Source organism: Callorhinus ursinus, unplaced genomic scaffold (genome assembly GCF_003265705.2).
Source record: "Callorhinus ursinus isolate GAN/ISIS: 27379988/994484 unplaced genomic scaffold, GSC_fseal_2.0 scaffold71, whole genome shotgun sequence".
Lineage (NCBI taxonomy): Eukaryota > Metazoa > Chordata > Mammalia > Carnivora > Otariidae > Callorhinus > Callorhinus ursinus.
In genome coordinates, this window is record NW_027397133.1 from 604199 (window position 1) to 741601 (window position 137403).

General features: G+C 50.3%; 10 protein-coding genes across 16 annotated transcripts in view; 9 read left to right on the forward strand and 1 right to left on the reverse strand.

Annotated features, from left to right (window-relative positions):
• Window positions 1-12638: 12638 nt before the first annotated feature.
• On the reverse strand, window positions 12639-19067 carry LOC112806928 (sialic acid-binding Ig-like lectin 13). Its single transcript, XM_073886551.1, is given in 8 exon segments — window positions 12639-12905; window positions 12907-13013; window positions 13877-13924; window positions 14152-14430; window positions 14633-14773; window positions 14776-15021; window positions 17760-17814; window positions 19035-19067. Coding segments are annotated over 8 exon segments (1176 nt in total).
• A 5478-nt stretch (window positions 19068-24545) lies between these two features.
• Window positions 24546-31502, forward strand: LOC112807145 (cytoplasmic tRNA 2-thiolation protein 1). 3 transcript variants are annotated; one of them, XM_025849838.2, is made up of 4 exons: window positions 24546-24630; window positions 25959-26275; window positions 27064-28299; window positions 29951-31502. In XM_025849838.2, the coding sequence occupies exons 3-4, from the start codon at window positions 27792-27794 to the stop codon at window positions 30514-30516; spliced, it is 1074 nt and encodes a 357-aa protein (XP_025705623.1). In that variant the 5' UTR covers window positions 24546-24630; window positions 25959-26275; window positions 27064-27791; the 3' UTR covers window positions 30517-31502. The 3 variants fall into 3 exon arrangements, with proteins under 3 accessions (XP_025705623.1, XP_025705624.1, XP_025705622.1); XM_025849839.2 differs by having other exon boundaries at window positions 27755-28299; XM_025849837.2 differs by lacking the exon at window positions 25959-26275 and having other exon boundaries at window positions 24576-24630; window positions 27755-28299.
• A 10243-nt stretch (window positions 31503-41745) lies between these two features.
• Window positions 41746-46216, forward strand: LOC112807233 (kallikrein-14). The gene is made up of 5 exons (XM_025849985.2): window positions 41746-41825; window positions 42648-42819; window positions 44932-45185; window positions 45323-45459; window positions 46064-46216. Exons 1-5 carry the CDS (start codon window positions 41786-41788, stop codon window positions 46214-46216), a joined length of 756 nt encoding a protein of 251 aa, XP_025705770.1. The 5' UTR covers window positions 41746-41785.
• Window positions 46217-56491: 10275 nt separating this feature from the next.
• KLK9 (kallikrein related peptidase 9) lies at window positions 56492-100118 on the forward strand. Its single transcript, XM_073886552.1, has 13 exons — window positions 56492-56787; window positions 61848-61984; window positions 75305-75360; window positions 75816-75975; window positions 76727-76986; window positions 77903-78036; window positions 78961-79113; window positions 81050-81096; window positions 94171-94319; window positions 94490-94646; window positions 97690-97955; window positions 99077-99213; window positions 99661-100118. The coding sequence occupies exons 2-13, from the start codon at window positions 61896-61898 to the stop codon at window positions 99811-99813; spliced, it is 1761 nt and encodes a 586-aa protein (XP_073742653.1). The 5' UTR covers window positions 56492-56787; window positions 61848-61895; the 3' UTR covers window positions 99814-100118.
• Window positions 80185-84781, forward strand: KLK11 (kallikrein related peptidase 11). Of its 2 annotated transcripts, none has more exons than XM_025850052.2 (6): window positions 80185-80268; window positions 81889-81963; window positions 82424-82580; window positions 82940-83205; window positions 83790-83926; window positions 84340-84781. In XM_025850052.2, exons 2-6 carry the CDS (start codon window positions 81927-81929, stop codon window positions 84490-84492), a joined length of 750 nt encoding a protein of 249 aa, XP_025705837.1. In that variant the 5' UTR covers window positions 80185-80268; window positions 81889-81926; the 3' UTR covers window positions 84493-84781. The 2 variants fall into 2 exon arrangements, with proteins under 2 accessions (XP_025705837.1, XP_025705838.1); XM_025850053.2 differs by having other exon boundaries at window positions 83790-83884.
• KLK10 (kallikrein related peptidase 10) lies at window positions 87120-89882 on the forward strand. The gene is made up of 5 exons (XM_025850051.2): window positions 87120-87210; window positions 87867-88050; window positions 88644-88918; window positions 89072-89205; window positions 89730-89882. The coding sequence occupies exons 1-5, from the start codon at window positions 87120-87122 to the stop codon at window positions 89880-89882; spliced, it is 837 nt and encodes a 278-aa protein (XP_025705836.1).
• Window positions 100119-101334: 1216 nt separating the features above from the next.
• On the forward strand, window positions 101335-107255 carry KLK8 (kallikrein related peptidase 8). Its single transcript, XM_025849728.2, has 6 exons — window positions 101335-101430; window positions 101860-101937; window positions 102431-102590; window positions 102746-103005; window positions 105576-105709; window positions 107100-107255. Exons 2-6 carry the CDS (start codon window positions 101868-101870, stop codon window positions 107253-107255), a joined length of 780 nt encoding a protein of 259 aa, XP_025705513.1. The 5' UTR covers window positions 101335-101430; window positions 101860-101867.
• Window positions 107256-116149: 8894 nt separating this feature from the next.
• On the forward strand, window positions 116150-119596 carry KLK7 (kallikrein related peptidase 7). Of its 2 annotated transcripts, none has more exons than XM_073886474.1 (5): window positions 116150-116222; window positions 116675-116834; window positions 116950-117197; window positions 117402-117538; window positions 119061-119596. In XM_073886474.1, the coding sequence occupies exons 1-5, from the start codon at window positions 116150-116152 to the stop codon at window positions 119214-119216; spliced, it is 774 nt and encodes a 257-aa protein (XP_073742575.1). In that variant the 3' UTR covers window positions 119217-119596. The 2 variants fall into 2 exon arrangements, with proteins under 2 accessions (XP_073742575.1, XP_025705514.1); XM_025849729.2 differs by having other exon boundaries at window positions 116150-116219; window positions 116681-116834.
• A 4331-nt stretch (window positions 119597-123927) lies between these two features.
• Window positions 123928-132958, forward strand: KLK6 (kallikrein related peptidase 6). 2 transcript variants are annotated; one of them, XM_073886473.1, is made up of 7 exons: window positions 123950-124053; window positions 124829-124879; window positions 125250-125297; window positions 125597-125753; window positions 128846-129093; window positions 130210-130346; window positions 132235-132958. In XM_073886473.1, exons 3-7 carry the CDS (start codon window positions 125252-125254, stop codon window positions 132385-132387), a joined length of 741 nt encoding a protein of 246 aa, XP_073742574.1. In that variant the 5' UTR covers window positions 123950-124053; window positions 124829-124879; window positions 125250-125251; the 3' UTR covers window positions 132388-132958. The 2 variants fall into 2 exon arrangements, with proteins under 2 accessions (XP_025705734.1, XP_073742574.1); XM_025849949.2 differs by lacking the exon at window positions 124829-124879 and having other exon boundaries at window positions 123928-124053.
• Window positions 132959-132991: 33 nt separating this feature from the next.
• Window positions 132992-137403, forward strand: part of KLK5 (kallikrein related peptidase 5) — a 12569-nt gene continuing 8157 nt past the window's right edge. The window contains exons 1-2 of one of the 2 annotated variants that reach the window (XM_073886464.1): window positions 132992-133047; window positions 134980-135822. The gene's annotated coding sequence lies outside the window, so the exon portion shown is untranslated. Of the gene's footprint in view, window positions 133048-133596; window positions 135823-137403 lie in introns of those variants that run through there. The other variant, XM_025849952.2, reaches the window with a different exon arrangement.

Here is a 137403-nt window from a genome sequence, read left to right on the forward strand (position 1 = left end):
TGGTGGTGATGGTGGTACTGGTGGTGATGGTGGTACTGGTGGTGATGGTGGTGGTACTGGTGGCGATGGTGGTGGTGGTGATGGTGGTGATGGTGGTGGTGGTGGTGATGGCGATGGTAGTGGTGATTGTGGTGATGGTGGTGGTGGTGTTGATGGTGATGGTGGTGGTGATTGTGATAATGGTGATGATGGTGGTGATGGTGATGGTGGTGATGGTGGTGATGGGGGTGGTGATTGTGGTAGTGATGGTGATGATGGTGGTGGTGGTGGTGGTGGTAGTATTGATTGTGGTGACGACAGTGGAGATTTTAGAAGACACATTCTTTTTTCAAATCATTTTAGTATTTTGGTGTGGAGCCTACCTGTGGTCATTGCATGGTCTATCAAGAAGCTTACAGTATTGACCATCAGTGTGACAGTTAGCCCATTTGTGCTTCAGTTTGCCATGCATAAAATGGGAGTAATACTGGTATTGACCTCACAGGGATGTCTGCTGTGGGGATAAAGTAAGGTATCACTGACAAATAGCTTGGAACAAAGCTTGGCACATAGTAAGCACTCAATAAAATCTTAAGTATTATTATTGATAGCATCGTCACTCAATGTACTTTTCCAAACTAGTCATGATAAACTCTAGGGAGTTTAAGAGTGGTTCCAGGATATCTAGGTTACTTTTTCTTCTACAGCCTGAAAGAAGCTATCTAGCCAGGCATAAACCCCTCCTCACAACCAGGAGTGAACTGAACATCTTCCACTGCCCCATTCTCCTTAGAGGTGTCACGTTCTCCTTGGTCTCAGCTCCCCAGTCTGGTATGCATGAGAGCAGGGGCCTGGGAGTCAGAGAGGCCAGATTCAGAATTAGCCTCTGTCATTTTCTAGCTGTGTGACTTCAGGCAAGTATCTTCAACTCTCCGAACTCCGGCTTCTTCATTCACAAAACAGGGTTGAAGTTTCTACTTTGTGTGACTGTTGAGAGGGTTCAATATAATTTCTATAAATCATCTACTCTAGTGTCTGGCATATAATAGGTGTGAAATAACTTACTATTATTATCACTAGTAATTAAGCCAGGTAGTGCCAGCTTCTTTCCCAGGTACACCCAGCCTCTTTTCCCTCCCCACATCTGCTACCCCATGGCACCTTCCTCCAATGCCCTTAAGACATCAGAAATGCTAAAACATATGGGGAATGTGGAGGACTCTCAGTGTAGAGGTTAAGCTCCCAGATTCATCCCCTGCTACTCCTGAGGTCCTTCACAAGGAGGGCTTGGAAATAAGAAGCTGACCCCCTCATTTCTCCAGGATTCTCCTGCATTCTCTGTTTCCTAAGGACCTGAAATGTGACATCTTCCCTGACTTCTCCCCATAGGCAGCCCCAGTTACACGAGTGTCCACCTTAGACCATGAGGACAAGACCAGGTGGGCAAAAAGGTGAGGTGGGAGCAAGGGAGAAGGGCTGAGAGTCCCCAAAGAGATGGGCTAGGCTGGAGAGAGTCCAGGGTCTAGCTGGAAGAGACAGTCAAGAGAAGGAACCAGCCCAGTCACACTGAGGTTGAGAGATGGACGCTCCTGGAGGAAGTCTGGAGTCCTCACCTAGGACTGGGTGGGGGTTGGGGGGGTGCAGGGTGACATCAAGGGCAGAGTGGCCATTGGCTGCAACATCTGTCAATCAGAGCCAGCCAATGGGAAGTAGGCTGGGGTGGGTCATATGTGGAGCCCTGTGCTCTAATTGCGAGGCCTCTTCTCCACTAGGAAATGCGCTTCTGACTTCTCCTTTTCCTTAGCTCGATGCTCACGGCACCACCAGAGAAGATGCAAAGATGACCATTGCCAGCGACGGGGAAACAGAACAACCTATAAGTGCCCAACAACCAGGAATGGCTTAAATGGACACAGCACAGGCTGAGCTAGTCTGTGATGGTTAGAAACCACGCTGGAGAAAGGTGCTCACTGATGCAGGAAATGCTTACGACTCATGGTTAGAAACGCATAATATAAAGCTGCTCCTGGTAGGACCATCGTTATGAAGAGGGGAGATTAACTAGCTGATATAATATGTACAGCATGTATGAAAATATGGAAAATGTCAACTATTAACAGTCTTATCTCTTAATTTCCTTTTTTGCACTTTACTGTATGTTCTAAAGTGGTTTTTTTTCCCCCTCACAAAATGTGTGAACTGTTTTTATAATCAGGAAAAAAAAAGTTATGGGCCCAGCAGGCTTCACTGTGCTCTTCTGCTCGACTAAAACCCAATGAAGTTAAAACACCACCAGCAGGAAGAACCAGCTAGGGTTTTTAGCACCTCCTGCCCCACGTCCCCCAGCTAAGTCTGAGCCGGGGGCTGACCAGTGCTGTCTTCTGAATCATCTTCAACGTGTCCAGGCAGATTGAAAATAGGTGTGTGCGTGCTTATGCATCTCGGTGCCATTTCTATATGCTCTGCCCACGAATTTGACTTTTTGCGTGGTCTCTGTGCTCACTTATTTAACCACTATATATCTATGTGTCAAAATGCAGGTTCACAGATATTTCCAAGCCACCTCATTTGAATGACAGAAAGCCAAGCACATCCTGAGTTAACCACTGCATATACCCATCGACAGAGGTGGACATTATACTATTTCTATATTTAAACCTGTATCTCCCCACCTTAGAGTCTTAAGTAGATATGGCTGCTGAATTTTACCCAAAGCCTTTTCATTATTGTTAAAATTTTTTATTATTTTTTTGTCGAAGGTAGGTTTACATACAGTAAAATGCACAAATCTTACATGTATAATTCAGTGAGGTTTGATAAATACATACACTCATATAACTACTATCCCAATCAAGATATAGGATGTTTTCTGCACCCCAGAAAGTTTCCTTGTGCACCATTTAAAGTTATTCTGCAGCCACACACCCCCAAACAGAGGCAGCTGCTTTTGTGAATTTCTGTCCCAATAGATTAGTTTCATCTGTTCTTGAACTTCACCTAAGTGGAATTATAGAGTATATTCTTTTGTATCTGGCTTCTTTCACTCAACATGTTTTTGAAATTCATTCGTGTTCTTACATGTGCCAACTGTTCATTCTTTTATTTTGATGAATAGTATTCTGTTGTTTGGCTATAATACTTTGGTTATCCACTCACTTGTTGATGGACATTTTGTTGTTGTTGTTGTTATTGTTGTTGTTGATGGGCATTTGAGTTGTTTCTACCTTTGGTTATTATGAATAATGCTGCTATAAATATATGCAAATGTTTGTGTGGACCTTTACATTCATTCTTCTTGAGTAAAAATTAGGGGTGGAATTTCTGGGTCATAGAGTGGGTATATTATGTTTAACTGTATAAAAAACCACCACACTGTTGTACAGAACACACAATTGTACTATTTACATCCCACCAGAAATATTCAAGTGTTCCAATTCCTCCACACCCTCTCAACATTTGGTGTGCTCAGGCTTTTTGATTTTAGCCTTTCTAACAGATGTGCTAAGGCATCTCATTGTGATGAATTTTCATTTCCTTGATGTCCAGTGGTGTTGACCCCCTTTCATGTACCTACTGGCCATTTGGATCTCTTCTTTTGTGAAATATATGATTGAGTCTTTTTTCCCATTTTAAAAATTAGGTTATTGTGTTATTAACTGATAATAATTCTTTATATATTCTAAGTTCAAGCCCCTTTTCAGGGATATATATATTATATACATATAATATATATATATTTCTTCTAGTTTATGGGTTGCCTTTTCATTTTCTTAATCGTGTTTTTTGATGAACAGAACTTTTTAATGAAAAATATATATACACTGCTTACTGTTGTGGATGTCCTATGAGAAATCTTTGCATACCCATAGATATTCTCCTAAATTTTCTTCTAGAGCAGTTCTGTCTGATAGAAAAATAGTGCAAGCCAAATATGTAATTTCAAAAATCTAGTAGCTATAATAAAAAAAGTGAAAAGAAACTGGTGAAATTACTTTGAATAATAGTGTATTTAACCCAATATATCTAAAATATTATCATTCCAGCAGGTAATCAATATTAAAAATTATTAATGAGATCTTTTATCTCTTCTTTTTTGCACAGTAAATGTAGCACATATTTAAAAAAAAAAAAGAACTTATCTATTTGAGAGAGAGAGAGCGAGAGCGCAAGCAGCGGGGAAGGAGCAGAGGGAGAGGGACAAGCAGACTCCCTACTGAGCGAGCCAGACGCAGGGCTCTATCCCAGGACCCTGAGATCACAATCCTAGCCGAAACCAAGAGTCGGTTGCTCTAAATGACTGAGCCACCCAGGTGTCCCTAGTGTAGCATGCCTTAAATGTCATGCGTGGCTAGTAGCTACCACACTGGGCAGCACAATTATAAAACCTTTATAGTTTTCACTTTTATGTTTATGATTCCTCTCAGACTAATTTTTTTGCATGTGACATGAGAAAGGGGTCAAGGTTCATTGTTTCCAAACCTTGACCCACTTGTTCTACTGCCATGTGTTAAAAAGTCCCTCCTTGGGATGCCTGGGTGGCTCAGATGGTTAAGTGTCTGCCTTCGGTTCAGGTCATGATCCTGGGGTCCTGGGATCGAGCCCCACATCGGGCTCCCTGCTAAGCAGGGAGCCCGCTTCTCCCCCTCCTTCTGCTTCTCGACCCTGCTCATGTTCTCTCTCTCTCTCTCTCTCTGTATCTCTGTGTCTCAAATGAATACATTTAAAAATCTTTTAAAAAAATAAAAATAAAAAGTCCCTCCTTTCCCAATTGAATAGACTTGGACCTGTTCAATTAACTATATATACACACTCTATTTATGGACTCTATTCTGTCCCTTACCACAGTGTCTTCATTACTCTAGCTTTATAGTAAAGTCTTATTTCTCCAACTGGGCTCTTTTATCAGACTGTTTTTGCTGTTCTAGGTCCCTCACATTCCTATGTAAACTTTGGAACCAACTTGCCAATTTATGTGTGTATCCATATGTATGTACTTACACGTTTGGGAAACTTCCTCAGATGTTTGGTTTGTCTCTATAGGGAGATTGTCTCTATAGGCAGAGATCATGTCCCACTGTTTGATTCCCTTCTGAACCCAGAAGTCTACCTCCTGAGCTTGGCTTTCAAGAACAGAGGCAGAGGAAGGCCTGGTGGAAGCGCGTTCCAGGAGGAGGCATGTCAGCAGGCCAGAGTGAGGGCTGCTGCTGGAACCCTCCTGAGTCAGGGAGACTTTTCTGCTCAAAGCACAGGGATCCAGCATGTGGTCAGCATATGCTTTGTGCCAAGAGCTCTGACAGGATTTTCCTACTATAATTCTCACCACAAACTTGCAGTTAGGGCTTCTCATCCCTGTTTCACAGAGCAAGAAACTGAGGCATGGGAAGGTAGGGACTGGTCTGTCGCTTACTTAGTAAAGGGGGGGCGTGTGACTTTGCACTTGAAACTCTCTGTTTCCAAAGCCTATGTTCTTTCCACTGTACTTACAGCTCATCACCTGCAGGCCTTTTAATTCTACAGGAATCAGCCTCTGGCCTTTTCTTTGCCCCTCCGGGGCCAAGATCCCTCAATCCAGGGCTGGGTCTCAGCACGCTCTTACTTGTGAATCTTGATCTCCAAGCACTCGATACCAGTAGCCACCTGTTCCTGCCAGCCCCAAGGCTCTGTCCCATGAAAGCTGAGGGGTGCATAATGGAGCTCTTCTTCCTCCCCTGAGGAGGGGGCAGCTGCATCTGGGGGAAGGCTGCCGGCCCAGGATTCAATCAGGGGACCCTGGAGTGGAGGGAGAGAAAAGGGAGTCAGAGCAGATCGGTGGGGAGGCAGAGGTACCTGGGAGGCAAGCCCATGAATTCATTCATCCATTCATCCCGCACACATTTTTGTTGAATCTCCTCCATTCATACTGTCCTCAAATATTTAATATGTAGCACTTTATTTGGCGCTTGTGAATCTCATTAACTTCCCAAAACAACCCCATAAGGAAGATATTATTATTGTCCTCGTTTTATCACTATGAAAATGGAGGGTGAACCAAGGAAGTAGCATGCTCAAAATCCCTGGTGAAACCAGGGTCCAGTCCAAGTTCTTTCTGACCCCAAAGCCTGGTGTCCTACTGAGGCCCTCTGTGCATGAGGCCCTGAGCTAGACACTGCATGTGCTATAATGGCTACAACAGATGTAGCCCCTGATCTCTGGCAACTTACTCTTTTTTTTCCCCCTCGCAGCTTACTTTTTAACCCAGGGAGGAGGCAAGGAGTGAGTTAAACAAATAAATATCTAATTGTGAATTATTATATAATGGACGGGAACTGGGTGAGGGAGAGAGAATTACAAAGCCTTGATTCGGGTACAGCACCTGTCCTTAGGAAGCTCGCAGTTTCGTGGAAGGACAGTCAGTCAAAGAAATTATGTCCCTGTGATACAGGCAGAAAAACAGCCCCTCAAAAGTGCCCATGCCCTAATCCCCAGGGACCTATGAATATGTTACCTTATATGGCAAAAGGGACTTTGGGGATGGAATTAAATTAAGGATATTGAGATGGGGAGATTGCCCTGGATTATTTGGGTGTGGTCAATGTAATCACGGGGGTTTTTCTCTTTAAAAATGAAAGGAGGCAGAGAGGGATTTGAAGATGCTTCTGGCCTTGAAGATAGAGACCAAGGCCATCCAGCTGCCTCCAGAAGCTGGAAAAGGCAAGAAATGCATTCTCCCCTGGAGCGTCCACACGGAATTCAGCCCTGCCACCAATACCTTGACTTTAACCCAGTGAAACCCATTTTGGACTTGGCATCTCTGGAGCTGTAAGATGATAAAATTATGCTGTTGGATGCCACTAAATGTGTAGGAGCTCATTACTGCAGAGCAGCTGGGGGGGTGGGGCCATCTGTTTCTGCTGCCCCCTCAAAAAGAGAACACTTTAACAAAACAGTTCATGTTTTTGCTCCTCCTGTTCTCTCTTGATTATTCAACGTAAGATTCACACACACACACACACACAACCACTTCCTGACACTGTAGTTATAGAGACCTCTGCTTAGTGAAATCTAAATGGTTCCTTTTCATTCCCTGCCTTTCTGGACTTTGCAACAGCAGGTAACCCTGTTGCATGTCTTCCCTAAATAAAAGCCTTTCTTTTCTTAAACACAAGATATTCATCAACTGCCCTGGCAGCCACTTTGCTAGTTGCTCTCCATTTCCTGACCCCTAAGTATGAGAGGGGCCCCAGACTCTGCTTCTTCAACTTCACTTTGTGACCTTATTCACTCTATTGGCTTCATGTCATCTATAGGCTAGTGGTTCCCAAAGTCTTACCCACCAGTCCATTCCCTTTCTTGAACCGTGGACTTTGATCTGATGGTGTAGTTAAAATCGCTGTTTTCTTTTGTGTCCAAAACGCACACCAAACATATTCAAACTGAACTTCTCCTTTTCTCCCCCAGATCTCTTCCTCCTACAATCTTCTCAAGCACAATGATTGATGCCTCCATTCTTCTAGCTGCTCAGTGCAAAAATCTAGGAGTCATCCTGGACCCCTTTCTGTCACTCCTATCCTACCCTCAATCCATTAGCAATTCCCATTAGTTTTAACTTCAGACTTCATCTGGAATGCAATCATGCCCCACCCTCATGCCATCCTGGTTCTGGTCACCATCATCTCCTGCCCGGAATGTTCCTCCAGCCACCTTTCTAACTTCCATGCTACACACAGTCTCTTCTTACACACAGCAGGCAGAGGGATCTGTGAAAATGAAAGCTGGATCATGTCCTTCTTCTGCTCAAATATCTCCAGATGCCCACAGTGGACTACGTGTGCAGACATGATTTACACATACCCTGACTTCTCCAAACTCATTTCCTGCCTGTTGGCACTTGCCTCCCTCTGTCTAATTACACAGACTTCCTCTGGTCCTCCACTCACTGGTCTGCATCCTGTTTCTGAGCATTTGTACCTGCTATTTCTTCTGCCCAGAGTGCTCTTTGGTCACAATAGATTGCGAAGTCTTGAGGCTCCTTCATGTCTTTGCTTAATCATCACTAACAAAAACTACAAACCAACCTATGTAATGGCAGAGAATGTTTGCAAATCATATATCTGAAAAGATGTTAATATCCAGAATGTATAAAGAACTTCTACAACTCGGGGCACCTGGGTGGCTCCGACGGTTAAGCATCTGCCTTCGGCTCAGGTCGTGGTCCCAGGGTCCTGGGATCGAGCCCCGTAACAGGCTCCCTGCTTGGCAGGGGGCCTGCTTCTCCCTCTCCCACTCCCCCTGCTTGTGTTCCCTCTCTTGCTGTGTCTCTGTCAGATAAATAAATAAAATCTTAAAAAAAAAATAACTTCTACAACTCAACAACAGCAACAACAAAAAACCCCAAATAACCCAGTTTTTTAAGTGCATAAAAAACCTTGAATTAGACATTTCTCCAAAGAAGATATACAAATAGGTAATAAGCCTATGCAAGACACTCTCCATTGCTAATCATTAGAGAAATGCAAATCAAAACTACAATGAGATATCATTTCACACCCATGAGGATGTCCACTATAAAAAGCAAGAAATAGGGGCACCTGATGGCTCAGTCAGTTAAGCATCTGCCTTCGGCTCAGGTCATGATCTCAGGATCCTGGGATCAAGCCCCGTGTCAGGCTCTGCACTCAACAGGAGTCTGCTTCTCTCTCTCTCACCCTCTGCTTCTCCTCTTCCACTAGTGCTCTCTCTCTCAAATAAATAAATAAAATCTTTTTTAAAAAGGCAAAAAAAAAAAACCCAAACAAACCAAGTGTTGGTGAGGCTGTAGAAAAAATGAACCCTTGTGTATTGTTGGTGGGAAAGTAAAATGGTGCAGCCACTGGGGAAGACAGTATGGTGGTTTCTCAAAAAAATAAAAATGAAAACTCCCATGATCCAGCAATTCCACTTATGAGCATTTATCAAAAAAACTTGAAAGCAGGCTCTCAAAAAGATATTTATATACCCATGTACATTGCAGCATTATTTACAATAGCTAGAGATGGAAGTAACCTTAATATCCATCAGTAGATGAATGGATAAAGAAAATGTGTTGTATACAAACAACAGGATATTATTCAATCTTCAGAAAGAAGGACATCCTGGGGCACCTGGGTAGCTCAGTTGGTTGAGTGTCTGACTCTTGATTTCAGCTCAGGTCATGATCTCAGGGTCATGGGGTTGAACCTCGTGTTGGGCTCCATGCTCAGTGGGGAGTATGCTTAAGATTCTCTCTCTCCCTCTTCCTCTGTCCTTCTGTCCTTCCCCACTCTTGCATGCTCTCTTGCTCTCTCTCTCAAATAAAAAATAAATAAATCTTTAGAAAGAAGGACATCGTGTCACAGGCTACAACATGGATAAACTTAGAGGACATAATGCTAAGTGAAATAAGCCAGTCACAAAAAGACAAGAACTGCATGATTCCACTTATGTGAGGTATCTAAAGTCATTGAACCTACAGAAACAGAAAATAGAATGGTGGTTGCCAGGGGTTGGAGTGGCAGGGGAAGTGGGTAGTTGTTGTTCAATGGGTACTTATAGAATTTGTTTTGCAAGATGAAAATGTTCTGGAACTCTGTTGCACAACTGTACATTTAAAGAAGACTAGGTGGTAAATTTACCCCAATACATAAAGAACAACAACAACAAAAATATGAGCCATCTCCCCAGCATTCCCAGTCTCTGTGCCCTGCATTTTCCCCAAAGTACATGTCTATCCTTCACACTGTAGCCACTTATTTGTTGTTTGGTTGTTTGTTTGATTGGTTGGTTGTATCCCTCTGTCTAGACTAAAACTTATTGAGCCCAAGGTGATTTTTTTTCTTTTTTTGTTTTTAGGATTTTATTTATTTGACAGATAGAGCTAGTGAGCACAAGTGGGGGGAACGGCAGAGGGAAAGGGAGAAGCAGGGAGCCCAATGTGAGGCTTGATCCCAGGACCCTGGGATCGTGACCTGAACCGAAGGCAGATGCTTAACCCTCTGAGCCACCCAAGAACCCCAAAAATCTTTTTCATAGATGAATCTTTGGCAGCTGAAATGCCTGTCACTTGGCAGGTGCTCAGTAACATTTCCTGAACGAATTAATGAATGAAAGCATGCACGGTACTTTGCTCAAAATCCTCCAAAGGCTTCCAGTCACACTCTGAATATAAATGGATGAAAAGTGCAACATTTACATTGGAGCATGAAGGCTGAACAGGAATGAAGACGTGGAAATGGGAGGGAAAAGCATTTGAGGAGAAAGGAAAAGCCCATGCAAAGACCCAGAGACACAAATAACCTTGTTCAGAGGAGTGGATGGAGTAGAAAGTAAGAGTGACTTTCTGAACCATTTGGAGATTGAGACCGAAGAAAACACGTGTGCCCCTAAAAAATGTTTTTGTATATTTTTAACGTTTATTTTTTCACAACATTAAAATAATTGAAATATTATTGCAAACTTAAAGAGCGTGTGTAATAAAACATTACTTTCAGTTTAAAGATTTTATTTATACCCAAACCAGAATTTTTCATAATTTTGCTTTTCCGGTTTTACTGGAAGCAAACGTAGAGAGGACATTTTTTAAAATCAACTTCTCTGCTTCTCTCATTTTTATTTGAGAATGCTGCCATGTTTGACAATTTCTGTAGACTCAGTTATGATCTTAAATAATTTTTAACTAACCTTAGTCTACTGGTCCTGTCATTGTTTAGGTTTTTTGTACTTTCCTCATCATGGATTTTTTGCCTTAATTTTTATTTTTAAAATAGTATATTAAAACATCATCTGGATTACTGAGATTTTTGAGCACCACCTTAAGTTTTGCATCTGGGACAAGTTCCTCCCTCACTCCACCCTAATCCTAGTCCCTCCGGACAGATAGGTGTGCTTGAGAGGTTGGAATATGCAGGGCTATAGGGTAAAGAGTTTGGACTCTGTACTCTGGGTGAGGGGTCCACAGACCATAGCCCATGGATCAAATATGGCCCACTGCCTGTGTCTGTAAAAAAAGTTTTATTGGAACACATCTGTGCTCGTTCATTTACACGTGGTCTATGGCTGCTTTTACTCGACAACAGCAGAGTTGAGTGCTTACAATAGACTGTAATGCCTGCAAAGCCAAAAATACCTATCTGGCCCTAGATTAGAAAAAGTTGCCAACCTCCGGTCTAGACAATGGAGGCAAGCAGTTCAAATGCAGAGGGACTGGATAGTGTTGGTTTTTAAATGACTGCTTAGTGTAGGACAAGGGAAGTGAGAGGCAAGGAGGTGAGGGGGTCCAGGGAAAAGATTCTGAAGCTTTGGCAATGATGGGAGTCAAATGGGGGGGGGGGCTGATGCTAGCTCTCCTTAAGAGGAAAAATAGACAAGACGTGGTGAATTGGGGGCTGTAGGAGAAGAAAGGGAGGGCAGAGAGAAGGTGACTCCTCCATGCCTGGCCTGAAAGAAAGAGGAGGGGGTGGTTGTGCTGTCACAAAGATGCGGAATCCTTAAGGAGGAGGAGGAGATAAGGAGAGCAAATTTGGCCATGCAGAGAGGAGCAATCCTGGGGGCCATCCTGGGGGGAGGTGTCCAGAAAGGATGCTCAAAAGTAAGATGCCCAGGTCACTCACCTGAGACACTGATCTTGTGACAACATTTGCACCTTCCATGACCATATTCCTGATGCCAACTGCTGGCCTTGTGGCTTTCTTCCTGCAGGACCTCACTCTGAGAGAAGAGACCAGAGAGCCTTTCAGTTTGGCCAGCTCAGGGTGCTGTAGGCAGACTAACTCCCTCCTCTGTTCTCTCTTAAGGGGCTGGAAGGGTGATGGAAGTAGGAGAGCAGTGGTCCCATTCTGGAGACCCCAGTGTTGAGAACGCAGCCTTCCCCATCCTGGACAGTGGGGCCAGAGTTCTGTAACAGACTCACCCAGGTGCCATCGACTTCCTTCCTGCCCTTGCTTCAGGGTCTTAACCCATCCAGGTCCCTCCACTCTGTGCCCGCCTGCCCTTTCCACCCCAGGACAGTCCCTCCAACCGCAGGGTCAATGCTCACGTGATGACGATGATGGAGAGAAACAGGAAAAACAGAGCCATAACACCTGCTCCCCCAGCTGCCTCCAGCATCCTCTCTGAAAAAGGCCATGCTTTTCCTACAGACAGATTGGATTATTGGTCATTCCTCTCCAAGAACTCGGTACCTTCTCCCACTCCCTCCAGGACCCTGATTCCTGTTTTCCAGCCCCTCCGCCAGACTGCAAACAGGGGCACCTGGGTCTTGGGGAAGCGATTAGGGCCCAGTGAGGGAGGCATATGGGGGGGGGTTGGATTGCAGCCTGTCTTTATTTAAAATGCAGGAATTTCATTCATGGTAATATTTATTTTGCATTCATTTATATTTTTAAAAAACACTGCATTGCAGTATTACTTCTCATTACTAAGGTTTTTTTGGCTTCTCCTTAAATTTTTGTGCTCATGGTGAGCGCTTCACTTGCCTCACCCTCCTCCCTGCCCCACAAATCAAGGATCTGTGTCCCCATACACACCTGTGCAGTCCCCAGCCCCTCTCCTTCAAGACCCACATCCTTCCCCCTGGCTTCCCCTCCCTGCTTTCACCCCACCCTACCGCCCTGATCTGGCAGGAAAAAAAGACAGTGATACTATAGGTGGCAAGGAATATCTTGGACTCACAGGGGAGCACAGACCAGAACTGAGCTCCCCTGTAAGGCTCGGAGGCTCCTGGGGGTCCTGGGGGTGGTGCTGTTGTTCTCCTCCAGCCCCCCCCCCCCACAGGTGCACTCATTCTGCAGGGACAGCCTCAGGGAGACATGCTGGGAGCCCACCAGGTTCTGAGCTCAGCAGGTGAACTCCCCTTCACCTTTCTCCTGTACTTGAGGCAGCTCCAACACCCCAGGGTACAAGGGATTTGAGGAGCGCAGGGTCAGTCTCCCCCGGGGCCCAGCTCAGCCTGGCAGGGGGGTTGCTATTGACAACACAGACCAGGAGCAGGGACTGGTCCTCCAGGACTGGAAGAGATGAGCCATTCTCCAGGGTTGTGGGTGCTGGAGAAAAAGAGACAGAGGGTCAGAGAGACAAAAAGATGGAGAGAAAGCAGAAGGACTTGAAAACAGACTGGATGAGGGGACAGACAAACAGAAGTAGGTTGAAGTGCAGGAAAAAGCATGCTTTTTTCCCCTTGTTGGTGGGAATGCACACTTGTCCACCCTCCATTCAGGACAACTGACCACATACCTCAACTTGGAAAGAACATAAAAGCTACATTTTGCTTTTAGGAGTTTATCCCACAGACATACATATGCACAGTTGGGAAAGGAGACACAAGATTACTCATTGCAGCTTTTTGGCTAATAGAATAAAATGAATGCTGTGATTTTCCATTAGGAGAAGACACGCATGGAATCAGAATCCATCCATGGGATGGATCAACTCCACAGTCTAGGAGAAGATGGAGGGCAGTCTGTACTACTGATATCAGAGGACCCTCAGATCCTCTAGGCAAACACACTAAGGCTCAGAGCAGTCCATAGACACGGGTCACTTTCCAGGAGAGGACTGGGTATCTGAGGACAGATTCTGCTGTGCATTTTGAAAGTCTGTCTATGTGAATATATTACCTGTTCAGAAGTACATAAATAAGCAATTATTAGGGAGAATAAAAGATGGGCCAGGAGGAGTCATCAGAAGATGCATGATAAGGGGCAGATCTGCCGGGTGCATGTTGCCCTGTTCTCTTCTCCTGATAATGGAGGGGGGAGAGTGCGGAAGGTGGGGGAGGAGGCGGCTGAAGGGGACTGCTGCTCACAGAGCCATGGAGGCTGGGGAGGAGGATGACCCTTGGGTTCACCCACAGTGGGGAACCGGCCCTGCCCTTGCTCCGCACACCCCAGGAGGAAGCTCATTCTACCTGTGCCATTTCCTTGGGAGACAGTTGCTGTCAAGTTCTGCGGAGAGTCTGGGACAGAAAGACATGGCGGATTCATGTTAATGGGGAGGGCTGGTGGACATTGGCCTTCTGTCCCCAGGAGCTGCATAAACGGGGAAAGAGTGGAAACTGGTGGCCCCCTGACCCTCTCCCAGCCTGGATTTTGGGACCAGCGTTCAATGTCCCAGGCCCTGACCCCTACCCCACAGCCCTCAGGACCCCATCAGGGACCCAGGGGGTCCTGGCCTGGCTCTCACAGGACACATTGAGGTGGATGGTCCTCATTGTTGTCACTTTGGCCCCAGGCAAGGTCACTTGACAGGTGAGGGGCCTGCCATGGTCCTGGTGCCGTGGGGTGAGGGTGAGCACCGAGGAGAGGTGAGTCCTGGGGCCCAAGGAAGTGAGGGACACTGATGTCCAGGAGAAGATGGGGGGCGTGCCCCGCTCACAGACCCAGGGCACAGAGCAGGTCAGGTTCCCGGGGCGGCCAGACTCCAGGGTCCCTGGCTTGAGGATGTCAGGTGTGTGGGTCAGGGCTGTGAGGAGATGGGGAGACATGGGAATCAGGAGGAGGGTCAAGGGGAGGCCCTGAGAGAAGCCTCAGGGTTTGGTTCAGCTCCTGCCTCTGAGTCCTGACATGGATTACCCCCAGTCCCTCCCAGGAGAGGAGTTCCATCCCAGCCCTGCGCTGGGACCCCTGTCCTTCCCCTGTGGCTTCACCTGGAGTCTGCTCCTTACCCGTCACACGCACGGAGAGCTGGTTCTGTAGGTAACTATATTGCACATAAGGCCCTCTCTCCACCCTGAAGAAGTATGTCCCCGAGTCCCTTCTCTGTGCATTTCTGATGCCCAGGGAGCAGTTGTAGCCCCGGGGGCCCCGAGGAGGTGGAATCGGCCCTGGGTCTCCTCCTGCACTTCTCGATCTGGGTTGTTTGTGGCCACTGGAGCATCCTGGTCTGCACTGGCCCCTTCCTGGAACCAGTAGCCGAGAGCTGAGGTAAAGTCAGACCCTTGGTCCTGGGGGTGCAAGAAGCTGCAGGGCATGAGCACACATAGACGCTCCTGCATGGCCACTGAGCCGCACACTTGCAGCCTGTAATCCCCTGGACCTTCCTCTCGGGCCGCCTCTGGCCATCAGCCCCCTCCCTCCTCCAGAGCAGGGCCAACAGCCGCAGGAGCATGTCTGGGCTTGGCAGTGCCAGGGTCCCCAGGGTGTCTGTTTCTCAGGGTTGGTCTCTCAGGAACTAAAAGTTGCAAGATTCAGAGGAAGCCCCGACGGGAAAATGCAGGTGATGTCAGAACAGTGACCCTCCTCAGAGGAGGAACTTCACACCCAGATGCTGTCAGGGCCAGGACAGCCATTGGGAATCAGCCATCTGCCACCACATGTCCACTCCTGGGGACCCTGGACCTAGAGGCCAGAGAGGGTGAGAGCCCTCAGGGAGCTAAATTCACCTCCTGTGCAGGGCTCGAGCCCCATCTCCCGTCTCCCTGCTGACACAGCCTCCCTCTGGAGTTGTTTTCTGCAAAGTGGAAACGGGTCCCTTCTGGCCAGACCCCCTGAATCGCAGGCTGTACATGTCTGTGGAAGTCACAGGGATACAAGGGATGGGGGAGGCCGGGGCTGGGAGTGTGAGGAGGCCGACTGTTCTCCCTCCCTTGGCATCCACACAGTGGGCATCCCCTCCCTGCTCATGAGGTCACACACTAGCCCCGGCCATTGACCCAAGAGTCACTGTCCAGTGGGGAGACAGCAAGTGTCCAGCACCTGGAGCTCCCTGTGACAGGGGGCCAGAGGCAGAGTGAGGGGCTGCTGTCCCCCCAGGTTGGAGGTTGCGTTACAGAAAGCTTGGGCAGAGGGGACACTCAGGCAGTGCAAACAAAGACTCCAAGGATGTTGAGGGGAACCCAACTCAAAGGAGAGGGAACCTGGGGCTGTTATGGTAAGCGGGGTTGGTATGGGGAGAAGTGCAGAAGAGAAGGGGCAGATTTTGAAAGGGATAGAAGTGTCGGCTTTCCCCCTTCGCTGTGGCTGTCTGGCACCAGGGTGATTTCTTCACCGCTGGTATCTCACGGGGCCATGCTCCTCTTCATTGCTCCAGAGCATGCAGGGTCTGGCGACCTCTGGGGTTTTGCCAATGCAGGGTCTGCTCCCAGGAGTCGGGTGTGCGGGGGACACAGAGTGAGGAACCCCAACTAGGTGTCATTCACCCTCAAGATGGTAGGGATTTTGTGAGAGAAGAGATGAGCCCTTGAATTCACAGAAGGTTAGTTTTAACTATGTGTCTGGGGGTTGGGAGAAGGCTCTGGGAATCCTGGTAGGTGGCACCCCCTTCTACCGATGTTGGTTCTTTTGACACATTTTTTGGGGGGGAAATATAAGATACAAAGAAGGATGCCCAGAAAAACAACTCAGTGATTCATCACAATATAGAAATAGAGCATTGCAGGCATCTTGGACCTCCCCCCTGGGTCCCCATCCCTATTGCACACCCCACCCCCCCAAAGGAGCCCCGAGAGTCACTTTAATGCTAATTGTTCCCTTGCTTTTCTTCATAGTTTTATCACCCAAGTATGCTGCCTTTTATACTATGGCCTTGTTTTTCTTAAGACTTTGTATGCATAGAAAAAATTACACTATGTTTTCTTCCATTTAACTTCATGAATCTGCCCATCACATATTATCCCTTCCCAGAACCATTACCCATAATGAAGGGTACAGTAAGCGCTGGGGTCACTGATAAGGGAAGGGGCAGGATTTGAGAATGCATATGCACTCCCACACTATCAACAAGTCCTGCATTTGCAGTCCCCCCTGCAGCCCCATCCCCCCTCCCTGGCCCCCTGTCCTGGAAAACCCATTCTCTCCCACCAGGGTCAGTTGGAGCATCTCTGGGGTCAAAAGGGCTGGACCATGCAGAGTCTGTTTCCGTGGTCCCCAGTTTGCAAAAAAAAAAAAAAAAAGGCAGAATGAGAAGGAGAGACACAGGAAAGCTACAGAGAATCTAGCTGCATGCAAAAGAGAAACATAACCCACAGGCCATCAGAGCTGGGAGGCCTTCTAGCCCCACTTCTCCGACTTTCAGAAGACACTGAGGTCCAGAGTGGGCAAATGAATTGCCCAAATCATACAGGTGCCCTGTCTTATGCACCACGGTCTACACAGGGACCCCCTTCATCAGTCTTTGTCAGTCCAGGATTCATTGAGCTGGGAGATGGGTAGCTTTTGTTAATCTGACAAGGAAGAATTATTAACTCTTCCCATGGGGTGAGAGAGGAAATTTCATTCATTCAGCAACCATCTACATTGTGTCTTCAGCTTTCCAGTAAGGGGGTGAGTATGAGAGATCTAGCTCTTTTCTTTGAGGGGAGCAATATCTGGTTGAGAGACAGATTATCTGACAATTCCAATGCCATAGGGTAGATGCTTGGGAGGGGAGAGGCACAGGCTGGAGATGCGTGGGGCTCTTGCTCTTCTGGACTGCAAGGTGAGTTCTGTAAGGTGAGTTCTCAGGGACAAGAAGACATGGTAGGGAGTTTCAGACAACTCAAGGGATGTGAATTCCACAGGTGATCTTTGTACCCTGAGAATTTCTGGACTCTCAGGTATTGTGTTCTCAACCCCACTCAGTCTTCCACTGTGCTGGAAATCTTTCTCCAGGTACCAAGTTTTGTGCTCTGTGACCAACATCACCTCTGCCCCAGCAGAGGTGGGGCCACCACCCATAGGGGGCGCTTTCTCTGCGCAGGATCCCTCCGAAAACGCGATGGTGCTGTCCGTGGTGCTGATTCAGAGGGCAAGGCTGACGTCGGGCATGTCCACAGCTCTGTGGAGGGGCCTGATCACAGAGAACAGGGATCCTACGTCTGGAGTCAGGGCAGTCAGCATGTCTGATGTGCTGGGGAGGGCTCAGCTCTACCTGGGAGGGGAAACACAGGGGAAAGAGAAGACCTGAGTCTCTCTTCCTTATCCTTCTATCCACCTTCAGAAGTGTTCTACGGATAACGCCAGGCTATTGTCACTGGTCCAAGCGCAGGGAAAAATGAAGGTTCTGTGTTGCCCTTTTACATACCTGGTTCCATTTCATTTTCTGAACATCCCTGACAGAGAGGGGTAATCCTCCTAGAGGAGGCAGCCAACACTTAAGACAGATGAGTAGCTGTAGGAACTAGCCTCCAAAGACAACCCCCAAACAACCTCACCCCTCCTTTATACAAACATGAAGCTCCTCTCATTAGGAGATAAAGTTCATTACTATCTCCTCCTCTTGAATCAAGGTTGGGCCCACGACTGCTTTGATCAACAGAATGTGGAGGACAAGTTGTTCCAAGACTCATACATTAAGAAGGCCTGGTAGTTTCCACTCCTGCCTTGCAGATTCCTGGGCATCTGTGTAAGCAATCTGGGGACCTGATGGAGAGAAAGGCTACATAGAGGAACCTTGAGGGTCAGACACCCAGCCCCAAAATCTCAGCCACCATCTCAACCTCAACACGACTGCCTGAAAGAGCCGAAAGCAAGCTAGCAATGCAACTGCCCAGCTGGGCCCTGGCCCATTTATAGCACCAGCACTGTGAAACAGAATAAAAGTTCAGGCCACCAGGTCATAGGGTGGTTTGATGTGCAGCAATAGATAACCAAAACAGTAGCCCACACAAGTCATAGCTAACAGGGAAAAGATAATGGGAGGTTTACTGGGCTGATGAATTTTTCTACTTACTGTATTTCAAGGATGGTTCTTAAATGGTGATCTGAGGCCTTCATTTGACCTGAGGACTACATTTCCGAGAATCCCCTTCCCCTTTTGCTTCCAGTTATTTTTTCCTAGTTAGACAATGGTTTTATTGTTTGAGTACATAGTGAAACTTATTCAACCAGGGCAGAGGCTGTGGATGACTCATATTTCCAATTGAGGGGAGGGGGGACTCATTTGGTCCCATAATATCGAGCCAAGCGGTGAATACGGCTCTCCATCAGAATCAGTCAGAATTTAGCATCTTCATCCTTTCTCTTCCTCTCAAGATGCTTTTGAACAACAACAGCTTTCTTAATCAAATGGTAGAGATCCTCAGGAAGATCAGGAGCAAGTCCTTTGAACTTAAGAATTCTCAAGATTTTATTGCCTGTCACAGAACATACCTGTGCAACACCACGGGTGTCACTCAGGATCATGCCGATTTGGGGGGGAGTCAGGCCCTTCTTGGCCAGTTTGTAGATTTGCTCCTGGCCCAGAGAGAAGTTTACAGTGACATGCAAAGGATCCAGGAAAACTGTGTCCCTAGCATTTCTCTCCTACTAAGACATTGTCCCAGGATCTCTTTGACCTGACAACTGGGGCCATTTGCCTACTCACAGGACCCCATCTTCCCTGAGCAATGGACAGGATATGGCCCACCATCTCAAGACTCAGAATGACCAATGCCCAGCTGGGTCTGTCTGTCTGTCTGTGTGTATATGGTGAACATTGGTTTCCGAGGCCAGGGTGATGATTAATTTTATGTGTCAGCTTGCCATGGGCCATGGGATGCCCAGATTAAACATTATTTCCAGGTGTGTCCGTGAGGGTATTTCCACATGAGATTAGAATTTGAATCAGTGGACTCAGTAAAGTAGCTAACCCTCCCCGATGCCAGTGGGCACCATCCAATCCTCTAAGGGCCTGAAAGGAACAAAAAGCAGTGGAAGAGCAGACTCATTCCCTTCCTGCCTGCTTGTGAGCTGCGACATTGGTCTTCTCCTGCCCTTGGACTGGGATTTGCAGCATCGTCTCCCCTGGTTCTCAGGCCTTGGGACTCAGACTGGAATTACACCCCTGGCTTTCCTGGGTCCCCAGCTTTCAGGTGGCATATTGTGGGAGCTCTCAGCCTCCAAAATGGAGGTAGTTCTTCATAGTAAATCTCTGTTTGGTTCTGTTTCTCTGGAGAACCCTGCCTCATACAGTCAAAAGGGGGACAGGCAGACTAAGCCAGATCTCATGAGCCATACTTCCTACTTTCTCATTCTTTCCATGAGAAATAGAAGCCACTGAAGGGTCTAAAGCTAGAGAGTCAGGGAGTGAAATGGTCAGATTTGTGTTTTCAGGTGTTCTCTCTGGCTGCCCTGGGGACGTTGGGTTGGAAGGACAGCTGGAGTGGAGTTGACAGCCCGGGGCCACTGATCATCTAGTACTGCTGTTGATAAGGGTTCCTGTCATGAAATGCAGCATGGCCCTCATTCACAGTTGTAACCTCTGAGAATGTTGGGCTTTACTCTGCCTACAGTGGGTGATAAATAAATGCTTGTGGAATGCAGACCATTAAAGGTACAAATTTAGGGGGGAAGGTGACAAATCTGGTGTAAAATAGAAACCAAATTTTGAGTTAAACACTGTATAGAGTTAACAAGGGGACTCTTGAGTGGTGGGAAGACAAGACCCCAAAGGCTAGTCCCTCCATCAGAGGACTGAGACTGGGACAGGAGGGAACAAGGATGGGGGAGGGGGTGGGTAAATGGGGAGTGGGGCAGATACAACACAAAGGAGCCATCACAGGGTGTGTGGGCCAAGTGTTTCCAGGAAGCTGACATGATGTCCCATATCTGTCCCCCTGGGCTCCAGGTCCACACCTCAGTCCCGTCTTGAAAAGGAAGGAGGCTCAGTCAGGCCTCTCAGCCCCGCTCCCTGGGGGGTCTCCACACCTGCAGAACCAACACGGGTCTCAGATCAGAGAGCTACCACTTTCGTTCTAACTCCAGGCAGGGTGGGACAGCTCAGCACCAGCTGGAGCTCAGGAGCCAATCAGCAGACTTCCTTGGAGAGGGACAGGCCCGCTCACCTGGTGTAGTAGATCCAGGTGAGGCCAGGGGTGAGGAGGAAGCCAGCCCCCATGAGGGCCCCTCTGATCAGGGTGAGGACCAGTGGCCAGGAGCCCTCCTGCTTCTCAGTCACACAGTTGCAAGAAGAGGGGGTTCCTGCAGAAGGGGGTCCAGAGGATGAAGTTCTGTCCCCAGGCCCCAGTCCCTTCTATATCCCAAACACCTGACCAGGCTGACCACCCCCGAAACTGTATTACAACTCACTCTGCACAGAGAGGCTGAAGGAAACGTGCTGGGAGCCCAGTGGGTGCTGAGCCTGGCAGGTGAACTCCCCTTCATCCTCAACCCATGGGGCAGCTCCAGGACCCCAGGTGCTGAGGGCTGGGAGGGGCTCAGGGTTTTTCCCTCCCAGAACAAGCTCAGCATGGCAGGGGGTTGTTTTTTTTTTTTTTTTTAAGATTTATTTATTTATTTTGAGAGAGTGAGAATGAGAGAGAGAGAGAGAGAGAGAGTACATGAGAGGGGGGAGGGTTAGAGGGAGAAGCAGTCTCCTCGCTGAGCAGGGAGCCCGATGCGGGACTCGATCCCGGGACTCCAGGATCATGACCTGAGCCGAAGGCAGTCGCTTAACCAACTGAGCCACCCAGGCGCCCTGGCAGGGGTTTGTTATCGGCCACAAAGACCAGGACCCATTGGGGGGTAGACAGGGTTAGTGGAGCTGAGAGGTGTGTCTCTCCTACCTCCCACTCAGATGCAAAGGATGCATGACTATTTGACCCATGCTCATATACACACACATCCAGGAGTCCAGAGTGGCTGAAAGACCCTGGAGGGGAAGAGGCTGAGCTGAGCCTGGAAGGAGAAGAACTGTCATATTAACACGTGGAGGAAGGCTCCTCAGTTGGAGGAGTGACAAGCAAAGGCACTGAGCCTTGTAGGTGAAAGGAATGGCAAATATCTCTGGAGCCTGCTGGGGAGGGCAGGGAAGTTTCTGCACCGGATGAGCTGAGGAACTTATCCTGAGGTGCAAGGGAGCCACTCAGGGCTCTGAGCAGGGAAAAGGTGGGGTGGGCTCTGGGGGCAGGGAAACCTTTCTGGGCCTGTGCTTTGTGGGACACAGACTTGAGGGGAGCCACTGGAGACCAGGAAGGTGGGGACGAAGAAGGAGCAGTGGTCACGGCCATATGGGTGGAGGAGAGAGGATGGGATGAAGAGGGGTTGAGGAAGGGAGCAATTTGGGACATTTTCAGGAGGTGAAGCTTACAGGACTCAGTTGGGAACCCCAACTGACTTGGGGTTGTGGGGTGGAGAAAAGAAGGCATATGGAGTAAGTCAAGGAGTCCTGACCCAGGTAACTTGGGGGGATGGAGATCCATATCCCCAATTTCTGCACTTCAAATTCATGTTCTGGACCCTGCACCAAAGCCACTCAAGAGAGACTCAGGCTCTACCCTCACTCCCTGCCCTAGACTCCTCTGGCTCCTGGTCCATTCACCTTCCTACAGCATGGACTATAGCAGCACTACCAGCAGCAGAGACTTATCTCGAACCATAAACGCCAGGCACTGTCCTGGGACAGTCTGGTCACCAGGGTCTCTCGGTATGGCAAGAATGATTAAAAAAAAAAAAACGGTGAACCCCAAGAGGAAGCCAGTGATTATGAAAAGGATAGTAATTGTATGCATTAGTGCAACTTCAGACCCACGGTTGCCAGGGTGGAGAGCTTCTTGGAGACCAGCCAGTACCACTTCCTGACTCCGCAGGACTCAGTGAAGCCTGGAGAAAGCAAAAGACTTCCAAAAGTCATACTGGCTGATGTGTCTTTCATATTGGAAAGGTTAATGAAAAGTTGGTATTATTTCTGCCTTGCACATTCAGAACCTGCCAGTGAATTTCCCCTCCCCCCCCGGAAAAAGATGTTTCCTACTGAATCAATTTCTTTATGGATATATGGCTATTTGGGGTTTTCATTTCTTCTTGAGACTGTTTCAGTAAATTATATTTTTCTTATAATTTTTATATGTCATCTGAATTTTAAAATTAATTAGCATATATCCGAGTGAAATATCCACTTACATTGTTACTTTAAAAAAGATTTATTTATTTTTAGAGAGAGGGTGAGAATCTTTTGAGAAGACTCTCTGCTGAGCACGGAGGCCAATATGGGGCTTGATCCCATGGACCCATGAGATCATGACCTGAGCTGAAACCAAGAGTCTCACGCTTAACCCACTGACTCACCCAGGCGCCCCTGCCCTTATTTTGTTCTTAAAGCAAAAGACATTGAGGCAAAACATACAGAGAAAACAGTTCAGATTATAAAGATAAGCTTGATCAATTTTCATATGATGGTGACATTCTTGGAACAACCACCTAGATCAAGAAGCCCCACCAGCACCCAGTCCTAGTTACTCCCCTCCAGGAAAGTAACCGCTATAATGACTTCTGTCACCACTGATTAGTTTTCTCTGTTTTTGACTTTTATGTAGTTGGGATCTTCCAGTGCGTGGCTTCTTATGCTTGACATTTTATTGTGAGAGTCACCCACACACATAACAGCAATTCATTTATTCTCACTGCTGAAAGAATTTCACGGTGTGCATATGCCATACACTACACGGACCTCCTACAGTAGAGGGATATTCGGATTATTTCCAGTCTGGAACGATTAGGAAGAGTGTTGCTACAAACATGCCTTTGATATGAATAAGTACTTTTGTTGGGTATATTTTTTAGTGTGGCATTTCTCAGTAATAAATCTAGAGGGTCTGGGTCTCAGGCCTCTGAGTTACTGGGACTCTAATTCTCCATGGCCCTGGCCCTAATGACTACTGGATTTCTGGGGTCTGAGCCTCTGGATCGGAAGTCGGAGTCTCTGGGGTCTCCTGGTCCCGCCACGTTCTTTCTTACCAGCTCTCCACCCTCCAGCTCCACCTCCTCGTGAAAGGAAGTGTGTACTACCCGGTTCACGGACTGGAACCTGCACAGTGGATCTCAGTGTCACCCACTATCCAGAGCCAGGAGCCACGTCCAGAGACACCCACCCCCCAACACACACACGCCCACCCACCACCAAATCACTAACAGCTGAAGCACGCAGAGACCTCGGCTCACACACACCGCTCCTTCTCCCCATTTGACATGCTCATGAGCAGCCGCCCAGGGCACGCACAAATCCACTCCCAGCCCCGACCCTCGGACTCTCTGCCCTGTGCATGCGCAACCTCTTCCTTTCACACTGGAGAGCAGCCACTGCGCTCCCACATTCAATTCCTTCCTGCAAGGAAGGTTAGAAATTAATGCCCTACAAGCCTATAATTTTTTTTAAAAATTAAAAAAATAAAGCCTATAATAAGGGGCGCCTGGGTGGCTCAGTCGGTTAAACATCTGCCTTTCGCTCAGGTCATGATCCCAGGGTCCTGGGATCCAGTCCCGCTCTGACCCCTTGCTCAGCGGGGAGCCTGCTTCTCCCTCTCCCTCTGCCTGCCACTGCCCCTGCTTATGCTCTCTCTCTATGACAAATAAATAAAATAAAATAAAATAAAAATAAAGCCTATAATAATTCCACAAAAGCAGATAATCCGAGCACAGCTGCGTCGCCTTTTAAGTGTCCTGCACGGTGACGGCGACAGTGCACTGCCACAGGAAAAAAAAAAACAAAAAAACAAAAACCACGCAGCATTGCCGAGTGCCAAGCTCGTGCGCAGGCGCATAAAGGAAACCGGGCCGTACACGGTAGAAGGGGGCCGCAAAGGTTGTTGGGAGTTGTAGGCCCAGCAGGCCCAGGAGCCTCAGGCGCTTCGAAGTTGCCGCATGGGGTTCTGGGAGCAGTAGGCAAGACGGCCCCCAAAGCCTTGTGGGAGTTGTAGTCTCCGGAGCCACTTCCGTGCCAGACTTCCGCGTGTGGGGCACTTTGGACGTTCTAGTACCGCGTTCTGTCCAGGTGAGTTGTTCCTCCTGCAGCGGATGGGCCCGTGGGCCCCTGTTCTTAACTGCGATGCCATGTGAAGTCGAGAGGCTCGGGAAGTGGTGACGCTAGCCCCCTGGATTCCCTAACGGCTGTGCCCCAGAGGCCTTCTGGCCAGGATCCCCACGTTGGACACTGTGGTCCATCCTGTCTCTTTCCCACCCACCCTTTCCGCCAGGTAGGGATTCCACCATCTCTCTGCCCACCCCCACAGCATCGGGTACATTCAAGAGGCCCCTAGTGTGTCCTCGAACCTCTGCTCTGATAGAAGGATGTCACACACTATCATCCCTCTGACAAGGCTGCAATCCGGAGGTCCGCGTCTCTTCTTCTGGGGGGCACTTATTATTCCCACATTCTACGTTATTTACTGAGCGCGGGCACTGGGCCAAACCCTATGCGAGGCTGGGGGGAGACGGCAGTGGACAAGGCAGACCCAGTCCCTGCCTTTAGTACCCCAAAGGGGACAGGTCTGTCACTGACAGGTAGAGTCGTGGTCAGGCGGGGATGGAGGCATACTAGCCGATCTGTGAGCCTGGAGGGGGCACCTGACCCAGGCCGGATCCATAAAGTCTTCTGCAGGAAGATGCTCAGCAGGTATTTCAAACCTGATATGTCCAAATGGAATTCCTTGTGGCCTTCCTGATGAAATGTCCCCATCATCTTCCTGGGAGCTCTGGCCAAAACCTCCAAGTCAGTCTCCATTCATCTTTTCTCATCAGCTGAGCCCCCACCACAATCCAAGTCTCGTGCAAGTCCTATGGACTCTACCTTCAAAACAGCTCGAGTCCTCCAGAAGAGCTGCACCCTTCCTTCCCACCTCCACTGCCACCACCCCCAACCAGGCCATTTGTGACCATCACTGGCTATTGCCATAGCCTCCTCCCTGGGCTCCCTGCCTCTGCTCTTGCCCGCTCAAGTATGTTCCCCGCACAGCAGTCAATGGGATCCTTTTAAAACATAAGTCAGATCATATCCCTTTCCTGCTCAAAACCCTCTCTGAATAAAATTCAAACTCCATATCCTGGCCTATGAGTCTCTGACAACCTGCATAGACTCAACACCTGCCAGGGTCTTCCTCCTCCAGGAGGCAGACCCCCGGAACTGGGTGACTGTAGATTTAGGGCAAGAGGAGGGATGAATCCAGGGTGACTATGTCCTGTCTTGTGGAGGAGCTGGGCGGAAGGTGGTGGTGCCCTCAGGAGACAGGAAACAGCTGGGTAAGAACAGATTTCTGCCTGGGGGGCGGGGGGGATTGGAGGCTGGCCAGTGTGGGCACTTGGGATCTGAGAGGGCCTCGACAGGATCCTCAGTGGGGCATTTGGAGGACCAGCCGGATGGACATCACAAGCAGAGTCACCCACAAGGAGAATGGGCTGGGCAGGACCTGAGGACCATGAAGAGGACTCTCCAAAGGAGATTGGAGACTCTGCAGGAGATAAACCACAAGAGCAGAGGGAAGATCAACTCAAAAGAGAAAAAACTTCAAAGGGCCGTTGCTCAGCTTGACAGATGCACCTGATGGTCATGCCTGATGGCTCCTAAGGGCTACTTGCTGGCCCAGTGACAGGGAAGAGTACTCTGAGCAGAGGGAAGAGCCAGTGCGAATACCTTGCAGTAGGTGTGTGTCCTGCAGTGTTTGAGAGTACAGACCAGCATGAGCGAGGAGGAGGCAGACAAGGTCAGAGAAAAAGGGAGCCAGGTCACAGAGAGCCTCGGAGACCACTGGCTTTTCCTAAAATGAGAACAAATGGTGGGTCAGACTAGGGTGGCAGCCGTGCAGATGGTGAGAAGTGTTGGCTTCTGGGTCTGCGTAGAAGCTAGTCAAACAGGATTTGCTGTCTTCCATTTGGGCATTTGGGGTTTGAGGTCTGAGAATGTCTCTGGGGCATCCTCAGTGGGACATGTGGAGGAATGGCTGCGACTCGACATTGCAATTTGGAGTCACCCACGGGGAGCGTGAGAAGGGTGGTGGAGGAAGAGCAGGCTGGGGTCCTGGACCGCAAGGCTTCTGGCCTGAGCAGCTGAAAGGATGGAGCTGCTCTTCACTGCAGGAGAAGCAAGTGTGGGAAAAACAATCAGGAATCTGGGTTTTGAGATGCCTATTAGACATTTGAATGGCATGGGCCCTGCCTCAGAAAGTCACAGACAGTAAACAAAGTCACATAAGATGACTCCACGTATTGTGGCAAATCCTAGAAGCAGGGTGACCTGCTCAGAGGCTCCTGGACTAGGCCAGGCTGGAGGCAATGGTGGCTTGGGGAGGCGGTACTGAGCCTGGTGGATTTTTATGGGTTTACCAGGCATGTGGCTGGAGGATTGGAGTTTCTGCTGGGAAGGAACAAGGTAGGAGGAGGGAGGACAGAAAGGGGTCAAGGATGGGCTAATCCACGTTTTGTACGTCCATAGAAACTTGTGGGAGATTCTGATACCAGAGCAGAATTGAGTCCAATCCTGGTGGCCCATCCACCCTGCCTGGGAAACAGAAGCAGCCCCAGTTGGTGTCCTTGGAGATGTGATCCACGCTGCCTCTGTGTCTCCCTGGAGTTGGTGATCACCCTGCTCTGCAGAGGATGCAATCGGGAGACAGTATCCCACCCCCACCCAAAGTGAAATCCAGTTGGTGTTTCCCTTTCTCCCCCTTCCCCTGAATAAAGCTGCAGTCCCCTACCCCTTCTCTTTCCTTAGAGTTGCTGACCCTCCCAGGCTCTCTAAACAGCTCTGGAGGTCCAGGTCAAAGATCTCCACCCTGTCCCTCTGATTTGGGCTGTAACAGGGACAGCCTTCCTGGAGACTGTGACACTGCTTCTTAATATGCAGCCCCAACACCTCAAACAGGACACAACCTAATTCTGAGTGTAACTTGCTTGTCTTTCCCACCCCACCCCCATACCAACTCAGGCTCCTTCTCTACTTGGTGCACAATGGGGTGCATTACGAGAAGCCTCCTGAAGCCAGAACATCCAGAAAAAGCATATTCTACCTGCACATGGCCCTGGATCAATTTGGGCAGGAGAGGTAGCTGGCAGCCTCCCCGGAGGCTACGACCCCCGCAAACCAGAATCCGTATGTAACCTGCCTCCCCTCTCTCCCTGTCCAGGAGAAGCCAACTCCTCCCGGCCCGCCCGGAACCCGCGATGCCCGCCCCGCAGTGCGCCTCCTGCCACGCGGCGCGCGCTGCCCTCCGCCGCCCGCGCTCCGGTCAAGCGCTGTGCGGGGCCTGCTTCTGCACCGCCTTCGAGGCCGAGGTGCTGCACACGGTGCTGGCGGGCCGCCTGCTGCCGCCCGGCGCGGTGGTGGCCGTGGGGGCCTCCGGCGGCAAGGACTCCACGGTGCTGGCGCACGTGCTGCGCGAACTAGCGCCGCGCCTGGGCGTCTCGCTGCGCCTGGTGGCCGTGGACGAGGGCATCAGCGGCTACCGCGACGCGGCGCTGGCGGCCGTGCGACGCCAGGCGGCGCGCTGGGACCTCCCGCTCACCGTCGTGGCCTACGCAGACCTCTTCGGGGGCTGGACGATGGACGCCGTGGCCCGCAGCACGGCCGGCTCCGGCCGCAGCCGCGCCTGCTGCACCTTCTGCGGGGTGCTGCGGCGCCGCGCGCTGGAGGAAGGGGCGCGCCTCGTGGGAGCCACGCACATCGTGACGGGTGAGCGCAGGCACTGCAGCCGAGGGGCGAGGGGCCGGCACCTAAAGGGCCTGGGCCCGGGTCCAAGAAGTGGTGAAGGAGACGCTGGGTGTGCCCTGGGTGGAGGCTGTCCACGAGGAGAAGGGGATATGCATGCCCGCTGAAGGTGTGTGAAGTGAAGTACGGGCACAGTACGCGTGCGTGCCTGGGATGGGCGCTGCATGCTTTTGAGTCACCGCCATCACATTGGCAGCTAGAGGGGTGGAGGGGTACTCTCTGGGGGCTGTGGTTCCCTGCATTTAAAAAAATGGCATTCTTTGTGTCTCCCCTCACAAAAGGAGGCGAGTGAAGTGGTACCACCCATCAGAAGCCAACTGTAGTCTGAAACGCAACTATCTTTGAACTGCTTTTCTCTGTCGGCCTCTCCTCTCTGCTAACCCTTATTCTCTCCCGGTCATTACTTCCACACATAATCCTTGACCATTTACTGCGTACCAGGTACAAGCTACGTAGCCCAGAGCATTACCTAACCACAGTTACCTCTTCTGTAAAATGGGCTTATTAATAATATCGAGGTCCCAGGGTTGTTGGGAATTAGATGAGTTATGTGTAGGCACTTAGACCAGAGACTGGAAACAGGAGGCATTACAGAAATGTTTGCCATCGTGATGACACACAAGACAGTCTCTGTTCCTGCTTTTCTCTCACATGCATAATTATAACCTGAGAAGTGCTTCTAAAGAAAATCACACTTTGCCAGGTTATAGCCGGAGCACCCAGTGAAGGGAGAAGAGTAGGGGTTAGGAAGCATTTCCAGAGTGAGCGAAGACCTGAAGGCCACCCAAGTAACCAGTGAAGGTCGGACAGAGGGTCGGGTTCTGAGCAGAGGAAACAGCTTATACAAAGGCCCTGAGGAGGGTTAGTATGGCCAATTGGAGAAGCCCTAAGAAGACCAGTGTTTTACTGTCTGGACTATACAGGCTCAAGTATAAGATGACAAGATGCAGAATAAGTAGAGATTTAGCTTATGTTTTTATGGTGATTGTTGTGTAAATATTCCCTTACTTCCTCCCTGGTCTTTCTGCATTCCGCGATCTGCATTCCCAGAGGCACTGAGACAAGAGCTCCCTTGAGAATCTCCATTAACGGTTAAATGCCATTTTGACTTCTGTGCAGTAGGAAGCACACTTCTGAGACTGAAATGGTACTTGTAGCGTAAAGCACTTTTACTACCTTCGTGAGAAGGCAACTAGCACAGGGCCTGGTTGGCCATAAGTGGGTGGCAAAGGAGGGCACCCCGAGTTGCTCCCCGGAAGTCTGTGTGTGTTCTCCTCTTGTTTCTCACTGTGACCACCTCCAGCCTCCACCTGGCTGTCCCATGGTGCCCAGGGGTCTCCATGGCCCTGTGTGGCCCTCCCTGCTGTTCCCCACACCCCTCTGCATCTCTCTGGGTCCTGGCTGCCCCACAGGGTCTGGGGTGTGAGGCCTCCAGGGCCTGGTCACCTTCTGCCACTTTCCATCCCCTCCCCATCTCTCTCTGGGTCCTGGGGGTGGGGTCTCCCTGGCCGGGTGGCACACTCCGTGCCACTCTGCAGGCCCCTCCCCGTCTGGCTGGGTCCTGGCTGCCCCACGGTGGCGCCCCCACCTCACCTGCTCTCCCTCTCTCCCCCAGGCCACAACGCCGACGACATGGCAGAGACCGTGCTCATGAACTTCCTGCGGGGCGACGCGGGGCGGCTGGCCCGGGGCGGGGGCCTGGGCTCGCGGGGCGAGGGGGGCGCACTGCCGCGCTGCCGCCCCCTGCAGCTGGCCTCGCAGAAGGAGGTGGTGCTGTACGCGCACTTCCGCCGCCTCGACTACTTCTCGGAGGAGTGCGTCTACGCGCCCGAGGCCTTCCGCGGCCACGCGCGCCACCTGCTCAAGCTCCTGGAGGCGGCGCGGCCGTCGGCGGCGCTGGACCTGGTGCACTCGGCCGAGCGCCTGGCCCTGGCCCCGGCCGCGCGGCCGCCGCCCCCCGGCGCCTGCTCCCGCTGCGGGGCGCTGGCCAGCCGCGCGCTCTGCCAGGCCTGCGCCCTCCTGGACGGCCTGCAGCGCGGCCGGCCCCGCCTGGCCATCGGCAAGGGCGGCGGGGCGCGCGACGAGGAGGGGCCGCCACCCCCGCCGCCCAGCGACCCCGGTTCTGCGCCGGGCCCCGCCGACGGGGAGTGCGGGGCGGCCTGTAAGGAGCGCTGCGAATAAACCCCCTCCGCCCGGGCTTCGGTGTGAGGTTGGGAGGGGGACGGACGGGACCGGTTACCGGTGACCCCGCAGAAGCTGAGGCCTGGACTCCTGGGTTTGAGGGAGGAGGGCCTGGGGGGCTGTGGGCCAGGACTCCGAGGTCTGAGGGAGGAGGGTTGGGGGGCTGGAGAAGGAGGAACTGGGGCCAGGACTCCAGGGTCTGAGGAAGGAGGGTCCGGAGACCAGAACTCTGTCAGAAAGGAAAGAACTGGACAACTTTCCTTTCCAGAGCCAGTAGAAACTAGGGGGCTGCCTGCCTAGTACTCTGCCGGGTTCTGGGCATGCTCGGGAGAGTCCTAACCCTTCTTTAGGACCTACTATGTGTCATGTTTGCCGGTAGCAGGATAAGCAAAACCGCTTCACTCGATGGGCTCTCTCATTTACAGAATCAGCATGCTTCTCATCGAGTGCTGTGCATACCGCGGAGGCTGTACCATCTGATTTCATCCACACCACGGTCCCATTGGCTGTAGCCTGAGGCTCGATAACTGGCCTGAGGTCACCTAGCTGGGGTTTGTCCCTCCACACCAGGCGGTGGGTGGATGGTTAGAGTTCGCCCGTGGTTCAGCATTATCCTATAGAAATATAATGTGAGTCAAATGTGTAATTTTAAGTTTTCTAAGAGCCATATTTTTTAAAGGGGGGGGAACAGGTGAACTTTTAATAATATATTTTACTTGACCCAAATGAATATATTTGACCTAAATACCCCACATATTACAGTTTTAACATGTTGTTATTTTAAAACTAAAAAAGTTTTAGGGGCGCCTGGGTGGCTCAGTCATTAAGCGTCTGCCTTTGGCTCAGGTCATGATCCCAGAGTCCTGGGATCCAGCCCCGCATCGGGCTCCCTGCTCCGGGAAGCCTGTTTCTCCCTCTCCCGCTCCCTCTGCTTGTGTTCCCTCTCTGGCTGTATCTCTGTCAAATGAATAAATAAAATCTTAAAAAAAAAAAACTAAAAAAGTTTTAAAACTTTAAAAGATTTTACAATCTTTTTTTTTTTTTGTACTAAGCCTTTGAAATACAGTATGTATGTTGTGCTTACAGCCCATCTCCATTCGGATTCAACCACTGTTCAGACCTCACACGGGAACTGAGGGCCCCACAGGGGAACTAGGAAGATGCTATCCTAGGCCTTGGCCACAAGAGGTCACTGTACCCACACTTGTGCATCAGGGGGCAATTGTTTCTCTCTGCCGCCCAGGTGGGAGCTCTGCTCTCCGCAGCCACCTCCTCCCGGGCCTCCCTGGTCTGAGCCAGGCGCAAGGGCGAGAGGCACAGGCACAGTCTAGCAGAAAGATTAAGGCCCCACTGGAAACCTTCCTTGACCTCAAGACCCGTGTATTCATGCATCCATTCATTCCGCAAATATTTATTGAGCGCTTCATCCGTGACAGCAGTGAACAAACACCTGCCCGAATGGGAAAGGCCAAAAAAGAAAGGAGAAAAATAAGTTGAATATGTAGTATGTCAGGTGGCAATAAATCAGGGGATGGAAACAGGCCAACATTTAAGTAGGTGTAGTGGAAGCCCTGACGTTGGGTTTTCTCTTTTTTGTAATGCAAGTGCCTGACTTGAGCTTTGCTTGCCAAAGCATCCACTTCAAAGATGGGTATCTCAGTAAACAGGATGCCAGGCACACGACTAGATAAAGAGCCAGGCCGCCTTCCCCGTCTCCCAGGCTCCTTTGTTTTAAAGACCTTAGTTGATTTCCGTAAATCAAAATCACCCCGCAGCTTGTTTTCCCTCTTCCCATGCTTTAAATTCCCCCACTCGTGTTTTAAATTCACAGAGTGAGCCTGTGAAACCCTAGGTACCCCCTGGGCCCCAATAAAAGAAAACCCCAGAGACCCATGCACCCACCATCCACCGTGACCTCGCTTTATGGCCCCCAATTTAAAAAAAAAAATTTTTTTTTTAATTTCCTGATGGTTATTGTTGAGGGCATCTTGCAATCATGAGAACCACAAGGGCCGGTCCAGACACAGCGTTGGTTATCGATAGGCTGAGACACACACAAAACAGGCCTCGAGGAGGTGACAATGGAGCAAAGACCTATCCAAGGTGAGGCAGCGAGCTCTGCAGATTTGTGAGAAGAGCAGAGGAATGATAACGATCATCCCTTTATTCACACAGCAAACATTTGCTGGCACCTCCCAGGAGCCAGGCCCTGCAGGGAGCAGTGGAGAAATAGCTGAGTCAGCCTCAGTCCCTGCCCTCAGTGGGCTTCCCATCTGGTGGGAAGGCAGGCATGGACACAGAGGGATACATGCCACAGTGGGGAGTTAGCAAGGACACAGGGGAGCCTAGAGGTGGGGTGCCCAGCTCAGCATGAGGTGTCATAGAATGCCTTCTGAAGGAGGTAGTGTTTCAACCGGGCCCCAGAAGGTGAGTAAGAATGAGCACGAGATGAGGCCCCTGGGTGGCTCAGTCGGTCAAGTGTCTGCCTTTGGCCCAGGTCATGATCCCGGAGTCCTGGGATCGAGTCCCGCATCGGGCTCCCTGCTCAGCTGGGAGTCTGCTTCTCCCTCTGCCCCTGCCCCCACTCCTTCTCTCTCTCTCAAGTAAATAAAATCTTAAAAAAAAAAAGAAGAAGAAGAAGAAGAAGAAGGAGCGCGAGAAAGCGGTGGGAGGGAGACAAAGCTGAGAGAACAGCAGCAGGTGCAGGGGTCTGCAGGTAACGAAGCACCTTGAAGCTGTGTGGAATGGCTGCTCCCTGGGCAAGATGGCTGGGGAAGAGCTAGCCCAGGAGGCTGGGCCCCTGAGAGGAGTGAAAAGCTGCTGCACACTGAGGGCTGCCTGCTGGAGGTAATGGGGGCCTTAGGAAGGGTTCAGAGCAGACAGGACTAGCTCTGGGTATCAGAAAGCTCCTTCTGGGGCCATGTCCCGGAAGACTGCAGGGAGAAGCCAAAACAGAGCAGCAGCAAGGGGGTGGGATGGTGGGAATGGATGTGAGGGCTATTTAAGAAGCACTCACCAAGGGCTGGAAATCCTACTAAACTCTAGGGTGTGTTTTCTAAGTGTGAGAGTTCCCACATGAACCCCAGTACAAGAGAAGTCTGTCCTAAACAGACTGAACAGAAATAAAGATGTTTGCCAATTAGGCAGATGGCCATAGTAAACACGGGACAGTCTTTTGCTGAGGGAGAAAGCCATAGTAAGCATGGAGGGCAGAGTAGGGGTGTTGCTGAGACAGAAGCCCTAGTCATTGTGGAGGGGGACTTTTGCTGTGGTCTTTGGCCTTGGTAAACTGCAGCCCCTACATAAACACAAGGGATCCTTAATTCTTGTTGAGTATGGCAGTGGATCTGTGAAAGGATCAAGGCTGATAATGCAGAAACCTCATCCCCCAGAGTCAGAAGCTTTCTTCCCCTTAGGGATTTCAAACCCAGTCTCAGAAAGATGGGCTTTCCCATCTTCCCCCTGTGTGTTGGAGATTGGTGTCAGGTCTGAAGAGGTAGAAGCATTGGGTAGAGAGATTCTGGAGGAAAGCAGATTTCTGGAGAGAAGCAGAGATTCTGGAGGGAATCGGGAATTCTGGAGGGAAGTGGATTTTTTGATAGAAGCAGAGATTCTGGAGAGAAGGAGGCTTTGAGATCATCTCACCCTTTCGGCCTGTTTATACAGAACCTCACTGCATGTCAGGTAGCAGACTAGTCTCGGGATTCAGCAGTGAACCTGCAAGACAAGGTCCCGGCCCCCATGAAGCTTCAGTTCAAATGAGAGAGATGTTACTTCATTCCACAAATGTTTACTGTGTACCTACTATGTGCCAGGGCACAGATCGGATAAAGAAGGCAAAAACCCCCGCACTGTCAGAGATGACACTCAAGTTATGGGAACAGAATCCACAAGAAAGCAAGTAAATAAAACATGAGGGACATCTGATGGTGATAAATGCCATAGAGGGGGGAAAAAAGACAATAAACAAGGAAGCAAACACATAAAGCAATTGTAGTTTGAAATAAGGCATAGAAAGGAAACCAACAAGGGTCTGAGATAGAAACTAAAGGGGGATGTCTGCTCCAGACAAGGTGATCACAGGCATAGTGAAGGGGTGTCCCAGGCAAAGGGAACAGCAAAGACAAAGACCCTAAATTGGGAAGGCAACTACCATGCTGAGAAAATCAAAGAAGTCCAGGGGAGCTGAGGCACAGTGCATGATGGAGTGATGAGGTTGGAGGGATGGACATAAGCCAGACAGAATGCCTTGGAGGCATTTGGGTTTTATTCTATTTGCAGTGGGGAATCATAGATGGGTTTTAAGCAGTTTTTAACATGAATCTGTTTTATATTTTAGGAACACGTTGGCTGCTGGACTTGAACTTGGCATGGGGTGAGGGAAGGTGGGAACAGGGGTCAAATGTGGAAGCAGTGAGACCAGTTAGGATGCTACTGCACCTGTCCAGGTGAGAAATAAATGTGGCTTGGTATGAGAGGAAAGAAGTAGGTGGATTCCGGGGCGCCTGGGTGGCTCAGTCGTTAAGCGTCTGCCTTCGCTCAAGTCACGATCCCAGGGTCCTGGGATGGAGTTCCACATCGGGCTCCCTGCTCTGCGGGAAGCCTGTTTCTCCCTTTCCCACCCCCCTCCCCCGCTTGTGTTCCCTCTCTCGCTGTCTCTCTCTATATATCAAAAGAAATAAATAAAATCTTAAAAAAAAAAAAGTGGGTGGATTCCATGACTATTTTGGCGCTAAGGTTATAGGAATTGCCAAAGTGGGAGGTGGGAGTGAGGGAGGGATCAAAGACCATTCCCAGCTTTTGACCTGAGCAACAGGGAAAATGATGGTGTCATTTACTAATAAGGGCAACACCAAGGGGGTGGTGGGGGTGGACCCATATTCTCCCACTTTTTAAACAGAAATAAGTGGGAGATAATAAAGATGGAAGGAGGTGGGGCAGAAATGTTTGCTGCCTGTTGACCTGGCATCAGGGGTGCCCAGGTGTGCATCCAGAGGCTGCCTGGCACGTAGCAGATACAGGTGCTGAGTCAGAGACATCGGACAGATTACCCAGAAAGTTTGGGTAATCAAAGAGACACGTGAGATCAGCAGCAGAGGGGCATCGAGTCAGACAGGCTGAGGTTTGAACGCCAGCGACACCACTCGCTCACAATGCAATGTTGGGCAACTAACCTCATTTCTCTGGGTTTTCTCCATCTATAGAATGGGAGCAATTATGTGTGCACCACGAAAAACCAGTGGGGAGATTCAGAGAGGTGTGGCACATGGAGGTACTAGAAAAATTGCCAACCAAGAGCCGGTCAGGGGCCCAACAAGGCAGAGGTAAGGGTCCGTGTGCGCATCCCACAAGCATTCATTGCATGCTGGGTTGTCCCAGGGGCTGGATGACCCAGGTTCCAATCCTGGCTCTGCCACTTTTACCAGTGACTTTTGTCTGAGACCCCATTTCCTCACCTGCAACATGGTGCTAATAAGAGTATCTAAGCCTCATAAAGCTGCTATGGGGATTAAATGTGATGATGTTTATGAGGTCTTTGGCAACCAGCTTGATGTTTATTATAAGCGAAGACAGAGACAGGCATTCCCTGACAACAAGGACCCAGGAGCGTTGAAGAGAGAGGACCCCCTGGTTTTGCAGTCCCCCAGCCTCCACATGGTCTGAGACCTCCCCTGCCACCCATTCCCACGGTAGCTCCCTATTTCCATCCAGAAAGGTTCCACCTCTGAAGCCACGAAACCCACATCCCACTCCCTGACCACAGCCTCCCATGCTTCCAGAGCTGTGGGTGGCTCTGCCATACCTGTTCTTCCACCTCACAGGCACCCTGACCCCCTCATGCAGCCTCCTGCCAAGCCATTTCTGTCTGCACTTCCTACACCCCACAGTCCCCCCCTTTCCCTCCCTAGAACCCTCAGCTCCCTTGTCTTAGCATCTCAGCATCCCTCTTGCCACCACCCAGCCCTACACTGCCTGCTCTTCGCTGGAAAAAAACGAAACAAAATCGTCCAACTGCTCAAATGATGCCCCTTTAAATTCCTGATGGCCAACTTCACCTGGGCACCTCCTCCGCCACCCTCACCTCCCCGACCCCACCCACCCAGGTGCCCCTTGAGGTGAGCTGGCATCGATCTTCCGGGAGGAAACAGAAGCCAACCCAAGCGCCCTCCCTCCTCTTCCTGCCACAGGACTCACACCCCACCCGAAACCTCACCCGCCCTTTCCTTCTTCCTTCCTGGAACAATGGAAGAGGCGTTTTTCCTCCTGTCTGGAGCTAATCCCACCACTCTGGCGGGTTGCACCATCCGCCCCTTTGTTCTTGGGCATCTCGCTCCCTGCGGTTGTTAAGAGCTCTCTGCCTGGGTTCAAATCATGGAATCATGGTGCCACCACTCAGCGTTGTGTAAACTTGGGCGGGCGACTTCTCTTCTTCGTCTGTACACTGAAGATAATAACAGCATCTTTCTCACGAAAGCATGGGAAGGGTTTGGTGAGTTAATTTATGAAAAATGCACTAAAACAGTGCTGGACACCCGAATCCGTGTGTAAATGGAATTGACCCTCAAATCGCCTTGGGAGACAATAGAAGATTCTGGTAGTGGAGCGGAGATTCCTATAGTCCTGGAGTTTGTACGTTTCCTCTTGCGCTGACCAGCTAGGTGACCTTGGACCAGCCACTTCCCCTCAGCCTCAGTTTCTCAGCCTGTAAAATGGGGACAAGATAGTACCTATCCCATAGGGTCCACATTTTCCATGACTCACTCTGCTCCAGCCATGCTGGCCTCCTCACTGGTCCCCAGACACACCTCAGGGCTTTGGCACTGTTGCTCCTCCTGTCTGGAATAGTCTTCCCCCAGAGATCCCTGTCTACCTTTAGGTCTTTGCCTGAAGGTCACCTTGGTTGGGCCTTCCCTGACCCTACCCCATTCCCTACTTTCTTACTATTTTTCATAGCACGGATAAATTGTAATATTATGTGTTGTACTTATTTAATTTTCTCTTGATTGCTCCTGATTCCAGAATGTAAGCTTCAGCAGGGCAGGGATTTCTGCCCGTTTTGTTCATGGCTATATCCTCAGTGCTTGGAACTGTGACTCAAGCATAGTGGGTGCTCCGTGTTGTTGAATGGAAGGAGGGAGAGTGAAGGAAAGCAGGAGGGAGAGAGGGAGGGAGGGAGCACAGAGCCAGGTCGCAGGACCCTGAGATCATGACCTGAGCTGAAATCAAGAGCCGGCTGCTTAACTGACCGAGCCACCTCAATTTTTTTTATTTTGAAAGATTTTATTTTGGAGGCGCCTGGGTGGCTCAGTCGTTAAGCCTCTGCCTTCGGCTCTGGTCATGATCCCAGGGTCCTGGGATCGAGCCCCGCATCGGGCTCCCTGCTCCGCGGGAAGCCTGCTTCTCCCTCTCCCACTCCCCCTGCTTGTGTTCCCTCTCCTGCTGTGTCTCGCTCTGTCAGATAAATAAATAAAGTCTTTTTTAAAAAAAAGATTTTATTTTTAGGTAATCTCTACACCCAACACGGGGCTTGAACTTACTACCCCAAGATCTAGAGTCCCTTGTTCCACCGACTAAGCCAGATAGCTGTGATCCTGCAAATCAATTTATCTTTAAATTTTGAACATTAAAGCACAAAATAAAAGAACACAGCACCGCACCTGGCTGTGCCAAGCCCTCAGTAAATGGGAGCTGCTTTTGTCCTTCCCTCTCTCCTCACCCACTTTCGCTGGTCACAACCTCTTGCCCCACCACATCTAAGAGCTGTCTTCACTCACCACCTCCTCCCCTGTTTCCGGTCCCACCGGCCACAAAAACGTTCCAGTCTCCCCTCTGTCCTTTTTCCCGGTGGCCGCCCAGCTGTGTCCCACCCTCATGTCTCTTCCTTCCTAAAAAGTTATCTCAACTTCCACACTACCACCCTTTCCTGACCTTCTCTCTAGCTCTCTGTTTGCTCCTTCTCAGCCCCCTGCCCCCTAAACCGGGGTCTTCCTTAGGGTCCTGGGCAGATGTCCTTGGTCCTCTCACTAGATATAGTCTCCCCGCGTGGGCCGCAGGGGCCCCACCTCTGTCTCTAACCAGGCAGCTGTCCTAAGCTCCGGACCTAGGTCTCCACTGAGGACCCTAAGGGCTCTTCTCTCCCCTGCTCAGAATCACCCTGGGCTTCTGCTTCTCCCAGCCACTTTTTCCTCCTGCCCCCTGAGCTCTGTCACCATCGTCCTGCCTGAAGGTCCCTACTCAGGCCCCTCCCCTCTTCCCACCCCCGCCCAACCCTACACTCCCTCCATCCCCCTGGCGAACTCCTACTCATCCACCGCAGGCCCCAGCTTAGACAGCCCGCCCTTTGGGAACCCTTCCCCACTCCTGGGGTTCCATCAGGCTGTTCCACATTCCTTGTCAGAGGGCACATCACCCCGGACCGAGTTTCCTATTGCCCCATTGATGTTTCCCACCAGACCATGAGCTCCTTGAAAGCAAGGACTCTGGCCATCTGTTCATTCATTCATTCACTTATTCATTAAATATCTTTTGCACACCCATGTCAGGGCAAACAACACTGCTAAGGTGGTGGGTGGAGGGGTGAGCAGGTGGCCCAGGTTTTAGATTCTGGCAGAAGGCACTGAGTAACCTGGTGGGAGCCTGCAGGGGCTGGGGGCTGGGCTGGGGAGCAAGAAGGAGGTGAAAGGAGCATATTTGTGGTGCATGGCCAGCCTTTCACTAGGGCTCCCTTGGATTCACTGAAGCCTTCTGCATAAGCAGAGCCTTCTTTTTATTTTTTTTTTAATTTTTTTTTTAAGATTTTATTTATTTGAGAGAGAAAGAGTATGAACAGAGGGAGGGGCTGAGGGGAAGGGAGAAGCAGACTCCACGCTGAGCACGGAGCCCGACCCAGGCCTTGATCCCAGGACCCCAGGATCATGACCTGAGCCGAAGGTAGATACCCAGCCGACTGAGCCACCCAGGCGCCCCTCAGAGCCTTCTTTTTAGGCGGAGGGAGGCCTCATGCTTACCAGAGTCTTCCAGCTCAGCGGAGGGTCCCCCTGAGTCCATCAAATCAAGGTTTATGCTCAGATGGAGGGGGTGGGTTTGTCTTTACCAGGAAATTCTGTTTTGTTGCTGTTTATTTTGAAATAAATTATGAAGGAAAAAAAAGAAATACTTATGGACTCTAAGAAGTTGCTCAAATGGGCTCCTTCCCTCAGCTTCCCCTGGTGGTAATGTTGTCATAGATAAATAATCGCAGGACGTATCTGCCCCCAGGAAATCCCCGAGGGCCATTAGCTAGACTACAGGTCTAGTTCCGCGTCTCTGTGCATCTGTTTGCCTATGTGTGTGTATGCACAGGTGTTTCTTTTTTTTTTTTTTTTAAGATTTTTATTTATTTATTTGACAGAGAGAGAGAGAGAGAGAGCACAAGCAGGGGGAGTGGCAGGCAAAGGGAGAGGGAGAAGCAGGCTCCCCGAGGTCCTGGGATCACGATCTGAGCCCTGAGCCAAAGGCCGACTCTTAACCAACTGAGCCACCTAGATGCTCCTGCACAGGTGTTTCCATGTAATGTTACCTCTTCTGTAGATCTGTGTCACCACAAGGGGCCCCCAGACGCAGAGCAGCCCCTTCCCAGTCCCCCTGTGGCCCCGGGTGGGGGTTGGGGGGGACGGGGAGGTCTTTCCTTCTGTTCAGCATCCCACCCTTCTGGTTTGCCAGGGCCAGAGCTGAGGCCTTCAGCCCCTCAGAGCCGGGTCACAGGAAACAGAAGTGCACACAGGGAGGTGGGCATGTGGATTCAAATGCGCAGAATGAGTCCCCAGGGACAGAGACAGGGCTAAGCAGCAGCCCAGGCAGAGAGGGAGGAAAGTGGTTTGGGAGCCAGATTGGGTGGAGGGTGGGGGGCGGTGCTGGGGTGTTGGGAGAGGGAGAGCGGCCGAGGCTGCCTCCTGAGTCACTGTTCCCTGCTCAGGCCCAGGGACAAATTGCAGTCATTAGGGAATTTAAGAGGCTGGGGAGGTGCTGAGGGCCCGGGCCCTGGCCCAAGTTAGGAGGGGTCCCTCGAACCCAGGGCCCCTTCTCGGCCGCCTGGAGCCCCTCCCCACCTCACCGCTGTCTCTCTCCCTCTCTCTGGGTCTCCGTCTCTGTCTCTGTCCCCCACTCTGCCCCCGCCCTTCTGCAAAGCCCCAGCTGGGGCACCCCAGTTCTGCACTGACCCTCCTCCTCCCTGCTGGGGCCCTTGCTCCCCCAAATCCCAGGACTGTGAGAGCCACAAAGTGAGAAAGCCTAGGGGGCAAGACTGTCCCAGGTGCCTCCTGCCGCTCCTGTCTCCTGCCAGTTCCCAGCCCCTCCCCCTGCCGCCCTCTTCCCGGCGGCTGGCGCCTTCCACGTCTGCCTCCGGCCTCCCGGTCTCCTCTGTGTCCCCATCACCTGTGTACACGTCGCTCCCTCTGTCTCCCCCTCCTCTGTCTCGTCCGGCATCTTCCTCCCGGTCCTCGCCAGTGTATCAGCATTTCGCCGGGGCCATCCCTGCTCCCCCACCCCCAGCCTATTCCCTCGGTTCCGCCCCGCCCCCTTGGCTTCCCCACCCTGCCCTCTCCATGAATCTCTGTCTCTGGGCCTCCCCTGTTCCCTTGTCTTTCCCCCCATCTGCCTCCTCTGTCCGCATGTCCACATTCATCTTCCTTCCCTTCCCCATCTTTCTCTAGTCTCTCTCCCTCTGACTCTTGTGTCTCCAGCCTGTTTTTCTCTGACCCTGTCTCTAGCTCTCCACCTACATATGTGACTTCTTTTTCACTTCCCAGCCTTCTCTGTGTCTCTGCTCCCCAACCCCACCCCACCCCTCCCAGCACCTTCTCCTGAGCCCCCCACTTTGTCCACCCTGCCCTGGGGTCCCCCCTCCCTGGGTTCCTCCCAGATTAAACACCTTCACTGGGCGGGTTCTCATTAATGTGGTGGCTGCTTCTCTGGCCAGAGAGGGGAGGGAGGAGATAGGACCAGGGAGCCCTGGAATGAGAACTGGACTATAAAAAAAAAAAATGTCAGGAGAAGGGCGGGGGGCAGGGCCAGTTGCCCAGACCAAGGATAAAAGGCCTCCATGGAGTGACAGGGAGGCAAGACACCACCCCCACCTCCTCTACACACAGAGGCACATCCATGTTTCTAAGGGTCTTGGTCTCTGTTTAAAGCCCTCTCTGTCTCTGTCCCTCAAACTCTGGGTCTCTTGCAGCCTGCTTCTCTCTCACTTTCTCTCTGCATTTGCCAGAACCCAACCCCAGCCCCCAGAATGTTCCTCCTGCTAACAACACTCCAGATCGTGGCTCTAGGTAAGACAGCAGTGGGGTCCGGGGTATGGACAGTCCCCTGGAGATGCTGAGAAGAGACAGGGAGGGTTCCCAGGGACCCAGTGTGCTCAAGGGTGACCTGGTGAGAAGGCATGGGTGTGGTTTTGGGGGTCGTGGCTGAGGAGCCCTTAGGAGGGGGCCTGGGTTCTGAGTTGTGGAGATATCAGGAGATATCAGGGTACAGGAGTTGAAGGGGATGGGGAGAAATAAGTGAGGAATTGTGGAGAAGTGTCCAGGCCTGTCTGGGTTTTATTTAAAAGGAGGGTTGCAGAACTAATGGAAAGACAGCACGTTGTTGGCGGTGAAGGGGGGTGGCTGCGATGTAGGGAGGTAGGCTCATGGGGAGGGGCGTGGATTGGCAGATGGAGTGGGTGTGGGGCGAGACGGTGGGTCCTGGGGGGCCATAGGAGTGGGAAGGTTGGAAAAAGAACAGGGAGCTCCTTGAATGTGTTGGAGAAGGGTTAATGGGGGGAATTGTGGTATGTTGTGAGAAGTGATGTTGATGAGAAGTGGGAGAGTAAAGTCAAGGGTAGTAGATATGTCAGTGCCCTGGATGAGGTGGCCGTGGGATCAAGTAATATACTATGGAGGTGATGGGGGGACTGTCAGAAAACTCCCTGATCGTGTTGGGGTAATAATGGGGGCAACACTGGGCATATCTCATACTGCGTGGGGCAGATAGAGGTGGGTGGTTAGGGGGTAGGTAAAGAAAGGTGATTCGTGGGTCCCAGACATCCTAGAGAGTTGAAGGGTGGAGAACATCTGTTCATCTGCTTTCCCCACCCCACCCCTGCCTGTTCCTAGCCATGGCACAGAGCCAAGAGGATGAGAACAAGATAATTGGTGGTTATACATGCATCCAGAACTCCCAGCCATGGCAGGCGGCCCTACTGGCAGGTCCCTTTCGGCGTTTCCTCTGTGGAGGGGCCCTGCTCTCAGGCCAGTGGGCCATCACTGCTGCTCACTGTGCACGCCCGTGAGTACCCCCCTCCCCTATTCTTGTGCCAAGTGGATTCCAGAGTCTAGAGCCCCAGAGCTCAGCTAAGAACCTGGAGCATTGTGTTGAACCTGATGTGGTAGCTGGGTCCTGGTTTGGGGTCTAGATAATAGCCTAGAATTACCAGCACAGCTCAGAATATGGAATCCAGCCATAAATCTTGAGCTCAGTTTAGATTTTTTTTTTTTAAGATTTATTTATTGGGGTGCCTGGGTGGCTCAGTCATTAGGCATCTGCCTTCTGCTCGGGTCATGATCCCAGGGTCCTGGGATCAAGCCCCACATCGGGCTCCCTGCTCGGCCAGGAGCCTGCTTCTCCCTCTCCCGCTCCCCCTGCTTGTGTTCCCTCTCTAGCTGTCTCTCTCCCTGTGTCAAATAAATGAATAAAATCTTTAAAAAAAAAGATTTTATTTATTTATTTATCTAGAGAGAGATTGAGCATGAGTAGGGGGAGGGGCAGAGGGAAAGACAGAATCTCCAGCAGACTCCAAGCTGAGGAGCAGAGCCCAATGTGGGGCTGGACTCCACGATCCCACAACCCCAGCCAAAATCAAGAATCTGATGCTCAACTGAATGAGCCACCCAGGTGCCCCTCAGTTTAGATTCTGAAAGCAGATTGGCAGTTTAGAACCCATATGCCAGCTTAGAGTCCCACACAAAACCTAGAACCTAACATAATCTGGAGATCTATCTAGAGGCCAAGCTCTACATAGAGACTAAGATTAGGAGCCCATTCCAGATTGGTGGTTCAGTTTAGGGTACAGTCTATATTCAGAAACTCAGGACCCCTCTCAAAACTTAGAATTCAAAGTCTAGTCCAGACCTGTAGTCCAACCATAAATCCAGAACCCTGCTTACATCTAGAACATATAGTTCAGAGTGTAGGATAGACAGAACCAGAACCTATTCTAGATGCAATGTTCAATTCAGAGTCTGGTCTACAGCTCCTTTTTTAGCAGCCTGGAACCCAACCTTCAACCCAGTGTCTAAATCCCAGAATGCAGACCATAATCTGAAGTCCCATACAGAACTCAGAACCCCTCCAAGAGTCTAGACCTAAACCTAGAACCCAGATCCCAGACAAGAGCCCACCCAGAGCCTATAAATCAGATCTAATGCCATAAACTAAAGTTTGATGTAGAACCTAGAGCCCAGAACTCAGCCCAGAGTCTAGAATGCAAAGCTCAGAATGCAAGCCAACATCTAGAAACTTGGATCCAAGCCATAACCTGGAGCTCCATCTAGAACCCAGAGCTCAATCTGAGGTCAAGGGCTCAGACCAGAGTCTAGAAGCAAGAGCCCAGACCATAACTGTAATTCAATATGAAACTGAGCCTAGCCAAGAATTAAGAACTCAGACTGATGTTTAGGACCCTAAGCTCAAACACGGAGCTCAAACCATTGTCTAAAACCCAGGTCATAAATCAGAACTTAAGCAAGAACCCAGAATTCAACCTAGAAACTGAAGCTCGTATCCATGTCCAGAATCTATTGCTCAATATAGAATTGAGACTACCCTAAGACTAAAAGCTCAAACCAACATCTAGAACCCAGACTCAAACCATAACACAGAGCTCAAAATAGAACCCGCAGCCTATCCTAACACCAGAATCTCACACTCATATCTAGAAAGTATGCCGTGATCCAGGCTCAAACTAGAGAGCCCAGATCCTAGCTTAGACTCAAACGTTCAAAATATCTAGAACCCAGGGGCCAGGCTGGAACCAGGATGTAGCCTCCCTGGAGCCTACTCCAGGATATCAATCCTTATTTAGAGCCTACAGCCATAGCCCAGAGTCTCACTTGGAACTCAGAGCCTAGAACCCAGCACTGAGCCAAGAGCTCCCAACTATCACCTTACACCCAAGCCAGAAACCAGAGCATAGCTCAAGAGAGGAAAGGGTGGATGGTGGGATTGGCCCAAGAGAGAATGCCCAGGCCCTGGGAAAGAGCACAGGAGTCCATTGAATGCTCCATAAGCAGTTCAGACTTGTGGAAAATTCATCACCAGGTAAGGGAATGGGGCCAGAGGGTGGAGAGGGGTCTCCAGGTCAGATCCTGAGCAGTGCTACTTTTGGGGGTTATGGGCCAGGATCCTTCACGTAGCCCTGGGCAAGCACAACCTGAGGAATTGGGAGGCCACCCAGCAGGTGCTGCGTGTGGTTCGCCAGGTGCCACACCCCCAGTACAACTCCCGGACCCACAATAACGACCTGATGCTGCTGCAGCTGGAGCGGCCTGTTCGGCTGGGGAGGGCGGTGAGGCCCATCACCATAGCCGGTTCCTGTGCCAGCCCAGGGACTCCTTGTCATGTGTCAGGCTGGGGCACCACATCTAGCCCCATTGGTGAGTACTCCTGCATCCTGGGAAGGAAGGGTTGGAGGGCCTGGACTCCTGGGTCTGAGGGAGGAGGAGGTGGGCCCCCAGACTCCTGGTCCTGCTGGAATGTAGACCCCCACTTGTAACCCTTCTGTGCCCTCCAGCCAGGTACCCCGACTCCCTGCAATGTGTGAACATCAACATCTCCTCGGATCAGGAGTGTCGGCAGGCTTATTCCCAAGCTATCACTGCTGGCATGGTCTGTGCAGGTGTCCCCCAAGGTGGGAAGGACTCCTGTCAGGTGAGGCCCAGGGGCAGAGCCGGAGGAGGGGGATTGTTTGGGGCTGGAACTTGGGTATCAAAGGATCTCAGGAGCATGAAAATCAGCGGAGGCCTCCCCAGAGACTGAGAGAGATTGTAATGGCTGGGCTGCCTCCTTGCTGTCCACCCTTGGATAACAGATCTAATCCCTCTGTGCCTAAGTTTTCTCATCTGTCAGATGGGGGTAGCACCTCTTAGGGCAGGTGGTGGAATGAGATGGTAGTCCATGGAAAGAGTGCAGAGCGTGGCTCTCGTCGCTCCCATTACATATGGGCACTGGGAAATCTGTGCTAAGGGACTCTAGAGACCTTTCCTGAGAGGTGACCCGAGAGACGGGGAGATGAAGAGGCATACACAGTTTTCTAGAGCGGCGCAGTGAGCCCCAAGAGGCAGAGACAGCAGGAAACTGTGAAGAGGGAAGGCAGTGACCCCAACTCTTCGGACTGATATCTCCAGAGCCCTGTGGGGCGGGAGGGGGGGGGTCTCAGCCCACCTCCTTCTTCATCTTTGCCTCTTGGGTTTTCCACACCAGTGGCTCTGACCATCTGTCCATGGGTGTTTCCATCTCTGCCTCTTCCCTTCAGGGTGACTCAGGGGGACCCCTGGTGTGCAAAGGACAGCTCCAAGGTCTTGTGTCCTGGGGGATGGAACGTTGTGCCCTGCCTGGCTATCCCGGAGTCTACACCAACCTGTGCAAGTACCAAACCTGGATCCAGAACACCATACGGAGCAAATGATTGCTGGTGTAACTGAGAATCAGCTGCCCACCTGCTTCCCCAGACCTTGCTCTCTCCACTCAAGACCCAGGGGTCCCAGCCCTCAGCCCCCTCCAAGCGCCCAGCCCCCTCCTCCCTCAGACCCAGGAGTCCTGGCCCCCAGCCTCTTGATCCGGACCCCTGGCCCCGAACTCTCCTTTCTCAGAGATGTTCCTTCAGGATTTTTCTCCACACCCCTACAACATCATTATTCAAGGCCCCTTAGGTACGGAACAGGAACATGAAAGCGCAAAACTGGCATCATAGCCCAAAGAAGACATTTTTCAAAACTCTTAGTGTCTCTAAAAACCAGATAAATAGGGGTTCCTGGGTGGCTCAGTCGTTGGGCGTCTGCCTCGGCGCGGGTCATGGTCCTAGGGTCCTGGGATCGAGCCCCGCATTGGGCTCCCTGCTCAGCAAGAGGCCTGCTTCTCTCCCTCTCCCACTCCCCCTGCTTGTGTTCCCTCCCTCACTGTGTCTCTCTGTGTCAAATAAATAAATAAAATCTTTAAAAAAAAATAAAATAAATAAAATCTTAAAAAAAAAAACAGATAAATAAGGATGCTGGGATAGAGCTCCACATCGGGCTCCCTGCTCAGCAGGGAGTCTGCTTCTCCCTCCCTCTGCCTCTCCCCCTGCTTGTGCTCTCTCTCGCTCTCTGTCAAATAAATAAATAAAATCTTTAAAAATAAATAAATAAATAAAATAAAAATAAAACCCGGAGAATCCTAAATTCCATTCGTCAGTTCATTTAATTCATCCTACGGATATGCCTACCGTGGCTAAATTGTGCCCAGCCAAGAACCTTGTTCTTGACAGGTGGCTGAATGGGGTGCATGTTGCTCCCTGGGGGCACTCCCCAGCCACATTGTCTGGTGTGACAGAAGAAAACACCCAGCCTTGCAGCCTGACCCTGAGCCAGACTGCCCTCCCTGAGCCTCAGCTCAGCTCCGGTTCCTGTGAGCAGGGACTGCTGAGGTCCAGGGCAGGGAAGGCAAAGACTCACCTTGTTTCTTGGAAAACCCTATGCAAATAAAAAGGTCCTCTTTTTCCTAATCAGATCTCAGGTGAGGAGAGTTGAGTCAATCACCCTCTGGAATTCAAGTCCTGGCAGAGACCTGCTCTCATTTTATTTCTTTATTCCATCTGTCATCCCTGGCTCCAGTCCCCTCCCTCCCCACAGGCACCAACACAAATGGCCTTGAATACCGTGCATCCTTGCAAAACATGCCTCATCACAAGCTGTTGCTTCTAATTTACATGAAGCCATTGTGTTATGAATCTCATTCTCTTTCTTACTTTCATTCATCAAGACTATTTATTAGGCTCCTACAGTGCACCAGGCATTGTTCTAGGTGCTGGGAATTGAGCTGTGAAGAAGCCAGATGAATCTAAATGCTTCCCCTCACAGAGCTTAGGCTCCAGCAGGAGGTGACAGACAAGAAACAACAAACACAATTTAAGAGTAAAGTAGAGGGGCGCCTGGCTGGCTCAGTCGGTGGAGCATGCTGCTCTTCATCTGGAGGTTGTAGGCTCAAGCCCCACATTGGGTGTAGAGATTACTTAAAAATAAAACCTTTAAAAAATAAAATAAAAGTAAAGTAAAGAAGAGAGTGCCAGAACCAGCTCAGTACCAGCCCCAAAAAGCCGATAGGCCAATTTTTAGGAATTGTGAGAGCCAGGTGGTAAACACAACCATTATTAAAAATTAAATTACATAAACTTACAATTAAATAATGAATATTAAAAAGAATGTCAATAAGTACCCAACATTCATCAATTCCTAATTATTTTCACTAATAGTTATGTTTTGAATTTATGTTTGTCTGTTGCATTATGTCTATAACCATGAGCTCTTCACATCTCTTTCCAACTCTGTGCCCAGTGACATTGCACTGGTAGGTTGATATCAGTCCAAGCAGGAGTATTACACCATAGAAATTGGCAAAAGCTTTTTTGGTTAAATCCTTTCCAGCACAGCACATGACAGGTCTGCCTAGGAATGACCCGATGATCGTAGCGTCTGTCTCTTCATGGTTCTGCTTTGGGATACTGTGGAGCTCAGCTAGAGTAGAAGGCAATGCAGTCTCACCAGGGTTCACTTGCTCTCTTGTGGGGCAGCACAGGATCCGAGAATTCTCAGGCGCTGGTTCTGGGATCCACGGCAGCTCCAAAGATTGCTGGGACATGAGGCTGCACCTTCTGTCCAGGTGACGCAGACACACCTTGGCTCTCATATGTAACAGCCATACAAGCTCTGTGGAGGAAAGGGGACAAGAGCAGCTGTGTATTGGGGTAGATTCAGGCCCCCAGTAAGATGAAGATACAGCCCACGCTGTGATTCTTAGCCTGCATCCTATAAAGCTAATAAAAGTAGTTTTTTTTTTAAGATTTTATTTATTTATTTGACAGAGAGAGACACAGGGAGAGGGAACACAAGCAGGGGGAGTGGGAGAGGGAGAAGCAGCCTTCCTGCTGGGCAGGGAGCCGGATGGATGTGGGGCTGGATCCCAGGACCCTGGGATCATGACCTGAGCCGAAGGCAGACGCTTAACAACTGAGCCACCCAGGCGCCCCAGCATTATATCATAATTTGATTGACAGCTTCTTTCTCTGTCTCAGAGGTATGCAAAATAATAGTGCAAATACAATCACTAGCATCTTAAGTTGGATGATATAGGGTACATGGAAGGTGGGTGTTGGTGAGGAGTCAGGTTGAGGTATTTTTTTGTAAGTTGGCTCTGCGCCAACATGGGGCTCGAACTCACAACCCTGAGATCAAGAGTCACATGCTCTACCGACTAAGCCAGCCAGGTGCCCCAAAGTTGAGGTATAAAATACGGGATCTTATTTCACCAAACACTCTCTCCATGTTGCTGTTTGCTCGTTTAGTTTATTGCTTCTCACTGCTACAGAGTGTTCTCCATCTGTGCTGTCCAATATGATTGCTGTCCAATATGGTAGCCATTAGCCACACGTGGTCCTTTAATTTTTAAATTAAAATTAGCTAAATTTAATACATGTTAAGATTCCATTCCTTAGCTGCTCTCGCCACATTCCCAGTGCTCAATAACTGATGTGGCTAGTGGCTGCCATTTTGGACAGTGCAGATAAATAGAATATTTCCACCATCACACAAAGTTCTATTGGCGAGCACTACTCTAGTCTATACCCTTGCTTCTCAAAGTGCGGTCTAGGGAACAGCAGCATTGGAATTACCTGGAGCTTAGTAGAGGTCAGAGTCTTGGGCCCCACCCCAGGCCAAATGAACCAGAATCTGCATTTTAATAGGATCCTCGGGGGACACAATCTATATTAAAGTCTGAGAAGCACCACCTCACCCTATATATCCACCATGACCCAATTTAAGGACCCAGTTCTTTAATGATGGACGCCTAGGTTCCCTCCACTACCCAAGCCATAGGGCAAAGACTATTTGGGGGCATGCACCTTATGTGCCTATAGAAGACTTCTCTGGAATATTCACAGAAGTGGGACCATTGGACCAAAAGCCCTACTTTTAATCAATTGCACCAAGAACTGGCAGGTTTTTGTCTAGATAAGAGGGATTCCTATCTCCTCACACCCTCAGCAATGCTTGCAGTTCATTCTGCAAATGTAAGTCACATCTGCATGTGACAAATGTAAATTGTCATTGAACTTTATTGAATATTCATCTTTATTCAATATTTTTTTAATGCTCATCCAGCAAATAGTCATTGAATTTTATTATATGCTGGGTACTGTTCTAGAACAAAACAGATAAGCACCTCTGCCCCCAGGGAACTCACTTTGAAAGGAGAGGCAGACAGGAAATACATAGATGAATAAGTAAAACACGAAGTATTACAGATGGGAGTGCCTTGGACAAAAGTCAAGCAGAGTAAGTGGAATAAAGAATGTCAGAGGAGGGATTTTAAGTCGGTGGTTGTGCAACGAAGGGTTAACTCGGCAGGCCTGGGTTGTCCAAAACCTGTACAGAAGGAAAGGGTTGGCCCTTGCCCGTTCTTCTGCCTGATAACAGTGTCTTTGTTGGCCTGGGGGCCTTGGACATGCCAGATAGTCTCTCCTAATAAAAATGACATGGCAGAGGCCTTGGGGCGTGTTGTATCTGTTTGGCCTCTGCAGGTGTTAAGAGAGTAAGGTCAGCCATGTAGACAGCCAGGGGCCCGATCCCCAATGAGAACCCTGGACACCAAGGCTCAGGGGAGCTTCCCAGTTGGCAGTACTCTGCATGTGTTATCACACATCGCTGCTGGGAGAAGGAAGCACAACTCCACGGAGAGAGGTCATCCCGAATCTTGTGGCTAGTCTCTCCCAGACTCTGCCCTATGCGCCATTTTCCTCCGCTTATCTGATGCTATATTTGTACGTGTGATAAACCGAAACTATGAGTATAACAGCTTCTCTGGGTTCCGTGAGTCCTTCTAGTGATCCGTTGTGCCTGTCCTGGAAATTCCCAACTACATTGGTCAAGAAAGTCTTCAGAGAGAGGAGAACAAGAAGGGAAGAAACCATGCAGACATCTGGCTTGGACGAGGCTCTGCGAGTGTGCCTGGCATGAGAAGGGTGGTCAAGAGGAGACAATCAATGATGTCTAGAGGCTTGTAGGCCACCATCAGGAAATGGGACATTCACTCCGAGTGATGTGGGAGGCACTGCAGGGTTTTGAGAAGAGGACCGACCTGCCCTGACTCACGTTCTCTTAAAAGGTCACTCTGGCTGCTGCGTCAAAAATAGGGTGTAAGTGGGCAGGCCAGAAACAGGGAGGCCTGATAGGAAATTTGCAATAATCCAAGTGGGAGATGACGGTGGCCGGGAGGGCCCAGATGGCAAAGGTGGAGGGTGTTGAGAAACGGTCAGGTTTGGGGTCTATTCTGAAGGCAGAGCTGACAGGGTTGAGTAAAAAGATGGATGTGTGGCATGAGAGAAGGAATCCAAAGGACAGATGAAGGTTTTCACTTTTGAGGACTGGAAGGACGGCGAGACCACCGATGGAAAAGACCGAGAGGAGCCTGCTTGGTTTCGGACATGCAGATGTGAAGCAGGCAGTTGTATGTCACGTTGAGAGTTCAGGAGCAAGGTCTGGCTGGAGACTCAAATCTGGGAGTCGTCAGCATTTGGATGGTATTTAAAACCACCAGGCCTGATGAGATCACCGAGGGAGAGAGTGTAGACAGAGAGGAAAGGACCCAGGGCCGAGCCCTGTGGTGCTCTGCCGTGTAGAGACAGGACGGTTGAGAGCGGCATCAGACGCGAGTGAGGAACAGCACTGAGCTATGAGGAAGACCAGGAGGGTGACGTGTCCCAGAACCCGAGGAAAAATCTCTTTGAAGGAACAGGGAGTGATCCACTTGTTAAATGCTGCTGATAACTCAAGTAAGAGGGGTCCAGCCACACAGAAGTTATCGGTGCCCTCGACAGGGATCCGGCTGGTGGCGTAGTGGGGGAGAGAGCCTGCATAGAGTGGGCTCAGGAGAGAACAGGAGGACGAGACTTGCAGACAGTGAGTGTTGACAACTTTTTAGAGAAGAACTGTAGTCACGGGGGAAAAGAAATGGGGCCAAAAAAAAAAAAAAATCCTGAAGAAGAACCTGAAGGTTGAGAGGTTCTATTTTTTGTTTTTGTTTTAATTCCTTTAATGGAACATGGGAGCAATTGCAGCATGTTCATATGTTGTTGGGTTTTTTTTTTTAAGGTATAATTTATTTGACAGACACAGCGAGAGAGGGAGCACAAGCAGGGGGAGTGGGAGAGGGAGAAGCAGGCTTCCCGCCGAGCAGGGAGCCCGATGCGGGGCTCGATCCCAGGACCCTGGGACCATGACCTGAGCCTCGGCAGTCGCTCAACGACTGAGCCACCCAGGTGCCCCAGCATGTTCGTATGTTATTGGAACTGGTCACTGGAGAAGAAAAAAATGGATGCAGACAAGGGAGCGCAGAAGTGCTGGCTGGAACAGTGTCCCCAGGGAGGTGAGAGGGGGGTAGCAGGCACAAGTGGAAGGGTCTGTCTTAGACGGAGGCCCAGACTGTTCATCTATGGAAATAGGAGAGGAGGCAGAGGATGTGGGCACAGATGCAGGTGGGTGGCAAGACTGACCTTTCTAGTATTTGCTATTCTGATGGGTGAAAAGTGGTTTGCTGTTGCTGCACAGGAAAGATGATGACTGGGGTGACATCCTTCCCAACATGGACCCAGCTCTAGAGAAGAATTTATGGGTCTCCACTCCATGGGCATCTTTCTCTCCAAGAGCACAAGTCCGGTTTCTCCCCAGGCTTCCCAATCTCTCCATCCTTATGTCTCCGTGCCTCTCTCTCCCTCTGCAATCCCTCTGCCCTCTCCCGCCCACCCTGGCGTTCTATCTCCGTGTATTTATCCCTTTGTATCTTTCTCTGTCTCCCCCTCCCTTGACGTTTGCATCGGGGCCTCTCCTCTGAGCCTGGGTGTGGGGCCAACTTTTTCATCCCAGCCAGCACTTCCAACCAGAACTTCCAGTCCTTGCTTGACAAAGAACCCCATTTTGAAGCCAAGCTAGGGTGGGGCCTCCGGAAACCTCAGGCTACCTCCATCTCCAGATTTACTTTTTTAACAAGCACATTTGTGGCCCTTGGTCTGTGTCAGGCTCTCATGTAAGCACTAAGCACCTTCAAATATTAACTCATGTAACCCTCCTGAATGAGACATGGAGATCCTATGCTATTGATGGTGACGTTTTGCAAATGGGGACACTGAGGCACAGAGTGGCCATGTCACTTGAATTCAGGTCACTTGAACAGTCAGGCTCCAGAGTCTCAGTTCTGAACCACTAGGAACACTGCCTCTTTTTCTAGTCCTTTCTCCAGCTCTGCCCTCCGTTGGGGGAAAGACCCTGATCTATGAGACAGTACACCTGGATTTGGTCTAGTTGTGTGGTTTTGGCAGCTCTCTGCCCTCCATGGGCTCCAGTTGCCTTACTGATCAGGTGAGGGGGTGGAATGCACCCAACTCTCGGTGGGCCTATGACCTCACTTCAACGTGAGTCAGACCTAAGTCCAGGCCAGTCATAAACCCTACCGTCAGCATCGACCTGGTACTCATCCCGAAGCAAACACCGAAGCCAGCCACCCCCTCTCCCGGTTCCAGCCCTTCCCAAGCAAGAAAGGCTTTGCTGGAAGTGTGGACCCAGGCCACAAGAGGGCATAGGTACCCTGACTTCCCACACAAGCTTGTCAGTCACCTCACTTAACCCGCCTCCCCCCTCCTCCTGCATCTTCCCTCCACCCAACCTGAGCCCAACACTACTCAGGAAGAGTGAATTCATTGCCCACTCTGGGGCCAGCCATGTGAGGTGGGCAGAGTTTCGTGGTGAGGAAAGACAATGCTCTTTCTGTCACCTTGAGAGGAGTTCACAGCTAGAAACCAGCCCATTCCCAACAAAACTCTACCCCAACATAGATACTCAACCCCACATCTAGTCCTCATTATTACCATCAACCCCCAACACCAGCTCAGCTATATTTCAACACTTCCCTTCCAAATCCTCATTCTTGGCTCCATCTCCAACCCCAACCTAGTAGGACTCCCATCAACATTCTTATCCTCAGATCCTTCCCATCTAGAAATCAATCCTATTCTCAAAACCAACTCCTCACCCCACCCTCACCCTGTGTCTATTCTCCTCCCCAAGCTCACTTGCATTCCAAATGCTATCGTCGGACCCATCCTAAACCTGTCTACAAACTTTTGTTCCTAATGTAGGGGAAAAATGTGAAAGACTTTGACATGGACCCAACAGATGTCTCTGATGGAAAATTAAAAGGGCTATCTGATTTTATCGGGTCTTTGCTTCTATTATTGTCTTTGAGCTCTTTACTTTACTTTACATCTCCGTAAATCATAGACAGCTGATAGCAATGCAAATCATTCTTATCCATAATTGTGCAAATGAGTTTTGGCAGGTGGAAATACGATCAATTTCCCTACCCCCACCCATGTACTATAAACCAGTTTTGTCTCTATTTATAAATTCACTTCAGCATTCCTTATTGCCTCTACCTGTGCAGTTCTTTGTAATATCTTACTAGCTCCATCATTTATTAATAAATCAAAATAAGATCTTTGACATTTATTTATCTTTTACTTTTAAAGATTTTATTTATTTACTTGACAGAGAGAGACATAACGAGAGGAAACACAAGCAGGGGGAGTGGGAGAGGGAGAAGCAGGCTTCCCGCTGAGCAGGGAGCCCGACATGGGGCTCCATCCCAGGACCCTGGGACCATGACCCTAGCCGAAGGCAGACGCTTAACGACTGAGCCACCCAGGCGCCCCAACATATATTTATCATATATCTCATATATATATATATATATATATATATGAGAGTCATGGTTAGATCCTTTTTTAAAAACGTATCTTAAAAAAAAAAAAAACTTACCTTCTGACACTAGATTTGATCCCTATATCCAAACTTAAACTCCTCCAAAATGGACTACACCAATTTTGATAGGAACTCTCACTCTGCCCATCTTAATCCCTATCCTTATTATGACACCACTGCTCTCTCTCCAGACTTCATCTGATCCCCATCCCTGGCTTCCTTCCAAATTCTGACCCCACCTCTGCCCTCCTTAATCCTTAATCCTGCCCCCTCCACCCCCTAAGGATTAATTCATGGCCCCACCCAGTCACAGTTCCAGGAGGCACCTACTCATTCCCAAAACACCACCTCTTCCTCCTTCCTCCTCTCCATCATCCTGGCCCCCAGAGCTTTCCGATTCATGCTTCTCCCTGTCCACCTACATCCATCCCCATGGACTCCCTCACCCCAACTAGCCCTGTTCCTAAAAGACCATTTACCCAAAATATTGCTTTCCCCGGGGCCCCACCCAAGTCCAAGTACAGTTGACTTTCTATCCACCTATCTGAAGATTCCCTTCTTGCACCGGATGGCTGTGGGGGTGGGGTAGGGGAAGGGGAATGGTGGGAGTAAATTTAGGCATCCCTGTGTTTTTCAGAAAGTCTGGAGATGGAGCTGGTGCTGGAGATGAAGCTGGGAACTGGAATTTGGATGTGTTGGGTTTGATGTTTGGATAAACTTGAGATAAGGCTGTGGATGGGATTGGGTTTGGGGACTAGGCTGACCACAAGGAGTATGGTTAAAATGAGGGAGATAGGAATAAGGTGGAATATCGCCCTCTGGGAGCTGTCGGATATAAGGACACGCACTGGGGTTGGAGAGATTAGAAAGTGGGATGAAAAATGGGCTGATGTTAGAGAGAGTCATGGGAATTTCGGGTGGGTTTGAGGAAGGAAAATAGCTTTCCCCTTTCCTCTAGGTGGGTTCTGCTGCCCCAGAGTTCACAGGGGGTTCAACTCGGGCCTGGGCAGGGCCAGATCTGGGTCCCAGCTTGTCCTGGAAGCTCCGCCCCAAGCGGAAGGGCCAAGCCCAGGTTTGAGGGGGGGGGACTGGCAGCAGCCTGCTGAGCCATTGGGGGTGGAGAGGGGGAGGCCAGCAACAGGGAAATGCTGAGGGCGCTGGGGGAGGGAATTCAGGGGTTAAAAGCCATGGGTCCGGGCTGAAGTTGGAGGCAGCTAGCGGCGAAGCGCGGCACCCGGGCCTCTCTCCGAGGTAGGGTCCGCCTGGGGCGGGGGCGGGAGCGTCAGAGGGGAGGAGTGGGGAGAGGAAGGAGAGGTGAGGAGGGAAAGGAAAAGAGGGAGAACAGCTGAGTCAGGGAGATGGAGCGGGAAGCCAGAGGTTCAGTTATAGAGATAGAAATCTACAGAGCTGGAGAGGGTAGCGAGGGGGCGGAGAGCGGCGGGAGAGGGTACTAAGGCACCCGCTCGCTGGAGTGCACGGGTGGACGCGGGCGCACGCTGCCCCAGCCCCTCCTACCTCCTTACTGGGGCTCCCCACCGAGAATGGAAATTAGGGAGGGGGTGCAGATTCCAGGGTCAAGGTTCTCAGAGAAGGAGATTCAAGATTGGGAAGTGCAGGAGCAGTGGTGGGGAGGAGGGGCGGCCAGAGATGGGGGCTCAGCCAGCCCTTAACAACCCCCGAACTTCTCAGGCCCCGCCCGCCCTGCTCCCCATCCCTGAGCCGCCATGTGGCCCCTGGCCGCTGTGATCGCCTTCCTGACCGTGGCCTTGTCAGGCGGTAAGAATGCGCGGGGGTGGAGGCGGGGTGGCCCCCGGAACAATGGTAGGAGGGGTCAGGCCAGGAGTAGGGGGCGTGGGAGCCCCGAGCTCCGCCCACCGCCCACTCGGGGTCCGCGGGGACAGCCCCAGAGCTTCCTGCTTGTCCCTGCGTGACCTGGTTTCTCCGATGGGGTGAGCCCACTCTCCCCACCGACCCCAGGCTCCTCCGTGGGGCGTCCCAGATCTTCTGGGGCCCGCTCTATTTTTAAGTGTTCCGGATCTTACCCACCAGCCCCTTCCCTGATTTCCCGCCTCTGCACTGCCCACTCCCACCCGCACCCCCTGCCCCCGCAGCGGCCCCTCTCACATTCAAGGCCGCCCTGAGAGAGAGAGGAGTGAGACTCGGGTTCAAATCTTGATGCTGCTACTCTGAGCAAGTAAGTTAGCTTCTCTGTGTTTTTTTCATCTGTGAAATGAGAACACAGAAGTCCCTATTACGAAAGGTTGTTGTGAATATGAAAATAAGCTAGTGCACAGCAGATAGAAGGGGCTGGCAACTTAGTCATTATTACATTATTAGAAGTATTCGCTCTTCATTCTCAGCCCCTTCCAGAACCTTCTAGTTTGTTCTTCCTTTAATCCTCGGGGTGACCCCACACCTGATTCCACCCTGAGTCAGTCCCAAATATTTCTCTTCAGTTGAAGCGCCTTTTTGCAGGCAAATTCTCTGGAAACCCCATTCAGTCATCATCCTCCATCCATCCATCCAACCAAGCAGCCATTTAACCAACAGCTGTTGAGCACTAGGCACTGTGCTGGGTGTTGTACAGGCACACACAGAGTTCCTGCTCTTAACACCCAGATCCTAGCGGGGAAGGATGCACACATTATTCAAACAATTACCCAAATAATTAGTTAATAATTACAACTGTGACAGGAGGTGATAGCTTCGAGGAGCCAAGCCAGGAGCCTAGAGATGTAATGGAAGTACCTGGTCTGGAAGGCCCTGCCCCAAAGGACTAGACCCCTGAGCTGAGACCTGAAGAAGGGAGGAGTCCTCGGGCATCTGGCACCGGGCATGGGGCACCACCCTTGGCCTGAAGGTGGGGTGGTTTCTATCCTTTGGCACCACTCCCAGGACTCGTGCCCATGTCTCAAGCCCCTCCTGGGTACCACGCCCTGGGCTAGGAGCTCCAAATGCGTCTTGTGGAGCCCACAACAGCCTTATGAAGTAGGAGTACTATAATTAGTCCAGTTTCACAGCTAAAAACGTGGGACTGAGACAGCAGGTCCTTGCCCAAAGACACTGGGGGTGCCTGAGTCAGGATCCTGATCATGTTGCCTGCCCTGTCTCCAGCATCCTAGACTTTAGGTTCTGGCAACCATCTTCATTATTTTAGATCTAATGGTCTGCTTAGAATCAATTTTTTTTTAACTTACAGTATATTAAAGATATTATGTATTTATTTGAGAGAGCAAGAACGAGCAGTGGGTAGGGGCAGAGGGAGAGAGAGCGAGAGAAGCAGACTCCCTGCTCAGCAGGGAGCCCGATGTGGGACTCGATCCCAGAACCCGGAGATCATGACCTGAGCCGAAGGCAGACGCTTAACCAACTGAGCCACCCAGGCGCCCCATTAACTTACAGTATATTAAAAGTAAAGTTCATATCATTGTCCTAAATGGAAAAGAGCATCCTTTGCTATAAATAAAAGGTAAGAGGAAAAAAATACGTCCTGCACAATGTGACAAAAACAATGTGTTTCTTGGGTTGGACCATCTGACATTCCCGGTACTGTACCCTTTTGGACCTCCCCCAAAACAGTGACTGTAGATGGTTCAGCTTAATAACTTTTAGGTTACTGGCGAAAGGCTTCTGCTTCCTGGTTCTAAAAAGTGAGCTCAGGGACGCCTGGGTGGCTCAGTCAGTTGAGTAGCTGCCTTTGGCTCGGATCATGATCCCAGGGTCCTGGGATCAAGCCCCGCATCAGGCTCTCTGCTCAGTGGGGAGTCTGCTTCTCCCTCTCCCTCTGCCTGCCTCTCTGCCTACTTGTGCTCTCTCTCTCTCTCTCTGTATCAAATAAATAGATAAATAAAATCTTTAAAGAATAAATAAAAATAAAAAGTGAGCTCAGCGAGGATTAGAGAGGTGTTAAAAGCAGAGTAGCCCCATCATGAGACGTTCCTCCTCAACAAAATCAGGACTGGAAGAGAACTGGGCAGTGACTCTGTTTCCAAGGCTGCAATTTGGTGTCACTCACGCCTCATTTCCATACCACCTAAAATGACCTTGTGCCCACCAATGACTCCTGTCCCCAATTTTGAGAACCGCTGAGCTAATCTTGAGGCTTATGCAGGTGGGAGAGCTGGCCCACAGAGGAGAGGAACCTGCTGGCCACAGAGCTGGGGACCTCCTGTAGTAGCCAATAATTAATAACAGTCCTCACTTCTGAGCATTTGCTTAATGCCAGGTACTGTGCCCAATGAGAGATATTTTCTTTTTCTTTTTTTTAAAGATGTTATTTATTTATTTGAGAGAAAGAGAGCCCAAGCAGGGGAGAGTGGCAGAGGGAGAGGGAGAAGTAGGCTCCCCACTGAGCAGGGAGCCCCATGCGGTGCTCGTTCCCAGAACCCTGGGATCATGACCTGAGCCGAAGGCAGACACTTGACCAACTGAGCCACCGAGGTGCCCTGAGAGATGTTTTCCTGCTTTACAGCTGAGGAAGCTAAGGCTGGTGACTGGTACAGGAATGTAAACAAATATAAAGAGAAATGAATAGTGAGCATGGTTCTGATGAAAATCAACAGGGGGGGATGTAATAGGTAGTGACTGGGGGGCTGGGAGGGACACTATTAGACCAAGTGGCCAGGAACCTGGGATGGCTTCTGAGGAGGTGATATTTGAGCTGAGCTGAGCTCTCAGAGTCAATAAGGACACAGACATGTAACCTGTAGATTCTGAGTGCCATCAAGTAGAATATTTCCTAGATATGATGTCCTATGTCTGTCCTGTCCAATATGGTAGCCACTGGCCATGTGGGGCTCTTGAGCATTTCAAATGTAACTGGTGTGGTTGAAGAACTGAATTTATTTCATTTTAATTAGTTTAAATTTAAATATCCACATGTAGCTAGTGGCTACCATTCTGAGCAGCACGGAACTAGATAAAGAACTGTGTCTGGAGAATGGGTCCACGAGTCCGGAACAGAGTGTGTGAAGGGGACAGGTAGGAGATGGGGCCAAAGGGGCTCACAAGAGTCAGATGTTAGAGTCCTGCAAACTTTGAATTTGAGAGTGGTTAGGCTATGGGTTGTATTTAAAGCCATCGAGGCACCCAGTAAATACATGTTGGATGGATGGATGGCTGGATGGATACATACTTACTGCCTAGGTAGATGTGTAGGTCAGTCTCATTCCTATTCCTGGAATCCATCCCCACGGTGGGATGAGGAAATGCAGGTGGGAAGAAAGTCAGGTTTCCACTTACCCATCAGAAGCTTCCTTGTTCCATGAACTCCGAACCCCCAATGGAGTTAGCACTTGTGCGGAAAAGGACTTCGTCTTCTCTTTGCCCTGACTCATCTCCATTACATGGAAGATGGCAACTCCTAGAGGCCAAGAAGTGAATCGTCAGCTCCTGGTCATCCAGAGCAAAATTCTGACCTTCTCCCCAAGCCCAGTGCCTCCTTCCCTGCCTCGGACCCCAATTTCCTAACATTTTCTCTTCTTCACCAGGCATCTCTCAGGAATATCCCAAGATTCTCAACGGCACCAATGGGACCAGCGGGTTTCTCCCGGGTGGCTACACCTGCCGCCCCCACTCTCAGCCCTGGCAGGCAGCCCTGCTAGTTCAAGGGCGGCTGCTCTGTGGGGGAGTCCTGGTCCACCCCAGATGGGTCCTCACTGCAGCACACTGTCTGAAGGAGTATGTGGGGGTCAGGGCAGCAGGAGGGTAGGGATGAAAATGGGGCTGGGGTGGTGGGAGAGTGGAGCTAGATTGAGGATGAGGTCGGAGTTAGGGCTGGGGTTGGGGATGGGATTGGAGTTGAAGTGTGGAAGATGTTTGGAGAGGAGGAAAGTGGTGGAGATGGGCTTCTCCTCCCTAATCACCTCCTTCCTGCACCCACAGCCGGTACAGAGTTTACCTGGGCAAGCATGCCCTGGGGCGCGCGGAGGCTGGAGAGCAGGTGAGGGAGGTAGTCCGCTCTATTCCCCACCCTCAATACCAGATCAGCCCCACCCACCTGAACCATGACCACGACATCATGCTTCTGGAGCTGCAGTCCCCAGTCCAGCCCACGAACCACATCTGTGTCGTCCCTCTCCCCCACAACGACCATCTCCCCGCCGGTACCTGCTGTCGGGTGTCTGGCTGGGGCACCACCACCAGCCCCCAGGGTAGGCACCCTCACAGGTGGCCTGAGGTGTCAGTGGCTGGGAAAAGTGGGGTAGAAACAGGAGGGAAGGTTGGAGGAGAATTCCTTTGTATATATAAGTAACAAGTGTATAGTTATATGTTACATATCGCATATATATGTTTTATATATATATCCTTCATATAAATATATAAATTTTATAAATATATAGTTATATATGTCTCATATATCCTTTCTATAAATGTCTATTTATAAATATAAAGTTGTATGTCATAGATTATGTAGTTATAGATACTTTAAAACATTTAAATTTATAAATATGTATAAAGTTATGTTATATTTCCCTTATGTAAATGTACATAGAGTTGTAAAGCTATATATTATATATAATGTTATAGATCAAATATCATATAAACTTATTCTTTATATATATAAATTAATAAAAACAAATAGGGTAGTATATGCTATATATTACGTGTATATTTATATAAATATACATCACTATACATTTGTATATGCAGATTATATAGATTGATTTTTCTAAATCATAAATTCTATATTTATTTAGATACGTTTGAGTATAAATTATGTATTATATAAATTATACATAAATATATTTAAATAAATATGTAACATAAATTTGATATATTGGTAGGTATGTATTTGTTAAACATAAGGAAATGTTAGGTGTATCCTTTGTGTATAAATTACATGTGCATGAATAGAAAGTTGATCCTTATAGCAGCAAGGGCCCTTTGCATCGTCTTAGTGGTGCCCAAGCTTCCTTCCATCTCATTCCCTCTTCCTCCCTGACTTGCCATCTCTCTTCCTTGTTTTCCCCATCCCCAGTGCTCTGTCTCTCACCATCTCCCACCGTCCCTCTCCTCGGCTCCCTCCCTTTTATGGCTCTTCCATCCCAGTCTCCTATGTTCTTTCCATCTTCCCCTCCACTTCCCTCCTGTTTCTCTCCACACCTGCCTCCTCCATCACTTTCCCCAGATACATGTCCCATTTCTTCCCCATCTTCCCCCTTCCATCCGTTTTCTACCAACTGTCCTGTTTAACTTCACCCCTTAGCCTGTCCTAGACAGACATCCTTAGACTCTCTTCTCTCTCCTCCCCAGTGAGTTACCCCCAAACCTTACAATGTGCCAACATCCAGCTACGCTCAGATGAGGAGTGTCGTCAAGTCTACCCGGGGAAGATCACACCCAACATGCTTTGTGCCGGCACAGAGGAGGGTGGCAAGGACTCCTGCGAGGTGAGAACAAGGGGGTGGTGGGATGCCATGGGCCAGGTTGGGAAGCAAGGATGGAGGTGGGGTCAGATGCTGGGGGGAAAGGACTTGCTTCTAGCCTTGAAGGAAGCAGCCTTCTAAAATGACATGTCCCCTAGCATAGAGGGTCAAGATAAAAAGAGCGTACCCATGGCTGGAGAATATAATTCATCATAAGCCTCAGCTTTAACTGACAGTGGCGGCCCAGATCCCTGTGTTGAGATTCATAAAAGTTAGCATTCTTTCGGATGCAAGTGACAGAAACCCAACTCCAACCAGCTTAAGCAAGACACACTGGCTTTTGTAACTGAAAAATCCAGGAGTGTCTTGCTTCAGGCACAGATGGATCCAGGTGCACAGATAATGTGTTTAGGACTCTGTCTCCTTTCAACTCTGCTCTTCTCTCTTCTGTTTTTGTCTTCATTCTCAATTAAGCTTTTCCCATGCAATAGCAAGATGGCCCCAGCAGCTTTGGGCTTACATCCCACCCTCCTAAGCAACTCGACTAAAAAGTTTTCCAGTTGTTTACATAAACATCTTGAGTGTGAGTCTCACTAGTCTGACTTAGGTCATGTGTCCTGGACCAACATTCTGGCCAGAGCTGTGGGATTCTCTGGTGGACCAAGTCTGTCATGGGACTGACTGTGGGACAGGAAGGGGCAGGGACAAGCAAGGATTGAGGGAAAGGAGGGGACTTTCCCCAAAAAAAGAAAATCAGGAGGCAGTTATCAAAATAAGGGGAAATAATACTACACGGGCAAAAACCTCCACAAACACAAGAAACAAAACCTATGTTCAATAGAGGAGGCTTCTGAGATTGAGTTTTGGTTCAGTGGGAAAGAGCAATGAATGATTTAATGATGTGTGCCTCGATTAATCAGTGACGTCTGTCTTGGGTCCAGGGCGGGAGAAGCGGAAATACACATGTGGCAGACCCTAACCAGATGTGGATGAGTTCACTCAGTAGTGAGCTGGCTCCAGGGAACCATAAAACCCCAGCAGAGTTGGGGGTGGGGGGAAAGGCAGCACCAGAGAACTGGGAGTGGGCATTGAGCTAAAGTGTCACCACTCTAATGAGACTGAGGAGCAGAGAAAAACGTGGAGAGAGAAGTCTTACTCTTGGTCTCCATGTGCATCCAGCTCCATCTTTCCCTTTGTGTCTCTTTTGTTTGTCTTCTTGTGTTCCTGTTTCTTATTCTCTCTGTGTGCCTGTCTCTCTTTGTCTCTGCCTCTGAGTGTGTCTCTCTCCATTTTTCACTCTTTCCCACATGTCCCAGCCTGTGCCTTTGGCTCCACCAAGGACCCCACCTCTCTCTCTTCCCCCACTCAGGGCGACTCCGGGGGCCCCCTGATCTGTAATGGAACACTCCATGGCATCATCTCCTGGGGAGACTTCCCATGCGGGCAGCCCAACCGGCCTGGTGTCTACACTCGAGTCTCTCAGTATGTTCTGTGGATCCGAGACACAATTCGAAAACATAAAACCCAGGAGCAGAAATGGACGAAGGGCCCACAATAAAAGCCGGGTTGGCTCACCTGCCTCCTTCCTCCCTCTGTGCCCTCCTCACTCCATTTGCCTGATTAGCCCAGCCCATCTTGGTCCCTCCCAAAGTTCCACTTGAACCAGTGATCCATGTTCTCAGTGTGTCTGATCCTAGCTGACGTTTCGTGTTTCAAAAGCATTCAGTCACTTCCAATATTATGGTCTCCCAGATACTGCATCCTGAAACACCTCGGTACCCTGAACGTTCCAACCCGGACAATGTTCCAGGACTCCCACTGTTTCAACATAATCCCCAATAGCCATCTAGATGTTCTGTCTGTGGAACACACTGAATACATCCATTGGCGCATCTCAACAATATTCTATGTCCCATGAATGGAACTTCCTTGACAACATCCTATACCCCTTCAAATATTTATTTATTGATTCCAGGCACTTCTGTGTTTGGTGCTCAAGAAAGATCTAGACTCCTGTGATATTTCATCTTGAAAATATTATCTTGTGCCCAGAATCTGCCCCAACAATATTCTAGGCACATCTGAATGATTAATCACATCACAGCTAGTATTGAATCCTCATAAAGGTTCATTCTCACATAGTTTGGGGTCTCCCAAGTGTCCCTTCTCTACCTACATCCCACATTTTGCCAGTGTTCCCTGTCTCTGAATCCCCATGCCCACTAACGATCAATATCACACTAGATTAGCATTCTGGGGTTCAGTACCCAGAGGGGCCTCCGTGCCTAGACCCTATTATCTGCCAAATATTGTCTTTTTATCTCCCCCACAGCATCTTTGTTCAGTGATCCCAAATGCAGTGGTTAAATGCTCAAGCCACCGAGTCCCTGCTTTGAGCAAAACATAGAACTGCCCCTCTATTTTTTCATCTGCAAGTGGGGATCATCATTGCTCCTCAGCACTGTTATGATTTTTTACTTATTTTTTTACTTTTTATTATTTTTTAATTTTATTATGTTAGTCACCATACGATACATCATTAGTTTTTGATGTAGTGATCCACAATTCATTGTTTTCATATTAACACCCAGTGCTCCGTGCAGTACGTGCCCTCCTTAATACCCATCACCGGGCTAACCCATCCCCCTGCCCCCCCCCTAAAACCCTCAGTTTGTTTCTCAGAGTCCATAGTCTCTCATGGTTCATCTCTCTCTCTGATTTCCCCTCTTCATTTTTCCCTTATGATTAATGTTAAGCACTTCCATTAATATTATTTGCATGGTTCTCTGTAGAACATCATCTTAGGGTGTAAACAACAACCCCTCAAATTTGCAGTGTCCAAAAAGTGTTCCATTTGGGCTTCCTGGCTGGCTCAGTTGGTAGAGCATGCAACTCTTGATCTCAGGGTCCTGAGTTCAAACCCCAGGCTGGGCATAGAGCTTACTTAAAACAAAACAACAAAAAAAGAAGTTACTTTTTTCAGCCTTTGTTCAATGCTGACCATCTGCAGGCACCCTTCTGGGTGTTGGTAAATACAACTTTATTTATTTAGCAAATATTGGCACTTACCACAAGCCAGGCACTGTTGCAGGCACAGATGATAAACAGTGAATTAGATAAAACTTCTGCCCTTGTAAAGCTTGCGTTCTTTGCAAGGAGACACAATTACAAAAAAAAAAAAAGAATAAGGAGATAGACTGAAGTGGCAATGTGAACCATGGCAAAAAAAGCAGAGACAAAGGATAAGGAATGTTGGGTTGGGGGAGTGAGTGGAGTTGCTATTTTATTATTTTATGTAAGTTCTATGCCCAACGTGATGCTTGTACTCATGACCCTGAGATCGAGTCACATGTTCTACTGCCTGAGCCACCCAGGTGCCCCGGAGTTGCTATTTTTTATTTCTTTTTAAAAATTTTATTTATTAAAATAAATAAATAAATAAAAATAAAAAATAAAATAAAAATTTTATTTATTTATTTAACAGACACAGCGAGAGAGGGAACACAAGCAGGGGGAGTGGGAGAGGGAGAAGCAGGCTTCCCGCGGAGCAGGGAGCCCGATGCGGGGCTCGATCCCAGGACCCCGGGATCATGACCCCAGGGTTGCTATTTTAAATAGGATGGTCTGGGGAAGAGCCCTGAGATGGTGACATTAAAAAACAAAACAAAACAAAACAATGAAAGGATGGAGGGAGAGAGCCAAGTGCCCATCTGGGGAGCAGCACCCCATGTAGAAAATACAAATGCAAAGGCTCTGAGGCAGGAGCCAGACTGGTGCACCTGAAGATTGGGAAGATGGTGAAGAGGTTGGTGTGGAAGTGACTGCACTTCAAGAGCTCAAGAGGTGAAGGTTCTTGGACCAGGTGATGTTCTCAGGGGAGTTAAGGAGGCAGATTCTGGATCTGCTTGAAGAGATTGTTGGACAGTATCTGCTGACATCAGATGAAGAATGTGAGAGAAAAGACAGCCAAGGAGACCTCAATGCTTTGGCCTGAGCAACCGTATACTAAATGGAGCTGCCATTTACTAAAATTTTGGAAGGAAGAGATTTGCAGAGAAATGCTGGGAGTTTTTGTTTTGAACTGTTTATTAGACAGTCAAGTGGCAATAAACTCTGCTCTCAGGGGATTTACAGAAAATTAACAACTAAATAACTGCAAATTGTGATGATTTCTATGTGATAATAAATGTAATCCATGAAGGATCTAAACAGGGTTCTGTGTTAGAAAATTAGAGGGGAGGCTGTTTTCCACAGGTAGTCAGCAAGGGCTTCTTGGAGGAGGTGGCATTTGGCTGAAGACCTAAAAAGTGAGAGGGACCCATACTGTGCAAAGAACAGAAGGAGGGAGCCATTATCTTTCAGGGTCCACCATCCCTGGTTCCTATAGGGGAGACTGTAGTTTAGCATTTAAAAGCACACGGGGTGGGGGCTCCTGGCTGGCTCATTCGGCAGAGCCTGAGACTCTTGGTCTTGAGGTTGTGAGTTCAAGCTCCACGTTGGATGTACAGATTACTTAAAAATAAATAAAAATGAATGAATAAAAGCACAGAGGATGGAGTCTGAAAGATCTGGTTGTGGGTGGAAGAATCTTTTGGGAGTGTCTGTTTCCTCCTCTGGCACTAACAGGACCTACTGCTCAAGGTTGTTGAAAGATTGACATTTAAAGACTGCACTCAGCAACTTCTCAATCAGAGCAGCATGATGTAGTAGCTAAGAACAGAGTTTCTGAGGCCAGGCTGCCTGGGTGTGAATTCCAGCTCTGCCACTTATTTAACCCCATGACTTACCTTCATGCCTCAGTTTTCCTACCACTCCAATGGGTATAACACTGGTACTTAACACCAAATTGCATAAAGACCTAAAAGCTAAGGGTCAAACCATAAAGTTAATGGAAGATAATGACAGAGAACATTTTTGTGACTTAGGGGTGAGGAAAGACTTTAAAACTTCAGATGGACTAATCATAAGCAAAAACTGTTTAATCTGACTAAGGATTTTCAGTTCAACAAAAGACAACAAGAACAAAGTAAATCAATGGGGGAAGATACTTGCAAAGTGTAATATTGACCTGGCATTGGTATCTAAAATGTGCAAGGAAATCCTGCACATAAACAAGAAGAATACTCAGGGCTATGAATGGATTTGCAGAGGAGGAAACAAACAGGAAGGTAAGATGAAAGATGTACAGACTCATTAGTCATCTAAGAAACACAAATACAAATAACAATCTCTTTATGTTTATTAGATAGATTAGAAATCTTTAAAGTGAAATAACCCATGTATTGGCAGGGATGCAGAGACAATACTCTAGTGCACAGCTGGTATGAATGGACGCTGTCCAGTTATTTTGGGAAAGTAATTTGGCACTCCTTGGCTGAATTAAGTATATGCACACCCTAGGACCCAGTAGTTCCACTCATGAGGTCTATCCTAGGGCAGTGATCATGCAGATCACAAAGAGGCAAGTATGAAGTGTCTGTCACTCATTTCTTTGTTGTGCTGGGAATTAGAGGAAAACTGAGCACCCACCAATGAGGGTGGGGGTGGATGTTAGGACATGGTGGAGAGCGCCAAGGAGGACCACACAGCATTTACAAGCAACAGGCTAGATGCGCACGTGATCGGAATCTTAAAGGTATAGTGCTACCAACTTCAATGGTGAAAGTTAAGAAGATTGACAGTATCAAGTGTTAGCAAAGATGTGGGGCATTGGAATGCTTATACGCTGCTGGTGGCAATGCAAAGTGGGACAACCACTTTAGAAAACATTGGGCAATTTCTTATAGAGTTAAACATACACATCATATGATCCCGCAGTGCCACTCCTAGGTGCCTGGCTAAGAGAAATGAAAACATATGCCTACACAATGATGTGTACATGAATGTTTATAGCAACATTATTTGGAATAACCCGGAAACTGGAAGCAACCCAGATATCCAACAACTGGTGAATGGATGAAGGCTGTTGTATATTCCATGCTGTGGGATACTGCACAGCAATAAACAGGAATGAACTATTGACAGAGAAATGCAAAAACATGGGTGATTCTGAAATGCATTATGTTAGTGAGAGAAGCCAAACATTTATATGATCTAAAAGGCAAAATGATAGTGGCAGAATGTAGATCAGTGGTAGCCTGGGGCAGAGGAGGGAGGGAGAGCTTTTGCTGAAGGGGTGCAGGGCAGCTTAAGGATGGGGAGCAAGGTGAGAGGTACTGTTCTATGTTTTGATTATAGTGGAGGTTGCCCAATAGTCTCCAGTTTCCAAAATTCATCAAATCGAACACCTAAAATGAATGGATTTTAATTTATGTAAATAATACCTTCTTTAAAAATGAAAAAAAAGGCTTGTTCTGAGCTTAAAAAAGAAAAACTGTATACCACAATACTGCTGACGTAAAATCAAACTACACAGAACTCTACACAGTGCTTTGCACACAAAACAATATACAATTTGTAAGAACATATTCTAATTTAAAAAATATACAACACTGAATGTACTAAGTGCTACTAAACCGCGCACCTTAAATGGTGACATTTATGTGAATTTAACTTTACCTTTTTAATTTTTAAAAATGTAAAAATTTTATGTATGTGACTCTCTTAGTTTTTATTTTTATTTTTTTAAAAGATTTTATTTATTTGAGAGAGAGAATGAGAGAGAGAGAGAGAGCACACATGAGAGAGGGGAGGATCAGAGGGAGAAGCAGACTCCCCGCCGAGCAGGGACCCTGATGTGGGACTCGATCCCGGGACTCCAGGATCATGACCTGAGCCGAAGGCAGTCGCTTAACCAACTGAGCTACCCAGGCGCCCGTCTCTTGTAGTTTTTAAAAGGATTTAAAAAATAAAATAAAATAAAAAATAAAAGGCTATGCAATAAAAAATACAATAGCAGAAGGTACTCATTGATAAAGGTGACAAAGAATACATAGTAACAAAGATAATAGCAAAGATACACAGTAATAAAAGCAATAGCAAAAGATACACAGTAACAAAGATAATAGCAAAGATGTGCAATGGTGAGGACAATAGCAGAAAGGGAAGGAGACAAAAGGAATAAGGTAATAAGGAAAACAAAAGAGGGACTTGTACATATCACTCACAATAATGTGCCACCAGTGAATTCCTCTCTGCACACCTGAGGCTTTAGAACACTCTAATCACAAACTAATGATGTACTATATGTTGGCTGACTGAACATAATAAGAAAAAAAAAAGATCTAAATATATTAATACATTTAAAAAAAAATAGCACCTACGTGGTGAGAGGGGTCTTGGGAGGATTAATTGCATTAATATGTGAAAAGCACTCAGAACACCTGCCACCCGAGTGAGTGCTTACTGAGCAGTGCTCTCATTAGTACGGATCATTGTTCTTACTGACAAAATTGTTATGATGATTTGTCTCCAAGGCCCCAGAGCCAGAGCAGACAGCCTTGGGCGATTTGGGAGCAGCCAGCTGGGGATTTGGGAGAATGGGAGGCGGCCGCCCAAATCCTTCTTGTGGAACAAAAAATAATGACATACCTGAGTTGGAGGTTCTGCCTGGCCAACAACACCTTAATTCAGAAAGGCTGGCCAGGTGGCCAGGCTTCTCAGGCATCCCTCTGCCCGCCCTCCCTCCCTCTCCTGGGATTTTGCAGCCACTTGCCCTCCTCTTCCTGTTTTCGCTCAGGGGAATTTTAATAACAATGGGATCCTGTGCAGGAGGGATTTGGAAAGCTGGTGGTTGTGAGGGAGGGGCTAGAAAAGTCTTTTGGAAAAGACTGAAGAGACTGAAAGCCTTCGGAAGGGGAGTGTGTCAGAGGTGTAACCACGCTTCCCAGCGTTGGCCTGGCACATCAAGCCCTTGCTTTTTATCCTCCCAAGGCCCCAGATGGGGAGATGTCAGCTCCTAGACTAGACTCAGGCTAAGGAGTTCTCCCTCTAGCCTGAAGGGTCCAGGCCAAGCTCAGCCACTTCCCCTACTGAGAGGCCTTTTACGAGGGACTAGGCTGGACTTCCCAGCCTAGTAGGGGTATTGGTCTCTGCACGCAATCCCAATGTGTGGAGGTGGGGTTCCCCAACACCATCAAGCAACTGTCCCACAGTTTAGGTTAACTACACTATCTACCAGGAGGTACTGTCAGATCACATAGGTTAAGGGCTCAGTCCTGCAAGACTGCCCCCTACCTCTGCCTTCGGATGCCAATCTCATGTCCTAGTTCTTTACCTGTGCTTCTGGACAAGTGCTATATAGATCGGAGGGTTCCACGACATCCCCCTTGGGTTGGAAAACTTTGCCAGAGCGGCTCACAGAACTCAGAGAAACATTTTACTTACTTGATCACCAGTTTACTGTAAAAGGATAAAACTCAGAACAGCCAGGTAGAAGAGATGGATAGGGCAAGATTTGTGGGAAGGGGTACGGAACTTCCTTACCCTGTCTGGGTGCACCATTCTCTCTGCATGTGTTCACCAACCTGGAAACTCTCTGAGCCCCGTCCTTTTGGGTATTTGTGGAGGCTTCAGGGCATAGGCACAATTGATTGACTCATTGTCCATTGGTGATTGATTCCATCTGCAGTCCCAGTCCTCTCCCATTCTTAGGTGCTTTCCCCGAAAGTCATTCACAGGACAAAAGACACTTTTTTTTTTTTTTTTTTATGTCTTTTGCTTTCTTAGGAAATTCCTAGAGTTTTAGGAGCTCTGTGCCAGGAATGGGGACTAAGACCAAAAACATACTTCTTATCCTAAATCACAATATCACAGGGGCAATGGGCATATAAGCCCAAGTTTCCATTCTAACGAGTTCAATGACAAGACAAAAGAAGCAGACAGGCTGTGTGGGAGGGTAGAGGGGGCGGAGGCCCAAGGGAGGACTTTTGGAGGAGAGATGATGGAGGATAATGTTGTAGCCACCCCACAGAAACCGATGGACTCCTCCATCTGAAAGTTGGCGCACATGTCTGGCCTGACGTGCCACACATGCACTACAGGGTCCCTCCTGCCTCTGGGGGTGGCCACATTTGGCACTGTGAACAGGAGTGTAGATGACCACGGGGTCTTTCTCATCATGCTGTCCTGCTCACTGGCCCTGCTGGCTGCTGGTGAACATGCATTTGAGACTGTGCTGCTTGGCACTGCATCTGCTGTTGCAGACTTAACCAACCCAAGTCAGAAGCTTCCATAGTTGGCCTTCAGGAACAGAGGTGTGGGGCTGGGGGCTTCCATCAAGTGGCTCTGGGTAGCATGTCTGCGTGCAGACCTCTCTGTGTGCCTCTTCCCAGCTCAAGAGTTCTGGGCAGGGGCGGAGTTGGAGGGGGTGGGCTGAAAGTTCCAACGCTCTAATCATGCTGTTGGTTCTCCTGGCAAGCAGATTGCCTTTTCCTCACCTCAGCAGCATAAATTCTGGTAGGGTTGAAAGCAGATTTTGGCTCAGGTCATGATATCAGGGTCTTGAGATGGACCCGGGGCAGGCTCTGGGCTCAGCGCAGAGTTGGCTTGTCTCTCTCCCTGCCCTAGCCGAGCAAGACACTAATGGCTGCAGAGGGCCAGACCTCTGGAGGCAGATTTCCGGGCCAGGAGCCAGGGAGCAGTGAGTGGTGGCTGCAGTCTTGGGATGGGATGTCTCAGAAGGAAGAGATCACTGGGTGCTAGGGAGAATCAGTGTCCCAAGGGTCCAGACCAGAGGACCGGCTGGGAGCTAGGGCCACAAGATGGAGCGAGCAGGGTCTGAGAACAGGTTGGTGGGGCATTTGGGGAGCTGGGTTTGGGTCACCCAGGAGGCTGTTGGATGCACAGACCTGAAGCCAGGGAGAGACTAAGAGCCATGCTATCGCAAGTGACAGGTGAAACTGCCCCGTGTATGCAGTCAGTGTGGAGAACAAGGCTTAGAACAGGCCCTGGGAACACCTTTGTTTGTCAAGGCACCAGGAGAGGAAAAAAGGCCTATTCATTACTGAGAGGCAGAAAGTGGGAGGGAAACCAGAAATGCATGAAGGAGGAAGGGGCAGGCCAGGTGGAATGCTGCCTGAAGGCTGAGTAAAGTGAGGACCAGGAGACCACGGGATTGCTCAATAGGGAAGTCTCTGGAGACCCAAAAAGACAGAGGCTGTGGGGGGCAAGCGGTGAGGAGATCTCTGTGGATAGGTTTGACTGGGAAGGATGGAAGAGAAACAGGGCAAGGCTCTGAGAGTGGTGGGGGGCCACTGGTTCTGATGCAACTCTGTGGTCCCACTGTCACCCAGCAGAGGGTCAGGCACACAGGGCATTTTGAAATGTTTGTTGAGTGAATGCATGAGTGAATGAATTGGACAGAGAAATAGAAGAGAGAGAGATAGAGATAGAGACAGAAGACAAAGAATAGCAGCAAGCTGTAACTGATAGTTCTTCACGGCTGAGAAAAAGATTCTGTCATCTAAGTCAGCTTTGAAAATTCTTTCTTCAGAAAGAAACTGGGAAGGGCAATTTTGAGAGTGTCTTCACTTAATGTACCTGATCTTCTCACCCATATTTTGTTGCCTTGTTTGATGATCCCAAGAGGAAGTAGTGTGTGGACAGGGAGCTGCCTCCCAGCCCTATCTTTCAGATGAACAAACGGAGGTCAAGCCAAAGCCTGATAGCCCCCAGTGAGTCATGGTGTGAGCTGAGGTTTCAGCCCAGTCTGTAGGATTCCAAAAGCTATCCTACTTTGAAACCTGTAAGAACATTCCTACGTTCTTCTGTTCACCCCTGTACTCATTCAGTTAGCCATTCATTTGTTCATCCATGTCTTTGGACAATGATTAATGATACAGGCTCTGGAGACAGCCTGCTTGGGTTCAAACTCTGGCTCTGGTACTTGCCAGCTGCATGACTATGGGTGAGTGACTTTATCCAGTCCTGCCTCAGTTTCCACATCTGTGATGGTCTCCATGCTGTGGGCCCTCAGCCCAGGTGTTGGCATAGCTGAGTTCTCTCTAGGAAACAGGCTGCATGTTGAGCTTACAATGATGCCCAACAGTAAAGCGTGGAGCTCGGGACTTGAGAGCTCTGGGGTCCTCCCCAGGGGAGGTGGCAAAGGTGCTCAGAGCTTTCCCTGAGTGCGGGAGGTGTGAGCATGAGGTTGTGAGCCAGTCCGTGCCCTCTTGAAGCTTCCAGCTACAAAAGAAGGGATTGGCTTTTTCCAGAAGCCACAAACTGCAAGACTGTATGTCAAAAGAGAACCACCAGGTAGCCACTCCCCACTCCCTATAGCCCCGGCACCACCAATCTGCTTTTTGTCCCTGTGCATGCGCCTGTTCTGGACATTTCACATACATGGGATCATACAAGATGTGGCCTTTGCGACTGACTTCTTTCATCCTAGCATACTGTTTTCAAAGTTCATCCACATTGTGGCAGGTGTCAGTGCCGCACTCCTTTTTCTGGCTGCATAATACTCCATGGTATGGATAGACCGTATTTTATTTACCATTCATCATGGGATGGACATCAGCTTCATGGGTACAGAGTCTCTTTTGGGGCTGAAGAAAATGTCCTGGAATTAGGTTGTGGTGATGGTTGCACAGTGGGTTGAGTGTGGTGGAATTCACTGAATTGTGGACTTGAAAATTGTTCAAGTGCTAAGTTTTATGTTATGTGAATTTTACTTTAAAAAAGTAGAGGCAAGGCACCTGGGTGGCTCAGTCGTTAAGCATCTGCCTTCAGCTCAGGTCATGATCCCAGGGTCCTGGGATCGAGCCCCATGTCGGGGCTCCCTGCTCCACGGGAAGCCTGCTTCTCCTTCTCCCTCTGCCATCCTCCCCCACCCCAACTTGTGCTCTCTCTCTCTCTCTGTCAAATAAATGAATAAATAAATCTTTAAAAAAAGTAGAGGCAGAAAGAGAAGACAAGAGAGAGTGCGAGAGAGAAAGAAATCTGTGGGGGAACCATAGGTGTTTGGGGGTTTTTGCTGATATTTTATTTTATTTTAAAGACTTCTTACGGTAAGTAATCTCTACACCCAACGTGAGGTTTGAACGTGCAACCGCAAGATCAAGAGTTGGCATGCTCTACTGACTGAGCCAGTCAGGTGCCCCGGCCAGTATTTTAAAATCAGGAAATGTCCTACCATAAATTTGAATTTCCAGCTTCTTTTGAAAAGCCATGGGAACTGACAGTGCTGGTGTGTGTTCCAGAGGGCAGCTCCCGACTGGAGCTGAGAGTGAATTTTATTGCATGTAAATTGCATCTCCATAAAAGCAGAGCCCCCAGAAATCCAGAAATAGAGAGGGCTTGAGTTAGGTGGTGTTTCAAAACAAATCAAAAGCTAAAGACAGCACAGATTGTCTTGTCCCTGGTTCTCTCTCCATCCCCTGTCCCTTTCTTTCTCGGTGGAAGCCCTCATGCAGAAAATAACCCACAGACTTTCAAGGAACTAGATAAATGGACTACATGCTGATAGGAAGAGTGGGCTTCTTTGCAGGAAACGGGGTGAACCGTGCATTGAGAAAATTCAATTAGAATAAACTCTGGGGAACCCAGTTTAGAAACCTCTTCAGTCTCTTCCTGATCACCTATTTCGAAATCTCTTCCTTCTCTTTCTGGGCTCTCTCTGCTCTTGCTTTCCCTGCTTCTCCCTTCCACTGTCTGAGCTCTTAGCCACCTACCCTCCTGCCTATTTCCTGCACAGGGTGGGGAGGGGCCCGAGTGTGGGCGCCCCCACCCTCCCTCAGCTTTCCTCACCTCGTCGGGAATCGGGATTAGAACCCAGCTCCCAGATCACCTTGAGTCATGGGTCTCTGGCACTGGCTTGGAGAGGAGGGGAGAAGGAGTGGGGTCGGGTCTTCACCCCACAACCGTCCTGGCCCCCTCCACCACCCCCCCATTTAGTTGTAAAGCTCAATTAGGTGCCACTAGAGTTTCTACAGGATTAGAGGGTGCCCCACCCCATGTCTTCCTGCTCCCCTTCCCTCAACCAGGAAATTGCATGGGCTGGGACAAAGAGAGTTAAAAGCTGTGTCACCTGCCGGTCTGGGGCAGACAGACGGAAGGAGGGGGACAGGTGGGGCAGCATGACAGGTGGCTGAGAAGCCAGGTGGACAGTGGGAGAGTTGACTGGCAGGGTGGCAGGTGGATGACAGAACAGGCAGGTAGTGGACAGACAGATAACAGAGACAGACAGGCTGAAACTGTGACAGCCACATGGAGGTCCCAGCAGGCAGATGGACAAGGTGAGGAGGGGGCAGGTGGTCACCAATAGGGTGACACCCAAGGCAGACAGAGAGGGGGATGGGCAGGCATCCCGTCCTCTTGGGAGTTGCTGGTGGGAGGGGTGGGCAAAGCAAGGGGTGAGTTGACAGGGAAAGGGCCATGTCTGAGATCCCCCACGTTTCCCAGGACCTGGAGGCAGGCCACCCTGGGTTCCAGCATCTTGTTGCTCCTCTCTGTTACTGGTGAGTTCCCCAGGAGGATGGGAGCCCCATCTCCCCTTCCAGGTTTTGTCCCCAGCCTGGCACGGAGGAGGGCAAGGGGCTCCCTCTGTACCTCCGATCACCTCCACCTCTTGGGGCCCTGCCACCTCTGTCCCCCTGTATGTTTTGCACTATCTCTCCTCTGTGTCTTCCTGTCACCATGCCTCTGTCCTTTCTCTCTCTCTGTGGATCTCTGTCTCTGTCTCCCTCTTATCTTTAAGTATCCCTCTGCCTTTTTCTCTTTCTCTTCCTCTCTGTGTCTCTGGGCATTGCTGGGTCTTTTCGTATTTGTCACTGTGTCCATGTCTCCCCGACCCTCACTCTCTCTCAGGGGCTCTCTTTCTCTTGTGTCTTCGTCTCTGCATCTCTCTCCCTATCTCTGACTCCCAGTCTCTAGATCTCTGACCCCATCTCTCTGGCCCACACCCCGTCCTCAGGGCTCAGTCAACCCGCCACAGAGAAGATTATCAAAGGCAAGGAGTGTGCCCGTCACTCGCAGCCTTGGCAGGTGGGGCTGTTTGAGGGCACCCGCCTGCGCTGTGGGGGCGTCCTCATTGACCGCAGGTGGGTCCTCACAGCGGCTCACTGCAGTGGCAGGTAAGCCCCTGTCTGGATGGTCCCTTCTAGGGGTAGGCAAAGGAAAGGTGGTGGGAAAGGGAGCCCTCAGGGTAAGGGCTCAGGAGAGGGGGGTGCCATGGAGCAAGGAGATGGTCCTGCCACAAGAAGGTCTGAGACTAGACAAAGAGTAAGACTTCCTCAACAGTGGGCTGGGGTGAGGTGGGGAGGGCAGGAAGGGTCCTGGAACCTGCCCACCTACCTGCTCCTTTCCCTTGTGTTCCCCTTCCTTCCCAGATGACCTCTGTCACCATCCCAGCCTTTCTCTGACCCAGTCTGGGCAACCTCTCTGGGCCTCAACGGTCCCATCTGTAAAATGAAGGGACTGGACTTTTCCAGTCTGAAACTTCGAGGTTTTTTCAAAAGGGAAGTTTCAGACACGAAGAGATGGATTGATTCAGGGACAGAACAGAGAGAGTCCACTCATTACTCACTCGTTCCTTCAGCTGAGGGTGCTGACAGCCCAGGCAGCCTCTAGGTGGTAAGAACAGAGCAGTGAGTATGACAGTTGGATGTCTCTGCCTCAGCTAAGAGGATCAGGAAGGGACAGAGATGCAGGGGCTCGGGGAGAAGTAGGCAAACACAGGAAATGGAAAGATGGTGACAGAGGTGAGAGACAGAGCAAGCCTGTGAGGGAGTGAGGACAGACACTGAGATGCAGAACAGCAGAGAGGCTGGAGGGCCGGGGATCCAGGGGCCCACCCTACCCTCACTGAGCCACCTTGACCCCCAGCAGGTACTGGGTGCGTCTGGGGGAGCACAGCCTCACCAGGCTGGACTGGACGGAGCAGATCCGGCGCAGCGGCTTCTCCATGACCCACCCTGGCTACCAGGGAGCCCTGCATAACCATGACAATGACCTCCGGCTCCTGCGACTGGGCACCCCCGTCCCTTTGACTCGCAGCATCCAGCCCCTGGCCCTGCCCACCACCTGTGCAGCGGCCGGCACCAAGTGCCAGATCTCAGGCTGGGGCATCACCAATCAACTATGGAGTAAGGGGACATCAGTGTCAGGGCTCAGGATGGGCAAAGTCTGGGGTGTAGGGCAAGAGATCAGGAGTCATGCCATTTCAACAGAAGGCTGTGTCAAGGGTCAAACATGAGGACTGTGGTGTGGGGTCAGAGATCATGGTGGGCCAGGGGTCTTGGGAGTCAAAGTGGTTAAGGGGTTGGGTATAGAGTCAGAAGTCATGGGTCAGGATGTGGTTGTAGGCCAGAGTTATGGCAGGGGTCATCAGACTGGAGCAAAAGGCATATATAAATAGAATCTTGGGGTAACGGGTCATGGACTCGAGTGTTAGAGGTCACTGTAGAATTGAGGACATGGGATCCAGATGTTGCACAAGCTGGCCATAATCTGAGGGTGGAAACTGGGTTCGATCAGGGATCACTGGTCTGGGATTGGAAGCCCTAGAGGTTAGGGGTCATGAGGTCCCGGCTCAAATAAACAGGGAAAATAAGTCACTTTGGAGTTGGCACCAATGGTTTATCGCTGAGTTTAGAAGTTTAAGAGAAGACGAGGAGTGTAGGGTCTGGAGACAGAGAGGGAACAGGAGGTCAAGTTGGGGCCTAAGTATAATAAGATTGAAGGTCAAAGGTCACAGCATCTGGAATTTAAAGAGAAAAGTGGGTCTGGATTCATCGCTTCTGAGGTTGGAGGGACAAAGGGTGTCTTGAGTTATGGCACTCAGTCATAGGTTAAAGGTCGGGGGACTGGGTCAATGAACTGGGGCAAGGGTCACTATGAAATGAAGTAATAAATCTGAAATTTAAACGTTTGCAGATTGTAGTGGGGGGTCATAGGAAAAGGGCAGGGTATAGACTTATATTTGGCTTCCTTGAGTCGTGGGAGGTAGCCTCCAAATGGGAAGCTTTGGGAAACCCTGTGGCTTCTGTCTTCCACCCCCAGACCCATTCCCGGACCTGCTGCAATGCCTCAATGTCTCCATCGTTTCCAGTGCCACCTGCCGGGCTGTGTTCCCCGGGAGAATCACGGACAACATGGTGTGTGCCAGCGGCACGGAAGGGGCGGATGCCTGCCAGGTGAGTGAATGCCGGCACCGCATGGTCACCCAGGGCAGGAAGCTGGGGACAGAGCAGGGAGGATGGGGGGGGAGAGAGATGTGGTCAGAAAGACCTTCCTTCTGGATCCGGAGGCGCAGGATAAGGCAGGAAGAGCCAGGTGATGGAGGACAAAGAGAAGGAGGGGTGGGTGGAGAGAACAGAGGGAGGGAGGGAACAGAGAAGGACAGATGGGAGGGGCACAGGAGAGGGAGAGGAAGAGGAAGAGAAGGTGGGGGAGGGCAAAGAGGTGGCAGAGATTTGGAACTGAGGTGTGTAACCGGTTGTCTCTCCCCATTCCATCCTCCAACTGATGCTGGCTCAGGCAAGAGCGAGAGAATCTAGCCTGGAGGCAGGAAAGGAGGCTGGTGGTCTCTCCTGCCCTCGAATTGGGTTCCCTTGCTCCCTCGGCTCCTCCAGGTTGGAGGCTGCCCCACCCCACTGGCTAAGGCTCCAGCCTTTGTGCCTGAGAGAACCTTTATAGATCCCGCCTTCCTTTGCTGGGATTGGTCACTGATGGTGGTGCTCTTTCCCTCATTGGTTAGCACACCAGCCAGTCATCCTCTATAGAATTCTTATAGGTCCCCGCCTCCTTTGCTGGGATTGGTCGTTGAAGATACTCATTGGTCAGAGCTCTAGCCGTTGTCCCTGAGAGACCCCCTCCCCCACCTTTTATGGAGTCCTGCCTTCCCTGGGATTGGCGTCCTAGGAACAGCATGTTCTTCCCTGTTGATCCGTCACTGCTGTGGAGGGAACGTGGGGGACGTGGCAGTGCTCTTCTCTGATAACCAGGCTTGGATCCTCTGTCTTCAGGGCCTGGGAATGGGTTTGGGGGTCGGGGCAAGGACAATGGGAACAGGATTTCTCCCTTATTCATTTGGTGCTGCTTCTCCTTCTGCATTCCAGGGCGACTCTGGGGGCCCCCTGGTGTGCGGAGGAGTCCTTCAGGGTCTGGTGTCCTGGGGGACCGTGGAGCCTTGCGGGCAAGAAGGCATCCCAGGGGTCTACACCAATATTTGCAAATATGTGGACTGGATCCGGATGGTCATGAGGAACAACTAACCTGCTCCCTCCACCTCCACCCCTCAGCTTGGGGGCCACACTGACTGGCCCTCGGAGCACCAACGCGTCCTCCGTTATCACCCCTGGCTCCAGCTCCCCTTGGACTGGGGATCTTCTTCCCAGAGCTCCAACTCCAGCCAGCCCTTCTAAGTCCCAAGTTTGGCGGAGGAAGGAATGTGTGACTTCCTGGAATAAATATAACGAGCTATGTCTGTCTATTTGATATCCCTGTGCTGGTTGACACAGGAGGGAGGCTCATCAGTCCCCCAATCACAGGTGTAGGAATAGAGACCACAGAGGGCAAGAGTTTTCCCTCAGGGGTCACTCAGGAACGGAGGAGAAAAGGTTACTTATAACAATAAAAATAAGGGCCTTTTTTTTTTTCTCTATCCAGCACTTTAGGAACAGTGCCCATGAAGGACCTGAGGAGGGGGGAAATTATTGGCCCCAAAATACCAAATGAAAATTGCAAAATCAAAATTCACGACCATTTAATTAAATGTCTATAAAATGTAACATTCTTCCACCTGGCCAATTCCAACTTGGCTTTGCTGGAGCTGTTGAGCACACATTATATTTAATGTGGGATGTGGGTTCGTTTTAATATGTCTGTGATGATGGAAGGCGGGTGTAGCCTTGGAAAGCAAGAGGAACCAGCCTAGGTCTTAAAGTAATCCTGCCCACCCCTTGGGTTCTGTCCTCACCGCCATCCAGGAGGTGCAAAGGGAGCTTCTCCCCAGTGAGTGGAAGGGGGATTTGGGGTGGGAGAGTGAAGGCTGATGGTGACAGCGAGGGAACACTTGCTGGATACCGGCAGTGCTCGGCTCTCCTGGAGTCTTCATCCCAACCACCCCAAGGCAGGGCTGTCCCCCCATGTCGCAGATGAAGAAACTGAGCCTCACCAGGGTGGAGTTCCTTGGCTCACGTCACTGTGGTAGGAAGAGGCAGAGCCGGGGTTTGAGGCCAGGGCTGGCTGCCTTAGGAACCTATACCCAGTCGTCTTGCCCCACTTCTGGTTAGGGGAGAGAGGAGGGCAAGACAGAGAGCAGGAGATCTCACTGATAACAAGCAGGCCCGGAAATAGAGGGATCGGCAGACAGGAAATTGAGGTGGCTCAGATTCGGAAGTCATCGGACCTAAGTCTCGCAGCGAGTAAGTGCCACAGCTGGATTTGGGGGCGCCCCAGGGTTCCCGGGAGGCGGAGGCAGGAGGGGGGAGTGGAGGGAAGGGAAGGGGGCAGAAGTGAAGCCCCAGAGGAGCGCTAGGGTTTGGGGCCTTGCAGAGGGCTGACTCCCTTTCCTGGGCCTTGATTCCCACAGGCCCCAACCTGCCTCCCCCACCCTCCCGTCCTGCCCCTTCCTTCGGCTGGCAGCAGCCCCACCTCTGTGACGCCCCAGTTTCCCCCCTCCTTGGAATGGAGAAGGGAGGGCCCAGAAGAAGCCAGGGGCCCACCTGGGCTTGGGCTGTGGGAAGGGAGGAGCAGGGACAGGAGGAGAGACACAGAGCCTGGGAGGATGAGGTGGAGGGAGAGGGAGAGGAGGTGGAGGGAGGCAGAGACCAAGAGACACAAAGAAAGATAAAGAATTAAAGGAGTCCTGCAGAGAGGTACTGGGAGAGACACAGAGATAGACAAAAAGACGGAAAGGCACAGGCACAGAGAGGCAAAGAGAAATATGGCCACGGAGTTACAGAAAGGAAGCAACCAGCAGAGATGAAGAGAGAGACAGACCAGGACGGATGCGGGGTGGGGTGTGGGGGGCAGAAACAGAGAGAAGAGGGGCTTGGAGAGGTGACAGAGGCAGACCGGCAGGCACACACACCCCATCCCCAGGGCTGTAAGGCAGGGCTAGGAGGCCCAGTCATCAGGGCCACCCCGCACCTGCCTTTCACCTGATGCTCTGACCCAATCTGCCTTTGACCCAAACCGCCACAGCTGCTGCCGCCACCAACCCAGCACCCAGGGCCCCAGTGCCAGAGCCCGTGAGTCGGGCAGGGAAGGGAAGACCCTCTTGCAGGCGCCTGTGCTCCTGGAGCAAGTCAGGCCTCCCTGCCTCCACACCATTTCTCCCTCTGCTCTGTCCTTCTCGGCTTGGGTGGGTGCTCTCTGTCTCTCTGTCTCTCCAACTGGCTGCCCTGCCCCCGACTTCAGTGACCTCTGATCCCCGCTTTGATAGCTGAATCCAGCCCTCCACCCCACCCCCCTGCAGGCCAGGGCAGCCGAGGGCACTTGCCCTTCCCCTGACCAGCCCCGCCCAGTTCCATCTGTCTGTCCTTCAAAGGGGCAGGGATTCAGAAGGACAGGGCCCGTCCCAGGCTGAGCCCCCTACTGCATGCCGGGCAGCCCTCAAAGGGCCCATATCACCCTGGGGTGGATGCAGAATGGGGCTGGGGGGGCCGGGCCAGGTCTCAGGAGGGCAAGAAGGAAAACATTCTCCCAGATGCATCTCACAGGTACTATGGCTGACTTAAAACAGGGCCAGCTAATACCTTGCCCCAGCCAAAGCCCCTCGCAGCATCTGCCACATCCTCCTTGGCTCTGGCTATGAGAAGCTTTTAGCTGAGATCAGGCCCCTCCAAGGCCACCTTGATACCAAAGATTTGTTTTAAAGGTTTGGAGGCTGGGATGCTGTGAGAACTTGGGTATTCCTCCAACCCTGTTGTTTCTCCCTGGGGGCAGCCAGAGCAGGCTGGGGAGGGAGGAGAGGGCACGAACCAGCCCCTCCATAGTCTCCCCATAAAGTGATTGGGCCCCTTGTCCCTTCTTGTTCCCAGAAGAACCTGGGGCCTGCCCTTCCCCTCTCCAGGCCAAGATGATTCTTCGATTAATCATGCTTGCTCTGCTGACAGGTACGGTAGGGGATGGGGAAGGGCAGGGGCCTCCCTCTCCAATCTCTAGGCTCCCTCAACCCTCTGTAACTGGCTACTGACTGAGCCAATGCTGAAAATATAGAATAACGCATAGGGCACCTAAATGGATATAGGAGCCATAATAAGGTCCCGATGCCCCTTGCTGCATAATCCCTTTAGATGCTAGAATGGGGAGAGGTCAAGGAGGGTCCCAGGGGAGGGGCCGGGGCAGCTGCAGTGGGGCAGAAGACACTCCAACAGCGCAGAACGGTAGCTACTGACCTTGCAAGCAGTACGGAAGGATTTCGGTTTGATACCTGGCTGGCCTATCCAGACAGTGCCTCCCAGCGGGACACCAGGCTGAGACCCAGACCACCCACCCCTTGTCTGCTCTCCCCACCCCCACTTTTGGGAGTTCTCTCATGCCTGAGCCCCCTCTTTTGCCCTCACTCCCCTCCAGGGCATGTAGGGGGAGAGACCAGGATCATCAAGGGGTATGAGTGCTCTCCTCATTCCCAGCCCTGGCAGGTGGCTCTGTTCCAGAAGACACGGCTGCTCTGTGGGGCAACCCTCATCGCTCCCAAATGGCTCCTGACAGCAGCTCACTGCCGCAAGCCGTGGGTGCGGGGGCTGGGGCGGGCCGGCAGGGGGCTGGAGATGGAGAGATGGATGGAGAGGGGCTTGGGGATGGGGAGGATACAATCGGGTCCAGGATGGGCGTGGGTGGGGTAGCATGGATGATGGACACCGAGACAGGATGGAAGGACGGAAGCCATCGGACCTGGGATGGCGCTGGAATGGGGATATGGTTGGGGAGGGGTCCAGTGGGAAGTGGGGGTGAGGTCGGAAGTGGGGCTGTGTTCCTTTGTTCTCTCCGGGGCTCTCACCCCTTCCCCTTCCCCCATGTCTCTCCCCACCTCCCCTCTCTTGTCTCTCCCTGACCTTCCATCTCTGACCGCCCTCTCTCCCACCTCAGCCGATACGTGGTTCATCTGGGGGAACACAACCTCCAGCGGCGGGATGGCTGTGAGCAGACCCGAATGGCCACTGAGTCCTTCCCCCACCCAGACTTCAACAACAGCCTCCCCAACAAAGACCACCGCAATGACATCATGCTGGTGAAGATGACGACAGCAGCCTTCATCACTGGGGCCGTCCGACCGCTCACCCTGTCATCTAACTGTGTCACTGCTGGCACCCGCTGCCTCATTTCCGGCTGGGGCACCACAACCAGCCCCCAGTGTAGGGGCTCCAGAGGGGGACACGGAGGGGGGCGGGTGACCCCGGTTGTGGAAGGACAGAGGGAACCAGAGGAACCTGCAGAGGGGAGAGTCCCAGAGTACGAGAGTATGAGAGGGGGATCCCTGGGGGTGTCAGTGGTGGGATAAGTCAACCCTGGCGGTGTCAGTGGTGGGATAAGTCAAAAAGAAGAGGGAAAACGTAAGAGCTGGGGGGCTGTGTGGAGACAAAAGTCTGGGCCTTGGGGTCAGACAGATATGATGTGCAATGCCAGATCCACGACCTGCTCGTTGTAGGACCTCAGGCACGTGGCTTCCCCTCTCTGAACCTTGGTTTTCTTCTCTATAAAATGAGGATAATCACACCCACCTACTAGGGCTGGATTAGAGATAGTGTATATAGAACGACTGGCATAATACATTTACTCGGTACCATTACCAGTGCTATTGCTGCGAGCACAGAAATGAGTTGGCTGTAAGCAAGAAGGACAGGGACTGGCTGTGGTGTGGGTGCAAGGCAGGCACTACAGGGTGGGGAAGGGGACCAGGGGCTCTCGTTTTCCACACCCCTTCATGCCGTTTCCACAGTGCACCTGCCCCATGCCTTGCGATGCGCCAACATCACCATCATTAAGCAGGAGGAGTGTGAGAAGGCCTACCCTGGCAACATCACGGACACCATGGTGTGTGCCAGTGTTCGGGAAGAGGGCAAGGATTCCTGCCAGGTCAGGGGGCAGGGCCTGGGTCTCCAGCCACCCATCCCATTCCCATCTCCTGGGATGAGATCCACAATCTCATTCCCAACCCTGACCCTGTCTCCCCTTGCCACCCCAACTCCATGTCCACCCCTAGTTCCCATTCCAAACCTCCAAGGGATCCCCAGCTCCATCCCCATTCCCACCCCTATTCCCAGCCCCAACCATCCCCCAATCAACCCTAACCCCATCTTTATTGCCACCCACAGCTCCAGCCTCATCCCCAGTCGTCCCGCCAACCCCATCCTCAGTCTCCACCCCACTCCTAACACCATCCCTACAACATCCCAACACCACCTCCTCCCTAACACGGCGCCCAACCCTGCCCCCCCTCCCATGGCCACTCCTCCTTTCTGACTTGTTGTCTCTCTCTCCATACCCAGGGTGACTCTGGGGGCCCTCTGGTCTGTGATGGATCTCTTCAAGGCATTATCTCCTGGGGCCAGGACCCGTGCGCTCTCACCAGAAAGCCTGGTGTCTATACAAAGGTCTGCAAATATGTAGACTGGATCCAGAAGACTATGGAGAATAACTAGCCAGGACCAGCCCAACACCCCTGATTTCTACTTGCCGATGTTGCTCTTGTTCATTCTGTTAACAGTCAAGCCAGAGCAAGGACACCTTTGTGTATTTTTTCGGCCTCCTTGACTATGAGAGATGCTATAGCTTAATAATCAACTTGGGGTTTGGAATCAGTGAGGCCTGGGTTCAAATCTTGCCTTGTACTAATTTGTGATTCTGGGAGAGATAATATTTGGTTCACTGTTGTATCCCCAAGCCCCAGAGACAGTTTCTGGCACTCACCAAGGTTTCAATAAATACTTACTGAACAAATGAATCTTTGGAGTGCTTACTATATGCCAGACCATGATCCAGGGGCTTTTAGATATATCAACTAACTTAATCTTCACAAAGATTAAGTGCCATTATTATGCCCATTTTGCAGATGAGGTAACTGGGTACAGAGAAACAAGTCACTTGCTCATAGTCACACTGCCAGTAAGGAGAAGAGCAAGGAATCTAAAGCAAGGTCTTTTCTTTTCCTTTTTCTTTCTTTCTTTCTCTATTTTATTTTTTTTTTAAGATTTTATTTATTTATTTGACTGAGAGAGACACAGTGAGAGAAGGAACACAAGCAGGGGGAGTGGGAGAGGGAGAAGTAGGCTTCCCGCCGAGCAGGGAGCCCGATGCGGGGCTCGATCCCAGGACCTGGGATCATGACCCGAGCCGAAGGCAGACGCTTAACAACTGAGCCACCCAGGCACCTCTCTTTCCTTCTCTCTTTAAAGCAAGCTGATTTCTTAACTACCAAGCGGAACTGCCTTGATTGAGGCTGTTTTCTTATCAGTAAAATCGTGCACTTATAAGAATGATAGCCCAGTAGGTACATCAGCCTGCACATAATTAAGACCTAAGAGAAGGAGCTATCACTGTTTTTCTTTCCAACCTCCAGGCGAGGTAGTTCCTCCACACTAGTGCAGCCAGTATGATAACCACTAACCATACGAGGCCTTTTAAGTTAAAATGACCTCACATATCAAATGCTCTGTAGTCACACCTAGGACTGCTGTGTTGAATAGCACACACAGGGCATTTCCACTGTTGTAGAGAGTTCAACTGGATAGTGCGGAGTCAACCTCTGCAGTTAACTCAATTCCCACTGGAAAAGATGCCCCACAACTAGTCCAGAACTCAGGATCTTTTTTGACGTCCTGCTCGGCTTTCAGGGGAGGTTGCTGGCGCGAGGAGTAAGAGCCCAGAGCTGGAACTGGGCCCTCCCGGTTGTTAGGTGGACTTGCTGTGTGACCTTCTGTGAGTCACTGCCTTCTCTGAGCCTCGATTCCTCACCTGAAAGGAGGGGGTTAGTTCAGGTCATACTGATGCTCCTCTGTGGCCTTGGCCTCCTGTGATTCATGGGCCCGTGTGTCATCTGAAGGCACACGGATGGCAGGGAGGATGTGATGTGACCACACTTGGGTGTGATGCGCAGCGCGCCCCCCCCAGCAGGAGGAAGAGGGGCGCTAGTCACTGGGACACACAGTGAGCCCACTGCTCAGGCTGTGGGAGTGGGCTCAGCCCAGAGCTTCGCGCTGGCTCTGGGGCTCTGCCTCGTTCCCTCTCTGCCCCCTTTCTATGTCCGTGATTTCTTCTTTTCTTTGTCTCTGTGTGTCCCAGTCTCTGTGTCTTCTACCCTTTCCTTCCATCTGCCTCCCTCTCTCCTGGCCAGCATTCTGGCTTTTCTCAGTCACTAGGTCTGCATTTCCCTGTTTGCTTTCCTCTCTCTTGGTTGTAATCACCTCTTTCCAACATTATCTCTGAGACCCGGAGGCTACCTGGGAACATGGCATGCTCTCTCCCCACTGAGAAGACTTTTTGGAATAGGACACCTGGGGAATCCCCATGGAGTCCAGCTCCAAAAAGGGTGTTTGGGGCTCTAGAAGAAGCCTGTATTCCTGGGGCCCCTCCCAGAGCAGGAATCTGGGGCCTAGGTTGGGTGCCAGTCCCACCCACGGTATAATTAGGGAGAGGGAAAGGGAGGGAGTGAATCCCTGGGGGGAGGGTGGGGAAATTTCCGGGCTCTTCGAGGTTAAAAGGGAAGGCCAGGCCAGGGGTCCCAGGGCAGAGGATTCCGGTGGCCCACTCGGCAGGGCAGAGGCATTCTTGGGTCTACTCCCTCCTTTCCAGCAGCGACTCCCAGGTGAGGTGGGATGCACCTCACCCTAGTAGGGGCGGGTCGCGGGAGCATGGGTGGGGACCTTTGGGTCGCGGACAGCCCTGTTTGAACCTCAGTTTCCCTATCTATGGCACGCGCCTCTGAGCCTCGGACCCTGGCCGCACCTGCGAAGGAGGGCGAACCCCAAAAGCTGCTTGGCGGGCAGTCCGGGAAAGCTCGGGCTGGGACCTCATTCCCCCCTCTGGTGTAGGGAGGTCAGGAGGACGCCAGGAGGGGCGTCATTAGGGTAATTGTGCCCACGTCGGGTATTCCGGCCCGAATCGCCAGTCTGTCCCTCAGCCCCTGAGATTTGCGCCGGCGGTTCAGCGGGTCCCCGCGGGGTGGGTTGGCCCAGGCCGGGCGGACGGGAGCGGTGGGGTGGGTGTGCGGGTGTCTGTGACGGAGTATCTGTTTTAATTCGCTCTCCCCCCCGCAGCCTCGGTCCTGGCCATGGGACCTCCATACTTCCACCTGTGCCCCGCCTCCCGCGCCCGGGCCCTGGCGAGGCTGCTACTGCCGCTGCTCGTGACGCAACTGTGGGGTGAGGCGGGGGACAGGGCTTGGCGGGAGGTCCCAGGGAGAGGGTGCTCTCCTCACCAACCCCCGCGCACCGCTCCTCCTCTGGGGACCCCAGCACCCACCCGCCGATCCAGAGGAGGCTCGCCCCTAAGTCAGCCCCACCCCTCGCCGAGCTTCGCTCCAGGGCCCCCCTCCCCCGGCCCCAGTTTGGATCCCTACTCCTTTCCCCTCTTGGCTTCCCTTCCCGGCCCCTTACTAACCCCGGCCCCTCTCTCGGTCCCATTCTGTCCCCGCCCCGTCTTCGTCCGCCCATTTCTCCCCGGGCTTGCCTTACGGCTTTGGCCCTCGCCCCTCTCTCCGCCCGCCGCTCTATTCCCGCCCCTGCTCCTCAAGCTCCGCCGCGATCTGCCCTCGCCCCCTGGTGGCCCCGTCGCGTTCCATTCGCGCTCTGCTCCGAGAGCGGCGCTCTGTCCCTCCAGTCTCACCCAGTCCGCTCTATTCCGGCCTCCTTTCTCTTCCCCGCCGTTCTTCCCCTCCCACTTCCATTCGGTTCCTGCAGGACCCCCAATTTCCACCCCCCCGGCTTCTCTGGTTCTGGCTGCGGAGCCCCCCCAGCTCCGGCCCTAAACCCAGCCCTTGTCCTGCCGGCTCTGATCTCCACCCCTTTTCTTTCTCCAGCCGCGGAGGCGGTGCTGCTCCCCAGAAACGACACGGGCTTGGACCTTGTGGCCTCAGGCGCTCCATGCGCACGCGGTTCGCAGCCCTGGCAGGTCTCCCTCTTCAATGGCCTCTCATTCCACTGCGCGGGCGTCCTGGTGGACAAGAGTTGGGTGCTCACAGCCGCGCACTGCGGGAACAGCAAGTAGGGGGAGCCCCTCGGGGCAGCCAGTGAGGGGCTGTGGAGGCAGGCCCGGGGGAGAGGGCGGGAAGGGCTGGGGCACTTGAATCCATGTGGGAGTCAGTTCCGGAGGGCTTCCTGTAGGAGGAGGGAGGGGTGTGTGTGTGTGTGTGTGTGTGTGTGTGTGTGTGTGTGTGTGGCCGCCAGGGGGCGGTGTGGTCCTTCTGAGCGTTTCTGGGCCCGTCCACGACCCCTGTCTTGCTGATACTCCTTGGGTTCCATTGAAGTGTAGATAGTTGTATGCAACAGAAGTCAGGGTTTGACTGAGGAAATTGTTCACCTCATGAGTCCGCACTGAGGGAGGAAGGAAGAGGTGGGCTTACCCAGGTGGACCCTTGCCCTCAATTCTTGCAGAACTCAGAGACCCAAACACCTGATCATTCTTCCCCATGTCCCAAGAACTCAGATCCCCAGCTCCCTTCTCCCACACCACCTCCTCCCTCAGACCCAGGAGTCCAGGCTCCTACCCTGCTACCAGTACCCTCCTTCCCAGGGACTCAGAGTCTGGTCGCAGTCCCTAAGGAGGCTTTGCCCCCATATATCTCTTCCCTTCCTAGTCCTCTGTGGGCTCGCATCGGGGACGACCACCTGCTCCTCCTCCAGGGTGAGCAGCTCCGCCGGACCACTCGCCACGTTATCCACCCCAAGTACCGCCAGGGCTCAGGCCCCATCCTGCCTAGGCGGACAGACGAGCATGACCTCATGCTGCTGAAGCTGGCCAGGCCTGCTGTGCTGGGGCCTCGCATCCAGACCCTGCGCCTGCCCTACCACTGTGCCCAGCCTGGAGATCAGTGCCAGGTTGCTGGCTGGGGCACCACGGCTACCCGAAGAGGCAAGAGCTGGGGGCCCTGAGGCCTGTATCCTGGGGAATACTTTGAGGGCCAGGACTTTGGGTCTGAGGGAGGAGGGGGCTGGGGGTGTGGACTCCTGGGTCCTGGAGGATTAGGGGCTGGCCACGGGTTTACCTACTGTTTTCTCCCATCAGTGAAGTACAACAGGGGCCTGAGTTGCTCCAGGGTCACTGTCCTGAGCCCTAAAGACTGCGAGGTCTTCTACCCTGGTGTCGTCACCAGCAACATGATATGTGCGGGACTGGACCAGGGTCAGGACCCCTGCCAGGTAAGGACTGGCCAGGATGGGTCTCGGACTCATGGGAGCCAGGATGGGGAAGTTATGAGAAATCAGAAGGCCCTGTCCCTGTCCCCAACCCCAGCCCGGTGCCATCCCCGTGTCCGACACTATTCTGTCTCTACCCCATCTTCATCCCCGTGTGTGACTCTCCACCTGTTCGTGCCCGGCCCTACCCACTTACCACCGCATCCTCAACAGCATTCCCATCTTCAGGCCGGTCCTAAACCCCGACCCCATCCCTACTCTCCATCCGTCTTCATCCCCTCACCTGCCACAAGCTACAACGCCAGGGCCATCACATTCCCATTCTCATCCCCACCCCCCGCCGTCCGATGTCCACAGCCCCCAGGCCAGTCCCACCCAACCCAAGCTCATACTTAATTCCAACGCCACCCCAAGCTCATCTTTACCCAAACGTAACTCCAGCCCTGCCCAAACCTCTTCGCTATCACTATCCCAGACCCCCAAGTGGGTCCATGTATTTATTTGATCTCTCCTCTTCCCACCCCCAGAGTGACTCTGGTGGCCCTCTGGTCTGTGATGAGACCCTGCAGGGCATCCTTTCATGGGGCGTTTACCCCTGCGGCTCTGCTCAGCATCCAGCTGTCTACACCCAGATCTGCAAATACAGCTCCTGGATAGAGAAAACCATACGCTCCAATTGATCCAGAGGTCCTGCCACTCCGCCAGCTGCCCTCTTGCTCCTTCCCCCGCAGTGCAGGGGCTGAACCCTCCCCCTGCCCCTTTCGAACCTCCGCCGCCCATCTACACCTCCTAACATCTCTCCTCTTCCCTTACTCCCCCTGCCTACCACTGCTCTGGCGCACTTTGAAGCCGAAAGTGCTAAAAGTGGTGGCAAAGTTTAATTCAAGAGAAGCAAGGAAGCTGTGTCCGAGAGAAGCTGTCATTCACTCAACCTGCCTCCCTCTGCTACTTCCTTCTGTGTGACCTCGGGCAAGCTAAGTACCCTCTCTGGGCCTCTATTTCCTCATCTGGAAAATGGGGACAATGAAGTGTCTACCTCACAGATGCATGGTGAAGAGACGATCATATAATACGATTGCATAGGTTGCTATGGTAATTATCAGTAAAGCATTAACGCAGGGGCTGGTGAGCCCTGACTAAATGTTACCTGTTGTCATGATCTGTGAACAGGTCCTGGTTAGAATAAATGTATGTGACTCCATGTTCTGGGGAGAAAAGCACAGGGGCAGCCCCCAATCCCAAGCCCCCTTGCCCCATCCTCTGCATCCCCATCCCTCAGGGCTGATGGGAGAATCACATTGCCCTCCCTCCTTTCAAGTTCCATGAAGCACCCCTTAACCACTTCCTTCCTCCCTCCCACTGTTCCCCACGTCTTGGTCCACCCAACACCAGTTCCTCCTGTCCCAGCAGGAGCTGGGCCACCTCTGAGTCATCTGGTCCCTTCTCTGCCTTGCTGGGGCCACTGGAACCCAAGCCACCTCACCCCAGATCCACCTCAGCCTCTAAGACCAGAGGAAACCGCCCCACCTTAGTTGCTAGGTTCGTGTAAAGAAGTCCTCTGAGATTTAGGGGAAATTTTTTGTTTAGATCCCTCTCCATCCCCTCACCAACCACAAGCTCCAGTCCCAGCTCCACCGTATCTCCATTCTCTTCTGATCCAACCCCATAAGCCCCAGTCCACCACCATCCCCCACCTTATCCAAAATTGGCTTGGAAATTTCATCCTGAAAATTTGGAGGGAGAAGCGTTCTTTTTCCTCTCCCTGAAAGTGTCTCCATGCAAATATTCCTACACTGGGGGGTATACTACACAGAATCCAGGCAGAGCTGATGGATGTTTGGGTGCCTCCATTTAGCCTAGACTCTGGAGACTTAACATCAGCTGAACATACGCACAACAGAAGTGTTCCATTTTTTACTGCTCTTGTTTCCCCTTTCAAACGCCAATTTACTGAGCACGTATTATATGGCAGGCTTGATGCTGGGCACGAAACCACAAGGTCCTTGCCCTCATAGAGCCCACAGAAGACTGGCACACAGTCTCCAGCTCCCTTCCTCTGCCCCATTAACACACCCAGGAAACGCCAATCAGACATATCAGCTGACTTTGTCATGCAAGACTCAGAAGCAAAGGAGGTAGGAACTCGATTCATTTTTAAAGGCACATCGCCTGTTCCTTTAGTCATCATGCTACACGTGTTTACTGAGTTGTGTCCTACTCTAGGTCCTGGAGATGAATCAGCCCGAGCTCTACCCTCAAGGAGCTGCTAGTCAGGTCAGGGAGACAGGCAAGACTTCCATTCTTGTCATTCAGGTTTCTACTCAAAGGTCACCTCCTCAGAGAGGCCTTCCAGGATTGCCCTGGCTAAAGGGGTCCCCTGCCCTCACCAGGACAACAATCCATTGCTTGGTTTATTTCTTTTGCAGCACTTGTTAGAGATGAAATGACCTCGTTTATTTGTTTACTGCATAATGGTCTGTCCCCTCTCTCTCCTGACTCAGTCCATGAAAGCAGGGACTCTGATTTATTCACTGTGATTTTCTTTTTTTTTTTTTTTAAGATTTTATTTATTTATTTGACAGAGAGAGACACAGCGAGAGAGGGAACACAAGCAGGGGGAGCGGGCAGAGGGAGAAGCAGGCTTCCCGCCGAGCAGGGAGCCCGATGCGCGGCTCGATCCCAGGACCCTGGGATCATGACCTGAGCCGAAGGCAGCCGCTCAACGACTGAGCCACCCAGGCGCCCCTCACTGTGATTTTCTTAAGCACCTGGTACAGTGCCTGGCACACAGAAGCCACTCAATACATCATTGGATTAACAACACAAATTGATCAGTGCTGCATCAGAAGGAGGCACAGGGTGCCCTAAGGAGAGGCCATGGACTCTTTCTGAAGGAGTCAGGGAAGTCATCTCAGATCAGGGGACATTTGCATGGGGTTTAAGAGATAAGCAGGAATGTACTGGGTAGAGAAAGAAATGTATTTCTGTCACTTTGTGACCTTGAGAAAATTACTGGAATGCTCCCTCGACCTCAGTTTTCCCCTCTGTGGAATAAAGATTGAATAGGCTCTTGTGAGAATTAAATGAGATGGTATATATATGAAATGCTTACCTGCCAGGCACAGAGTACGGTCAATAAAGGTAGCTATCAAGGGGCGCCTGGGTGGCTCAGTCAGTTGGGCGCCTGACTCTTGGTTTCGGCTCAGGTCTTGATCTCAGAGTCCTGAGTTTGAGCCCTGCATTGGGCTCCATGCTGGATGTGGAGTCTACTTAAAAAAAAAAAAAAGTAAAAAAAAATTTTTTTTTAAAGGTAGCTACGGAGGTTATCAGAAGCCGTTAGTATGGCATTTCGCACATAGTGTCTCTTCAGTCTCAGTCTTCGGTCTTCCATCCCTGTCTGGAGAGAGAGTAAAGCACCCTACAACCATGAGTAATGTGTATTAAAATGGGGGCAGTGCAGGGCTTTATAGGAGATGGATAGACTTACTATCTACTTACTACATTGGTTAAATGCCTACCATGTGCCAAACACTGTTGTAAGTGCTTCATATGGGTTAATTCACTCAATCAACCCCCAACCTGGATTATTATTACTTCTTAATAGATGGGCCAACTGAGAGAGGTTCACTGACTTGCCCAAGGTCACACACCTAATAATTGCCAGCATTGAGATTTGGACCCAGGTCGTCCAGTTCCAGAGTCCATGCTCTAAACCACTATACCCAGTGACACATTCAAGGGGAGCCCAGACCCAGAGTGATAATCAGGCTTACAGCAACGGAAAGTGGAGAAGTCTGTGAGTGTCCAGGGGAGGAAAAGATGTATTCTTCCTTGAGAAATCAGAGAAGACTTCCTGGAGGAGGGGGCATTTAGTTTGAATCTCGAAGGATGAGTAGGAGTTTACCAGGAAAAGAATATGGAGAAAGACATTCACTCATTTAATTAACATCTCCTTGAGACCTCCTGAGAGCTCAGCCCTGAATGGGTGATCCTGGGGACACAGAGATGAATCAGATCTGGGCTTGGCCCTGCAGCGGCTGCCCACCTGATGAGGAGGAAGGAGGGGGAGAGAGGCAGGTAGGATGGGCTGATGGGAAGGACAATGGAGGGGAGGAGATGAAAAAACAGGGCAATGTTCTCAGGACTCGGCCCAGATCTGGTGGTATTAAGAGAAAAGGAAAGTGCTTAGTTCCAGGCAGGCTGGGCACGTGGGTCTTGGGTGGTAGGGTTATGAGGAAGGGGGTAGGGTAGTTTATGACAAGAGTGAGTTAATCCAGTTAGGCCCACATTTCCTCAACCTTCTAGGAGAGGCCTTTGTCCTTGCAAGATGGGGCCCAAATGCCCAGGGCAGGGAGGGCTTTTAGGGGGTACACACGTGTGTGGCTTCTTGTGGTCTCTGCCTTGCTCAGTCTGTCTCTCCCTTTCTCTCCTTCCCTCACCCTGGATCCTTCTGTATCTCTGTCCCTCTCTTTTTTTTAAATTTTCTTTCTCTTTCCCTGCGTTGCCCCATCCAGCCTGCCTTCTTCCTACTGAGTCTCTGTTCTTTCTCCCAACCCTCACCTGCTTTCTGGGGTTGGGGGGAGATGAGGTGGTCCTCCTGCATATCCCTCCAGCCTGCCCGGGACACTGGCCCCAGCTCCCCACAGCTTCATTCAAGATAAACTCACTTCCACTTCAGGACCCAGCCTTAGGGATCATCTTTCTCTCCCTCTTCCTCCTCCAGAACACAGAATAGCCTGTCTCCAAGTCCTGCATCCTGAGATTATGGGAATGAGGGTTCCCCTCTCTGGAGATCCCAGGAGGACTCCATATACCAGAGCTCCTCCCCCATTCAGCCCAGCCCTGGCTCAGCAGGCCACCAGCTCATCCAGCTCAGGAGGGGGGGTCCCCCTGCATTGCCTCCATTTCCAAGGCCCCCAGTCAAGGCCCAAGGGCTTCCCCCTCCCCCTGGGACATTTCCCAACCCAGATTAATCACAGGGGCGGCCCCAGAGAGGAGGAAGGAGATGGCATGGCTTACCTTCAAGAAGCACGGCAGCCTGAATGCATGCTCAAGACCCAGGCACCCCGAGGTCATGAGGCTGGGATTCGTCTGTGCTCTGCTTTCTCTCCTGGCAGGTGAGGCTCCACCTGTCCATCTGCTGCCCCTCCACGGTCCTGGGAGCCCCACCAGCCAGCTTGCCCTTGACCTCCCTGGCTTCCGCTCCTTCATGCTAGGCATCTAGCATGTCTCCCTCAGCCCTCCCACGGTGCTTGTCATTGACCCCTCTGCCTCCACCCCACCCCAGGGCATGGCTGGGCAGACACCAGAGCCATCGGGGCCGAGGAATGCCGCCCCAACTCGCAGCCCTGGCAGGCTGGGCTCTTCTACCTCACCCACCTCTTCTGCGGGGCTTCCCTCATCAGTGACCGCTGGCTGCTCACAGCTGCCCACTGCCAGAAGCCGTGAGTGACCTGGGCGTCCACTGGGGTGGGGGGAGAGCTGGAGGTAAGTGAGGGAGTCAAGAGGACTTCAGTAGAGGAGGGAGGGAGCTGTGGTTGGAAGGATTTAGCTTTCATTTCTGTTCCCCAAAGCTCAACTCTTAGAATTAGAGTTGACCCTCCAAATTCTAGAGTCCCAAATAATCTAATTATTAGGGTCTAAAATTCAAAACTGTTAGAAACCTGGACTCTGACCCAGAAAAATCCAGTCATGGACTCCTAAAATCTCAGATCCATGAGATTCTACAGTAGTTTCTGTGAATTCGAGGATTGAGACTCAGACTGGTAGAATCTTAGGAGCCTAGTGCAGCCCTGCCCTGTGTGTATAACTCCAGCCACATAGTTAAGTTTAAATTTTCTTTTTTTTTAAAGAATTTTATTTATTTAATTGGGAGAGAGAGAGTGTGTATGAGTGGGGGGAGGGGCAGAGGGAGAAGCAGACTCCCCGCTGAGCAAGGAGCCTGTTGTGGGACTCGATCCCAGGACACTGGGATCATGACCTGAGCTGAAGGCAGACACTTAACCAAGTGAGCCACCCAGGCACCCCAAGTTTAAATTTTCTAGCAGACATATTACAATAGTAAAAAAGAAAGGATTAACATTGGTTTTAATAATAGATTTAATTTGACACGCTCAAACCATTATTTTATTTTATTTTTATTATTATTTTTAAAATTTAAATTCAATTAGCCAACATATAGTACATTAGTTTTTTTTATGTAGTGTTCAATGATTCATTAGTTGCGTATATCACCCAGTGCTTATGAGATCACGTGCCCTCCTTAATGCCCATCACCTAGTTACCCCATCCCCCCACCCCCTCCTTTCCGCAACTCTGTTTGTTTCCCCGGAGTCAAGAGTCTCTCATGGTCAAACCATTATTTTAATGTGCAATCCATTTTTAAATAGTTATGAATGATATAGTTTAGGTTTTTTTTAATACTACACTTTTGAAATCAGATGTGCATTTTACACATATGACATGTCTCAATTTGGATAGTCACATTTCAAGTGCTCAATAGTTGTATGGGATAGCACAACCCTAGAATCTTAGGTACAGTATTCTAGCTAGGTTCGTTGAAAATAGAAGCTCATGGTCCTAGAATCTTTGATTCACAGTATTCTAGAATACTGTGACTTGCAGATTCTAGAATCTTGAATCAGTAGAATTCTAGATGTCTAGAATCTGGTGAGTTAAACATCTTAGAAGGCTATCATTCCAGATTCTTAAAATCCCCAAAGTTTTAATTGAGAGAATTCTAGAGTCTTAAACTATTTGAACCCTAGATTCTTAAATTTCTAAAATCATAGAATTACAGAATTCTAGGAATGTCTGTGTGGCTCAGTTGGTTGAGTGTCTGCCTTTGGCTCAGCTCATGATCCCTGGGTCCTGGGATTGAGTCCCGTGTCAGTCTCCTTGCTCGGCAGAGAGCCTGCTTCTCCCTCTGCCTGCCGCTCCCCCCTGCTTGTGCTCTCCCTCCCTCTCTCTAACTCTCTGACAAATAAATAAATGAATAAAATCTTTTAAAAATATATAAAGGGCGCCTGGGTGGCTCAGTTGGTTAAGCGACTGCCTTTGGCTCAGGTCATGATCCTGGAGTTCCAGGATCAAGTCCCGCATCCGGCTCCCTGCTCAGCGGGGAGTCTGCTTCTCCCTCTGACCCTCCCACCTCTCATGTGCTCTCTCTCTCTCTCATTCTCTCTCTTAAATAAATAAATCAATAAAATATTTAAACAAGATATATATATAAAAGAATTATAAAATTTTAGATTGATGAAATCCATTTTATAGTCCCAGAATACTAGAATTCTAGGGTCTTTAAATCCTTGATTTCATCCAGATAATTTAAAACCCCAGACTTTTGACCTAGAGAAATCTAGAATGTTAGAATATTGGATTCATAACAATCTAGAACATAGAATTCTAGAATCGTGGATTCCTAGGGTGTGAGAAAATTCTGGAATTCTAATGGAATCTTAGAATCTACCTGATGCAGAAATCCAGAATTTCTATATTACCTCTGGAAAGGGGTGGCCCATCTTGTTCTGATATTCTTCCCTCCAGGAATGAAGCACGGGTGCTGAATGAAGTACAGAATGCTATCTGGGAATTTCCCATCATGCATTGCTCCATGATAGGGCCTCTTTCAGCTCAGGTCTGTACTTAAGGCTAGGAGAAGAATGTTCAGATTTCAGCTCCAAAGACTAAGGAGAGAGGCAGAGATATGGAGGTAGAAAAGATTCAGGCTTGAGGACTAGTTGGGGGAGATTGGTTTCCCAGACACGGAGCCCAGGCAATGAGGTGGCAGAGATAGAGATAATGTCTCATACTCATTAAACCCTGAATTCTCAGTCATAAGCCTGGTTCCTAAGGTCAGAGGTCAGAGGCCGAGGAATGGACATGTACATCCCCAGAGAGTCCCCAGCTGTCCAGGGCAGGGGACCCAGAGCAGAACAAGTGGACTGAGAGTTTGAGGTCAGGCCTCAGGAAGACATGCATTGAAGGTGAGGGTATATGGCTGACAGGAAAAGCCTAAGGCCATGGCTGACCCCCAACTTGGGGATTTTCCATTTCCCATCCCCCTCCATGCACACACACACACACACAACACACAACACACACACACAGAGCCACTCCCCACAGAAGCCACCAGACCTGTGGGGGCAGGAGGTGGGGATGTTGTTCTGTGGTAGGTGGAGCCCCATGTGCCTACACAGTTCCAGGGGACCCAGGTCACCATGAAGGCTCCAGGTGGGGCAGGAAGGTGACTTACTTGGTATGGGACTAGGAAGGGGTGTGAGCTTTTAGGGGAGAGCTACAAAGGTAGAGGCAGACAAAGAGATGGAGTGAGAAGCTGGGGCCCAGAGAGGGTGTGGGCCTTGCTTAAAATCCCACAGCACTCTGGGTCATACAGAAATGATGGGGGCCCATAGAGAGTGTGTGGCTTGTGGAGCACATATCACCCTGGTGGATACCCAGCTTGACCTCTGAGGCCTGTCCCAACAGGTATCTGTGGGTCCGCCTTGGGGAGCACCACCTCTGGCAATGGGAGGGCCCAGAGCAACTGTTCCGGGCCACAGACTTCTTCCCCCACCCTGGGTTCAACAAGGACCTCAAGGCTCATGACCACAGTGATGACATCATGCTGATCCGTCTGCCCAGGAAGGCATACCTGGGACCTGCTGTGCAGCCCCTCAACCTCAGCCAGACCTGTGTCTCCCCAGGCACCCAGTGCCTCATCTCAGGCTGGGGAGCCGTGTCCAGTCCTAAGGGTATATAGCCTTGCCCGCAACTCAATTCCTTGTGTCTCATGCTGAGGGTCTGAATTCCCCCTATTTCTCTGTCTCTGCCTTTTCATCTCTTGATAGATAGATAGATAAGGAAAAAATCTAAGATGCTGTAAATTACAAGATGTATCATTATTTACAACCACTAAGAACAGGGGGAACAAAGTTCCCGTGAATGCTTGCATGACATCATTTGCTGGAAAACACGCCCTGATTTCAGAGATGTTTAAATATGAAAATATATACTTCATGGAATTGAAATGAGGCCTAGGTCTCTCAGAGTCACAAATCAGCCACCCCTTAGCCACATTTAGCCTCCCACATCAGTCTTGGTTTTCAAAATGCCTTGAAAAAATAGTCTGAGCTTGAGAGATTTTTACATAAAAGCCAAATTTCTGCGTTTGCTGGGAAAATCCAAAAAGCTGGCAACGCGGGACCCACATTCCCCAAATAGTGACCATTGGGCAGAATCTGCCTTCAGATCAGATGCGGGTTTTCTGGGCCTCTACAGTGCCTCCTACTGGTTGTTGTTTCTGCATAGTCCGCTCCTCCCACTTCTGTGTGCCTGTCAAGCCCATCTGAATCTGCGCCCCTAGATTATATACGTGGACATATGCATATCTACATCCATATCTATATTCTACACGCTGTGTCTCCCTGTCTGGGTCTAGTATCTCTTATGTCTTTGTCTCTGTCAATGACCGTAAATGTTTCCTCCCTTTCTCACTGCCTTCTCCCTTGGCATCTCTGGGCCTGTTTTTTTCTTTTTCTTCATTGCTTCCTCTGAGAATCTCTTTCCCCTTAAGAGGTCTATCTCCTGCCATGGTCTCTATTTTTCTCTGTGTGTCATGTATGTATCTCTTCTTGGCTCTTGGCTCCCTGCATCTTTCTGTTTCTCTGTCTCTCCCTCTTTGGCCCTCTCCCTCTCCTCAAACATCTGTTTCTCTTTCACATTATGATTCTGTCACTGTCTCTTGTTTCTATCTTTGAGAGTCTTCTGCTGTGGTTCTGTGGGTCCTCCTTAGGGAAGGGTCTGGGTGGAGGGGCTGCTGAATGTGATAGGCCCAGCTGCTGATCCTCTATGGGTGGATCTCTTTTGCCAACAGTGCAGTACCCACTCACGCTACAGTGCGCCAACATCAGCATCCTGGATCACAAACTGTGCCATCGGGCATATCCAGGCCACATCTCAGACAGTATGCTCTGTGCCGGCCTCTGGGAGGGGGGCCGGGGCTCCTGCCAGGTGAGACCTACTCTGGGGAGGAGGGGAACGGATATCCTGCGGGATTCCTGGGTCCTAGGGAATTAGGGAGCTGGGGGCCCCAGAATTCCTGGATGAAAGCAAGGAGGGATCCCGGACACTTGGGTCCTGGGAGAGGATGGGACCAAGGCCAGGATTCCTGGATGTAAAGGGGACTGGAGGTCCCGACTCCAGAACCTAAAGGGGGAGAGGACTGGGAGTACAGACTTTAAGTCCTGGGGGAAGAGGGAACTAGAATCCCAGGGTGCTAAGTGCAGGGATGAGGTGAGGGCTATGAGCGCTTATTCCTGGGTTTGAGGGAGGAGGGACTGGCTGCCTGGACGCCAGGGTGTCGTGAGAAGAGGAAACTGGGGGCTTCCTGAGAGGAAGTGGCCAGTGTAATATGAATACACCTGCTTAACAGTTTCTTTGCTCTTCTGCCGCGCACAGGGTGACTCTGGGGGCCCCCTGGTTTGCGAAGGGACCCTGGCGGGTGTGGTGTCTGGGGGTGCCGAGCCCTGCTCCAGACCCCGGCGCCCTGCCGTGTACACCAGCGTGTGCCACTACGTGGACTGGATCCGAAAGACCATGGAGGACAACTGAGCCCTCATGCCTTGGGCGACCAAGAGAGGAGGGTGGGCGTAGGGTAGAGGGGAGCTGCAGGGCTCCGGCCTCAGAGATCTCGGCGCGTGGCCTCAGCGGCCCCGAGACACCTTCTGGATCTTCAGGCTCCGCGCCCTCAGGGCCCGCCCCATCGGAAAGCAGCGGGGAGACACCTCCGCCCCCATAGCCCCGTCTCCGTGATGTCACCAGAACGGGCATCAGCCCCGTGGAACAGCTTCATCTGTGGCTCGGCTCCAGAAGCACCTCCAGCCGACAGCTCCTGCCCTCGGAACTCTGCCCAATGAGAATTCCCCTCCGGGCCCCACCCCTTGTAACCCCGCCTCCTCCGTGGGAGAGCCCGCCCCCGTGACGTCAGGGGCGCTGTAGCTTCCCCTACCAGCCACTGGTGCAGGGTCGGGCTCCGCCCCTCGTGCCCGAGCCCCTGGGCGTTTGAATCCTGGCGGACACCCGACTGAGAGAAGTTGGGGGAGGGTCTCAATTCATTCAATGGATGGTTTTACAATAAACGCGCGGAGCCGCGCCGTCCGTCTGCCTGCGTTGTGGGATGAAGGAAGGGCCAAGTGTGGGCGGCGGTGGGCAGACAGGGAACCGCCACCGTACAGCAATTCCCCCTTAATCCCCTAGTAGGACCTACCTAAAGTCTGTCTCCATCAGCCCTATTGCAGCAAGGCCGCTGGGCTCTGCTTGGGCTGGTCCCGTCGCCGCCAGGGGAAGGGGAAACCAGGTCACGGTGCCTCCCAAACCTGCCTTCCCAGATCCCGGACCTCTCCGGGGCAGCGGGCGGGGCCCGATCCGCCCTCAGAAGACTCATCTTTCTTCCATTTCCAGTTAGTGGCAGCAGCCCCCTTCTCCCACAAGAACCCAGGCTCCAAGTCACTCCTAAAAAGACTTAAGAATTCAGCCCTTAACCCCCTTCTCCCTCAAACTAAAACTTAAGGCCAGTCCCCCCGCCCCCGACCCAAAAGTTCGGGTCCCCGTCCCCCTCCACCGTCAGACTCAGGAGTCCAGAACCCCATTCCTTCCCCTCCCAGGTCCAGGAGTCCAGACACAACCTCCCTTCCCTCAATTCAGGGGTCTGGGCCCCCAGTTCCTATTCCCTCAGACCTACAGTCTGGAATCCCAGCCCCCTCCTCCAGACCCAGAGTTCAGGCCCCCAGCCCCCTCCTCTCTCAGACCCAGGATTCCGGGCTCCAGCTCCCTCCTCCCTCAGACTCGGGAGTTCAGACCCCCAATCCCTATCTTCCCTGGACCCTGAGTCCAGGTCCCCAGCCCCCTCCCTCCGAGCCAGTTGTCCAGGTGTCTGGCCCCAGAAGTCACAGCACTGACGTCCTTCTCTTCCAAGCCTGAGGAGTTCCAGATCCTAGCCCCCCCCCCCCCCCCGTTTCCCTTTCAGCCCCTCAGCCCCTCCTCACTCATACACAGTGTTCCAGTTCCCTGATGCTCCGTGGGCTCCAGAACGGGAGGAGGCGGAGCGGAAGGCGGGGATTCCCAGTTAAAAGCCTCCAGAACCTAGTACCAGGCAGACGGAGCTGAAATACTGGGGCCTCTTCCTCTGGGTCTGAATCAGTCGGTGACCCCGCCCCTGGATTCTGCAAGGTGAGATGCCAAAGTTCTCAGACACAGGCATCAGGCCCCGGGGGGCCCTGCTCTCCCAGGGCCCAGGACCCCAATCTCAGACCCCTTCCTCCTTCAAGACTTAGGAATCTGGACCCTGGCCCCCTCCTCCCCAAGACTTAGGAATCTTAACTCCAAGTTCCCTCTTCCTTCAGATCCAGGAGTCCGGGACTCTAACTCTCCCATTCCTGGGAATGTAGGAATCCAGCCTCTACCTCCTTTCCTCAGATTCAGAAATCTGTGGTCTGCCCCCTTCTTCCTCAGACCTAAGAAGATGGGTCCCCAGGGGGCCCCCCTCCAGCAAGACCCAGAAGAATGGCTCCAGATGCTCTGCCCCCTTATTTCAAGTTTCTCCTAGGAGTCAGGGCTCCTCCCTCATCATTTCTCAGCCCTGCCTTCTCCATCTCCCAGACCCCACCATGGGATATCCCTCACCTGCTGCAGTCTGGACCTGGATGTTCCTGTTCTTGCTGTTGGAAGCCTGGGCAGGTGAGGGGTGCCTGGTGGGAGCCCGTGGGAATGCCTTGGTAGGCGCTTGTGATAGCATGCGGGGGGGATGTGGAACATGTGATCACACGTGGGAACTTCTTTGAGCTTTCCTGAGGGTGGATGGAGGCATACACACATAGCAGTGGGTAGGAGTGTGTCAGATTATGCTGCATGTTGCATGAGTACACCAAGCTGGCAGGGCTCCTTGCTGAGTGGTGCAGATATACACAGTATACGGGGCATGTGGACGCATGTGGGAACATGTGGAAGCATGCTCGGGTGTGTGACTCAGTGTGACTCATGGGTTTCAATGAGTGGACGTGTGCATTTGTGTGGCAGCCTGCGCAAGCTGGGGGCCTCACATTCCCAGTGTGGACATGTGAGGAGGCAGGCAGAGAATGTGCCGCATGTCATTTTGAACCCACAGTGGGTTTTCCTGGCCTCTGCACTGCCCCAGGGGGTGACGATCCAAACTCTCTCCCTCCTGCTGCAGGACACGTGAGGGCACAGGGGTCCAAGGTGCTGGGCGGCCAGGAATGTGAGGCCCATTCGCAGCCTTGGCAGACAGCCTTGTACCAAGGCATCCGGCTGCTATGCGGGGGTGTCCTCATCGATGACAACTGGGTCCTTACAGCAGCCCACTGTAAAAAACAGTGAGTGGATGCCTGGGGCAGAGGTGGGCTGGGGCCTGGGGAAAGGGGAAAGAAGAGAGCTGGAGACTGAGCCTCTGAAAGAGGAGGGCTGAGGGAGGAGGGGGCTGGGTTCCCAGACTCCTGCCTGGGTCCCAAATTACTTTCCACCATTACAGGAAGTACACAGTACGCCTGGGGGATCACAGCCTGAAGAATAAGGACAGTTCAGAGCAAGAAATGGCTGTGGCTCAGTCCATCCCACACCCCTGCTACAACCGCAGCAGTGAGGACCACAGCCATGATCTCATGCTCATCCGACTGCGTGGTCGGGCATCCCTGGGGCCCAAAGTGAAGCCCATCAACCTGGCGGATCACTGCCCTGAAGCTGGCCAGAAGTGCACCATCTCGGGCTGGGGCACCGTCACCAGCCCCCGAGGTAGTAGGAGGGAGAGGAGGAGCTGGCTGGCCCAGTGGACCTCAAGCCATTGGCAAAGCTTTGCCTCTAGAAGGAGATAGAGAAGGGACAGTGATTGTGAGGTTGAGATTCACAGGTGGCCCATGTTGGAAACCTGAAAGGCCATAATATTAACAGGACTGGTGGGAGAAAGAAAGCAAAATAGCAGATTGTTAAACCTGGTTTCCAAAAAATGGATGGGTGAATGAGTGGATAAAGGATGCATGCCTCCTTGGGGTGCCTGGGTGGCTCCATCGGTTGAGTTCAGGTCTCGATCTTGGTTCAGGTCTTGATCTCAAGGTCCTGAGTTCAGGCCCCGACTTGGGCTCCACACCCAGCTTAAAAAAAAAAAAAAAAAGAATGCATGCCTCCTTCACGGTGGAGAGTACCATGTTTTGTTTTGTTTTGTTTTGTTTTTTTAAGATTTTATTTATTTGAGAGAGAGTGAGAGAGAGCATGGGGGGAGAAACAGAGGGAGAGAGGGAAGGAGACTCCTCGCTGAGCAAGGATCCCAACTCGGGACTCAATCTCAGGACCCTGGGATCATGACCTGAGCTGAACGCAGACCCTTAACTGACTGAGCCACCCAGGCGTCCCATGGAGAGCACCACGTTATGAAATCTTTCATTGCACAGGATTTTCTATAATCTTCTTAACAGACTTGGGATATTTGGGCTCCTCAGTGGCCCAAGAGAATAAGCTCCTAAGCATCTTCTCCCTTTTGAGCCCATGATTCCTGGCGCCAGAGACTCTCTTCCTTCACACCCAGGAATCCAGTCCCTTCCTCTCCCAAGACCCACTGTCTAGGTCTCCAGCTCCCTCCTCACTCTGGACCCAAAGTCTGGACCTCCATTGAAGTTCTCCTTTTGGGACTTCAGGGTCCAGGCAACCCTTACCCTACTTCACAGTGAAAGAATTGAGACTCAGCTCAGAGAGGCATGTGATTCACCAGGAAATCCAGGATTTTCCAAGCAAAGACAGGATTCAGATCCCTGCCTGTCTGACTCCTCCTTCTAAGGGGACAATGGGATGCTGTGGAAACCCATCTGCTCATGAATCAGTCAGGTCATTTCAAACCATGGCTCTGCTCTTTCTTCTGGGCAAGCCCCTTCCCATCTCTTGCCTCATTTTCCTCATCTGCAAAATGATGGATTTTTAAGATTAGATAATAGATTTTAGGTAATAGATAATAGATTTTTAAGCTCCATAGGGCTCAGGTTAAATCTTTTTTCTTCATTGTGTGTTCTCAGTGCTCAGGATGGTACCTGGTACACAGTAGGTACTTGACAAATATTTGTTGAATGAATGCATGGATAAATGAATGATGGAACAAATGAACATATCCCTTTCTTTTTTTTTTTTTTTAAAGATTTATCTATTTATTTGAGAGAGTAGGGGGAGAGGCAGAGGGAGAGGGAGAGAGAGAATCTCAAGCAGGCTCCACACTCAGCTCAGAGCCCAATGTGGGGCTCTATCCCATGCCCTGTGACCATGACCTGAGCCAAAACCAACAGTCAGATGCTTAACTGACTGAGCCACCCAGGTGTCCCCATATACCTCTTTCAAAAAGCTATTGTGAGTTCAGACTTCTCACAATCAATGAGATTGTGAAGTATACAGCTTCTGGAACATAGAGGTCCCAGATAGAAGTTTTCCCCCCTCAAGTCAATTGCTTAAAGTTTAATAAGAAAGATTAATTCCATTTTCTTTCTTTTTTTATTGAAGTATCGTTGGCCACAACATTCTGTTAGTTTTGTGTGTAAATACAATGACTGGACATTTGTATACACTGCAAACTGATCACCACAATAAGTCTAATTACCATCTGTCACCATACAAAGTTGTAACAATATTATTGACTATATTCCCTGTGGTGTACGTTACATGATTAATTCCACTTTTAGTCATTAATTCAACATTTATTTGTGAACATTTAATTCCACTTTTAGTCGTTAATTCAACATTTATTTGTAAGCATCTGGTATACCCCAACTGCTTTACTGTGTGAAGTTTCTATCCTATGGAGTTGCATGCTAGGTGGGGAAAATCGATGATTAAAAAATACATATAAAATGAATTATTAGGCAGGGTTAAGTGCTAGAATGAAATATCATGGAGAGTAAGAGAATAGGGAGTGATGGAGGGGTGACGTCTCTAGGTCATGGAAGGCTTCTAAGATGAGGTGACTTTTGGAAAAAGTAGCATTTAGCTGAAATTGGGGACCTGATGGTCTGGGGTTGGAAAAATTGGAGAGACAAGGTCAGAGGTGTCATAAGGGGGCACCTCCATGTCTTCCAGTCACCTGATCCTTAATTTGAAAATTAGTGGAAAGAAACAGAAGGTAGGGTCCAACATCCCTTCTCTAGATGTTGGAAAGGAAACAGCAGGGGCCATGGCTTTGTTTAATGTGGTGAGAAGTGATGTACCCTGTGAAATGTGTCAGAAAACTCTCCTGTGCAGCCGTGGATGTACAGAAGGGAGATTAGACCCAGACAGGATTGAGGATGAAAATGGTTGCTCTCTCTGGGAACTTACAACCTCTGCCCCCTCAGAGAATTTTCCTGACACCCTCAACTGTGCAGAAGTAGAAATCTTTCCCCAGAAGAAATGTAAGGATGTCTACGCCGGGCAAATCACAGATGCTATGATTTGTGCGGGCGACAGCAATGGGGCTGATTCGTGCCAGGTGAGTGACTTTTGAAACTCCCTTCTTCCCTTGTCCCTCACCCCCCACAGAGGCTCGAGGCTTGGCGGTAGGGTGACCTCAAAGAGTTAGTATCCAGAGAGGTTACCCCTATCTCTAGAGTGGGAAACAGGTTCAGAGAAGGCCACACTCTCTTTGCAGATCACACTGCACAGGGTTCAGGAATGTTGAATTGTTGCTATCATTTTCCTGGGAACCCTTGTCTTCAGGATGGGGTGCAGAGAGGGGAGGGGTAAGAGTGTAAGAGATGTCCATGAGGGAAAGACTCTGAGGCTAGAGGGTTTGCAAGCTCCCTGCTCCCTTCCTCACCAATAGTTTTGGGATTTTGTGCTGACTCTACCACTGACTAGGTAGAGTCTTTTTTTTGTCTTCCCCACTTTTCTTTGGGACCTGACTGGGTTCCTTAGCATGGCTGCCTTCTATGATTGGTCCCTCGGGGAGCAATGCTCTCTTGCCAACTGGGTAGGGAATGGTGCCATTGACTTTAATGGTCCCTCGACAAACTCCCCATACCCAAGATAACAAATCTTGGGATTTGCCATAGTTATAACACTCTCATTCTTATTGGCTGCATTTGGGTCCTCAGGACTCCCCCAGGTTTGCCCCCTTCATGGAAGCTTCACCCCCTTTGCTAATGATTGGTCCTTGAAGACAATGCTTCAGGCTTTCTTCCCCATTGGCCAGGAATGAAGTCATTTCCATCAGTGTCGTCCCATGAAATCTAATTTCTCGGAATGGTTTTGGTTCCATAGAGACATGATTCCCAAAAGACTTTGTCCCTTGCATGTGTGTGTGTGTGTGTCCATAAGAACTCTGCTCCTTCCTCCTATGTTTGGTAACTGGAATCAAAGATCTTTTTTTTTTTTAAAGATTTTATTTATTTATTTGAGAGAGAGAGAATGAGAGACAGAGAGCATGAGAGGGAAGAGGGTCAGAGGGAGAAGCAGACTCCCTGCTGAGCAGGGAGCCCGATGCGGGACTCGATCCAGGGACTCCAGGATCGTGACCTGAGCCGAAGGCAGTCACTTAACCAACTGAGCCACCCAGGCACCCTCAAAGATCTTTTCACCATTGACTGGGAATGGAGACATCAGCTCAGTTCCCTCCACGGAATCCTCACTGTCTTCTAACTGGTTTAGACCTTTGAGACACCATTCTCTTCCCTCCTATTCCAGGATTTCCCCCATTGCCCTAGGACATCCGGTCTGTGTCCCTATACGTGTAGCCCCACCCTTCTTTCTCACCACTGGCCCCAGGGTACAATGCTCTTATCCCTATTGGCTAGAGGGAACCAATCGTGCTACAGAACTAGTACTAACTTCTGGGTACCGCAGGGCATCTTAGGTGAAAGTATTCTACTCTCCCCATCCAGGGAGATTCCGGGGGTCCGCTGGTGTGTGGTGGTGTTCTCCAGGGCATCACATCCTGGGGATCGGACCCCTGTGGGCGGCCCGAGAGACCTGGTGTCTACACCAACATTTGCCGCTACTTGGACTGGATCAAGAAGACCATAGGCAGCAGGGTTTGATGCTAGGACAAGCTTTGGACGCTCTTCAATAAAACTCACAACTCATCCTGGCTCCTTGCCTGTCTATGCTTTGGCCCTGTGGGGAGGGATGGAAGGATGGGGGTCTGCGCCTTGCTGAGAGGCTTGATGGGAGGTCTATAGAGACCAGGATCCCCATGGCCACTCTTGGCTATCACCACTGCCTGGAGTGATCCCCTTTTTCTAGAAAGGCTTGGAGGAATGGGAAGTTAATTTCAGGGGGGAAGACACACAAGGATCTCCAAATATCCAATGGGCTGGCCTGCAAAAGACAGATTTGAAAGAACTTCTGTTTCGTTTTTCTGAGCAGCTAAAGTGTTTCTAAGCTTTGAGACGAGAGTTCCCCTCCTCCATTATAAAATATGTAGAGCAGGGTACAGGAAATACATGAGCAGCTTAAATATGCACCCATGGAACCACCACCCAGATGAAGAAATAGAACATTGACAGCCTGCAAAACTCTTAGCGACAGATTCTTTTTCCTTAGGAGAAACAGAAATCTTTCTCACAGCTTAGAGCTTTTCTGCTGTGGTAGAAGGGAATGAGTCACTTCATTGCATGTGTCCAAATTGAAGTGTGGAGAAAAAGAGATTTGGGGGAGTTTTCATTAGAACAGAGGCTTAATGTAAGTTGTCTTGGGAAAGATGTGTGTGGAGGGGGTAGTTATTGTAAGGATATAAATACATTGCAACAGGATGGGCACTGGCTCCCCTCTATCTCATCTCTCTTCACCTGTTTCAATCCTTTCTTGCTACCAACCTTCTAACTCATTGACTCTCTGACGCCTTTCTCTCCTTCATGCCTCTGCATTTTCATAATGTTGGCTCGCTCATGCGCTATTCCAGTCTCTCTCCTTACTTCACAACCTCAGAACTTCACTTTCACCTACCACCAACAGCTTCACTGTCCCAGGATTTCCCAGATTATATTCTCATGCAAGAGAATCCAATTGGTCCAGGTGAACTTTCCTCCTTCAGCCGGCCACATGATAGGTTACTGAATGGCCAATGGTTTGACTGCATTCTGTTCAGGTGGCCAGTCCCAGCCAATCAGTGGATATTTAGAGTCAGGTGACAGGAGATGTCTCTCCCGTCCTGGGCTGTGGGTGGGACTGTTCTCCACAAGTGGTGTGGGTGTGCAAGAGGCCTCTCATGCATCAACTTCTGTCCTCCGTGAAAGTTCCCAGAATACCAGACATCTTTTTTTTTAAGATTTTATTTATTTATTCATCAGAGACAGAGAGAGAGAGAGAGAGAGAGAAAGAGGCAGAGGGAGAAGCAGGCTCCCCCCTGAGCAGGGAGCCCGATGCGGGACTCGATCCCAGGACCCTGGGATCATGACCTGAGCTGAAGGCAGATGCTTAACCATCTGAGCCACCCAGGTGCCCCAGAATACCAGACATCTTGATGAAAACTTTCGGGCTTGGTAGTAAACTCCTGGAACTGGGGATGCATTTTTGGAGGTGATACTCAAGGGTCATCTTGGTCTAAAGAATTGTTTTAGAATTTTTATTATGAACAATTTCAAACATACATAAAATACTATGGGAACCCTTGTATACCACCATCCAACTCAATCAAAACCAATCCTTTCACCTATACTACACACTTCCCTAATGCCGGAATATTTTGAAACTAATGGTGACCAACCTATTGTTCTTAAATATTTTGTCATATGTTTCTAAAAAAGGGTATGGCAAACTAAAGCCAATGGGCCAAATCCCAAGAGCTAAAAATAGCTTTTACTACTCGATTTGATGACAGGGAGCATTAATTTTGAACTCTAATTAAGCCAGATGTTATCCTCCCAAAATAGTTCCATTCTGCTCATTAACAGACCTGTATGACAAAAATTGGTAACAAATGATTATTACTGTATTTTGGATTTCATCAATAAAATTGGAAATTTATTTTCCAGTTTTCTCTCTTGTTGTAAGTAGTTATATAATATCCTCAATTTTATCTCATGGTCTGCAAAGCCTAAAATATACACTCTTTGGCTCTTTTTTGAGAAAAGTTTGCCAACTCCAGCTCTAAAATCTAGATTATTTTAAAACATAAACACCTTACATTATCAAGGCTTTACAGAGTTAGTAATAATTCCTTAATATCACCCAGTATCCAGGTGGTATTTAAATGGGGGGGAAAAAACAGACAACAGACAACACTTGAAAATTGATTTATAGTATTAAGGAGGGGCATGGCTGAGGTCAAGGGGGAAGAGACTGGTCCAAGGTCAACCAGAAATTAAGGAATAGGATCGTGGACTATGGAATCTGGGAGAAAATCAGAACACCAGGCATGGACAAAAGCTGGAAGGATCTACTTAGTCAGGGAGCTTTTGGATAGCAATGTCAGAGCCCCAGTTAGAACTGGCTTATATGCAAGAGGGGATGGTTGGCTTAGGTGCTTAGGAAGGTTATGGGGATGGTTCATGATGTCAGAATGGTACACGGGTACCAGAGTCTCAAGTACTTGAAATGGTGACTTAAGCCAATCAGATCTCTCACACATGCTGTTGCTCTCTCTCTCTCTCTCTGTGGCACTTTCTGTCACTCTGCCTACTTCTCCCTGCCTTTATTTTTCTTTTTGGTGTGTGTGAGTTGTTTCTCATTTCTGCTTGTCTCTTTCCTTCTTCTGTGGATCTCATTCTAGCCTCTGTAGACAGACGTTTTCAGATGGAGAGAACACAGCAGCTACTGACACATCCAATTAAGCAAACACAGCAGAAACAAAGATCTCCATTCTCCTGGCATCTTGGTATTACTCCCAGGGAAGAACTCTGATTGGTTCAGTTTGAACTGAGCCCACCCCTTGGATCAATCTTTGTTGTCAGGGAGGAGGCAATGCTCTTGTTGGCTTGGCCTGGGTCGTGCATCAATCCCAGTGGTTGGGTGGGCAGATGGGAGGGATTGGAGAACTATGATTGACATTTTTACCAGAACTATGTGAAATGAAAGAGCAGCTTCCCAGAAGAAGTGGGGAGCTGTTCTTGAAAGAAGAGGGAAGGGAATCCAGGAAGTCAGAAACAATGGGTCTTCAGAACCCAAGGGCTGAGTCAGGAGGTTCCAGGGTCACAGTGTCCAGGATCCCTCAGGGCAAGGCACAGCTGACAGGATAACCAGATGCCAGTTCTCAGGTGTGATCATGAGCTGAAGGATGAGTCATCAGGCAATGGTTCAGGACACAAGTTTGAGGGCGAGGGAGGTATGAGGCTGGGTATCTGTGTGGGACTTCAGAACAGGCATTGGTGCTAAACACAAAGGGCACAGGAGGGCTGGGGTTTGACAGTCTCACCAATGTCGGGGTAGGCATCATTAATAGTCCCATAGGGTTCCAAGTCCATTCTGAGCCATATGAGACTTTAAGGGTGTGTGACAGTGTCCCTGGAAAGTTTTCTTCTCAGACTGTGGGTCTGTACAACTGTGATACCATGGGCAATCCTCAGCATTTGAATTCTGCCTCTTCTGACTCCTCAGCTATATGACTTTGATCAAGGGATCTCACCTCTTTTAAAACTCCATTTTCTCATCTATGTAATGGGGAAGACTGTCCTCACTTGGACCCATGTGAGGAATAGAGATGAGTTCTGAGAAATGTCTGACACATCACACAGCAGGTATACAAGGAATGGAAGCTGCTTCATTCTGGTTGACAGGGTAAGGGAGCTAATATTAACTCAGTGTATGCTATGTGTACATCCACTTCCTTTTCATAATTTTATTTTATCCTCCCATTTACCTTAAGAAGTAAATTTTTCTCTCCCCCACTTTATTTTTTTAAAGATTTTATTTATTAGAGAGAGAGAGAGAGAACATGAGTGGGGGGGAGTGGAAGAGGGAGAGGAAGAAGTAGACTCCCCACTGAGCAGGGAGCCTGACGCAGTGCCTGCTCCCAAGACCCCGAGATCATGACCGGAGCCAAAGGCAGACGCCCAACCAACTGAGCCACCCAGGTGCCCCACTCCCCACTTAAAAGAGGGGCAAAGTGAAGCTTAGAAAAATTAAGTCACTTACCTGAAATCACAGGGCAAGCAATTAGGATTCACACCTGGTTTGGTCTGACTTGTGAGTCCAAGTTCTTTTACTCACACCCCATGGCTGATTGGCACAGGGATCAAGGAAAGACTGAGTCTAGGGTTGGCAAATCGGTGGATGACGGTAGTTTGCAAACTACTATTTGTTTAAGTACCTCCTATGTTCCCTGGTCTGGGCTGGGTGTTAAAGAAAACACCAATGAACACCAGACTCGTTCCTTCTGTTCATGAAGACATGTTTAACAACAAAATCAGATTAAATAATTAAGAACACAGAAAAACAGATATGCAGAGCGTAGCAGAGGAGAAGTTCTGGGTTTGTAAGAGTGGACAACAGGGCTCCAGAGGAGTGTAGCTCCCTTCCTCTTTCTGACAGAATGCTGATGAGGCAGGGGGATGAAGAGAGAATCCAGGGATAGAGATTTGGGCAGTAGATAACACATTGGAAGTCTTGCTAAAATTCCTCTCCTTAGGAAGCTGAGAGGGAGAGATACAGATTACTGACTCGTGGGGATATGAAGTCAAGTGGACTGGGGTCTACCTCTACTTGGCTGGGGAGCCCAAGTCAGGAAGGCTGACACCCCTCAAGGCCAGGGTCCTCCTGTGGAATTGGTGGGGTCAATAGTCTGAGTTTGGGGGTCTCATTATGGATTTGATGAGAGTAAGTGTCTCAGAAAGTTTGGGGACTTAGCTTGAATTTAGTCAGTATGGGGTCACTGTTAGTATGCTGTCTGCTGGTATACTTTATTTCAGAGTTTGTGTGAAATAAAGGGTCAAGGTGGTGTGTGGAGTTAGGAAAATGAAGATGGGATGGGGAAAGAGTCGGACATGGAAGTGAATATGAAATTTCAGGTAGAAATTGGGTTGGAGATGAGATAGAGCTGGAACTGGAGTCAGAGTGTTAGGATTGGGATGAGTTGGGGATGAGTTAATAGCGATGTCAGTGTGGGCTTCCTGGAATATTACTATAGTCTCGGATGGACACTATAATTTGAGTTGTGCATGGGTCAGGCTTGGGACTGAGGCTCTGGTGATATTCAGTTTTGGGTCAAGATTGAGTTTGGTTTTTGTTTAGGGATTCAGGGTTTGGGTCAAAGTTTAAGGTTGGTTGAGGTGGGAGTTGTAGCTCGAGCTGACATTTGGAATCAGGGACTTGGTCAGGAACTAGATTCCAAGTTGAGGTATAAGTTAGAACTGGGTAAGGATAAAGCGGAGTTGAGGGTTAGGTTTGGGTATGAGTTGAAGTTTCAGGTTAAGACTTGGGCTTGTGTTATGATTGGTGTTGAGAACTCTGTCACAGCAAGGATTGGAGTTAGAATTATACTTGAAGCCAGAGACTGAGATCTTTCTCACCCTCTCACAAACACTTGATCGTATCTGAACAGGGCTTCTCAATGAATGGCACCACCATCCATTGAGCAAGAGACCTTGAAGTCTTAACATCTGACTCCCTCACCACATCCTACATTTAATCCATCCCCGAGGCCTGTTGATTCTCTTTCCTAAGCACATATTGGATCCATCCACTTACTGTCATCTCCACCTCCTAAATAGCCTTATCTAAGTCACCGTCATCTCTCATCTGGACTATAGCAATGGTCTTGTTATGGGTCCGAATCCCCTTAAAATCCATCCTTCATATAGCAGGTAGAGTGACATTTTGCAGATACAAACCTTGTTATGTCACTTTTCTGACTAGAGTTCAAGTGGTTCACCATCATCCACAGGATAAAGTCAAACTCGCCATGACATGTTCTTCATCGTCTGGGTTCCAGCCAACCCTCAGTCTCTGAACTCCAACCATAACTCCCATTCCAGGACTTTTGCACATGCTATTTCCTCTAAATGATGTACTCTCTAGTCTGCTCCCATTTTATTCTAGTTAATGTTTATTGTTCTTTCAACTCTCAGCCTATTGTCAATTCCTGGGTCCAAGTCCCTAGGAAGTGTTTTGATAATACCCTGTGCCTTTCCTTAAGAGCACACATTATACTTGTAATTTTACATTTGTTTATGAATTATTTATCTTTCTTTTACCCTAGACTGTCATCTCCTTTAGAGAAGGGACTCTGTCCAGGTTTGTGCGCCATTGTGTCCTCAGCATCTAGCCCAGCCTGGTATACAGCTGGTGCTCAGTATGTATTTCTTAAGTGCATAGAGGATTGGATCTGAAAGACTGTGTGGGTCGGGGGCTGGGGGAGTAGTTCTCTAGTTGGATTGGAGGTAGGCGTGGTTTGTTGATTACTGTGGCTTCAAGATACAGATTTAAGTAGAATTGGGTTTGGATTCATGGTTTAGGATCAGATTTGAATTTAACCCTTGTGGTCTTAGCAAGGAAGATTTTGGCTCTAGGAACCAAATACTCTGAATCAGATAGGAAGCCCAAAGAAGTCATAGGATGAGTAGCCACCATAGCTGGTTAATTCACTAGCTCAGAGACCTCACCAAAGACCCCAATTATCTCCATCTCTCTGTTTGGCAGCCTTCACTGTTTCGGCTTGGTCTGCCAGCCACTTTGCTCCATAGTTCCTGGAGGGCTGCCACGGTTCCATAATTTACATCAGGGACATCATCTGGCAGAAGAAAAGAGAACTCTTCAGATGTCTCTTTTGAAAACAAGACAGTCTTTTCCAGAAGTGCCCCAGTGATCTTCATCTCATGCCTCATTGTCTCTCATGTCTATTTCTAAGCCAGTCACTGACAAGCAGAATATGGGTTTCATGTTTGGCGCAGTAAAACTTATCATCATGATAAGGACAAAAGATTATCCAAGCAAGATGAAGGTGTTCAAAGAAAGGCAGAAGGAGCAAACAATAGCCCCTATTATGGGTCAGATTATGGAACGAAGGTAGAATTGGGTTTGGATCAGCACTGAGATAAGATTTGGGCTGATAGCTGAGGAACCGATTACATTTTGGAAATCTGATTTAGAAGTTGGGGTCAATTCCATTTTTAGGAATTTGCCTTCAAGTAATAATCGGACAATGTCCCATCTTACTCAAAGTGAAAGCTAAAGTCCTACATTGGTCTTCAAGACTCTATGTCATTTGAGTCCTGTTATGTCTCTGATCTCGACCTCCATTGTCTCCCTTGCTCATTCAGCTCCACTCAAAAATGTCTTCCCTGTTAGAACATTCTAGTCACACCCCTTGCCTAATTCACCTGCCTATTTGCTCTGCCTGGAACTCACTACCCACAAGTAGTTACTTGGATCCATTCACCACCTCCTTCAAGATTTTGCTCAAATATTACCTTCATATGGAGTCTTTCCAATCATCATTCCAAATATTAATCACCCCAGGGATCTCTGAGAGTGGAGAGAACCAATAACTCCCTATCCCTCTTCCCACTTATATTTTTCTCCATGGCACTTCCCACCACCTAACAAATAATATATTTTATGTACTTATTTTTGTATTCATGGTCTCCACAGTAGGAGAGCCTCTGTGAAGGAATTTTTATCTGCTTTGTTGACTGCTTGCTGTGTCCCCAGGAGCAGAAGAATTTCTGGCAGAGTAGATGTTCCATGAATACTTGAACAAACACAGGAGCAAAGACGAATGTACAAAGAAGTTCATTCCAGCATTATTATAATGAAAACTATCCAAAATACACGAATTTGAAACACATTACATAAATCATGGTTCATCCGTAGAATGGAATACTATGCAATTCTTAGGAAGAAAGAGGAAATTATCTAAATATACTAAAAGGAAAAATTGTTCAAGGTATTTTACAGAGAAAAAAAGTTCTATCACATAATACTTAAGTATGGAGTTCTTTGTTATAAATACACAATACGACAGAAATCTGTGTATAATATAAGAACACAGACTAAATTGATAATATGGAACATTTAGTAGGGTGGGATTAGGGAAAGCACTCTCTTTTTAATTCATATCCTTATATCAGGGCTGGGAGTGGGTTCAGGCTCAAAGACACCATCGGGATCCAGCCTGGACAAATTCCCACAGGCTGGTCTGAATTAGGGTACAGGGTGTAGGCCACCCCTGAGAGGGAATGAGGACAAGAAAATGGCCCCAGAGGAGGACACTCCCTGAGCTCTGCAGTTCCTTCCTCCTCCTCCTGAGGCCCCCCTCAGAACCAACACCTGGTCTCATCTGTAGCAGCCACCAGGACGGAGGGCCCGAATGGGCGGGGCGAACTAGCTGGGTACCGCCCGGCCCCGGCCTGGAGTGGGAGGGTGGAGAAAGAATTGAGTGTGGCCAATTGCTTTCGCGGCCTCAGGGCTTCGAGATAACTGCGAACGCAGGATGGGGGCGTCTCAGAGCCGGCTCCGCCTGCACCCCAGGGCGCTGGGGCGGGCGTGGGGACGGGGGTGGTATAAGAGGGCCGCGCTGCACAGGGCTGGACACGCTTGGCTCCCAACTGAGACTGGAGCCAAGATCACATCAGACCTTCCGGAGGTGAGAAGGGGCCTCATTTGGGGTGCGGGACGAGGCTGGCTGGACAGCTGGCTCCTGCTTCTAAGGGGAGGGGGTGGCTGGAATCCTGGTTATGAGAGACGAAGGACTGGAGGTCTGGAATTTGGTATCTGTTAGGGAAGATCTAGACTTGCGGATGAGGAGGGATGGAACAGATTGCTGAGATTCCTGAGTCCCGGGCGGGGGGGTGGGGGGCGGCGGGGGGGCGGGGAGGGTCTGGAGGCCTGGCCTCCTGGATCTGAGTAGGGGAAGAACTGGGGATTTGGACTTCTAGGTCTGGTGTAGGAGGGGCTGGACTTGGACTCCTGCTACCTGAACTCTTTGTCCTTCCCAGCCCCCCGCAAAAGAGACCCTTGCTTTGCCTGGCAGTCCCCGGAGAGGCTGAGAGAGGCCACCATGGCAGGATCCCTTCTCTTGCCCCTGCAGATCCTACTACTGACCTTAGTCCTGGGATCTGCTGGCCAAGGTGAGGGCTGGACTGGGAGGTCTGACCTCACCCCTGGGGCCTCCCATTGTCCCTGCTGATCCCCCCTCTCTCCAAGGATTTCCTGGGTCAGAACCCTCCCCCTGCTACAGCTTCCTCCTAGGAAGACAAGACTTTTCTACCTCCTGTCCCCTTTCTTCCTGCTTCCTTCGGACTCCTGGGGTCTCTGTGCCCTCCGAGCCATCTCCTGCACTCAGTATTGCTCCCATCAGCTTCTGTGGTTGCCTCCAGACAAGATGTTCTTCCTGGGTTTATGAGCAGGCTCCCTCTGTCTCTCTCCATCTCCACGTCTGGCTTTCTCTGTGCTGTTCTCTCTTTCTGCCTCTGCATTTCTCAAGCCTCTCTGTTTCTTTCCATCTTTCTCTCCAAATCCATCGGCTGCTTCTTCAGCCCCCTTAATGCTTGCTACCCATGTTTTCTCCCTTGTCTCTATCCAACCCAAGGTGACAAGAGCGGGGAGAAGATTATTGATGGAGTCCCATGTACAAGAGGCTCCCAACCTTGGCAGGTGGCCCTGCTCAGAGGCAATCAGCTCCACTGTGGAGGTGTGCTGCTCAATGAACAGTGGGTGCTCACCGCTGCCCACTGCATGATGAGGTACATGGCAGGGACACTGCAGCCCTCTCTTGGGGTCTCTGTCTCTCTCCCTTGAGGTCCCTGTCCCTTCTCCCAATCATAGTGTTTCTCTCTGAATGTCACTCTATTCTCCCAGTGAATACAACGTGCACATGGGCAGTGATCAGCTGGGTGATAATAGAGCTCAGAAGATCCGGGCCACAAGGTCATTCCGCCACCCCGGATACTCCACTCAGACCCACGTTAATGACCTCATGCTTGTGAAGCTAAGTAGACGAGCCAGGCTATCATCGAGTGTGAGGAAAGTCAACCTGCCCTCCCGCTGTGAACCCCCTGGGACCACATGCACCGTTTCTGGCTGGGGCACCACCACCAGCCCTGATGGTGAGGCTGCCTCTGGGACCCAAGAGCCCTGGCTCCTAACTCCTCCCTCAGACCCCGGAGACCAGGAGTCAGGCCCCATTTCATGACTTGAGTGTTGAGCCTCCAGCCCCCTCTTCCTTCAGGGTCCAAGGCTCTTCCTCTCTCCATCAGTACTCAGGGGGCCGCAGGCCCAGGCCTCTGACTGACCTCCCCTCTCCCCACCAGTGACCTTTCCATCAGAGCTCATGTGCACGGATGTCAAGCTCATCTCCTCCCAGGATTGCAAGAAGGTTTACAAGGACCTACTGGGAAAATCCATGCTGTGTGCTGGCATCCCCAACTCCAAGACCAACGCCTGCAACGTGAGAGTCAACCCATCCCCAGCCCCGGATCCCCTGTCTTTCCCTCCATCCAGAAATCTGTACACCTGACCTTGGTGCTGAGCAATTCCCTTGTACCCCCGCCCTACCCCAAGGCCTGTTTTCCTAGCTCTCTCTACCCTGCTCTCTGTCTGGGGCAGTAGTGGGAGCCCAGGAGGCTGACATGACCCTGGGGATGGGGCAGAATGGCGGTGGAAAAGATGGGGTTGGGACAGGCAGATGAGTAAGGCACTGGCTTGCAGGCCAAACTTCAAGTGCGTGCCAAGATAAATCATATTCTACTAATGCAACATTTTTAAAAATTAAAATCCATGCAAAAAGCCCATGATGAACAATATATCAGAATTTTGGATAAAGAGTCTTACTGAATTGTTCATTTGCTTCGGGCTACAGTAATGGTGCAACGCAGCACTGTACTGACGCTGTCTTTATCTAAGGTTGGGATACCGTGCTCATCATGGACTTTTTCATACTAAATTTGATTTTTTTCAAGCATTGCATTAAAATATTATTTATTGAAATTATTGAGACTTTGTGCCTGGAGCTGTCTCCACCTCATCCCAGGCCTGGTTTTAGGGAAGGAACTATCTCTCCCCCTCTTTGTTCCCCCTTCCTCATCTTTTTAACCTCCTCTCTGTATCTGAATGACATTGTCTTCCTCTCTTTGTTTGGGATCTCTCTCTCTCTCTCTGACCCCGTCTCCACCTGTGTCCATCTCTGCTCCTTCCCCACCCCCTACATTTCTGCTTCTCTATCCCCCTCCTCCTGCCTTCTCCTCTCCACCCTTCTTTCAGTACCCCACTCTCTTTGCTCACATCTGCACCCTCAGCTTTCAGGGGAGGTGGGTTGGTGTGTGTTAGAGATGGGGGGGATGGACAGGGATTTATGTCCTAGAGAGTGGGCGGCGGGGGTCCCCTTTCTCCCTAGTGAGGGCTGGCTTCATGAATATGCAAGCTGTGCAGTGGCACAGGGCTTCATACTCGGGAGAGTCCCACACAAGTGATTTAATGCACTTTTGTTGCTGTCTTGAATCTCTTAATAATTTTTGAACAAAGGGGGCTGCATATTCATTTTGCACTGTGGTTTTTGAATTATGTCGCCCGTCCTGCCCCTGCTTTCCAGGGCCACCCTGTCCCCCTTTCATGCTCAAGGGGCATGCACCCATTCTCTGGAGATAATGCACCTTCTCCCTCTGGCTTGGCGCCGAGTCCTTAAAGGTGGAAAGTAAATGGGGCTCCGACCCCCTGGAAGCTCCACCCCCTTCCAGTGATTGGTCCCATTGGCCGGGGCTCAAGCCAATGTCTTCAGAGAACTGGTTTGTTCTCTCCGTGACAACACTAACTCCTGTTCTCCTATTGGTGCCCAGAGACCATGAGTCTCTCCCATTGGCCAGGGTAGAAGTCCACGGTCTGGCAGGACAAAGAGGTGATAATTGCAGAGGTGGACATGTCCAGTGAATGGTGGTTGCTCGGAAGCGGAAGCTAATCTGCTCTTTCTTCTCCAGGGTGATTCAGGGGGACCACTGATGTGCAAAGGTACCCTGCAAGGCCTGGTGTCCTGGGGAACTTTCCCTTGTGGCCAACCCAATGACCCAGGTGTCTATACCCAAGTCTGCAAGTACGTCAGATGGATAAATGAGACCATGAGAAAGCATTGCTAATCTCTGCATCCCTCCCATCTCTCCATCCATACGCCCTCAACAAGAAATTCAGAGAAATAAGGATGTGATGAACTGTAGTCATATTTGACTTTACCTTTCCTCAAAGACGTATTAAAACCTCAACAATACGCCACATGTGTAAACCAATCAAGTTAGCCAAGACCTAAAACCAGCATGAAACGCGGAAACCTCAGTGCTGATAAAGACGCAGTGAGACCAGCACTCTCAACCGGTGGAATTGTAAATCGTGCCATTTTTATGGAAGGCAGTTTGGCATGGTGGATTGTGACCCTTATTTACCAGATCGTTGACCCTGTGATTCTAGCTGAGGAAGATACTACTCAAAAAAAAAAAAAAAAAAAAAAAAAAATCCAAAGTGTGGAGCAAGGTTTGAATTCATCACATTATTTGTCATAGCAAAACAGTGGAAACACTGAACGTGTCCCAAATTAGTGGATTGTTTATGTAAACAATAGGCCTGTTTGGGACAGGGATATTAGGAAGCTGTTCAGGATAATAACTTCGCAGAATTGTTAGTGTTATGCAAGAATGTTTGTGTTATATGATGGAACAAGAAAAAAGAAAGATACAAACGGGTATGTGACTCTAGCCGTGTAAAATGAAATGTTTACAGAATAAAATCTGAAAAGACACATTACTAACTCATGCGGTGGTAGTTGTGGGGTGCCTCCTTCCTTCCATTTCTGTTTCTGTAGATGTGCACTTCTGTAACTTGAAAATGAAGGGGGAAAGCTCTGAAGATCTGAGGCTGGGGACGAGGAACCCTTAAGAGAGGGAGAGACATCCGATTTTGAGCCCTCACCCTGCCTCCTGCCTAGAGACCTATTTCTATCCATTTCCCAGATTTCAGTTTTCTTCATCTGTAAAATGGGTTGGAGAAAGGAAGAGAAGTTTGGACAGGGAAGAAGGAAGGGCGGAGGGAGGAGATAATAAGCCTGTTTCATTGGGGTGGAAAAGGATATGAAAGTGTTCCTGAGTATTTCACAGGTGGCAAAACCAGAAGAGAGGGGTGTTTTCTGGACGGGTAGAGATGGCAGGTGGATGGGATACCAGGGTCCCACAGCAGCCCACCCAGAGTGAGAAAACGGCATCTGGGGTGCTAGAGGAAGAGGGGGCTGGGGATCTGGGTTGGTGGGCTCCTATTCTCAAAGAAGGAAGGGAAGGGACCTCTGGAAAGGAGGAGGGAGGAGTCCCCTGTGACTCAAAGCCTGGCTATGCCCTTGGCCTCCTACCATCAAAGGTTCCCTGGGCAGTCACACCTCAGACGCTGCTGACAGAGGGATCCTCTCCAGCCCAGGGCTCACCCTCTTGCCTGTCTTTCCAGTTTCTCCCCCAGAATTCTCAACCAGTGTCCTCCAGATCCTTCCCCTCTCATCTCATCTCCCTAGCAAGTCTCTCCTAGCCCCCCACTCCTCTACCCCTCCTCATATTGCAGAAATCCTGCAGCCACCAACTCCCTAAACACAGGAGGCAAAGCCCCTTCCTGGCACAAAACACAGGAGTCTAGACCCCCAGCCCCTCCCTCAGACCTAATGTCCCTGCCTCCAGCACCTCCCCCCTCAGACTCAGGTGCCAGACCCCTGACCCTTCCTACCTCTGGATCAGTGTCAAGTTTAAGGAATGTCAAGGGTTTTTGACCACCCGTCTCCTTGAAGATCCATCAACTTCCCCTCCCCCCAGCAAGCAACCTCAAATCAATATTCATCTAAAGTTTGAAAAAGTAATGAAACGTTGCAGTTGTACTAAATCAGCCTGGAGCCACCTGGCCTTTTCCGACAAGTCTGGAGGTGGGTTGGTTTGTAATGACTTGGGATAGCACTTTTGGTGGATTTTTAGAAATAACTTCCTTTCTCTTTGGGCAGACAGTACAACATAGTTAGTCAAAGGCACTGACTCCAGAACTAGGCCTTCTTGGATTCCAGCCCCAGTTTGGGCACCTATCAGCTCCTTGCACATTACTTCTTAATCCCCTTTCTTTCATCCTTGAAGCGAGAGGAATAACACCTATTTCCCAGGTCTGTTATGAAGGTTAAATAAATTTAATATTCAGAGAGCGCTAGAACATTGCCTGACACAGAATAAGCTTTCAGTGAGTATTGGTTCTTATTGTCCATGATTTCTGGCACTTTTTCCTGCTTACACTCTCACAAAATTTTCTTGTCATTTTACATGTCAATTTGGGGGGAAATACCCTGTAAATAATAATGCATGGCACGTGGCAAGGACAAAACCATAAAGGTCACTGGCAAACGCCTGCAGTTGGGGACTTTATTCTCTCTCTTAGAGGTTCTTAGATATGGAGTTCCTCACCACCTTCACCTCCCTCCTCTCCCGCGAGGCTCTCAACAACTCCTCGCAAGCCCTCCCATCCCCTCTTGTGCCAAGGGACACCCCGTGGGAGCTCCAAAGGACGGGCCATGTCCACCTTCACACTGGAAGTTGAGTTCCAATCCAAAAGGTCCCACCGTTTCCTGGGTGTTGGATGTTGAGCAATTTACTTCCTTTTCTGAGTCTCAGTTTTCTTTTTGTAAAATGGGAGTGGGCGTAATGAAGACATTTTAGTCATTTGGTCAACATTTCCTAAGGCGTCCTCTGGGCCAGGTCCCGTGAAGGCACTTGGGACACAGGGGGGTGAGTCAGCCTCAGTGCCTGCCCTCAAGGAGCTCACGATCCAGTGGGGGAGATGGACATGGATCCAGATGCTCACGGTCCAGGATGACTTGAGGGATGCACCTGCTGTGGGAACTTGAGTGAGAGAGTGACTAACCCAACTGCAGGAGGTGGAAGTTGGGTGGTGTTCAAGGGAAGGTTTCCAGAAGGAGATGATGCCTAAGCAAAGACTTGAAGGACAAGTTGTGGTCAGGAGAAGGTGAGAAGAGCATTTGGAGGGGGGAAATAACATGGATGAGGCCCAGAGGTGAGAGAGCAAGCTTCATGCCTGGAGCACGAGATCTGTGGGCAGAGCTGGGCAGTGCGATGCAGTAGCTGCTCACCACCGTGGCTCCTAACTTGTGGAATGTGACAAGTTCCAACTGACATGTGCTGTGAATGGAAGACACATCGGATTCCAAACACTTACTTTGCACAAAATAAGAAGACAAACTATCTTTAAAATGTTCTTATTTTGATTTCACATTGCAGTTTTGGATGTATTGGGCTAAATGAAATACTAAAATGAGCTCCTCTCTCTCTCTCTTTTTTTTTTACTATTATTTTTTATAGGCTCCATGCCCAGTGTGGAACTCAACATGGGGCTTGAACTCATGACCCTGAGATCAAGAGTCGGACACTTAACCAACTGAGCTACCCAGGCACCCCATCCTTTTACTATTAAAAAAAAAATTATGGCTACTAGAAAATTTTAAAAGTGCATTTGTACTTGGCAATATATTTCTATTGACCAGGACTGCTGTGGATGCTGAAGGTGTTCCAACTCCCCACTGAGGGTCTGGGACTTTGTCCCATGGGTGATGGGAGAGCCAGGGAAGTGCTATGAGCAGGAGAGGGCCAGGGTCAGCTCTGGGTGCAGGAAGACCCCTCTAGGGTCAGGTGAAGGATACAGAGAAGGGGGAAGAGCCCAGGGTGATGGTCCGTGGGGAGATGAGCAGGTCTGAGCTGGGGCTCGGGTCATGGGGACGGACAGGAGGTGGTGGCTGTAAGCGATCCAGCCTGGTGTCCAGGAGGGTGGTGGGTTCTGAGAAGATGCCGAATTCAGTGGGAACGTGAGCGTGAAGGGCCTGGGGGAAGCTGGGGGCAGAGGAGCAGCCCAAGAGTATGTTGACTGCCAAGTATTGATTTTCATCCCCCAGTGCCAGGCCCGAGCTGGTGCTGAGGTGGACATTAGTGATATCAGTGGTCCTCATCTCCAGTGATTTCCCCGCATTTTCCTTCTCATGCCCTGTGCTCATCACATCCATCCTCATCTCCCTCCCCATGGCCGCCACACGCCAGGACTTCTGCCCTGCTTCTCCGGACCAACACCCAACACTGGGCGCAGCATTCAAGATCCAACTTCATAGGCACCTCCTCAAATCGTCCTGGATCCCTCCATAGCTGCTGGGCCCCCATCTCACATTCCCACATTGCTCCCAAGTGTCCTTGCATTCCTGCTTATTTCTAAGTCTCTCCCTCCGTGTTGAATCCCATCAAAAACCCTCCTGTGTCCCACTGGCTTCCCACTGCTCCCCACAGCATCCCCCTGGCTCCCCAGGGATCTGACTCGCTTCTGGGCAGAGGCACATGCTTCTCCTGGAAATGCCGGGGAAGCCAGGAGAGGATAAGCAGCAGACAGGGATGTAGAGAATGTCAACAGAGACCCGGAGAATTGGGAGAAAGACAGAGAGAGATGGGGAAGGAGGCAGAGGGACAGAGACACAAATAGAGCCTGAGATGAACACAAGAAAACACGAGAGAGAGAGACGGATGTGGGACAGAGGTGGACAGTGAGACCTCACAGGTGGGCAGGCTTGGAGCAGGGGGGCCAGGAAGGTCAAATGTCCTGATATCCGGCAGAAGTGGGTGGACAATGAAAAGACAGCAACAGGACTGTCAGACAGGGACAAAGGGACGTTATTGACGCAGCCGCCTGCCTGCCCGGAAGAGAGGTTGAGAAACGGAGCTGCTGGGAGCATGGCACTGGGTGCCGGGGGCGGACAAAGCCCAATTGTTTGAGGCCCCTTTCCCCACAGCACTGGGCCTGCGCCCCAGCCCAGGGCAGAGGCGGGTGCCAGCTTGGTGACACATGCTTTCTCACTGGCTTGCTGTCTACGGTGGGGACACGGAGGTCGTCAGCACCCACAGAGGGACTTACGGGCAGGTGCGTGAATCACCCCAACCCCGCTGGCCCGCGTGGCCTGGTTTCCAGTGCCTGAAGGCAGCAGGCCCAGAAGTGAGGGTCTGCAGGCCCAGAGTGCTCACAGACAGAGGTGGGGGGATTCCTGCATGCCAGAGGGCACTGTTCACTTGCCTGGGTTGTTGGTCCCCAGATATCTTCTTGTGCAAGGACCTACAAGTCTAGGGACTGAGAACAAACGCCTTTCCTCCTTTAGACTCAAAACTGCAGGTGCCCAGGTCTTTCTCCTGAAAGTCGAGAATTCTGGGCCCCCTCCTCTTCTCCCGTTAGACCGTGGAGTCCAGACCCCTAACCTCTCCTCCCTCAGTCCCGGGAGTCCAGGCTCCCAGTGCACTCAGGGACTGGTGCTCCCCTGCCGGGAAGCCCGGTCAGGGGTCATCAGGAGCAGAGCCACGGGGACATGGGGCTGCAAGGAATGTGTGTGGGAGGTCTGGGTGAGGAGGAAAGGGTGGGGCAGCCTCCTGCCTCAGGGACCTGGGGAGACAGGGGTTAAAAGGAAGCACCAGGAGTGTCTGTGGACAGGAACAGCCTCTTCCAGGGAGGCCAGGAGGCCCAGGTGTCTGTCTGGCCTGGGGCCCCACAGCCCATACATCCTCTGCTGTCTGTCTGTCTCTCTGTCTCTTGTGCATCCTCTCTGCTTTCGGTGTCCTGTCTCTCCCCATAACTCCCTGCATTGCTGACCCTCTCTGCTCCTCTGTCTGTCCACCTGCGACACGTGCTATCCCCGCCCCAACCCAAGAACCCGTCGGCCAGGAGTCCTCTGGGCCCCCAGGCAGCCAGCCCCCAGCAGGTAAGATCACACTGCACCCCAGAACCTCCAGGTGCTGGGGTGAGCGACACTGTGAGCTCAGAAGGGGAGGGAAGAAGGTCAGGACCCCTCCTGGGCCATCCCCGCCTGTTGGCAGGCGGGCACGCTAGAGCCCAGAGAAGTAAGAAACGCGTAATGTGAGCCACAGACCACCACGTGTGGTTCTGGGTTCTTACTCAACCTGCTTTCATGGGACCCCAGAAGGGAAGACATGGTTAGAGTGACAAGAGGCCAGGGGAAGGATGGAGGTCAAGGGTCAGGAAGGCGTGCAGGCTGGGGAGGGGGAGGATGAAGGAGGGGCCTTGAGGGGGTCTGAGATGGTGCCTGAGGAGCATCTGATTTCCCTTCTCAGGAATGGGCATGAAGACGCTGATTGTGGCACTGATCCTGAAGGCTGCAGGTGGAAAAAGGGATGGGATGGGGTGGTTGGGGGGGCGGGTAGGGGGCTGCTGATGGGAAGGTTTGGAATTGGGGATGGGGATTCACACAGGTATGGAGGTGGGGTGGGCTTGGAGTGAGGAGGAAGTGGGGTGCAGACGGGAAGGGGGTGGGAGGTGGTCTGAAAGCGGGGGAAGAATCTGAGGATGGGGGTGGGGTGCAGATGACCTGGAGCACTGGAATGGGGCATTAGGGTTCACACTGGGGGATTCGCCTGGTGTCTCCAGACCTCCTCCCTGACTCAGACCCTTCCTCTCTCAGCCTGGGCGGAGGAGCAGAATAAGGTGTTGCATGGTGGACCCTGTGAGCAGACAGCTCACCCCTACCAAGCTGCCCTCTACATGTCAGGCCACTTGCTCTGCGGAGGGGTCCTCATTCATCCGCTGTGGGTCCTCACTGCTGCCCACTGCAAAAAACCGTGAGTCTCCACGCCATGAGTGAGGCGTGGTTGCGATGAGACCCCGGGGGTGTCTTACAGATTTCAGGCGCGAAAGGACACACACATCTCCCCGTCCTAGCACAAGGCATCTGATAACCAGGTTCATCTGGCCAGTACTTCACTGAGCATTAAATATCTGTCAGGCACTTTTTTGGAGCCCTGGGGATACAGCAGTGAAGAAAATAAGCAAAACTGCTGCTTTTATGGACTGACCTTCTAACTGGGGAATCAGACGCTGCAGGGCCCTGTAGGCAGCGATGAAATGATGGATTTTATTCTAAGTGAGGTGGGAAACCACTGGAAAATTTCAGTCAGGGAAGCAGCAGGATCTGATTTACATTTTTTAAAAAGATTTTTTAAATTAATTAATTTATTAATTTATTTATTTGTCAGAGACAGAGAGAGACAGAGCACAAGCAGGGAGAATGGCAGGCAGAGAGAGAAGCAAGCTCCCAGCTGAGCAGGAAGCCTGATGCGGGACTTGATCCCAGGACCCTGGGATCATGACCTGTGCTGAAGGGAGACGCTTAACCAACTGAGCCACTCAGGCATCCCTGATTTACATTTTTAAAAGCATCCTGGCCACCATGTGGAAAGTGGGCTGAGCAAGGGGAAATGAAGGGATGCACGTAGAATGACCTAGGATGATGGCTTGGACCAGGGGATGGAGGATGGTTGAAAACCTTGGGAGGTATTTTGAGACCAGCAGGACTTGGTGATGTGGGATGGAAGAAGCAGGGCTGACCTCCAGGTATTGACTCAAACAAGCGGATGTTCTGTTGTGTCTCTCTAAGCTCTGGGAGAGGGAAATAGAACCAGTTTGGATATGGGCAGAGGAGTGTCAGACATTTTGCTCTAGCCAAGGTGAGCCTGAGATACCAGGGAGAGGTCCAAGAAGCATGAGGGTGGGCTGCTGGTGCTCAGAGGAGAGGGCAGACCTGGAGGTAAACATTAAGGGGTCATCCACAAATAAGGGGCATTTAAACACAGGATGGGATGAGATCATCCAAAAAGCGGGCATAGGCAGAAAAGCACAGAGGGACCAGGACTAATCCTCAGGGCCCTAATGATCACTAGTTAGGTTAACAGCTGCCATTTTGTTCAGTGCTACCAGCCAGGTGCTGAGTTAAGCAGCTTATATACATTTCCTGGAATCTCCACAATAAGGGACTCCTGGCCCCATTTTGCAGATGAGGATACTGAGGCTCAGAGAAGTAGTTAAGTGGCAACTCAAGTGTCTGAAAACCAACAGGTGCCACTTCCTCCTGTAGGGGGAGGGGTCTAATCATGCAAGGTTATGGACTCAAGGACCCCAGGTTGGTCTCCCCTACGCTTAGGGAGACTAGGCATCACTCCTACCATTCTCATTCATGCATTTGGTGCACAGTGATCAAGACATCTGCTAAGTGCCAGATTTGAGCTGGGCAGTGGGGATTCAGCAGTGGATGAGAGAGATACACAGAGTCTCTGTCCTTAGGAACACAGGAGAAGGAAGGCACAGAACGACAGTTATTTAACAAACAAGTCCTCGAAAAATCATATGACAAATTACCCTAAGTCCCGTGAAGGAAAAGAACAGGGATGGCTCCCTGAGAGAAAAGAACAGAGGTACCTACTTTAGATGGAGGAGGGTGTCAAGAAGGGCCTTCTGATGAGATGAAGTCCAAGCTGAGGCATGAAAAATGAGAAAAGGTAGACAAATGAAGAAGGGGGATGAACGTTCAGAGCAGAAGAAATGCAAAGACAAAGTCCCTGAGGTTGAAACAGTCTGGAGTGTTTTAAGAAAGTTATCAGTTCACAGCGGGGCAGAGGATGGTGGAATGAGTTTTATTCCAAGGGCAATGGGGAGCCACGGGAGAATTTTGAGCAAGGGAGTGACTCTTTGATCCATTTCACAAATATTTGTTGGATGTCTATCATATATGATAGATGCAGGTCTAGGCACTGAGGATACTGTATCTGAACAAAACAAAAATCCCATCTTGATATTCTAGAGCTGTGCTACCTAATGCAGTAGCCAAAATTGGCTAATTAAATTTACATTAAGAAAAATGCAATGAGATGACAAACCCAGGAGCTACACATCAAGTGCTCAGTAGCAGCCTGTGTCTAGTGGCCACCATATCAAGCAGCTGCATGACTGAGGAAGTTCTATTGGACAGTGCTGCTATGGTAGGAGGAGAGACAATAAAATAAGTAAATATTTAACAATGCATAGATAGTATATCAGATGGTGATGGTAGATTCTTGGATGACAAAGAAGGCAGGGAGAAAGGACTTGCCTGTTAGGGTAGATATTTGCACTTTAATTGGATCATCAGGGAAGGCCTCGTGGAGAAGGTGACATCTGAAGAGGGTGAGAGAGAAAGCCATGCAGATGTGTGGGGAAAAGAGTTGCTGGCAGAGGGAACAGCCAGTGCAAAGGCCCTGGGGTGAGAAGATGACTGCTGTATTCAAAGAAAGGCAGGGAAGTCAGGGTGCCTGGAGCAGAATGAGAGAGGGAGTGGGAGGAGGTGATATTTGAGAGGTGATGGGGGCAGGATGTGCGGGACCTTGTGGGTCAGGGTGAAAACTTCAGCCTCTACTCTGAGTGAGATGGGAGTCATGGGAGGGTTCTGAGCAGAGGAGGGACAGGAGGAGGTGGGATATTTTATGTTGTTAAAATTTCTCTGGTTATTTTGTGGAGGATGGACTGTGGAGGAGCAAACACAGAAGCAAGGAGTCCAGTGGGGTGCCTACTGCCATAGTCCCAGTAAGAGTTGATGGCTCCAGACCAAAATGGTAGCAGTGGGGGAGGTGAGAAGTGGTCACATCCTGGATATACTTTGGAGAGCCAAAGGGACTTCTGGGCAGCTTGGATATGAGGCATGAAACAAAGAGAGTCAAGAAAAGTCTCGAAGGTTATTCTGGAAGGATGAAGTTTTCCTTTTCGGAGCTGGGAAGATTGTGAGGGGAACAGGCCAGATGGTTCATGGTACACAAAGCCACCCCCATCTTCCACTACAGCCCTTTCTGGAGTCTCAGCTGCAGCCCAAGGGCTCCAGGTAAGACCCAGCCCTCCTCTTTCCCAGGAATCTTCAGGTTTACCTAGGGAAGCACAACCTTCAGCAAAGGGAGAGTTTCCAGGAGCAGAGCTCTGTTATCCGGGCTGTGGCCCACCCTGGCTACAATGCTGCCACTCATGACCAGGACATCATGCTGTTGCACCTGGCTCGACCAGCCAGATTCTCGGAACGCATCCAGCCCCTCCCCCTGGAGGAAGACTGTTGGGCCAACCACACCAGCTGCCACATCCTAGGCTGGGGCAAGACAGCAGATGGTCAGTAGGGGGAGCGTGATGGGGAAGCAAGCCGATGGGTGACAGGCTATGGAGGAGGTGGGCTAATGGTGAGGGCCAATGGGGCAGTGTGTCAATGGGGAGGGTTGGCAAATATGGGAGTTGAAGGAGCGAGTGAACAGCCCAGTGGAGAAAGTAGACCCGTGGGTGAACGGTATGGAGAGATAGGCCATAAGATAAAGGATCAAAGAAGAGGGACCTTCTAATCAAGAAGGAGGCCAATGATGTTTCGAAAGGGACCAATCAGGATGCACAGACGATCAAGAAGAGATAGTGGAGGAGGGACTAATGGAAGAAGAGAGATCAATAAAGCAGGGCAGCCAGCAGAAAGATATGAATTGAGAGTGTAAATGGGGTGGAGAGTGATAATAGGGAGGAACCGACTGAGGAAGGGTCAGAGGTCAAGAGGAGTCACTGGAGGAAGGAATGGGGTAGAAACAAGTCCAGTAGGTCAGCAGGAACCGTGGAAGGTAGTCGGGCCCGTGAGTGAAGGGCCAAAAAAGGAAGATGGACCATTGGATGAAGGGCCAATAGGAAGGGAGAACCTATGGTGGGGGGGGGTTCATTTAGGAAAGAACCAATGAGGGGGTAGACCTCTGGATTAAGAGCCAATAAGAAGGGAGAACCAATGGGGGGGGAATGGGACCAGTTAGGAAAGGACCAATGTTGGCCAATCAGGATGATCCAACAGGAAAGAAGGGTCCAATGAAGGATGAAAAGGTGGAGGAGGGACTGATAGAAGAGAGTCTAGAGGTGAGCTGGAACTATTGAAGAAGGTGGGACCAGTGAAAGCGACAAGTAGAGGCAGGACCTAAGAGAAAGGGAAAACCAATAAGAAATGAGGGCTAGTGGAGAAGGGGCAATTAAATGAGGAAGACAGGCCAATGGGAGGAAAGAACCATGTAAAGAGGGACCAATCAGGAGTCAGGGCCAATGGAAATGGGTTTTTATGAATGAAAGACAAATAGGACGAAGGAAACCAGTAGGAAATAAGGACCAAGAGGGAAGAGAGGACTTAAAGAGGTTGGAAGATTGCTGGAGGGGGGGAACGTGGGAAAGACAGGTTGTGAAGTGAGCCCGGCTCATTTCTCTCTGCAGGTGGTTTCCCTAACACCATCCAGTGTGCATACGTCCACCTGGTGTCCCGTGAGGAGTGTGAGCGTGCCTACCCCAGTCAGATCACCCAGAACATGGTGTGTGCCGGGGATGAGAAGTACGGGAAGGATTCCTGCCAGGTGAGGCCACCAGGACCTTCCGGTTACATCGCCAAAGACAGAGACAGCAAGAGAGAAAACACACAGGCTGAAATAGAGCTTTACAGAGACATGCTGGGAGAGAATCCCGGGGAGAGAGTCTCAGTTGGACACTCAGTGACACAGTGAGGAACAGGCAGAGATATAAAGACAGCCAGCAGAGACAGGAAATGCAGAGACAAAGATGGAGATAGAGAGATCAAGAACCAGAGAGACGCAGTAAGAAGGCAGATGGTGTGAGGGGACTGTCCTTCCTCAAACAGGGGACTGTCCTGTTTGGAGATGACCAAGCTCTGGAGGCGGGTGGACCACAGCCAGGGAGAGACAGGGTTCCATCCCCATTCCCAAATGCCTCCTTTAACTTGGGCTTTTTTTGTTTCCCCATCAACCACTGGCTCTCTCCTATTTATGTCAAAATTTACTCCAGTGCGGGGCGCCTGGATGGCTCAGTCATTAGGTGTCTGCCTTCGGCTCAGGTCATGATCCCAGGGTCCTGGGACCGAGCCCCGCATCGGGCTCCTTGCTCAGTGGGAAGCCTGCTTCTCCCTCTCCCACTCCCCCTGCTTGTGTTCCCTCTCTTGCTGTGTCTCTCTCTGTCAAATAAATAAATAAAATCTTTAAAAAAAAATTTACTCCAGTGCATTGAGGGACCTGAAGAGACCAGTCAAGAGGGAGAAAGAGACAGAGCTAGGAACAGTGATACATAGTAACTTGGACACAAAGAAAGGGCTAGCAGACAAATCCCATTTCTGAAGCTGTCTTTTCTCTCCCCAGTTTTGTTGAGATACAGTCAGCATCCATACATCAGTGTAGAATTTTCAGGTGTATAGCATGTTGGACTTCCATATGTGTAGAGTGATTACGGCAGTCAGTTTAGTTAGCTCCCAACATCCCCTGTAGATTCAATAAGGAGAGAAAGCAAAGCAAAGAAACAGAAAAGAAAAATTTTTGTTCCTTGTGATGAGAGCTCTCAGGGTGTACTGTCTTGACAACCTTCCTAGATATCACAAAGCGGTGTGATATAGTCACCGTGTTGTGCGTTACATCCCTGGTACTTACCTTGGAACTGGAAGTTTGTTGTCTTTTTAGGTCTCTTTCTCTCTCCTTCTGTCTCATTACACGTACATTTACATATATAAACATAACTATTGTATGAATAGATTTATATAAATATAATGCATTTTTAATAGAAATGTAAAGCCATGCACGCGATGTATTTTATTTTGTGTGTACATATCTATTTCTCTTTTTGTCTCCACCTCACTCCGCACTTCTGCCTCTCTCCACACCTCTCAGTCTCTGTTGTTGTTGTTGTTCTTGTTCTTCTTCTTCTTTTAAGATTTTATTAATTTATTTGACAGAGAGAGAGCAAGCAAGAGAGCACAAGCAGGGGCAGCTGCAGAGCGAGAGGGAGAAGCAGACTCCCTGCTGAGCAGGGAGCCGGGCGCATGGCTCTCGGTCTCTGTTCCTAGCCTTTATTCTTTTTCTTTTCTTCTCTCCATGCCTCTCTGGGTCTTGGTGTTCTCTTTATTTCTCCACATTTCTGAGTTTCCCTCAGACTCTCTATTTCCCTGTCTCTGACTGCGTGCGTGTCTGTCTGTCTCTCTGTCCCCAAGTCTATCCATCTCTGAGTGTCTCTCCCCCTTTCCCTCTCTACATGTATGTCCTTCTGTCTCCCTATCTGTCTGTCTGTCTTTCTTTTTTAAAGATTTTATTTTTAAGTAACCTCTACACCCGATATGAGGCTCAAACTCACAACCCCACGATCAAGAGTCACAGGCTCTACTCACTGAGCCAACTGGGCGGCCCTATCACTCTTTCTTTTCTCTGTGTGTGTTCCTGTATCTGATTCTCTCCCTCTTTCCCTCAGGGTGATTCCGGGGGTCCGCTGGTGTGTGGAGACCGTCTCCGAGGCCTTGTGTCATGGGGTAATGTTCCCTGTGGCTCCAAGGAGAAGCCAGGAGTCTACACCGATGTTTGCAGATATAGCCGCTGGATCCGAAAAACCATTCAGGCCAACTAACGTTGACATGTGACACCCAACTCGACCTGTGGTTCCCACTTGCTGGCTCCAGAATATCTCTGACCAAGACTTTGCCTTCCCCCTACCTGCCTAGATCCAACCCTTAATGCTTAATAAAAACAATGACATGACAGTACAAATTCACCCTGGTTTTACCCCAGCCCCATCCTTGCATCACTGGGGGTGAGTGGGGACGTGGGCTAAGGTCTTACCCCCACCACTAAGAGAATACAGGAAAACCCCTTCCAAGCATCTTTCCCTCCCTGGTTATTCCATGGGCTCTACTTCTTCATGCAGAGGAGTGGTCACAAGTCTGGCAAAACCCGAGTTGAAATCCCAACTCTGCCCCTTGCTAGTTGTGTACCCTTGGGAAGGGCAATTCCTTCCCTGTGTAGATTTTCTCATCTGTGAAATAAGGGTAATAAGGGTAATAATAGTATGTTCCTCATAAGGCAGTGGTTGCTGTTGGGAGGATTCAAGATTTCCAACAAGTGAAACACATGCAGTGTGCCTGGCACACTTGCTTGAGCAATAAAGAGTGGATTTTATTCTTGGCAGTGCTTTTTGCTTTTATCCCACTTCTGCCTGTCTCAAGTCCAGATATTCTTCGTTCCCTTTTACAGCCCAATTTCATTTCTCCTTCCCTCCAGGAAGACATCCGTGAGTACTGCATCTTGTGCTAGCCTTCATGGGGGCTCTCTCCCTTAAACTCCTTTTCTAGCCGTGGAAGAAGTGGGGGCAGAGGGCTGGGAGACCACTGTGTGTGGGGAGGGGGTGGGAGAGAAGGTGGGAGAACAGAGCCGGGGCCAGATCCCAAAGGACCCAGACCCCCAGGTTGAGAGGATAAAACTTTCTCCTGAGGGCAGTGGGGAGCCATGGAAGGCTTGTGAACAAGAGCAGCCCTGGGACCTTGTACGGGATGAACCAGAGGGGAGAGACTGGAGGCCAGGGAGGAGGTTGAAGTGATGGCGCAGGGAAAGAAGAGGACTGAGCTGGGGCTAGGCGGTCTGGAGAAGGAGGCTGCTTATGAGCTCACCATATGGAGAAGGTCGGGTGGATGACATTCATAGTCATAGAGGGGATGACCTGTAGAAAGTCCTGGGGGAGTGAGAACACCTGGTGTGCTCCAGAGATGGTGAATCATGCAGGATGGTGGAGCCGGGGGTCGAGGTGGGAGAGCTGGGTGGGATGGCTGGAAGTGGAGGTCAGTGGAAGATAAGGCTGGCCTTGAGCGCCAGGAAGAAGCCCTTGGCCTTGATCCTGAGGGCTTTGAGAAAACGACAGGGTCAGATCTGTGTACTAGAAAGATCTTGCTGCAGTCCATTTGAGGGGACAGCAATGGGCAGGGAGGAGGAGAGACTGGAGGTCCCCGGAGAAATGAGGGGAGCAGACAGGCCCAGCTGGGCAAGCCCCAGGCTTCTGCATGCTTTCTGGGCTGCTCCCACAGACGTGCACCAAGCATGATCCCTAACTGATGTACACGCCTCTACCCCCAAGTCCCAGGGCTGTCCTGTCCTCAGAGAAATCTTCTTTTCCTACAACCTCCACCGTATCATCTGTGAGGAAGGCAAAATAACCTCTAAGCCAGGGGTCCTCCCAGGAAGGGAAGTGGGACAGTTAGGGGCTCTCAGAGATAGAGAGAGGGAAAAGACAGCCCTACATGGGGGCTGGATTTAGAAGCAGAGAAATATTTGGGAACAGAAGGAGAATCAGAGACAACAATTCATTTGTTTCGATATTTATTGCAACCTTATTTTTGCCCAGTGCAGCGTAGAACGAAATCAAACGTTATTAAACAGAGCAACCTCATCCTAGGAGATGTTCAAAGTCAATCGTGTGTCATTCTGCGATCGGAGAGTTATGTGGTCCAAAGACAGAGGGAGTAATTTAAAAGAACGGAGTCCCTCAGTTGCAAAGATCTTCAGATTTGGAGGAAAAGCACATGTCTTAAGAACCAAAGCAAGGTGAAAGTTGATCAAGCCACATGATGGGAGGGAGTGGCTGATTTTTATGTGTATGTGGAAATACTAAGTCATGTGAACGGCCTGGGCCCGCCTTGACCCATCCCTTCATAAAGGTTTTGGATGGTAAATAGGGCCATGTAATGCACCAGAGTCACCAGGAGGAACCAGTCAACAAATGTCCAGAGCAAAATCAACTTCAGTTCATTAACAGAGAATTAGCTTCTTTAACAGATATGATGAATAACAAACACTTACTTAGTACATGCCAGGCGCTGGTCTAAGAGCGTTATACATTAACATATTTAATCTTCATAGCACACCTGTGAACTAAGTACCATTATTATTTCGATGTTACAGACAGGGGAAACTGGAACACAGAGAGGATCCTTGATTTGCCCAAAGTTTCACAGAGAGTAAAATTCGGCCAAGCCGACATATGAATGCCAAGGGGTTAGTGCCAGAGTTTCAGGTCCTGACTGCTCAGCTATAGGGTAGTCTTCTTTCAATTCCGGTACATTCTCAAGTTGAGCATAGACATGTTTAAAGGCTTAACATGAATCTTTTTTTTGAAGCAAACTCGCTGCATGTTCAGGTGCTTGTATGTCTAACAGAATTTTATCTGTTACAGAGACAGTCTCCTGACTTCAGCTTGAAAAATGTCATTGGTCTGTGATTTTTAAGTTGGTGTCATGCTAAATTTATAGCCAGTGTTGGGATACTTGAAAGAATATCAAGTTGATCATATTTACACGTGTCATATGCATAGATGTATAAATTTACCTAAATGTGCTGGGAGGTTTGTCTAAAAACTGAAGGGCTTCCAGAAGAGATTGAATGTGTTGGTTTTAGAAAGGTAGTTTAGGGACGCCTGGGTGGCTCAGTCGGTTAAGCATCTGCTTTCGGCTCAAGTCATGATCTCGGGGTCCTGGGATCGAGCCCTGCATTGGGCTCCCTGCTCAGCAGGGAGTCCGCTTCTTCCTCTGCCCTTCACCTTGCTTGTTCCCTCTCTCTCTCTCAAATAGATAAATACAATCTTTTTAAAAAATAGAAATGTAGTTTAAAATGTTTGAAGATACTTAATTAACTGAGTTTGTAAATGAGACCAAACATTATTGTGAAGACCTATCTGGAATAAAGAGGCATATCTAGAATTAAAAGGGTTGTAAGCCAACCTTGAAAGATTAAGGAAGAAGTGGGTTGCTGGATTTGTCACTTCCATGTGTGCAATATGAATCGCAGTAATCAAAACAAACCTCAGAACAGTTTTTTTCCCCTGTACCCTGAAGCCAGGATCAAAGGCTCTAAAACCTTTGGTTCAGCAGGTACCAGTTTACAGAAGTGAGCAATTCAGCTCGGTTCTGCCCCCAAGGAATGTGAGTTCCACGAGGACAGCAGCATCTCCAGGAGTCCGTTTTGTTCACGGGTGGACCTCAGTCTGGCTTGCAGGAGCTGCTCAGGACATAGCTGTTAAGTGAGTGTTTGGCTCCTACATCCCAGCAGGTCAGACACTTGGAAACACAGTTAGAGACGGATTCAGAGAGTCAGGGCCAGACAGAAAAAAGAGGCCGAATGGAGAAAAGGTGGGGAGAGGCAGCTCCAGATGGCCCAGGACTGGTGAGACAGAGCCACCTTTTGGGATCCCCACCCAGTGCCCCATTTCCCAAAGGGCCAGGAGCCACCCACCCCCCATCCTGGCCTCTTGGCCTCTTTCCGCATCAACAGGTGGCCCTGCCCAACCCTCTCACCCACGCCTGGCTGCACCAGCCCAGCCAAGTCCTCTGCAGGGGGCCCCCAGACTGGATCCCTACCCCTATTTGCCCCATGATGAGGGGCAGGAGGAGGGATGAGGGATCCTTTTGGCAAAGTGGCCTGAGTCTTCTCTACTCCAAACGCAGCGCAAGGGAGACAGAGGGACACAAAGATGCGGAGATACAGGTACTTGGAGCCAGTGGCAGGGGGAGGGGATAAAAACAGAGGGGGACTGAGAAGGGTAGAGTCGCAGAGGAAAGAGCGGCGACAGAGAAGGAAAGATACAAGAGAAACTCTGAGGCATAGAGACAGAGACGGAGAATCACAGACGCATAAATGGAGTGACGGGTATGCTCACTATCGGTGGTGATGTGTGTCAGACCTCATCAAATCCTACACATTAAATATGCACAGTTTATTGTAACCTGATTCCACCTCAAAGCTGTAAAGGGGAAAAAAAAGGCAGAGGAAAAGTAAAGGAACAAAAGACCAGAATTCTAAGGTATGTTGACATATGCACCACTCAGAATCATTAAAAAGAGAGAGAATCGGGGCGCCTGGGTGGCTCAGTTGGTTGGGCGACTGCCTTCGGCTCAGGTCATGATCCTGGAGTCCCGGGATCGAGTCCCACATCGGGCTCCCCGCTCGGCGGGGAGTCTGCTTCTCCCTCTGACCCTCCCCCCTCTCGTGCTTTCTCTCATTCTCTCTCTCTCTCAAATAAATAAATAAAATCTTAAAAAAAAGAGAGAGAGAGAGAATCAGGAGACACAGATAAAGGGCAAGGGTTAGAGACACAGAAAAACAGAGAGGGAGGGACAGAGAGATAGACGCGTTGAGACCCAGGGAGAGAGACAGGGATCCTAAGACAGAGGGTGGGGAGAGAGACCCAAGATGAGATACTTGGTGGGCTCGTCTTATGTTGAGAGAGACTCAGAAAGATTCAGAGGGAAGCAAACACAGAGAAGGAAGGCTGTAAGAGTTTGAAAAAATAGACAAAGATGGGAAGATGAGGGGGCGCCTGGGTGGCTCAGTCGTTAAGCGTCTGCCTTCGGCTCAGGACATGATCCCAGGGTCCTGGGATCGAGCCCCGCATCGGGCTCCCTGCTCCGCGGGAGGCCTGCTTCTCCCTCTCCTACTCCCCCTGCTTGTGTTCCCTCTCTTGTTGTCTCTTTCTCTCTCTCTCTCTCTCTCTCTCTCTCAAATAAAAAAATAAATTAAGCTTAAAAAAAAAGATGGGAAGATGATAAGGTGGGACAGAGAGAGGCAGAAAGAGTGAAGAACACAGAAAATAAAGAAAAATCCA

Bases quoted from the DNA above. Each gene is read 5' to 3' on its own strand.
- LOC112807145 (XM_025849838.2), top strand. From the start codon at position 27,792: ATGCCCGCCCCGCAGTGCGCCTCCTGCCACGCGGCGCGCGCTGCCCTC. The intron at 28,300-29,950 runs GTGAGCGCAGGC...TCTCTCCCCCAG, and splicing joins AGCCACGCACATCGTGACGG to GCCACAACGCCGACGACATG.
- LOC112807233 (XM_025849985.2), top strand. From the start codon at position 41,786: ATGTTCCTCCTGCTAACAACACTCCAGATCGTGGCTCTAG. The intron at 41,826-42,647 runs GTAAGACAGCAG...GCCTGTTCCTAG, and splicing joins ACTCCAGATCGTGGCTCTAG to CCATGGCACAGAGCCAAGAG. The intron at 45,186-45,322 runs GTGAGTACTCCT...TGTGCCCTCCAG, and splicing joins CACCACATCTAGCCCCATTG to CCAGGTACCCCGACTCCCTG.
- KLK9 (XM_073886552.1), top strand. From the start codon at position 61,896: ATGAGGAGTGTCGTCAAGTCTACCCGGGGAAGATCACACCCAACATGC. The intron at 61,985-75,304 runs GTGAGAACAAGG...CACGTTTCCCAG, and splicing joins GTGGCAAGGACTCCTGCGAG to GACCTGGAGGCAGGCCACCC. The intron at 78,037-78,960 runs GTGAGTGAATGC...TCTGCATTCCAG, and splicing joins AAGGGGCGGATGCCTGCCAG to GGCGACTCTGGGGGCCCCCT.
- KLK11 (XM_025850052.2), top strand. From the start codon at position 81,927: ATGATTCTTCGATTAATCATGCTTGCTCTGCTGACAG. The intron at 81,964-82,423 runs GTACGGTAGGGG...ACTCCCCTCCAG, and splicing joins CATGCTTGCTCTGCTGACAG to GGCATGTAGGGGGAGAGACC. The intron at 83,206-83,789 runs GTAGGGGCTCCA...CCGTTTCCACAG, and splicing joins CACCACAACCAGCCCCCAGT to TGCACCTGCCCCATGCCTTG.
- KLK10 (XM_025850051.2), top strand. From the start codon at position 87,120: ATGGGACCTCCATACTTCCACCTGTGCCCCGCCTCCCGCGCCCGGGCC. The intron at 88,051-88,643 runs GTAGGGGGAGCC...TTCCCTTCCTAG, and splicing joins GCGCACTGCGGGAACAGCAA to TCCTCTGTGGGCTCGCATCG. The intron at 89,206-89,729 runs GTAAGGACTGGC...TCCCACCCCCAG, and splicing joins AGGGTCAGGACCCCTGCCAG to AGTGACTCTGGTGGCCCTCT.
- KLK8 (XM_025849728.2), top strand. From the start codon at position 101,868: ATGGGATATCCCTCACCTGCTGCAGTCTGGACCTGGATGTTCCTGTTC. The intron at 102,591-102,745 runs GTGAGTGGATGC...CCACCATTACAG, and splicing joins GCAGCCCACTGTAAAAAACA to GAAGTACACAGTACGCCTGG. The intron at 103,006-105,575 runs GTAGTAGGAGGG...CTGCCCCCTCAG, and splicing joins CACCGTCACCAGCCCCCGAG to AGAATTTTCCTGACACCCTC.
- KLK7 (XM_073886474.1), top strand. From the start codon at position 116,150: ATGGCAGGATCCCTTCTCTTGCCCCTGCAGATCCTACTACTGACCTTA. The intron at 116,223-116,674 runs AGGGCTGGACTG...GTCTCTATCCAA, and splicing joins GGGATCTGCTGGCCAAGGTG to CCCAAGGTGACAAGAGCGGG. The intron at 117,198-117,401 runs GTGAGGCTGCCT...TCTCCCCACCAG, and splicing joins CACCACCACCAGCCCTGATG to TGACCTTTCCATCAGAGCTC.
- KLK6 (XM_025849949.2), top strand. From the start codon at position 125,252: ATGGGCATGAAGACGCTGATTGTGGCACTGATCCTGAAGGCTGCAG. The intron at 125,754-128,845 runs GTGAGTCTCCAC...CCTCTTTCCCAG, and splicing joins GCTGCCCACTGCAAAAAACC to GAATCTTCAGGTTTACCTAG. The intron at 130,347-132,234 runs GTGAGGCCACCA...TCTTTCCCTCAG, and splicing joins ACGGGAAGGATTCCTGCCAG to GGTGATTCCGGGGGTCCGCT.